This window comes from Phalacrocorax aristotelis, chromosome 7 (assembly GCF_949628215.1).
Source record: "Phalacrocorax aristotelis chromosome 7, bGulAri2.1, whole genome shotgun sequence".
Taxonomy (NCBI): Eukaryota; Metazoa; Chordata; class Aves; order Suliformes; family Phalacrocoracidae; genus Phalacrocorax; species Phalacrocorax aristotelis.
Window position 1 is genome coordinate 45328686 of NC_134282.1, and position 144179 is coordinate 45472864.

A 144179-nucleotide genomic window follows, 5' to 3' on the forward strand; every position below is an offset into this window, starting at 1 on the left:
CTCCCTGGCACCTTGGGAAGGGAAGTAGCAGCCCTTTGCAGCATGAAGATTACTGCTCAGCAGTTTGGCAAGGTTAGTGGTGTGTGCTGAACATGCAATGCCATAGTTTAATGTAAGAGGAGATTTATTTTTTTTTTAGGTGTCCTGGAGCTTGGTCAGACCAGGAAGAGTTTTTAAGAAATCAATACCCCCAGCTGGTGTTTTTTTGGCTGACATACCCATTCTGAAGTTAAACCGAAGGAGGAGGAAAGAGTCATTACATTGCTTGAATATTTAGAAGACAGACTAATTTATTGAAAAGAAAAAAAAAATTTAGAAACAAAAAAAGTGAAAACAAGAAGAATCTTTGCGCACTGTAGCCTGTATTGTAGTTTTGAGCAAAGAATGAGTAACATTATGGCATAAAAACCTGATTAAGCTGGGGCAGTCTGTCTTCCAAGCAACCTTTTATGGGCCAGATCTTGATCCATTTATTTCCTATACTCAAAGTTATTGCCATGGCATCATTAAGCACTGTGCATGCTGTTGGTGTTCTGTAAATAGGAGTAATTGTTGTTGTAGCCAAAAGGCTGGTCTGCTTCCAGCTCTTGGTGCACTGGGGAGATAGTAGGATTAAAAAGAGCTTTTAGACCCTGGGAAGTTGAAAGAGCACTTTCTGGACACTGGCTTGTATGCATTATTATATTTCTAGACAAAATAAAGGATTTAGGTTATTTCTTTCAGGGCATATGCAGGAGGAGAAATATTCCTCAGTTTGGTTTGTTCCAAGACAGGGTATCTGTGAACCTCTTGCGATGCCAGTTGGAAAGCAGACATTTTGAACTACATCAAGCTACAGTAATAGCACTTCTAAAATATAATCCTGGAAGCCTTATGCCTGAAAATATAGCATCTCTTTAATATGTAACCAAAATGCATCTTTTCCCCCATGTTTCTCTGTTTATATCAATGCTCAATTTATAAACAATAGTTTGTTATTTACAACCAGTATTTTTAAATGGCTTAATGCTAAACAAGAAGCAAGATAGCACTATTATAATTGCTTTGCAGTGTACAAGAAGGAAATCCAAGGGGAAGGTAATAAACTTTCTTGTGCTCTCTTCGTTTCAGAACATCACCAACAACCAACAGATTCATGGTTACAGCAGACAGTAAAAGTAATTATGCTAACCCGATAATAAAAGCTCCTATTTTTGTTGTCTTTCTTCAAAGCAGTCACTTTCAGTGACAAAATGCAGCCAGCAGTTACAAACAATGGGCCCTATTAAAATCCATCAGCTGAACTCCTCACTTCTAAGGGAGCCACCTCCCTTTGTTCAGTGCATTTCCCCAGTAATTCTGGGACCTTTCACATATTAAAACAGTGGGATTTGTGTTCAGTGAACTAGTCTTGGAGTTGCCCAACAACACTAAATTAGATCACATCAAATCAATACTTCAGTATACCGTACAGTTTTTCAGTATTTGGTGTATATTGAGAAAAATTAAGCTTGCACTCTGAGTTAAATCCTTAATCATTTGGTCTTCAAACACTTCATAGGTACAGATGAAGGTAAAAAGCTAATTCAGTTTCGATCATCTTCCTACTCTCCTGATTTTAGTTGGATTGGAGGTGAAAAGGTTCCCAAGTAAACAATGAGATGGTCGGTTTTGTGTGTTATAGAAGGTGTTTTGGCTTTGCTCCACCTGAAGACTTTTGTTACTGGTGGTTCTTGGCTGATTGCTATATGGTAGCCTTCCAGTTGCTCTGTGTGCTTTATAAATCTGGGTCTCAGATTTGGTCTTTTCATATATGTAGAGGTTTATTTCTTTCTTATTAAAAATACAATGTTGTCGTTGGGCCAAGTGACTTAATCATAACCAATCACAAGAATTTCTTGCATATGTAAATTGTTTACAAAGAGTGTACACATGAAGAAAAGAGTGCTACCTTTTTTTGAAGACTGGTAAAGTTGCTTTTAATCAGTGTTTTATGCTTCTCTTTGTTTTGTTTTCAAAAGCAGGAGAAATTTCAAACCAGACCAGAAATGACCAGGAGAAATTAAAATACATTCACTGTTGCTTTAAATTTGTCAACAGATGCAGTTATGCCAGTGTCTCCTCATTAATTCCTTCTGTTCAGTTTTGAAAGAGATTTGTGTGGGTGAAATCAGTCTGTTGACCAAGTTGCAGAAATATAACAAGGGACATTAACACCAACAAATGTCTTCGTTCAGAAGCAGTTTCTTTTTTCACCTTTCAGTTTTCTTTTCCCTTTCCTCTGTAAAGAGCACGGGGAAGGTAAACTGCTTGGTTCCAACATGGTGACTGCTAGACAATACATAACTGTGATGAACTACAGCAATATGGACCATGTCAGTGTGATTGCCTTTGTCTCAGAGGGAGAAGGATGATGTCATGTGCTGAAGTGCTATTGATATTTAACATATTAGCTTGGTTTCCTGCAAGCAACATTAGGCATACAGGATATGCATAAAAGCTTTCTCTGTTTCATTTATGTATCCCACCATCCCACTGCATCACGTTGTTGCCTCAAATCCCATTGGGTGTGTTTCAAACCAGTAAGTTAAGGAAAAATTTGGGTTGCCAATTCAAATATAATTGTTAACAGTGTTAACTGAGGGCTAATAACAGTTCATGTGTGGGAGCTTAGATCTGGCTTCATTGGTCTTTTCTGTACTTTTTCATACTGTGTGGTCATTTTAGTGTGCCTACACGTTTGAGTGGTTAAGAGCCCAATGCTACAATATTGCAAACACACATGAGATTTATTTTACTTTTACAGTTTGTCTTCTTGGGATCACGTGAGGAAATTTAAATGTATGCTCAAGTGCTTCCTGCATTGAGTAAGGATTTATCCAACTTCAAATGCTTTAGTGCAAAATATTTAAATAAAACCACTTTTTCTTTTTTTGCCCTTTTCCAAAAGTGCACTCACTGAACTGTTATGGAATAGCTCACTATAAGTTGTCTGGATTTCATATAATGAATTAGACTATTTTAAAATGCTGTAATGATTTTTATTTTCTTTTATGGCTTTCATTTGAAACAAAAGTTGAAAAACATTTTTCCAATGCAAATGTTAATTTAAGCAGAAAGCAGGTTGTTTGTTTTTGGTTGGTTTGTTGTTGTTGTTTTCTTTTAAATTTAGATTTTAATTCATTTATATGAGGAGCTTAATTGTTTCAAGAAAAAAAAAATCTAACCACCCCAGCAGTAGATAAAAGGAATGTTTATAAACTGTTTGCCCAGATACGTTTTCTTTTATAAAATCTGGCCAGTTAAGAACTTTCCAGCTAGGGCTTTGTATTCTTGCAACTAACAATTGTAACTTGTGTTCCACTTTTCTGGAGAAGCCAAGCTGAAATGTTTTGCTAATGTGGCTGCTCTGCTTCGGTAGTTTGAATGAGCTGATTTAGAAATGTCAGGCGCTGCTCTGGGTACCCAATGCTGGTAGCTGCTAACTGGCTTATAAAAAGTTTGAGCGGTGCTTGGTGACACTGTAGTTATTACAGTTACCACTATGCCTGGGCTAGCTTTGGTGAGTTTACTGTTTCTGCCATGATTGCATGGGTGGGAAATCTTGGAGGAATTAAATCTCAGATTAAAGTAATAGAATAAGGTTCTGTAGGAAGTAATGTAAGAGATGAAGGGTAGATCTAATTGTTCTCCCACACAATGTCATGATTTTCCCAAAACCTTTATCCATCTTGAAGAATAATTAAGAAGCAAGTACTTATATTTATTCAACTTTGCTAGTCTGTTTACCCAAAGGCAAAGCATAATGATTTCTTAAATTATTTTGTTCATAGAATGCTTAAATGAGTAAAGTAATTTTACACAGATACTGAAGAAGGATTCCATTGTCTTTCTTACAGTACAACTTGTGAATGAGGAAGGAGAGAGGGTAAATGTTTCAAGCTGTCAAGAATAAATTTATTCAATCTACTACTGGGTCCACTCCTATTCAGCCAGGCGTTTTTTGCTGGCTGAAACTTTTTGCTAGTCTTAAGGTAGTAATGTTGTGGCTGTAAGCATCTGAGAGAAGCAAAGTCCTTTGGAGAAGGTAAGGTGTGGTGTTAGATGCCTTAACGTAGCTGGAATAAGCTAACAGGCTTTCTGAAACCTCTTGGTGGGACTCAGCAGAAGATGTGTTTCTTGGCAGCAACAGCAGTATGATGACCCCTCCTTAGTCTGTGAATCGTTATCCCAGGTGTCTGCCCCTTGTAAAACAACTGAGTATGGGAAGTCTTACACATTTAAGAAGCCTGGCAGAGGTGCTCAGGCACTGCAGTAATAAGAATAAATAGATAAATAGCAGGAATGAATTTTTTTTTTAAAGTAGTCTTTAATAAAGTTGAATCCAGGTTAAGAAAAACATTAAAGCTCGAGATGGTCACTGACTCTTCCTCCTAATCAATTGTTTACTGCCTAGTGTCTTCCTTTGTGTTCTTTCATATATTAGCTCTCCAGTTACCATATAATCTTCCAAGGCTGACCAGCCCTCAACACAAAGTATTCAATGAAAAGTCATGCATCTGTCAATAAACTTTACTCCCAAGGAGTGTAATTCCACCTTTGACAAATTTTCTTACCTGATGTTGCGGCCAGACATAAGCAGATCTTCCAGGGCTCGCAGATGTGGACCACAGGCTCTTGCTGGATGTGTCTTATGGTCCTTGCTTTAGAAGCCTGCCCTCCAGCTGTGGTGCTTGGGGAGGGTGTGGTGGTGTGGCAGAGTTGCCAACTCACAGCCATACAGCACAGTCCTGAAATGCAGGAGAGGGGCATGCGTGGGGGCTGTAGATGTCCCAGCAGAATATTGTCAGCCTGGGGTTAAAATGAGTTATGCTTCTGGTAGATCTACGTACGCATTTCATGATTTAATATCAGGAAGATGGGAAATGCACTGGTAAGAATGCGGCAAGTGAGAGTAAGATTGTGATCTGTATGGTTGTATGAATCCATTTTCTGCCCTGTTATGGCAAAGACTTATAAACACCTCCGAGACATTGCTGTCTTAATGCCTGTAAACGCTTAATGACTGTCAAAATATAATTGTTCCATTTCTAGGAAATACATTATGCTTTGATCCCTGCAAGTCATAATAAATATATTTGTCAGGAAAAGAACCTCCTGACTTGTTTATTACTGTGAGATGCAAAGACAAGAGTTTTTTTAGAAGCATTTTGTGATTAAAAAGTAGCTAGCATGAAATACCTTTACTTATTCTTGCATTTTAAAAGGAATAGCTTAGGAGTAGGGGGTATAGACAGACAGGTATAGCTGCAGCAAAGAGAAAGGATTCATAACAAAATTGAGGGTTGTAATTTAGATTTCAGGTTACTGGAGTGCAAGTCATTCTTTTAGGATAAATAAGGGTTTTAAAATTATTTCCGTGTACAGGAATAATTTGAATCGTATACCATCTCTTTTGTTTGCTTAAGATATTTTTCTCTGCAGAAATCTTATCTAAAGCAAGAAGCTACCTTTATCTGTGGTTTTTTGTGGGGGGGCTTTTTGGTGGTTTTTTTTGTTTGTTTTTAACTTTAGACATGCTTTGATGGTGATTTAACAGAGTTTAACAGCAACTGATGACTTCTAAAACAATGGGGTTCCAGGGTTGTGCAGTTAGCTTAAATTTATTTGCAGTAACTTTCAGTCCTTTCTTTGTCTTGGAGACTGCCTCTGCAGCTTTCTGGTGAATGATCTGTCAAAAGCCAGCGTTTGTAGGGGAACTTCAGCATGGTATAAAAAGAAATCTTTAGTTCCTGTAAAATTGTGCTGAAATGATGACATCTGTGCAGCTGAGTTGTGTTGTCAAAGCCTATCAGCCAACACACAGTCCAAGGCTTGTGTCTTTAAAAGCAAACTCACAGATACTGATTATCTTGAAAATATCAAGATAGCTCAAAATATGTGTTGTGTCAATTAGCAACTGCAGTAAATGAGGAAATCTGCAAATTTTGGGGTGAAGTTTTCTTTAATTAAATTTCTGAGTGATCTTCTTTGGACATAGTTTCTTTCTTATGAGGACTTGAATAGCTTGTCAGAAGTAGCTGAGACCAGTATCATTCTGTGATTCAAGAGCAGATTATGTTATGAAGGAGCTCTGCAAGCTGCCAGAGAAGCGGAATAAAATAATCTAACATATTTTGCTGGACCCTGCTAATTTTTCTTTTGTGATTCTGTGTGATATGATGAACAGTACTATTCAAAGTAGGCACCAGTGGGATGGCTTTTTACGTATATTTTTCTTCTGAACCGTATACACTGATTAAATCCCTACCAGAGGCACCACTTTTCTTACCTTTGTGATGGAGATTTGTTCCTGCAAAAGCAACTTAAAAACTTTGCAGGTCAGGCCATAATAGAAGGACCTAAATGAAGCTTCCAGAAGTGTAGGGAATCTGCTTCAATAGTGGAAGTGGTGGCAAACATAACAGCAAAGGATGATGGAACATTGTGGTGTTTGGTATGTCAATGAAATCTCAAATATTGTTCCTTAATACATTTCTCTGGTAGTGCTTTGTTACTGATTCATAAACTACTGTATCCCCTGCTGAGAGGCTGATTCTGTATCAGTTACATGGAATAATCTTTATTCTTGCAGCTAAGTAAATGCTGTTTAAGTTGCAGAATTGCACTTCAATTTACAACTTATTTCTGTAGTGCCTAGTTTTTTTTCTGTGGCTTCACATCTAAGCTCTAACTTAAAAGGTAAATTCTCAAGGGATCATACCGTTGTGAATACTTCAGTATGAGGTGTATCATTCAACATCTTAACTAATATTTACTTCTGAAACTTCATGCATTTTTATGGTTTACTGTAAAAAGTTATTCCTGCTGTGGTTGCCTCCCAGGCACCTATAGGACTGTGATTCATTGAATCTTTATGGCAGTTTTAAGAGAAATATGTTATTTAATTTATTTTGGCTAACCTTCAAGGGAATCAGGCCAAAATTTTAAACATTTTACCCATCTTTCTTAGGAAGTATACATATTTTTAAAATAAAATGTGATCTCAGTAGTGGTAGTACACACGAAGCTGTACAGTATGCACAAAACTGCATCATCCTCTTGGAGGTGATAGTGGTTTGGTGGGGTTGGTACAGAGCTCTGAGGGGAGTGTATTTAGGACAGAAGTGCAAAAAGGTACATTATGAAATCCAGAGATGGGATGAGCACAGGTTTTCCATTTTCTGCAATTCTTATCTTTATTTCTGGGAACTTATTAGGAAAAGTCTGTTTCAAATAAGGAGTGTCTGCAAGATCACAGGGTTTTATGCTTTTAGTAAAGAACAGGTGTGAGTCACCCTAAGTGTTTTCCTCAGGCTTTAGAGTTGAAGATTCTTAGAGGAAAAGGAAGAAACCCAGGAGTTAACAGTAAACATATCTGAAAATGCCTTGAGGAGTAGCTGAGTGTTTGTTTCTTCTGCCAGAAAAAAACACATTCCTTAAGATGGTGGTGATGATGTGCCACTCTAAGAGGTGACAAAATAAGTTAGTCACAGGCTAATTTCAGAACCTGCCTTATGTCCCACTGTCTTATACTTGATCCTCACTGGGGTGCTGTTCCCTCTCTTGGCAAACAGTGAATTTAACCCTACAGGAACCCATGGGCTGCTACCACCCATGGTCGTTACAGGTGAGGGACATGGGAGCATGAGCTATGAGCAACGGGGCACAAGGACATTCCTGAGTTTGCAAATACCTCAGCAGAGAGATTTCTGTCCTGTAATAGAGATAAATCTCAAAGAAGACAAAGCTGAACTTGTTTTTTGTAGTTTTCCCTCCCAGACTGTTGTTCTTCCTGAAGTCTATTCAAGTGGGACTTTTGTGACCAGACTCCCTGAATTGTGTGCAAGTGAGAGGCTCACATTTCAAAGACAGGAGGAGGCCTCCTGTAACAGCAGCAGCTCAGATACCTTGTTAGATGCTGACAGCCAGGCCAAGGCATACATCTGGAGGTGAAATGGTCCGTAGTCTGTGGTACAGGTCGTTGGCCAATAACAGTTTCCTCCAGTAAATAGGGGACACCGAAAGGTTGTTATATGGAGGATATCCTGATTAATGTAAAACCTAAAGTCACTTGGAGAGGTATATCTCATTTTCAGTTCATTTTTTAAAGGGCTAAGGATTTTGTTTTTTGATTAACCAAGAAATTCTTTCTGATCCCTTCTTCTAAACTTTCTGGTATTCATCTGTATATAAATAGCTCCAACCTCATCTCAATCCAGGAGAAAACCTGTAACATAGTATCATTTATGTTGGAAAAGACCTTTAAGACCATTAAGTCCAACTGTAAACTTAATACTGCCAGTTCACCACTAAGCACCGCATCTACATGTCTTTTAAATTCCTCCAGGGATGGTGACTCAACCACTTCCCTGGGCAGTCCATTCCAATGCTTGACAAACCTTTCGGTGAAGAAATTTTTCCTAATATCCAATCTAAACCTCCCCCTGGTGCAACTTGAGGACATTTCCTCTTGTCCTACCACTTGTTACTTGGGAGAAGAGACCAACACCCACCTCACTAGAACCTCCTTTTAGGTAGCTGTAGAGAGCAATAAGGTCTCCCCTCAGCCTTCTCTTCTCCAGACTAAACAATCCCAGCTTTCTCAGCTGCTCCTCATCAGACTTGCTCTCCAGACCCTTCACCAGCTTTGTTGCCCTTCTCTGGACACGATCCAGCACCTCAATGTCTTTTTTTTGTAGTGAGGACCCCAAAACTGAACACAGTACTCGAGGTGTGGCCTCACCAGTGCTAAGCACGGGGGCACAATCACTGTCCTGCTCCTGCTGGCCACACTATTCCCGATACAAGCCAGGATGCTGTTGGCCGCCTTGTCCACCCGGGCACACTGCTGGCTCATGTTCAGCTGGTTATTGACAAACAACCCCAGATCCTTTCTCTGCTGGGCAGCTCTCCAGCCACTCTTCCCCAAGCCTGTAGTGTTGCATGGGGTGGCTGTGACCCAAGTGCAGGATTTGGCACTCAGCCTTGTTAAACCTCATACAGCTAGCCTCGGTCCATTCATCCAGCCTGTCCAGGTCCCTCTGTAGGGCCTTCCTGCCCTCCAGCAGATCGACACTCCCACCCAACTTGGTGTCATCCACAGACTTACTGAGGATGCACTCGATCTCGTCATCCAGCTCATTGATAAAGATATTAAACAGAACTGGCCCCAAAACTGAGCCCTGGAGAATACCACTTGTGACCGGCTGCCAGCTGGATTTAACTCCATTTGCCATGACTTTTTGGGCTCAGCCGTCTGGCCACTTTTTTACCAATTAAAGAGTACATCTGTCCAAGCCATGAGTAGCCAGTTTCTCCAGGAGGATGCTGTGGGAAATGGTGTCAAAGGCTTTACTGAAGTCCAGGTAAAAAACATCAGCAGCCTTTCCCTCATCTACTAAGTGGGTCACCTTGTCATAGAAAATCAGGTTAGTCAAGCAGGACCTGCCTTTCATAAAACCATGCTGACTAGGCCTGATCACTTTGTTGTTCTGTACATGCCATGTGATGGCACTCAGGATATCTGCCCCATAACCTTCCCTGGAACTGAGGTCAGACTGACAGGCCTGTAGTTGCCTGGATCCTCCTTCCAGCCCTTCTTGTAGATGGGTATCACATTAGCTAACTTCTAGTCAACTGGGACCTTCCCAGTTAGACAGGACTGCTGATAAATGATTGAAAGTGTCTTGGTGAGCACTTCTGACAACTCCCTCAGTACCCTTGGATGGATCCTATCCAATCTCATAGACTTCTGTGTGTCTAAGTGGGATAGCAGTTTGCTAACCATTTCCCCTTGGATTATGGGGGGTTATATCTATAGAAACATTTTTTATTGTCTCTTACAGTGGTAGCCAGGTGAAGTTCTATGTTGGGCTTTGGACCGTCTAGTTTTCTCCCTGCATAACCTCACTACATCCTTGTAGCCCTCCTGAGTTGCCTGCCCTTCTTCCTTAAGGTCATATACACTTCTTGTTTTTTTCTTGAGTTCCAGTCAAAGTTCTCTGTTCAGCCAGGCTGGTGGTCTTCCCCATGGCTTGTCTTTTGGCAGATGGGGATGGCCTGCTCCTATGCCTTTAAGATTTCCTTCTGAAGAATATCCATCCTTCCTAGACTTCTCTACCCTTCAGGACTGCGTCCTAAGGGACTTTGTCAAACAGTCTCCTAAACAGGCCAAAGTCTGCCCTCCAGAAGTCCAAGGTAGCAGCTCTGCTGAGTCCTGTCCTTACTTCTCCAAGAAGCATAAACTATCATTTTGTGATTGCTGTGCCCAAGACGGCCTCCAACCATCACATCACCCACGTGTCCTTGGTGGACAGATGTATCACAAAGCAGCAAATTATTTTAGCTAAGCTACCTGGTACACTTTGCTCTCTTTTTAGCACCGCCATGTCCTAAATGGCACCTTGACTTTTAGTAGCTGAGAGAAAATATATTAAACTGAAGGGGAGCTGAACACTAAAGAACAGATATTGCAAGCAGACAGATCCCCTCCAGAAATCCTACTGGATAGATGAGACTTGAGATATATTACAACAACAACAACAACAAAGCAAACAACCCCAAAAAAACCCACAACCACCTAGTGGAATAAGGATACCTTCCATGATTTCAGAAAATAAACCCTGGTTTTATTTGTTATTTTACTCTTCTGAGCAGATGATAGCACCTTTAGAAACAGTTGTTCTAAATCAGGCTTTGCATTTCTAGGTCTGGTAAAGGATTTCATTACTCAATCCTGCACTGATAGATTGTATTCATACAGACTTACAGTCTAGCTGTTTCCAAGAGTCAGCCTTAACCAAACATTTAAAAATAAATTGAACTGCCATTATGCTATGCTGCTCCAGAGATCCTGCCATTTTCCTTGAAAGTTACAATGCTATTAATTTTTAAATAGCTAAATATGATCCATAAGTAAAGCCCATATTAATTGCCATAGTATTATGTTTAGGTCCACTGTATTTTTACATCTGTGTGAAAAAACAGATATGTAACCCTAAGTGCAGTAAATTAAAGTTTTAATTTTGGAACATTTTTAACAGATGTTAGTATTTTCTGTTAGCTAGTCTCACCCTTAAAATTGCTTTAAAATGGTGCCATAAACTTCAATTCTTGTGATTTGCTTTTAAAGAGATTAAAATATGAGTCAGCCTCTTTTCAAAATAATCATATTCCTATGAAGTGATCCCAGTTTGATATCAAAGGAAAAAGTACTTTAAATCAGTCTTTTTATTTGAGTTTGAAACATGACTTGTACTTGTCCTACACAGTCTGTGAAAAAAACACCAAGTAAATGTGCTACTCTGGAGGGCTCATGAATTTATTTCTAGTATTTTCTAACTATGCAAAAAAAAGAAGCAATGCTCTACAGCTAACATGACAGGGTTTGCTATGCTCTATTAAAGGTACTTCATGAGTGATAGAAGAAATACTAAGATTTCTGAAAAGATCTCTAGTTGTAAGAAAAGGTTTTTGTGTTAATGCAACACATCAGTACTTATGGAATCTGAAGCAAGAAAAATAAGAGGAATTAAGATTAAATTTGAGACATTTGAGGGTGGAATAGTGTCAGCATCAAGCCTATAGACAAGTGGTAGTAGTTAGGGCTTTTTCCCAAAACAACAGAAAAGAGATTTTGAGTTGGGTTTTTTTGGAGGGTGGGTGGGGTGGTATTTGGGTTTGGTTTTGTGGTTTGCTTTGGGGTGTTGGTTGGTTGGTTGGTTGATTGAGTTTTTTTCTTTGGTCCAAATGATGTCTGGCTTGTATAGATTCCCTGAATGGGCAAAGGAATTAGAAACCTCTCTTAAGTAGACCTTTAGCGGCTCTTTTGGACACTCCAAAACCCAAACGAGACATTCAGAGAACCAAGTAAGGCCATATGAATGGCCTCTTGATGTCCACTGACTTTGCTGTCAGACCTGCTAAGCAGGCAGCTGGTGGCACCTCTACCTCCCCACTTGGCACACATTCTCTGTTGGGTGAGAAGCAGAGGAAGAGATGGCAACAGCTGCTGGCTGAAATGGCATCGCAAAAACATGTCATGCTTCCCTTTGTTCCAATAAGTCACTAGTTTTAAGCTTAAATTATGGCTGCCCCAAAAGCTTTGCAAATAGGTAACCTATGTTTTTATATTTAGCTCAGAATGGTAGCTTATTCACCAGCACCCCACTGCAGGTGTGCCACCCTAGTTTGAATCTTGGTTTTAGGACAAATGTCTTTAAAGGCCAAGCCATTTTGCTTGCAGGGAAGCTGTGCTGGAGTATTGGGCACGTTGTGTGCGTGCAGGCAAACTCTTCAAAGCGGCAGCGGGTGCAGCTAGTTCCAGTGAGCACTGCACTCTTTGGGGACATAAAAAAAATAATTGCCCTTTTTTAACTGTATTGTGAGCTGTAACTTGATCCTCTCTCAGTGTAGCTGTCCTTTATGATGTATGAACTAGCCTTAGATCAAATGTGGTCTTTTAATCTCATTACGTACCAAGAATAAGAAGACATGTACGGGCATACACAGCTTTATTTCATAAGATAAAGGGGTAAGCAGATAATAAACATGAATACAAAATTTTGCTAAAGTAAGCTTTCTTGTGATCAGTCTGTTTTCCTTCATGTGCTGTCAGCCGGTTACTTGGCCAGTTTCTGTTCTTACTAATGTTAGTATAAAAATTCACACTTTCTCAATTCAGTGAGAAAAAATAATTTAATTCCTTTGTAGCAAGCAATTTTTGTGTTTAATTATTAAATGTCAATGTTGTTAGCTATGAAAGTACTATCTCTGTAGGAATAAACAATATTATTGTGGCAGTCATATGGGATTATCTGCTATTGGTTTCTGATAAGGAGTTTTTTATGCAAGTTTCACGCATCAGTTAGCTAAAGTAGATTCTGGGTTGGGAAAATAAACAAATGTCTTAAATTTTCATTTGGAATTGATCTCTTTTATCCACAATATGATGAAAATTTCAAGCGAGTTTCCAATTTGTGGTTTTGTCCTAAATTATTTCAGTTGCATCTTCTGAAGTCCTGATTTAACACAGACCTTGCCAAAGAGATCAAGGGAGAGTGTACATAAATAATTTTCCATAGTGAACATGCTTTGCAAGGTATTTTTTTTTGTTTTAATTTTAATTAACCACACTCAGTTGCAAATATTTGCAATGAAAATCTAATAAAGCTTGCTTGGGTTTGGTTTTCATTACCATTGCAAAACTAGGAACAAATGAATAAACATATATAACAGGATCATGAGGATTAATTCCAAGGCTTCTAGCGCCCTTAGATTTGTGAGCTGGCCTGGTTATGGTTTTGCAAATACTAGAACTTGAGACAGATTTTAAAAAGCGACCATCCTATGATTTTCTGCAGTCAAATGATTATAATAATAACAGTGCAAGTGTTCCTGCAGATTACTTTTATGATTTTGTGTCACAAATCAGACCTAAACATACAGGGAATTTGGGATGGAATTAAAAGGGGGAAAATCAGAGAGGCTTTTGTCTTGTTGGCCTTTGGGGCTCAGACAGCCACCTCAAGTCTTGCTGAAAACTAGTGGCATAAGGATTATAGAATTGCAAGAATCATGGTGTCCTGAGTAAAGCCCAGGCTTTACTTAAGTCAACTTAAAATTCTTTTTGATTTTAATAGGAACAGGTTTCAATAGATTCCCTCCCCACCTTGCAGGTTCACCACTGTGTTACTTGGGGCAACTCTCACATATTTTTCTCGACTTCTGTTTCTCTTTTCATTTGAATGAGTAAGTGTGTTTACTGTACCTCTAGAAATGAACTGCCATGAGCAATTCTTATGTGAAAAGGATTAAATGGTTAAATAAATACTTTTGTTTAAGCCAATTATCAGGCAGTATTTGCTATGTTTGTCTCTTATAAGAATTTTTTTCAAAGATCTTATTGGAGCAATTGCATTTAATCTCTACTTTCTGTGCATCTGTTCCCAGATCAGCTTTCCTCACAGAAGTATGTTGTTTGCTTTACAGAAGTTACCTCAAAAAGCTCTGGATTCTTAAATTTATAGTTCAATACATGGAGCTTATGACAGACACATCTGTATGGCTCTTTCTACCCGTCTGCACCATCATCATCCAACTGAGGCACAGAATTACTGAGGCAGTTTGTAAAGAAAATGCATTGTGATACCAGACAGTACACTGTGGAAATTAAAAGGCAACTTGAAATCCAAGGGAGCAGCATATTTCTTTATAGTAGGCCTGTTTAACTTTGTATTGAGAAGTCAAATGAGAATTTTTATAGCTGGCTTTGAACCTCTAAGCTTCTGTCTTTCATGCTGTTTAAAGCTTCTTGGCTGTGACTAAAAACCCACTGTACTGGATTTAGTCTTGCTGACTTCCGCAGCTGTGGTTTAACACGTTCAAGATGAAAATGTCATTACAGATCCTCTAAAATTGTTAATTCTTAACAAGAATGCTAATAGCGATAGAAAAATAAAAAGCGTATACCTGTAGAAACAGATAAAATACAGCCACTGTGAAGCTGATTGGTTGAAAATCAGAATGGGGGTGAGATTGTAAAAACAGTTTGAATACACACATGCTTTCCTTTCAAGTGACTTGATGTAGTTGTGCCTGTTTTCCCTCTATAAACATTTAAGTTTTTGAATTGACATTGATGTTAATGGAAAGCAAATTCTGAGATCACATGTGTGATGCCTACCAGAGCTGAATTTCAAATGCCAAATGTCCTACTGGTAGGAAAAAAGCATTGCTAAATGTCAAAAACTTTTTCAGGTGGGGATAAAATTATATTCCAGGCCTTGGACCCAAAGATTTTGCTTATTTCAGCCTAGCTCTCAACACATTTTTGTCCCTGTCCAAACACACGCACCTTAGAATACACTACAGGGAAGTTTCCATTTTATTTTGACCTGCTGGTGCCCCATTTATTTATTAGCATGACATCTTCTACAATAGGGAACAAGGAGCTGTTCAATTCTCCATGGCATTCAGGTAAAGATCAAATAAAGCTATGTTAATTTATAGGGATCCATGATTTTGCTTCACTCCATGTGAACCTCTAGCTTACATTGTGGAGGTACTGAACTCTTTCCAGAGTTTGATCTGAAGCTCATTATCTTTGATGAAAGACTCTCCTTGATTTTTGGGGCATTGGCTCAATACTTTGAGCTTTTTGTGTTTCCTTGTGGTCCATTTTCTTTACCTAATTATAAAGTGACTTCAGAGAGAGCTTCGATATCTTATTCGAGGAATGCACTAAATAAATGAAAATATCATTCCTGCACTTTTCTAAGCTTTTTCCAGATATATTAATCTCAGAGGTACAATGAGGCATAATGAAATTGTTATTAAAACCTCTCTTTAAATGCAAGAATGAATGTATTATAGCTGCTTTAAAGGGTACTTGAAATATCTGTTACATGGTCAGAATGTATTTCTTTGACCCCAGAATACCTGGTTAAGTTGTTTTACTGTAATCTTACGCAGAGGTTAAATGTAGTGTGCACCATGCTAAAATAATGAGCCATGCATTTTTGGAAACACACTCAGCGTTTAGCATTAGTTAAAGGGCAGTTAATGTAGCTTAATAATCATGAGATTTCACAGTGCTGAGCAAACCTTGCTACTGACTTGTCCCACATGGAAGGCCTGTCTAACAGTGGACTTACTGGGTAAAAATTCTGTTGGTAAAAACAACAGCACAAACATTTGTGCTACCCAAATTATGTACTTTATCAAAGGCTCTCTGCACATTAGTATGTGCAAATCTGTTGAGTACCTGTGATGGGATCCATACTTCCGCCATCGGTACTCTTTGTGAAGGGACAGGGTGCAATTATCTTCAAGGGCCTTTTAACCTCAAAGGAATGATACCCCTGCTTCCCACTCACTCAGGTATTTCCCTGCGCACAGCCCTGGGCTTCGATTTTTGTAAATAAAGTATTTAAAAAATTATGACATGTGAGTAACTTCAGTTGGAATAAAGCTAAATTTAAGGTGCAGATCATATGTCCAAGATATGCAAATATATGAAAAAAATAAACATCCCTCACCCCCATACTCTGATGTGGCCTGGGGAGAGGGCGTCTAATCCCCAGCTTCCAGAAGGTAGCAGAGATGAAACCGGAATATACATTTTCTTTAACCTTTTCTGTGTATAGGATGGATGCTGGGAGGACCTTAAAGCTGTTGTCACTTCTTTTTAAAAAAAAAATTATTTTATTTCCCCCCTGCCCTTGGTATATATACAGGATGGTTGTCATGGTTGGCTCCAATCATTTGAAAGTTGTTAGGATGCACTCTAGGTATCATACACTTCTCAATTGGGAGGATGTTTTTTTGTAACCACAGGCTGCCGCAAAAGTAAATTTAATCCTATTGCAGCTGGATCTTCAAAGGCAAATATCTCTAAAGAAACTTTGCTGCTTCACTGAGGTATTTGCAAAAAGATTTCTCAAACCACTTTAAGGAAGAGCTAAGAAGAAGTCTAAACAGTGACCCAACTGTATTTATTTGCATTTTAATGCTTCTGGCATGATATTTAACAAGCAGCAGCACTTCAAATTTCCTGGCCTGGGCCTGTTGGAACTGTGTATATTGGCCTATTATGCCGTGTAATGAAATGAAATGTAACCTGAGCTGATGCATCAGCTCGAAGATCTGTCACTCCTACTGGGGCTGGGAGAGGAGGGCAATAAATCGTGACGCTTCGCATCTTTCATATCAAGAATGTGTTACAGACATTACCCAATGCTCATCAAAAAAATACACTTTTATAAAAAATGTGATTTAAGAAAGATGATCTGCTTGTAAAGCAGGCAGCAGTGCAAATCAGAGTACTGATGCCTCGTAAAGGTTTTAGTGAGGTTGTTTTTGTTGCTGTTGAGATAAAGCGGTCCTTGAATTACAGTGTAAATCTAAGGTTGCTAATTATCTGTCCACATTAGCTCTGTCTCATGATGATAGGATAGCATGTTTTCAAAATTGTCCAAATTGTCCAATATTATCACTTCTCTCCTACAGGCACAAAGCATTATTTAATGTAGCAACTTGAGCTATGTTCTTCCTCTTACCTCCTTTTCATGCTTTCAGATAAAAGGAATGTAGTTGTCAAATGATGTCTGTAGGAGCTGAAAGATGACGATTAACACCCGGATCTGGTAAAGTGCTCAGCACCTTCTTTGTTGTTTATTGTGTCAGCAAGTTTGTGGACATCTGGCATCTTTTTCTCACTTGAACTTGGAACCTTGTACAATTGGATTGTGTTAGAGTAACAGTCTTTTGAATTGAATGTGAAATAGAGTTCAGTAAGAAATGGTGAGGCTCGCTTATTGGGCTGTTATCTTTTGCTTGGATTTTGTTTGATTTATGAGGACTGGTTATCTGCTAAACTAGCAGATCAACGCTGAATCTTTAAACTGTTTTATCTATCACGTATCTACACCCTAGCATAACTGTGTTATATACCTTCAGTAGAAATACGTTAATGCGTCAAGCTGCACAGTGCTCCCCTTGAGGTGATTAAATATTTTTTATCTGTGGAGAGGCTGGAGTCTGGGGGAAACTGTAGTCTTTGCACAGTCACATAGCAAACTGGTAGCAGGATAAGATACATGCTTTCCCCCCATCTTTGGCTGTTAATACTTCAGTTTTAAAGCATTTGTGGCAAATGTTGTTGTTGTCTATGCAAAGTATTATAAATGATATTTTTGTTACAAGATTAGCTAGAGTAGTCTTGTGATTTATGCATTACACCTGTGAGCCAAGTTCTGGGAAGACTAAGGTTAAAAATAGGGCAGCAATAATGAAAAACTTGAAGTAATACGGCCACAGAAAATGTTATATAAAAATTCAATAAAAGATGATAAAATGAATTTAGAAGATGGTCAGATTCAATTTAATAACCAGGAAAAAAAGGAACTTCTGAAAGACAAGGATCTCTGTTCTGCTTGGTCATCTCTTTTCTTATGCTTTTTTCATGTTGAAAGATATCTTATACCATAAAGTGATTTTATACTAATTGAGATGAATTTTACTTTGTATTTAGTGTCAGGGCTACTAGTTGTTACCAGCCCATCCATGGGCTCCACTTGGGCTCATGTTTGCCGTTGGATGGCACAACAATTGCATGTTGAAACTAGCCATGTTGAACCAAAGCACTCTCACCATGTGCTAATAGAAATGCACCAGCCCTCTTGGTGGCTTTTGTTAGCATATTTCCTTGTGTTTGTACCCTGCACAGTACTCTGATATTTGCTTTGGGGAAAAAGCCATAAGGCAGAGAATAGGAGAGAGCTGCAGGGCTGGAGATTCCCTATTTCAAAATATTTATATTGTTTTGAAGCATTAGCTTGCATTATGTGTGCAAGTAAGCATTTTGAGTTATTTGTGGAGAGCAATATTGTCTGTCTCAGTTGTGAGAAGCAGAAAGCAGTTGTGATGAGGCTCTGCAGGTAGGACTTCATGCAACGATAATTCCTGCTGGTGCAGGGCAACAAGGTGGGCTGTCTTTGGGGTTGTTTTGTTGTGTTTTTGTTTTTTTTTTTTTCTTTGTTTTCAAACTCAGTTGGCCAGCATAAAAGGAGAAGGAAAAGAATATCTTAAGAAAACAAACATGGGTTTGACTATAAGCAGCCAATGAAAGCCTTTGGCAAATACATAGAAGGGTTGCTTGTTTTAATTCTAGGAGGAATTGTTTGCACAGGACAAGATATCTTCACGGGAAGCATATTTTTTAAAAAATCAAATACATTCAGATCTAGGCATATGATGAGACTATATTAAATTATATCCCATCCTTCTCTGAGAATTTACGGGACCCTCGTGAGTTCAGGGTGCTACACACAAGTGCACACCATCCATTCCTATAGACTGGAATGCAGACCTGCCTACTGATTTCCGCTGGTAGATTTGGGATGAATATAATTGGAAACTTCTTTCAGGAGCTTCAATTATCAATTCTTTTGTATTATATTACTAGTCAGGGTGCTTACATTAATTATAATATACCATATTTACTGGAATTAGTCACAGATTTTTTCCATGCTTTTGCTTAGCGTGGCAAAAGCAGTGATAGAACTACTGCTTGCTGTCTGAGCTTGAATTGTCACCTAATGCATTTGTTGCTAGTGTAGGGCTGTAATTTGAACAGATATGCTGATTTGATTATCTGCTCTGAACTAAACAGTTCTAGGATGGTTCAGGATGAATTTTCAGTGACTTTACCATCCTTGAATTCTTTCTTTATTCTTATAACTATTTGCGCAGTTCCTGTCCTGTGGCAACCACCTCCAGTAACATTCCTTAATTTCTTTTTGTTTAGGATAGATTCCTAAACAGATTTTTCTGGTGCAGATCTTTGCTTTTATTAATTATGTAAGCATTAAAGAAAATACCGTTATGCTGCTAAAAGTATTTCTGAAAGCAGAGAATATAACCACTTTCCCTGGTTTAAGGTAAATTGGGAAAAAATTACCACCCCGTTGCTCGTTGTGCTCTGTTATGAAGGCTAATAAGTATTAGGGTTCAGCTGTGTGATGGAAGGAGTTGTTCTGGAGACTAGTAAACAGAAAAGCTGCAGCATAGATTGTTGGAATTTTTTTGTTTCAGAGAAGTAAAGGAATCATAGATGCAGCCAGTCAAGCTCTAGTATCAAAACTATAAGGGAAACGTGTAGCTGAAAGAGTGAGCACTTGTTTGGTAAAGGGATGGCCTAGAGTTGTGACCAAAGAATATTTCTCCTGTTGTTTCATTCCTGTTGTGTTCAAGGAGGAGAAGGATTTCTGGAACTTCAGTAATCCTGTGCCGGTTTTCCTGGATATTGCACTGCTGTGACTATTCAATTAAGTCTGATTCTTCCCCAAAAGTGATGGATTATTATACATGTGCTGTTGATTTCTGGATATAGAACAGTCCTTGGCAGAAGCATTCAATATATTGCATATGTGCCCTGTGAGGGTATAGCATGTCTGCAGTCAGTCTAGGGTTTTTGCCAGGAAAAGGCTACCTCATGTCTGGAAACCCCAGACAAATTCCTTACAATTCATCCAGATGAGATTAGGAAAGGGGGAAAAAAACAAGTATTGTAAACTCTTAGAAAAATAAGACTACAGGAGACCTGAAGATATTATCCGGTATGCCTCCTGGATGGAAAATGATATCAGGTACACCTACAACATTCCTAATTAATGTTTCTGTAACCTGTTCTGAAAGACCTGCAGGAAAAGGTTCTCTATATAGGACTTCCCTGGGCAACTCATTCCCATGTTTCACTGTCCTTAATTTAGAAAGTTTTTTCCCTAAAGTCTAACTCTAACCACTTTTAACCTGTTTTCATAGATCACATTTTCCAGTGCTTGATTATTCTAATAGCTTTCTCTCTATTTGGTCCAGATCTATCTGTCTTGAAGTCAAGCACACAAAACAGATGACAAAAAAGAAAGGGATGGGGATGGACCTAAACCTTTGCTGCATGTATCCATGTATCTTGAAGCCTGTTTATGCTTCAAGTGTCATATTTGCCTTTTTTTTTTTTTTTAAAGTACAGAATAGCATTGTTTATTCATATTCATTCTGGGTTCCCCTATAAACATTCTGAATTTTAACCCTGTCTTCCAAAGTAGTTGCAGACTCTCTAATCTGCATTACCTGCATTTAATAACACACTTTCTTCCATTAGCAAGTCATCAGTGGTCGTTTTTAAGGGCAATTGCATCTAAAGAGTCATGTGCAACCCTGTTTGATACATCTCTCCAGTTTGGTAGCATGTGGGTCACTAATCTGCAGTCATAATTTTGCTTCTCTCATATAGTAGTTTGACACAGACCAAACTTCCCTGGTTTGCATATGAGGACATCATGGCAGCATTAAATGCCTTAAGTCAGAGCTTTTTATTTTGTTACAGAAAGAAATTAGACTGGTTTGATATAATTTGTTTTGGACAAATCCATGTTGGCTGGTCGTAATCTCCTTGTTATATTTCAGGTGGTTGCAAATGATTTGTTTGTTCCAGGATTTTTCCAGGAAACAGCAGTTAAGCTGCCCAGCCTATAATTTTCTTGAACCTCAAGTTATCCTTTTTGATAATAGGCATTAACTCTATCCTTTTCTGCTTTTCAGTGGCCTTGCCTGTCCCCTAGAAGTGCTCAGAGACAACTGCTAATCATTGCTTCAACTAGTTGCTTAGGTAAAATGAGATGTACAATATCCCTAGGATTACACCAGAAAAATATCTGACTCTATAAATAATCTTCTTAATGAAAAAAAAAAAACAACCCCAAACCTGCTAAACCCTGACAATTGGCTCTGTGTAAGTCCAAGCATCTTGCAATTTTTTCTTTAGCAATCCCAAAGTGGTATGTGATAGCATAAGTTGGAGAGAGAGCACAGTCTGCCCAGTAAATAAACTGCCTTCTCCCTTTGTCTCTTGCAGACCATCTCATTGCCTTTAATAGCTTGCCTTGTATTTCAGTAGTTGCCATGGCAGCTAATAATTTATTATTGAGCTAAGTAATAATTGCTTTATAATTATAAATCCAAGCAACATGCTGGCACATCTCTCTGAAAACTTATGCACTAATTCTTTTCATATTGATCTTCCTCCCTACTTGATCTTTTTGAATTTGTGAATTATGTTTTATCTCACCTCTTAACACTGAGTAAAATTAAGCTAAAGCTTTTGTGTTATAACCTCTTTTTGAATTCAGCTGTTAGAATGCCTCTTTGACCAGCACAGCACTAGGTGTATACCTCTTTGTATGCCTTGATATAAATCCAGCAGAAGGGGAAGTTGCTTTGAGCATGCCCTTGAACTTATATATTAATATTTCCTCTGCCTTTTCTTAAACAACTTCACAATAATACTTATAAATGTGTGATAATACTAATGAATGTGCTTGTACATATTAAAATATTAAGTATTAATGGAAAATATGCATATGGGCAATAATTTTCAAAGATTTAAATGAAAATTTCAAATGGGAACTGTCCTTTCCCAGATACTGACAGAAAGCGGACACTGATTTGGTTGCTGATGTGTTTTTGTGTTGCCTGTCTACATATATGATCTGTTGCCTCTTGTTTCAAGTCTAGATTTGAGCTCTTTAGCAATGGTACTGTTCTGAATTCATGCATTTCTTAGCTCATGGCTACAATCACCAAGTTGAGGCATAACACAAATAATAAGAATAATCATGTATAGAGTAAGAAGATGATGTGGCTGAAAATTAAAATATATATTATGTGCAAATGACAGAAATAGTCTTTTCCAACTGAGTAATATTTTCAGATAAGCCGAGTTGTTGATAAGCACATGTTTTCCTACTTGGGAGCTGCATTTCTCATGCCAAAACTGAGAACCATCTTTATTTAGTAACTCTCCTAAAGAGCCTGTGAGAAGCTTAGTGATAATGCAATAAATCAGTCTTGTTACATCATGTAGTCCTCACAAGTTAGATGACTATTTAATCTTTGCAAAATCCCTGCCTTGTTTGTTTGTTTTTTTTTAAAGGGAGGGACACACAACAAGCAGAGCTTGAACTGACTTTTTTGTTCTGCTTTCAGAATCAAATTGCCTGTTTATCAGCCACAACTCCTGCCATCCTGTTAGACCATTAGATTTAAAATTGGAGTGTTTCTAGGTAAATAGGCACAACGTACTGGTTTTCATGACTGATGCATCTGCCTTGGGGATATGGTACAGACCACTGCCAAGACAGTTTAACCTAATGCCTCAAATGTGTTTGAACTGTTCTCATACGGATGTTGAGATGCTGCAGACACGTTTGTTCCTTATGCTCACTTATTTGAAGATTAATCTTGATTTAGGAGACATTGCTTGGCAGGGTGTCAGTTCTGTGAAGGCACTGTAAGATTAGGCTAAAGTATTTAGTGAAGGAGGAAGCAAAAGCAGTTTAGTCAACAGTTCAGTAGTTATAAATCTGGAAGTACTGTCATAATAGAAGTGAAACCAGTGAATATAGGCTTTATCTTTTTCTAAATGGATGTTTTTTTCATACCTGCATGGAAGGAAAGGATTCTGGTCTCCATTTCTTGTTAAATATCTTCACAGTATTTTCTCCTGAAGGCATTTGAGATGATTCTATAGCTAAATAACATTAAACCTTTCAGGGTAATTTTCAGTGCCGCTTGATAGAGAGTTTAAGCAAACATTTTCAGTTAGGAGATAGTATATAGACAAATCTTTTCAGGAACAAGGTTTTGAATTTCAAAATATATACAAAAGTTGTATTACTTGCTGTGTATTTATTTTGCAAGACAAACTGTTTTCAGATGGATTTTAATCTTTTGAATTTCTTTTCTTCTCTCATTGATAACCAAAGTGCAGCACCCATGAAAGTGTTGGGCTTTTGAATCAAGTTTATATGCACGCCTAAACACCAAACTTATTGTTGGGCAGCGAGCATATTGTTAAGCAGAAATAACACATTAATACCATGGTTAATGTTTATCCCATACTTGACAGAAAGTTTTGCAAACCTCACTTCACTGCTCTTAAGAAGTTGTATTATTTTCTTCAGTTTTATTGAAAATATCTAAGCTACCTTAAATCAAATTTTATGTGGAGAATGCTACCCCAGACCTCTCTCCCCCACAAGCTCTGCCTAAATCTGACATTTTTGCACAGTACAAGGGTATACACGGTTCATGTCTGAAAACAGAAGAGCTGTATTACCACGACTTTGTGCCTCACCATTCCCTATGTTTGAGTGTTTCCAGTTAACCTAGAAAGCAAGTCTGTGTGCTGTTGATTTGGGTGAAGTACTTTATCTGTCAGTTTACAGCATGTCTGTACTTTTTTGGTAGAAGGGACCAGTTTTAAGGCCTTTAAGGTTTTTAAGGTTGAGACCATGGATTTAGCAGAACACTACTGGTTTTAACTAAAGCTGTAGCTGATGCTGACCTTTTCTACCACACTGGTAATTTTCTCCCTGATGTGCAAGTTTACGGAGACTTGTAAGTATGATACTCCTAGGTGTACAGAAAACTTACTGAAACTCTTTCTCTCTTGTAGACCCTGTTCCACACCTGCGTGGCAGTTCACGTCTCTGAGCTATCATTCTCTGCTTGTGGCAGCTGAGCTATAATGTCAAACTGAGTTTTAAATACAATTTGTGTAGTTAATTGTTTAGAATTGCTCAGACTTGCTAATGAACTAAATATATATATTACAAACTAGAAGGCAAATACATCTGGGTGATAAGTAATGATTGAATTATCAAACCCTGGGCAATTTACTGCCAATGCTCCTGGTCCTGTGTTTTGGGGGTCAAAATTCAGTTCTGGTAGTGTGAAAGTTTTTAACTAACCTCCAGAGAGAAGTCATGATCAAGCACTTACACGGACTTTCTGTAGGTTGGGTGTAGCTGCTATGAGCTTGTTCTACCCATGGCTAATATCGATGCTGAGCCTACAGGGCTCTGTTGGGCAGCTTCTACCTCGGCGGTGGCCTGGTGAGCTTAAAACACAGGTGAAAAGTCAAGCAGGACTCCAAGGCTTGATTATGGTTTTTCTGTTACCGTGTCAGTGAATTTTTTGGGGTTTTTGTGGCTACTTTGTGTTTGTTACAGCATGCTCCAGAGCTCTACCCTGACTCTGTTCCTTGTCCCAAGTGACTACAGGACTGCCATGCAGGGCATGTCTTTGTGTCTGTAGCTGTGTTTGCGCTGGTCGTAGCTTTCTGTTTCTGTGCACAGCAAATGGAGAGCTGACATCACTCCTCCACCTATTAAACCACACAGATTTCTTAATTATTTTCAACATGCTGCACATTTTTTTTTCAATCATTGGCACTTTCTTCCCATGCTTTATTGACTATAAATGATAGTTTACTCATGTTACGTTTTAATTTTGCTGTTAACGTACTTGATTGGAAAAATGTTCTTGTAACAGTAGTAAAAAATGTGTGCAAGATAGCACAAATGACATGTAAGCTTATTCTATGAGGTTTGCTTAATTGAAGATAAACAAATTTATTATCTTGCAATTAGTGTGGGTTGTATATGTAAACGGCTTCCTAGCAAGATCAGCAACTCAACTCAACATGCTGCTTTTGACTTGGCAGCAGGTTTCATTTTACTGTGTCTTAAAAGCTTCTTGGAGGAGTTTCCCTTCTGGTTCTCCTAGCTCCTTGATATATAGACAAGATATCATATCAGGCTCTTTCAAATTCTTCCACAGAAAACTCAGTGATGTGGAGAATTATAAACTGTCTTGAAAGAATTTCTTCATTGTGCATTTTTGCAGCCTTCTTCACAGCAGGTAAGTGATATAGGAGAATTTAGGCAAAACAGCAATACAAATATGAATGCTAGCAAGCCCAATGCAGACTTAAAATGTTTTTCTTTTCCAATTTCACAGTATAATCCTGTTCTATGAGATGATTCCTAATTGATAGTACTGATTAGCTTTCTTTTATTGTTACTATTTTCATAAGCAGAGAAGCACATGGAATAGGAGAAATTAGTAGCTTGGGATCATGGGAAGGAGCGTTCTTGAAATGTGAAACTGTTGTTGGAGCTAAGGAGGCTCATTCTGCCATAATTACCCCATTGACCCACAAATGAACTTTACTTTTCAAAGAAAAAATTTTGGAAACTTTCCTGGGGAACATTTTGCTGTTGATGTGTGAGCATGCAGTGTAAGATGCTAAAGATATATCAAAACTTGTGGCTAAGTATTAGCATAATGATTAATGCAGCTGCCTAGTGTTGCTACACAGTCACTTTGCAGTGTATCATGACTCTTACAGGAGTGCTTTGTGCCCTTCTGAACAACTCCTGTCCATGGAGCTGGGTGAGGCTCAAAGATATAATTGTTTCTGAATTTTTAAAATCCAGGCTTCAGCATGGAAACTTGGGGGCCCGATCCTGGGTAGCACTTCCTTTTAAAGGGGGACTCAAAACTGTAAATGGGACCAGAAGTCTTTTAAAAAAGAACAGTGAGATGGTGGTGTGGGTTTTGTTTTGTTTTGTTGTATTAATCATGTAGCAGAAGACTTGTTTCTCCCATTCCTTTTAAAGGCATGCACCCAATTGCCTTTGCTGGCGCTTGATCCAGAAGCGAGCAGACAGAGAACTATCCTGCATTAATCAGCTTCTAGGCCTGACTTTCCTTACATGTGTGTGAGTCGCTATAAGCCAGGACACAAAAACTTGATCACTTTAATAATTACCTAGTCTGCAGGTCTGTTGTAAGGATGGGCTAAATGTGCTGGATTATGACTGTTTGTTTGTTTTAATCATATAGTTCTTTTCATGCAATTCTTAGTATTTATGAAGAGTAGGCTTGCTGTGGCTATTCAGATTTCCATTTATATGTTAGCAGTGTCTTTCAAAACATATCCCTAGCAAAAGAATAATGCTGATAATCCAAAAGATGAGTTATATTTGATTACTTTAATAAATTTAATTAGATTGTAATATAATCTAAAATGGTCTAACTCAGTGGTAGTTAATTAAATGGACAAAATTCTTAATATACTAATGGCCTAATTTAGGAATTAATTGCTAAGCCTTTGCCTTTGTAACAATTCACATTTCTTCCTTCCCTGATGTGGTTTTAATAAGGTAGCTGTAGAGATTCTTAATGCTTATGGTGGCACTTTTAGTTGAACTAATTTGTGTAATTTATTGTAAATATGAATATTGGTATTAGATTCTATTGTGTGGAAGATGACAGAAGGAAAAAGTGTTTCTGGATTACTGAAGGTTCATCTTGAAAACACTTTTGAGCTTTCTTCTTTGTTAATTATATTTTCTACAGAGTATAAGAAATAATATTTTTCTACATACAAATACCCTGTTTCTTCAGAAAATGCAGCTCTCGGGTAACTTTCATTTCAATTTCTTGCCTGCCTAATTAAAACACAAACTCAAGACCTTTTTCTCAACACTTCCATCGTCTATTTCTCATTATGCTTCTTGATGAGATTTTTAGGCTTCACAGAACACCGTCTAGGCAGTTAATCCGATGCAGTGCTAAGATCACAGCACTTCTTGTGTAATTCTTATTAGGTTAATCAAGAAACTTACTGAAGCAGGAGGTTTTTTAAGGGCTGCCAAATTTGAAACCATAGATCAAAGTTCATAGCCCTCTGACCCTTTTGCCCTAACTTGCCTCAGCGAAGTCTATATGAATGGCCTTATTGTGAATATGGCAATGTCCGTGAGCCTGTACATTTGCAACTGTTTAGGCTTAGAAGAGCCATTGTGTTGTGACTGACGAAATGCATTTTCTTCTCTTTCTGAAGTGTAAAAGTTTTCACCTCCGTTGCCTATACAAGTGCTCCGGTGATCACAATAGCAGTTAGGTGATCCTTGTTCCTGTCAGACTGAGCACCCAGTTTTATGACAGAGTGTAATTAAATGGCTCAGAAGCCAACATTAGGAAAACAGCAGTGAAGAATGGGGGGGAAAGCTTAATTTCCATATGGTCAGCCAAGCAAGAACAACACTAGCATTGTGATCTGGAGTAGACAGTTTAAGCAGTATTAAAGAGATGTCTATTCTTTACCTTGCCTTTTGAATGCCAGTGCACTTCTTTGATTACCATTCTTCATGGTCAAAACCTTTTCCTAAACCAAATGCTTTTTGCATGGTGTGACTCCTTTGGTGTTATTAATATAATAGCAAGGATTATTTTGAATAATAACACTGAACTTAAGAATGGAAATCAAATAATTTAATTAAATGATGTTTGACCCAGAAAGGCTTAGGGAATTTTAATAAGGTTGCCTTAATAACATTCTGATTTACTACTTCCTTTTTCAGGGGAAATTACAAAAGTAAGCTCACAGTAGGATTGGAGCTTTCAGGGAGCATGGGGTAGAAATGCTAATTATGTTTCTACAGAGGACCTGAAGTTCTTTGGCTAAATTAAATTATGGTGGTGGTGGTGTCTTGGTTTTTTTTTTTTAACTTCCTGAATTAATTTCCCTAAAAAGTAACCAGTGACTCTCTGGATTTAGGAGTTAGCTAGCCAGAAGAGTTAAAAGGTTTTTGCAGTCAGGTATTCTTTAAATGGCCCACACCAGCTATTTAAGTGCTCAAATATAAAACTGACATCTTGGTTTTAGATGTGCATGTCATCATTACAGTTACTGTAATGCTGTATTGGTCACTCTTTCTGTGCCTGATAAAACTGCTTCATGAGCCAGTGGGAATTTGGCTGGTACGAACACAAGTGGTGACTTTGAGATGAGTTACCAGGGTCTGTGTTCTTGCACTGTCAAAAGAACATGTTTAAAAGTTTGTAACTTAAGGTAAGGTAGGTTCATTTGTGGTTTGGTTTGGGGTTTGTTGTTTTTTTTTTTAATATCTGCCTTATTGAAAGGAAATGCTTAGGAACAAATAATATTTATTTCAAGAGCTGTTAACTTGAAAGTCAGTGCCTATATAATGGTAAAAGGATCAGATGTTTCTGAGAACACCCTTACAATCTTTACTTAGCATAGCGTGTGCATGCAGCACCAGAAATTACAGGAATTTATTAAAATACAGCAAGAGATGTTGTTCACATCACCAATTTGCTAATTAAAGGAGAGTGTGGATTGATTAAAGCAGGATGTTCATTTACAAAGAAAAGCAAACAAAGCAATTTGGGCAATTATGGTTCTCCCCCTTATTGCAGGAAAACATTTGAAAGTCTGACAGGCAGTTGTTCACTTAATATGAGTATTTAGTTCTCCTCTAATCTTCAAATCTATAGAAAACCACTGTATCACCTGCAGGAAGTTTTCAAGAGAAATACTCCTTGGCATATTTTGGTACAATCAAGCTGCAGTCTGCTACCTTTCAAACAGGAAAAGTGAAAGGCAGAGGCAATAAAAAGGACGTCTTTGAGGGGTCTAAATTTCTTCTGCCTAACTCCGCCTTGACTTACAGCTTAATTATTTTAAAATGCATCCTTTCACCTGCCACAGGCAAATCTGTTTCCTCTCTAAGTACGAAACAGAAACACCAGTTTTGTTGATCCTTAGATACTGAACTTTAAAAGGCATTATTATTAGATGAGGCAAAGATTATTCTGCTGAATTGCATTAACGGGAGAGCATGTGATGGATACGATACAAGCACATGCTGTGTCAGCTTGGGAAGGAGTGTATGTGCAAAAGAGAATATTGTCATCAACCTCAGCAAAATAATGCAGAGTATTGCTTTATTTATAGCTTGAAAAACTGACAGAGATGGTTAAATCTTTGTGTCAGTTGAGTCCTGATTTAAAGTTCCAGCTGTCGGTATTTAAGGACGCAATTATGTTATGACCTTTCATCTTTTCCTCTTTACATCACACACAGTGGCAAGGCTGTTCTTTATTGTCTTATTCTTTCCTTGTGCTCTTTTTTTCAAATAAAAGCAAGGAGGCAGGTAGGGGAAAATATCTTTCCAGCAACTTTTTTTTTTTGTCATTATACCATTATCATTTTCACAGTTGTAATTCCATGGTGTTTCTTCCTGGCATATTCTCACTTGCCTAGTCAGTGAAGCCAAATGATATTTACCAATTTACTTCTGGAAACTAAATGGCCTAATATTCCTCTCTGGTTATCTACCCTTTCAGCTGGTGGGATATATGCTCTGCCTTCTGCCTGCTTAGTGCCCTGTAGATAAATTTGTACAGAATTTCTTTAGCTGTCAGAGTGATGGATGGGCGGTACAGTGGAGCCTGCTCAGCCAGAGCAAGTGGCTGCCTTTGCCATCCATCACTCTTCCTGCTGTCAGCCCCCTGATCAGGACTTCAGAGCAGGTTCAGACTTCGTCTAGGTCACAGTGCCACAGAAAAACAATCAGTTTGTCAAGGATATACATATTTTAACATGAGGATGTTTGACGTCTGAAATGCTGCTGTTGTGTTCTACATTCAATAAACCAGATTTTTGCTTTGTTTTGAAGTAGGGGCTCTGTGCTTAGGGGGAGCGAACGTGTCATTGGGTATTCTTGTAGTTACGATTGTGGATGGTAGGAAAGAAAAGTGAGTGGCCGGTTACAAAAAAATGAAATGGAAAAGAAGCGTTTGATACCTGAGCATTGCATGTTCTACGTTTTAAAAGGGATGTCAAAAACAGCTCTGGCCTTTTAAAGGATTTGGGGTTTTTTTTCCTACTAGTAATTTTTAGTAACTCTGGTTGTCTTTTGGGCTTTAGATCATGCTCTGGCTTGATTTGTTGGCTCTTTTGACACACCAGCTATTTGTGAACTAGAAAAGTACCAAACTAAATGGAAGTATTTCTTCTTACTTGTGTTATGTTTCACTAGGACTTGTGTTTGTATGTTATTACATTTCATGTGTTCAGATGGTAACTTAAGTTTCTGCTCTTAAACACTAGCCAGGATTTTTAATTCAGAACAGTCCCTAACTCTTGCTCATGAACTTAATTTTTTTTCTCCTCATTCAGAGGTGCTGGGGAGAAGAAATGAGAGCTACCTAGGCTAACAATTCATTTAGCTGGCAGAGAAACAGGGTTAGCTGTTTGAATGCTGATTGTCCTCCAGTGGTTTTCACTGTTCTGTGGGGGACTTTTCCACAGTTCACCAGATCTGCTCAGGACAGTCCGACAGGAGTGCCACCAGTTGCCGAACATGTGGCTCTACTCTGGAGGCAGCTGCCTGTTGTGTAGCCTGCTGGAGAACACCTGAACCACGGGGTCATACTAAGAAGGAGAAACACTTACGATATGAAGAAGGATATAGCAGTATTACAAACCTGTGTTTTGTGCATGAATCACTTCAACAAAAGATGGTAACTGTAGTATAGCCCAGGTTTGGGGTTGTCAGAGTGGTTATGTTTGCTCGATACCACCCTTGACTGTACTTGTGGAGTAAGGGGACACCAGAATCCATGTGCTTTGTAACACCTGTACAACAGGTTAACAGCAGTGAGCCATGTGGTAGCTTGAGTAGGGTTTCCATAATGGCTGTATGCACCTACGTGAGCCTGGCATAGCACTGGTGACCCGGAACTGTACACAAGTCTTTGTTATTCTGTCTCCACCATTATCTTTCAGGAATAGGTATGGTAGCGCTGACTGTTTATAATCTGAACAATCTACTAGTGTTTGCGTGTATAAGTCAATTAGCTATGAAGTGTGCTGTGGCACAAAGTATCAACAATATTTTCCACAGGTAAAGTGGCCGTGTTTAGCATTTCAATGCCTGAAGAAGGTGTTGCAATATCTTGCAAATTAAATGGCCTTGCAAGTAACTATAATGTTCTGTACTTAAGTGGAAAAGATGCTTAAAGTCATATTCTTCTTTCCTTGCAACTTGTGTGGCACGCCAAAACTCTTGGAGACAAAATGTCTGTGCTCTGGATATGCTGAGCAAGCACAGAATAACTCACCTTCCTGTTCACTAATATTCCCATTATCTATCGCCAGCCACTCTGCGTCAGTCTGAACAACTGTGGTTACAGGATTGTTTTCTTAGAAGACCGCTGCATATTCATGTTCCAGTGAGGAGGATTTTTGCTTGTAGCTGTTACCAGTGGATCAGCAGGGAAAATAAATCTTTGCTAAATTTGTGTTTTTCACAGTTTCAAGTGATCAGTTACATTTATCAAGTTTCTGGATAAGAGCAGATTATCTTCAGCTCAGTAAAATTGTAATGCTTCTCCTCCATATGTAGGGCAGAAGCTATTTCTGTGTGGATGCTGTGCAGACAGCCTTCCTGATGGCTGTGAGAAAGACGGTATAGCTAAGGCTATGTTGACATATTTAGAAGGAATTAAGCTCTCTCCGCACATCTGTATTTTAATAACATGGGGTTTTTTCAGTGTTTCTTTGCACAGCAGAACAAATCAGAAATAGCCACTGCAGCTGAAGGTAACAGAGGCCTTAGGAAACAGTGCGTGTTTCCTAATCCTCTTCCAAACTTTTCTTAGACAACCATTTGTTACATTGTCATGTTCAAACCTGTTCTCCTACTCCGTTTGCTTTGTTACTGTGCTGTGGCTCACATGATGCATTTCAATCACAAGGTCATTGTGACATGAACTTTGGCATGGATCTAGAAGTATAATATACAAGTATAGGTTAGACATTATTTATTTTAAGGAAAGAAGGATTTTGGCAGCTGGCTAGGAAGAGATGGAATTTCTGATTATTAGGACAACAGTAAGGGCAGGTTTTCATTACTAAGCAAGCATATAGACATTTCTGTTAACATGCCCCATATCAAGATAGCTTGTCATGCTAATTTGGTACTAGGAGAGAGGATTACACCTATGTGGAAGTTTGGGAAGAAATTTAACTTGTTCCTGATTTATTGAGAGAGAAAATGAGACTACAATTCCAAAATAAATTAAATAAAAAAAGTCTGGTAGTGGGGAATAGTTAATTGCTTCTTGTTTCTTATAGTTAATGGAAGTTTATGGAAGCAATAAGCCAACTGAATGACTCTGTGGTACAAGCTGAGTCGTTTTGTTCTAACTTCTCTTCCTTCCAATAAGAGTAGAGAACCTGGGCTCTGGCAGATGTTCCAAGAGTTAAGAGTACCGTATCTGTTACAGGAGATCCAAGCCAAGCACCACGTTGAGAGGTCACAACATACACAGTAAATATTTACGTGCACTTTAAAACAAGTGCCTCTGACTTTAGAGCCTTTTAACATCTTATATAATATTTGGTCAGAATAACCATTCTTGTGTGCTGTACTAATCTTGAAAAATATTGAGTGAAAGTTCAGCTGGCTTCTATTTTATCCTGCTATATGTCTGTTTATTGCTTCACAGGTGGCTGTTAAACCAGCTTTATGGGGAAACTAGGGTTAATATTTCTCAGTTTCTGCAGGATCATCACCTGGGTCATTATAGTAACAAGATACGTAGTGTGACATGTGTTCACATGGGCATTGAAGGAATTTTCCATCTAGTTTCTGTGGTCACAAAGCCACTTTAGGATGAATATAGTGACTGACATCTAATACTGCTCATTCTACTTTCTTTGGCAGTTTTAAGCAGTAGATGACAGACTATTGAAGAAGGAAGTATTTGTAAGAGTGGATTTAGGAGATAAGTATCCAACATAGTAAGTGCAAGGTGTGTATTACCTAGTAGCTAAATGCTCAACTAGTTATATGTAACAAGACCCTGAAGCTGTACAGTTATAAGAATCAGGTGTTTGGCACGTGGAACTTAATTTTCCACTTTAAAATCACCTTAACATTTTAAAGCTAGAAGGGACCACTACTGTCTTGTTTGATCCTTTGTTTTATCAAAGAATATTCATATACTCAACCTAATATCTAATGTTTAACTTAATTTTCAGTACCAGTTGTTCTTTATCAGTCTTTGGCCAAGCCTGACAGGTCCCAGTGCATTGTCATTAAAGGTGAGATACAAAAGTAATGTAATTGATGTGTCATATATATACTTACTTTTAGTGACTTCCCCAGTTGCTCCAAAGCTTTTCTCTCCAGGGCCCTGGTATGAACATGACCTTCTATAATGCTAAATAGTAAAACAACCGTTTTAAGCTTCATGTTTTAGTTTTAAAAGCAAAGGAACAAAGTCACAGTGGGGGCCAGCTGGCAGACTTACATAGCCATGCACAAACTTTTCCCCTTTAGACACAGCAGAATTTAAATTTGCACTTAAATCACAAGTCAGTATGAATTTAAGCCTATCCAAGAACTCATTTATGCACATCACAAAACCACCCCACAAACTGGTGCAGTACTTTTTGCTTGGCAGTCATTCCTCCAGAGATATTCCGGACAGAAATAGCAAGGGTACTGCAGGCCAGATATACATTGGCAAAGCTGCCTATGGTAGAAAACTTGTTCAGCACCTGCCTGTTTGTGCTATGCCTGGCTGCCATTGCCTGTATTAGACTATCACTTTTATAATGACTGAAATTGTCCATATTATTAAGGAATAACAGTGGGTTCTGGTTTATTGTTTAACCTGAGCCAAAATTTTAAGTGCAATTTAAAATGAGCAAGAAGATAGAAAAGCAAAGCAGGTCTGAGCAGAACCACTGTTTTCAGAAACCTGTCATTTCTTGGGACACAACCTGAAAGTGGCTGTGCCTAGGGGAGCACTTGTTCCTCTTACCTAGTTTGCAAAGCCCTGTTAAGGCTGACAGCTCTCCATGCGGGTGTGGAGATCTCAGAATTTAACAACTCATATTTTCCTCGATATTTTAAAACTGAAATAATTGTTAATCAGCCCCTTTACTTCTGCTTGCCCAAGTTTATGCCTGACGGTAAATCCCATGACTTTCAAGAGAATTGTGATATGTCCGGAAAAATGTGGATTGTTAATTAAAAATAAAATAAAAATTGGCAAGTAGGTCAGAATGATCTTAATACTTCTCAAGGCCACCTGGTCAGTGATTGAAGACAGATCTTTGTAGCCTCATGAAAGAAATCTTCAATTCCAGTTTCTTTTTGAGAGACCCTGAAGAAAGAGGTTCACTGTACCACATGAAAACACTGTGATAGTCTTCCTTCATGTGAAATATCTGAAATTGTGCCCGTAATGGCTGCTAAGTCAGTGGCACTGCAGTGAATGAGGAGAAGAATCAGGTTTTACCCAGTGACTTTTTGGAGAACATTAACCTATCATTGAATACTGCCTGGTTAATTCATGGGATGGCTGAGTCTCCTTTTATACATATGCTCTCTCTGGCACACTGGTGTGCTTTACCTTGAGGGCTAGAAAAGTTGGCAGGAATTCCTTTTGTTGGCACCGATGGTAACATGTTCACTGGCAAAAGTGTTAAAAAAAGTCCAACCAAAATGCCTTGATATTCTTGATCTTATTTTCCACTCTACATGTACAATTTTTAAGTAGTTTTGGTATATCTAAAAAAAAGTGAAACATGAGAGGACAAATTTTTTATTTAATTTTTCACGTGGCCTTCTTTAAAACTTTCTTGAAACATACAATTATCATTTAAAATAACTAAGGACTTGGGAAAAAATTATGTACACAGACTTAAGTAGTAAATATCCTGAGAACCCCTCTTTTTCTTCCTGTGTACATCAAAATTATGTTGTGCTCAACCCAGAACTCCCTTGTCAGGTGAAAAATTAGCAGTTTTAGTGTGCTATGTCTAATTACATGTTGTTCCCTGGAAGTGAACCACATGTTACCTCTAAAAGGCCTTGCTTTCCACAGGATAAGTTTGATCCAATTGTGTTAATCTGTGTTAGTCCGTCTGCTCTAATTAGACCAAGGTTTTAGTGTCAGTGATAAGTAGAGTTAGTGCTCTTTATCTTACTCGGGAATTGCTACAGTAGTAGACTGTTCCAGCAAGACTAGATTTTAGCTGTAATTACTTCATGAAAGGCTGTCATTTATAAAGACACGTTGTCACACAGCTGGGGGAATCCTCCCCCCAGCTGGACGCTCACCAGGCTGCTCTGGTTACCTCCTGCCATACAGCCTTTGGGTGTTTTACAATTCCTGTTGTTGAAAAGTAGCAAAGACAGGCCCTTTGGTCTCTCTAGTACACTCACAGGTCACAGGCTGTCTATTCTTTTTCATAAAAATAGGACCTCATTACCCACCTGCCATAATATATATGTATATGCCATATATAGGGATGCATGGTATTTTGTCAAAGGTCTTTTGAGTTTTTGAGATTTGAGAAACTACAAATCTTGTAATTGTTGTTCATGTTACCTTTTATGTCAATGCATTAAATTAATGACTTGTTTGCTTTATCCTCAGTTTTATGTAATTGTTTATTTTCTGTAACAGAGGCTGTTTCAATAGAAGTATTTGGTGGGAACACTGTACCAGGTAACTGACTTTTTGTAACAGAAATATTTTTTTCAAAAGTGGTAACAATGTCTGACAGGCCTTACACTTAGCTGTAGTGTGATATGGTGCAGATTTTTACAGTAAATCTTCAAAGAATCTCCATCTCTGATTCATGTAGATGGATATCTTACTGAAACATTTTTCTGGCATGTGAAAGCAGATGAGTAATTCTTGTTCTGTTTTCTTGGTTATAAAGGGAAATTAATTCTCTTAACAGTAAATGATTGCAAAAAGCTTATTCATGCCATGGTTTGAGAAAGCATGTGGAAAATATGACAGCGATGGAATTGCAGCCTTGCTTTAATACGCACAGCATATATGAGTTAAGCGGTTCACCTGCAAGACTCTAATACAAGAACAGTGAACATGAAGAGGGAGAGAATGAAATAGATGAAGCATAAACAGGAAGACAGAGATGATTCTTGAGGGTCTTTAGAAGATGCCTGCTTTGGCTGGCTCTCCCAGTTCTAGGATAAGCTAAGCTGCATTTTTTCCTCCTTTCTGATCTCTCCAATCAGACATTAAGATGTCATTTCAGGTCCTGAATTATAATTTAGGAATTTCTTCTCATTGACTAGTCTATTTTCCACTTCTGTCTCAGGATGGAACTATGCAATTCTGTCCTTCCTGGTTCACGACTTAGATTATACCAAATGCACATTGCTATGCATTTTTTCTCATGGGGCACCTATGCTGATGCAAATGACTTAAAAACAACAAATGTGCCACGTACTTGTTTAGTGTCTTCTGATCTTTTATGTCACTACAAGTTGAGGGGCTTCTCCCTGAAGTTATTAAGACAGCATTGAGAAATAGAGTTTTTCCTATGATGTTCAGATCCAGATGCCTGCTTATTCCAGCACTTAGACTATATTTTGAGAGTTTGTCTCCCTCTAAAGTAAAAGAAGGGCTCTGTGACTGCATGAATTGTTACCGTACTGCTCAAAAGTTTCCTTTATTTTAGCATGTCAGGCAGGCATCCACCTCTGGCTGGCTGGTATAGTGGATCCCAAATCGGAGGTTGCCCTCATGGTGATGCTGTTCCTCTGCTTGGGTAAGGAGATCTGGTCACTCAGAGTGGACAGCTGCCATGGGTCAGCAGCTATTTCTCTTCTGTAAGGACAGCTCTTGCTGTGGGATCCTTTCTTTGCTTTCCATGTAGAACTTGCAATGTTTCTTAAAATTAAGCCCAGAAGGTCTACTGTGCATATGTGTCCAAATAACACATTTGATGCAGAAAACCTTATTATAACAGTGGGAAAGCCAAAGCAAAGGACATGAAGAGTGCAAGGATGTGCAATGTGGTATGTGATAGCCTCTCCAAAGCTTTCAGTTTAGAGAGAAATTTAGGAAGGGGTAGGACAAGATAAGGAAATGTCAGACCTTGAGAGTCTAACCTTTTTGACTACTGTGGAATACCCTGTGGGAAGATAAAGTGATTGGAAATAGGAGTAGGAATCTCAAGAGTACTGTGAACACAGAGGAGCAGATACAGAAAAATGTTGGTAAGAAAAGCTTGATAGTATCAGCTCACCAGCTGTTGAGATACTAGGCAACATCTTGGGGAATTATTTAGGAATCATCCCAAAGTGGGTAAGCTAGGAAAAATAATGTATCCTAGTAAATGTAACTCATCAATGTGTGAGAATGTATCTGCCTATATAAAGCCATAGTTAAAAAGTTTTATGCCCATACTGAGCATAAATCGGTGGTTGCATACCAAGAAGCTGGAAGTGCTGAGCTCCTTTGAGGTCTAGGCTTCCAGAATACAGAAATGATGGTTATTTTTGCAGATTGCAAGAGTGTACTAAGGCTGTTTCCAGTGGCAGAACAAAACAGTGGAACATGTGTTAGAGAACTGAAATATGTATAAATAAAAGTGTGTGTGTAGAGAATAGATTCCATATTGTTCAGAGATTTCTAGGACCCTAAAACTTCCTGTGTATGTGGTGGGGTCCACAGGCTACTTGTACCTGCAGTGAGAGCAGGAATATTCGCTGAGGCTCTGACTCAGCTGCACATCAAATCTAACTGGTTCAGCTAGCTTCAAATCTTGGACTAGTTGTGTCCAAATGAAAACCATGGAAAAAAAAGTCAATAAGAATCCTCTGTAAAAACATGAGTTTCAGAAGTAATGCATGTTAAATACAAGAGGAAAGCCTTTTACTCTACTTGGTGGTTCATGCGTCAGCTAGACTGCATGTCCAACCCTGGGTGCTACACAGCAAAAAAGACGTGCATCAGATGGAGAGAGACCAAAGGCAAGCAATAAGGATGGTAAAAGAAAACATTAGCTACGAAAGCAAACTGAAAGGATTTGTTCAGTCTTAGAGGTTAAGTAAAGAAGGCTGAGAAGATGCAGGCGAAAGGCTGCTGTTTGGAGGAAGAGAATAATCTGGTTTTTCATGTCCGCTGGGGACAGGACAAGAACTGATGAGCTTAAATTAAAGCAAAGGAGATTAGAAGTAAGATACGAGAGGAAACTTTGCAATTGTGGGGATAATTAGTCACTGGAATAGATTGCTTAGGGCTGCTATGGAATCACTTCAGCTTTGTAAGGACAGGCTTGACAAACACCTGCCAGGAGTGCCATAGGCAGTGATGTCTGTGCCTGGGAGTAGTCAGGTGAACTCGGGGTGCCTGAGCACCTTCCTGACCTAGTTTCTTTGATATGCAGTTTGTATTTTCATTATCACACTGCTGCTTTCTGCGGGCCCCATTCACCAAAAAAATCTCAATTAAAATGTTTATTTGATGCCTACTTCAACCAGTAGAAACACAGAAACAATGTATAATTTTGTGACAGAAGAAAAGTTAGCCTGAAACAGATTTTACTACAGAGAGCAGATTTAGGGCTACCACAACTTTAACAGCATCTGTTTCACTGTGGTGTAGCAGGAAGCAGCTTCTATTATACTTTATCAGCAAAAATTCACATCCCAAAGTGACAGGGCAAGCTTGAAAGAAAAAACAGCTGTTGATGAGACTCTAGTGAGTATGCTGTGGGCCTCAGCAAAATAAAACTTGATGGGAAGGGAAAGCAAAGCATCTCTTCATTCAGCTTTGAGAAAAATTTACATGGTGGCAGATTAGTGAATGGATTTATTCACCAGTTTACAAAACCTGTTATTCACAGTGCTGCACTGCATGTTACTGTCAGCTGTCTCAGTGACCTTAATGCAGGCAGTGTGTTCCCCAAGGCTCTGCTGCACTAGCTGGTTTTAATGTAACACTGCGTGTGTCATCTGAACTGATGAAGCAGGGTAGTGATTCCAGTTACATATTTCATGTCTGTTGGGTAAAATGAAATGGTGAGTATGTTCAGTTCTGTAATTGTCCATGTTTCATTAGAGCACTAGGGCTACAAGAAGGGAAAAGAGAGAGAGGATTGAGGTATAGTCCAGGAGTACATAATCTCTAAACTGATGGTGCTCAAATACTGAGTGTTAGTTCTGTAGTAATAATTAAATTTTGTATGTTTGCTATATTTTCCTTTCAAAAGGGGTTTTTGTTTGAGTTTTTTGCCTGAATTGAGATCAAGAAGGACATGTTTAAGGGGCCTACTGTTTCTGGAGAAAAGATGTAATAAATCATCTTTCTCATAGGGTTGGTTGTTTTGGGGGGTTTTTTTGTGTTGGATCTTGGGCTAGCCATTGATTTAAAATGGAATGTAACCAAGATTTGTTGCACTAACTAATGTGATGCTAAAGCATCCTAGTTTCTTATGTGCCTCTTCAGGATACACTAAAAAAAATACCCTGAAACTGATCATTATTTAAAAACAAACAAACAAAGATAGAATTCTTGCTACAAGCAAGGCATTTATTGTCAGTAGTATCTAGAGGGATATTAGAAAAAGGACTGTGTTGCAACATCCACTTCACTCCTCTGAGTTCCACATTTCATTTGTGGTTTAAACCTTTTATTGAATAACAATCACATATTCTTTTGAGACATAAACTTATTTAAAGAGCATAGGCATTAAATTGAAGAAAAAAACTCAAACCCACCACAAAAATACCTCACAACCCAAAACAAAACCTCAAAACCCTCAAAAGCCAAGAAACAAGAAACCCAGGGCAACACCCCAGAACCCCCAAAAGTTATGTTAATTAATATGGCTACAAACCTGTATTGCAGAAATACGTTAAGCACCCCTAACTTGGAGAGGCGTCTCTGTGTGTGGCTGTTAATGAGGTAAGTGAGCTGAAAAGTAAACAGGATGTGCCTCATTTCCCCTGATGAGCTTTTCTGTACAGGATCCTGGAATTTGCCTTCAGGTGAAATGTCGGGGATTGTACTTTCCCTTGGGAGAGCCAATTCTAATTAAGAAGTATACAGTCAAAATCATCTCTTTGCTCTGCCTTTGTTGAGAAACACTTGAATACCAATTTTGCCACTGTACTAATGCTGAGAATATTGGCAGTTGCACATTACCTGCATGTATCTGAGCTCTGCAGTGATACAGTGAGGTGTAAGAATGAATATAAAAATAGTGTCCACAAGATCAGCTAAGTGGAGTGAGCAGCAGCTGATCCTCATTACACTGGCTTTTCTTTCAATTTAGATAAGGCACAAATAATGAAAACTTGTTAATTAAATAGTGTGTTGGTGGATTTATTTAACTCTGTGAGGTAAATGGCACACTTAAAATGGTGAAAGCTATTCTAATGTGACACTATGGGGGTATGGAAAATCTATCCAAACAATACTGACAGACCTTAGTTTTTGCAAGAAAAGAAATTCCTTTAATTAAACGAGAGTTGTAGCTGCTTAACCTGAATTTTATACCGAACATATTTCAGTGTGGTAGAGGGCTGTGAGAAACCTTTGTATGATTTTGTATGTTGGTAAACGGACTTAAGACAGTGCAAAAATGCAAAATTTGCTATATATGTTTGCTCATCTGGATTCCAAGAACATTCAACATGCAGTTTTTAAGCACATTAGAAAAAAAAAAGCAGGATTGCATTTAGGTATACACCTGGGTTTGAATTTTTAGTTCCCTTTACTGTATTTTGGTTGAGTTGAGCTTTTATGGTAAAAGGCAGGCTGAGTACCCACAGCTGTATGTTTATTTTGTAATGAGCTTGGTCTACTCAGAACATGTGTCTTGGATAAGCCTGTGAGATACTGCGCAGTGACTGTGATTACATATAAGCCTACTTTCCTTTTCGAAAAAGAAGTAGGAGTTGGACAAAGTGCATGGAATTGGTATTCAAGTGAGATTTACTGATTCATGGGTTACCTTTTGCCCTGTCTTCAATGGTATGCTTCAGGCAATGATTCACTCTAGTAATGTTATTTTTCAGAGACCTGTTTGAAACTCATCCTGCAGTTGGTACCTGAGTGATTTTGCATTCCTTTAGTTTTTTGTGCAAGTTGAAGCTTAAATAAATCCCCAGATTCTAACATGTAAATTATTCAGGCACATAACATTTCAGCATTTTTTTTCTCAAAGTTGACAGTTTTTGCATAACCAGTACAAGATTTTCAACTGGCTGACTTGCTTAAATTGCAGATGAGCCTCTTCGATGAGAGAAGTCTTTAACCTCATGAGAAGCATAGAGTCTGATGTGTTGTTTTACTTTTATAAGAATACTACTTCTGATCTGTTTTGATTTGAAACCGATATTTTACTAATGATCATTTTGTTTACACAGTATGAGGTAGCAGTTGGATGTGATTATTTATGAGTGTGATCATGAAACTGAAACAAGATTTTCAGAAGCGTCTAGTAGTATTTGGTTGTCCAACTTAAGATGTATTAAAAGGTTGTGATTTCAAAGCCAGCTGAGATCTTTTTCTGAAAAGAGGATTTCTGTGGAACCTCAGAGGTTCATCATTAGTACTGAATGTTCACTACTAAGAAATAACACATTGTTGAATTCAAACCTGAAAATAGGGAGACTACTTTTTATTGTAATTGCTCAATAAATCATGTTCTTGATCTTAAGAAATTCTCCTTTGAGAAATCCTCCTATAATCACAACTGGTGAGGCATGTTGGGTGATGGCGTATTTCTGTCTTTAGCAATTAGGTAGTGGCTATAAGAGAGCACATAAAACTGCAGGTCATTAGCTTGAAATGTAAAATATGTCAACCCTTTGCAAGGTCTGCAGTCTTCCAGATGTTCAATATCCTTGTCATTACTTTATGTAGCAATCCAGATAGCTTTGTTGTATGGGCTGTAGCGGGATATGATGCAAAAAGCACAGGAACTGTGTTTTCCAGCCACCATTGTGCAAGTTACATATATTCTTTAAAATACTCCCAGAAATGACATACTACTTGCAGCTGAGGCAGAGCAAGATGTTAATTTGGCGAGCATGCCTCCTTTTGGCTTGAGTAAGATGACTTCTTGCCATGTATGGGCTTCAGGCTTTGTTTTCTGTTATTTTTCTATTGTCAGATATATATTAATGCCAGTGAAGAACTGAAAAGCCACTTGCAGTAATATTAGCTAATGTGATGTTGGCACAGTGAGAAATCACAACTGTTCTGCTGGCAAAGAACATTTTTCTTTCTTCCTTTTATTTCCTACTAAGTCTCACTTTGAGAAACAAACTGAGGTATCACTGCAGGAATCAAAGAAGCATGCTTACAGGAGAGACGTTAACAGTGTGGTTCAGGCATATATCACCTACACATACTAGTGGAGTGCTTCATGGCTGGTTTTGTACCATTTATTTGTTTTCCAATACATTTCCTTTTTAAGCATAGCAAACAATTCCTAATCTATTTTTTGCCCATATCCAGAATACTAGTTTTGTACTTCACTGTAATTCACTACTCCTATAAATTTTGGTGTGAACATTTGAGGCTGATTTTTTTTTTCTTTAGTTTTATTTGTCTGATGCATGGATGTTGTTTTAAGTGCAGTTATGAGAGAGAGTTAATTAAGCTTCATGGTGGATTGCTTTATTGATTCTACAGAGTATTCACTCTGCAAAACTGAAAACATTCATAAGCACGATGTAGTGCCATAAGGATGATTGGTAAACATTTTGAACAGATATCTTTTAACCTGGAAGATGTTATAAGCTGTTCATAGGTCTGTAAGCTACAATAGGGGTACCCTTTCCCCCACCTTGCTCCTCCTCCAAGAACAACCAAACAGAACCCGAAAAAAACAACCAACCAAAAAGCCAACCAACCAAATTAAAAACCCCACAAACAAAACCAACAGAAACAAAATCAGATGAATGATGAGATTAAGGAACTTCGTGAGTTTGGTGTTTTGGTGGTGGTTTATTTTGGGTTTTTTTGTTGTTGTTTGTTTGTTTGCTTGTTTGTTTTTCCTGGCTGTAAGGGTGATATATATGAAATATGGCTAATATAGTTAAAATAAATGTAGAGGAATGAATAATGATTATCTGTTGGATAAAATCAGGGCTTGCTTGTGCTTAAGGTTGTGTTGATTGCAAAGGGGTGACAAGCATGCATTATCATCCTCATGTCTGAGACAAAGAGGATTTAGTTTGAATTTAAATTAATTAAGGAGATTTGGTTTTTCTTATATTAGGGAGGAAAGAACCTGACAGAGACTTCTGTCTGTCCTGTATCAGAAACAAGAAGCTCAAGGTGAGAGCGAGTGTTGGTAAATACACACGTTCAGCCCAGGACATTGTCTGAGGTATGCGGACTAATGGAGATTTAGCGCAAATCAGATAAAACTAAACTTCCAGGAACCTTGAGTGTTGGCATTTATTGAAATTACTATATTGCTGTAGCTGGACCTTAAGACTGATGTCAATGGAGGCAGAGACATCTACTCTTCATGCCACATGTGTCTGGGCTACAGCTGCTATTCTCACAAGTGCAGTGAAAGTAGCTCAATTTGTGTAGATGGTGCAGAAACAACAACAGCAAAACCTCTTAAATAATTGTTTAGATAATATCACTCATTTAAGATTGTATTCACTGCTACTAATTAAATTGTAGGCCTAACAAGCTAAGAGGTAAATTTTGGCACCATACTAAACCACAACAATTATTAACGTAATTAAATTTAAGTTATCTGTGTAGATTAGCAGAATAGTGCATTTAGTATAGCATAAGCATGTAGCTTAAGCTGTGTTGTGTAATGGTGTATAACGGAATAAAAAGCCATCACTTTTTTCCCTTGAGCAAAACAGCAATAAAAAGAGAGGGTGCCTCAAAGGTACACTTTGTAGCAGTAGAACAGAAATTGCTGATTGATAACAGAGGAAACTTAATACTCTTATTCTGACTTACTGCCTTTGTAGTAAAGCCAAGCTCTTAGAAACAGTTAATTATAGTTTCAACAAAAATATTTAGATGACAGCTGTAAGCCGTCATCATTTCTACACATATGTTACAGAACTCTTTTGTTGGTTCAGTATGTGTAAAGGAAGGAGTTAAGATGAACAAGTAAGAACAGATCTGACTTCCTTAAAGTTACTATCAGCAAAAGCACTGGAAAGACATGACAGGTTGTTTGGTCTCAGCCCCTCCAAGTTTAACTGAACATGGTGTGAATTATTGGTGAATTGTTGTGCCTCAGTCAGTATTTCTCTACAGGCTGCACATGCCTCATGGTATGTGTGGGTAGGTAGTAGCTGAAACATACTGAAGAGAAGGGAGAAAAAACCTGGACCCCTTTTGCCTACCTATTAATAAAATCTGCTGATTAACCAAGGTTTGAAACCTCTTTAGGCTGTGCTACTTTAGGTAGCAGTTCTGTGTAAGGATAGACAGGCTTTTTCTTCACTCTCCAAAAGTGATTGAGAATTTCCCATTCCCAGTACTGAAGGCCTTAGTAACCTGCTGCCATGTGTGGCCAGCACAGTGCAACAATCCCTACTGAATCAGCCAGCTGAAGTGAACTAAATACTGTCAGCATCCTGGAGGCATTTTATTGATCCTGGAATCAGACTTCATCTTTACCACTTCTCAGGTAGCTTCTTAGCTGATGCATGTTGGTGCTTGCTGTGCTACTGATGTGGTTGGCTTCGGTCAGAAACAGCTGGCGAGGATTACCTTCCTCTAGGCTGTCATGCTGGCTTTTACAACTAATTTTTGGCAGGCTGAAGGACTCAACTACGTTCAGCAGCCGGGGAAGATGCTGACATGGCTAATTCCCATTCTTTTGTGGCTTTGCAAACGCACTGCCAAATGGCTGCAGTTCTGAAGAGCTGAACTGTATACAGAGGAAATGGTCTCTTCAAGCCTATGGGTTGCTGGGGATTTTAAAGAGGTTTTCCAGGGATCGTAGACTTTTATTGAGCAGTTTTTGAAGACAGGTTCTGTTTCGGACTTATGGTTTAATATATGTATTTTCATTAGATGTGTTAGTAACAGATGTTCCTTTGGGAAAATAAACCTGTCCTTTGGTAGGTTTTTTCTTGTTTTCTTTTTTTCCTCCCATATGTTTGTAATTAAGGCCTATTCTGCCCCACCTAAAATACTGTTTGGCAGTGCTCTTCTACTGTGTCCTTTATTAGCAGTGAAGTAATAATACACTGTAAACAATTTCAAGCAAGCTGTAGAGCAGGACAATGCTATCCACATCTCCCGTAAAGTGACAAATCCTGAAGGCAGAATTGAAGGACTTCCAACGGGAGTGACTGTATTCTCAACAAGCCTCTTCATGTCAGGTAGAGTCATGTATTCTCCACACGGGCTGAGAGGTGATGTTTACACACACTCAGTTGTTTATTTATTGATAATACTCTGAGTTATTTGTCCTTGTCTTCATACATACTATAGTTTTCTGGTATTTTTAATAAAAAGCTGAAAAAAAATTCTGATATTTAAAATACATATTTTTAACCGTTAGCTCTGTTTAACCCTGTTCCTCTGTCTCCTTCCTCAAAATTTATTTTGCATTGAAAAAATGCAAGGGAAGGTCACAATACTGCCGTTTACTTTGACATAAATTCAACAGCATTATATAACAGACTTATTTGTGACTGAATTTGAAATATGTAGTTGTGAATATTCACCATGGAGTTGAAGGTTCTGCTTGTCCTCTGGGGAAGCCCATAACATACCATGTACCCTAGAGCCCAGCCAGAATAGCCGGGAATTTGAATACTCAATACTGCAATGCACAGTATTCCGTTATTTATGGAATGGTTTACAAGTAATACTTAATTGTGTCTTTCAAAAAATCATTCAACCTGCCTGAAAAGGCAGACAAATATCTTGCTTAGACTATGTTATTTTTTGACCAGCTAACCTCATAGGCAAAACAGTACAGAAGATGTCTATATATTAATGCATGGAAAAAAAATGCTTGTAAGGAAACGTCTAAGTGTGCAAACCTGTTTTGATGGAAACTTCTGACAGTGTGCAAGCCTGTTGTGTATGATGGGATAAAAAGAAAAGAAGCAATAGGTGAGAAGTTTCATGATCTGCTGTAGGTGGTCTTGATCCAAGTTCTCAGCTGACCATTATCCAGTAACATGCCAGGAAAAAAGCTATAACCCATTTATTTTAAAGTGTTTGGTAAAACCTTCCCTGAATTAGCCTAATGGGAGGATATTCCACTCTGAGAAGTGTTTTTTGTATTTGATGCCCCTGTAAAATGAAGAGAGTCCTCTTATTCCCCAGCGGCACTGGAATCCTCTGGTTTGGAAAACAAAACTGCTGTTCTGACCCGATCAAACAAGTAACTTCAGCCTTGCCAAGGCAATGTGGGAATGAGGTGGCAGCAGAGTCCAGGAAAAAAGGAATCTGGAGACTTTTCCCTAAATTATCATTTACCTACTAGATTAATCTTTATCTGTTTTATCAAGTACTCAAAGGTACTTGATTTGACTTAGAATCAAAGTCAGACCTTAAAATTAGACAAACACCCAGGCACAAATTGCCAAGCTAGTAGTGAATTCAGTGCACCAAAAGTGAGAGCTAGGGAGCTGTTGAAAAGCAAGGTAATATCGAGAGCAGGATACCGGCTTCATGAGTTCATCCGAACTCTGGCAGCTGTTGTGTGCGTGTGCATTCGTGTGAGTGATTCATGCCTGAGGCTGCTGGGTGATGTGCTGCTGTGAGGGCAGAGGAAGGAAGGAGGGAGCAGGAATGTGGATGGAACAGCAAACCACAGAAATGTCTCTCTGATCTCTGGGGGTAAGAAAAGAGCACTTAACAGTGAAAGGATGGGAGTGGGGAAAACTGCCTGGCTGAACTATTTGTGAGCTAAATTGTAGGACCCCAAAGAAGCGAGCATAGTAGTTATGATTACATAGTACCATAACGATGTTTCAGAAGTATTGAACAAACATATGATAATTAATTGCACATTTTTTCTATAAGCTTCCAAACCACCCTCATGCATAATGTTTCACCCCCTTTCTCCTGTTTCATTAGTTACCCAATACAATGGACTTTAAGAAATTCCAAAAGACACAGTTGCACAACTAGAGTTATTTGGGTATTTTCATAGTCTTGGATAACTTGCATCATGATGTATCGCAACCTGTATTTCCCAAAGAAACTTTGGTTTTCTTTGATCATTCAGAGCCATTTTTCAGAAAAGATCCCTCACTCATCTCTTTAGACTCTTTGTGGTTATAGTGTGTGTGAGCTGTGCTGTGTTTAACAGCACATATGGTGTGTTGAGACCGACATAATTCTAGGGCTGTGCCACCGTGTGGTATATAGAAAGGGAATTAGGGATGAGCATATTGGTTTTTGCCAAAGGAATAAAGTCTGAGTTCCTTCCTGAAAGCTAGAGTTCCTGATGTGTTGGCACTGTTTGGGAGCTCAAAACCATGAGATACAGCAGTGGATCTTAGAGCTGAAGACTGGCCTTCCCCAGGGCTGTGTAGAACATGTCCTCTGAAGACATCAGAAAGTCCATGAAAGCTCCATGTGAACTTTGTGTTTCTTCATGCTCTCCTCCCTTTCCCATCTTTCTAATTCCTCTACTTTTGAAAATGTTCTCCTCTCTGGCAGCACATGAAAGGGAATAACATTTATTTTGATCCCTGGGCTTTAGTCTGAGATTGGGACTCAGACTGAAGTCCAGTGGGCTAGATGTCAGCCCTGGGACTGCTATGGAACTGGCTGATATGGTACTTTTCCCTCTTGACCACTCCCAAAGAGCTGAAAAAGTGGCACAATATCATAATATTTTGGAGTGCAACCATTTGTTTTTGTCAACTGATGGGATTTTTTTCAACTGCAAGAAGGTGCCATGGATGTTAGTGGGGTGGCAGTGCAGGAGGTGATGGGAATTGTAAGCCTTTATCTGAGATCCTACTTAGTACCTCCCTTGCTGTTATTTGACTTGGCAGCACAAGACTCTCTGGCTTTTGAAGTTATTAGAACATGTATTTCTAGAGAGAGAAAAAATCAGCAGTCATTCTAGATTAATCTAGACTCATCTTTTCTGTTAGTTTTTTTTTTATTTACTCAAGAACACATTAACTTAAATAATGTTATAAACAGAATCCATAAGAATGTTTTCATTCTTCTTTCCATTATTTTCTATATGTTGTATTGCTGCAAATGGGTAATGGAGATTACCTTTTGCAGCAGCATAAGACAGAGAATCCTTCATAGCCCTATGCAAAATGTTGCCCTGTGGCATTTCAGCACAACACAGTGCAGCTTGTTGCCATTAAACGATGGGGTTTTGTTCTATGTTCCAATCTAAATGTGCCTTCCTCTTCCTAGAAAATTAAGTGGTTTAAGTTCAAATGGCAGTATGTGTAGACTGCAGATTGTAATGTTTCTTCGTGTTTTCTCAGATGGACTTCTCTGACATTTCTTTTTAAGGTGCAGGAAGTAGCTGATATTCACAGGCTTTTCACCTTTGAAGGAGTGCAGAATTGGGGAATGAGGTTTGGGTGGGGTTTTTTGTTTTGTTTTTAAGACAGAAAGAAGTCAAATCAGTATTATAATTTTTTTTAACTGCATCCATAAAGTGTATTGTGGATGTAAAAGGGTGCATTGTTCTAATGTCATGACTTGAGTAAAATGATGTTAAAGCTCTTCAAAGATTTGTGTCATGCCAAGCTAACTTGTTGCATCTATCATTTGGTTCTGGCCTGCCATTTTGCTCCACAGCTGAAATTCTCCCCGTCCTGACACTAGGGGATGCATGAGACTGTACTTTCTCCCCTGACACAGCCATCCTGCTGCAAAGTTTCAGACCTTTCCGTATCTCAAAGGACAGTCCCAGCTTCCTTTGAACCCACACCATTCTTACAGTAACAAAGAAACTGATTGCTTTAGGAAAACTATGGCATCTCTCAATTTCCTTTTCATTAACAACTTTGTTAGGCTTTTGTTGGCATTGTGCCAAGAAGGTCTGTCTTTTTACAACCATAGATAAACTTGTTACTTAGATTTTTTTGGCATAAAAGTGGATTTGCATAAATGTCATTTGTTTTTCTGGTGCTAGCAAGTCTGGTGACTTAAAATGGATGCCTTTTTGGTTCTGCCCATTCCTGACCCTGCAAATGTATAACTGAGGAGATAATGAACAAAACTTCTTTTTTATGGAGAAAAAAAGGAATTTATTAAAGATGTCACTCAACTCTGTAGCTGCTAGTTTCTCTTCTATGGCTTTTTCAAAAAATTGCTTATTAGAAAAACAACTATCACACTGAGGAAAAGAATTAGGGCTATTTCAAGCATATTATTTCACTGTTTCTTGCCAGTGGGAGATTCGGGGAGGGGGTTGGGGGTTTACAGTGGCTAGACAGACCATTAAATTGGTATTAAACTCTTTTCCATATGAAGGAAGTCCCCTTCTGCCAAAAATCCAGGAGCAGGGGGATCGGTTTCAAGGCAAGTACTGCTGGGATGGGGCTAGATAAACTTTGAAAAATTAAGAGGTCACTGGGGTCAGGGCACAGGCTTCAGAGCCCGTCTGGCTTGCTTCCTTGTAGACTCTTGGAGAGTTGGCACACCAAAGCAGCATGACGTTCTGCATAAACATTTGATCCTCCTGACCAGTTTTTTCTGTGGTATTAACTTTCTGAACAGAAAAAAAAAAAAAGATAAGTATATAAAATTGACCAAAGCTGGTTTATATCAATTTTCACCATGCTGAGCCACAGAAAGATTCCTGTGCTGTGTCCAAAACAAAAGGGAGGGCAAAGGGAGAAAGAGCAGGTTGCCAAACTACTTGTTTCACAAACTACTAGATTCACAAACTTCTCTAGTTCCTAAAATAGCAGCACAGCACAACAGAGGGCTCCCCTAAAACTATGATAAAATGCACTGCTATTGTCTTTTCAGCTGGTTAATCAAATGGAAAAGATAAATAGTAAAAACCCTACAAGTCTGGAAAGATGGAAAGGAATGCTAAGGTATTGCTTTAAAAGCACAGATCAAAGAAATATTAGAGGGCTGGCTAAATCCCCAAAGCAAAGAGAACCTGGATGGACCAATAGTGTCAGGACTGGATGCAGAGAGACACATCCTGGTTTGAACAGGGAGTTTGCACTGCATAATGAAGGGCGCAGGTGTACTTTCATATTGCTTTTCTGTGCCCTTGGCTTTGAGGCCACAAGTCGGCCCCATGACAGCTAGTACAGTCCCAGGCCTGCTTAAGCCGCCTGTTGTCCTCTGGCTCCTGGAAACCACTCTTATCTCTTGAGACCACTCTGCGCAGTGCAGTCATGCTTTCTGTTTGGAAACACAGACAACCAAGGGTAGCAATGTCCTGGCTAAATTGAGTAAGGTGGGGGTGAAGCCTTGCCTGGCTGGATATGTTTCATTTTCCTGGAATCCAAAGCCAAGAAGCATTAAGGATTTGGCCCATAACTTCTATTGTTAAGAACATCTCTTCTGCCTGGCTTGGCTTTCATTCACTGAAAAACAATGTTTCAACTTCAAAATCCTGATCTCAGTTCAATAAAAACAAACAAGCAGAAAATCTTTGCTGTGCTGTTGTAAACTTCCCTTTTTATATGCTGGAGTTTTGTTTGGTTATGCTTTAACATGGGGTCTTTATTCTGGAAATGAGCTAATGATGTTGCTCTTCTGAGCCTGACCATGAGAAAGTGCATCAAAGCTCCTGTACGCAGCTCAGTGCAAACTTAGACTGCACTCTGCACGGGAATCCATGAGCACAGAGCTTTGTGTTTGGAGGTAGCTCTGCTAATTTCCCGGGGAATTTTTGTGGTGTATCTGCACTAGCAGATGGTATTGTAGTTGCAGAGCTTTACTCTGAGAGAATCTGGGGCCATTAAATAGCCAGTGAAGCAGCTCAGGAGTCTGCCTTGTCAATACGGGATCAAGATGGTTTGTTAAATCTGCTGGTTTGTTGTATTTAAATAATAATTTAAAAGTTGCTTTCTATTTTAAATCTGGAAATTAAATGGAGTTATGTTTATGGAAGAAATACAGAGCTGTTTTGTCGTTTCTGTAAAACAGTGGTGCCTGCCCTCTTTGCCTACAGCTATAGAACCTTTTCTGGAAGTCCTCAAGGGCCAGATGCTATAAACCTATGCCTATAACGTGACCAAAAAGCAATTCTGTTCCCATAGCTGTGTGACAGTTTGATAATAGTATGCATATATGCATGCATGTAATGGTACAGGATTGACAGCCTGCTATGGATTCATACCTTTCATATGAATGCACTTTGGAGGTGATAGGCTCACATCTGGAAGCATATGCATTCCTGTTATAAGGAAGGAAGAAAATTCATTATATATTGGGGATGTTTGGGTTTTATTGCATAAAACATCCAAATCTGGTCATCTGAATAAAGAGGGACATTCCAGGTGACATTCCGTTCTGTGATGTGACCCCTGGTCAGATAGCAATAAAGGAAGAGACTCTAATGATACTGAAGACCAGTGAATGCAGCACATGGGGAAAGCAGGATCAAATGACATGACAAAGGCAAGCAGAGAAGATGTAATATACTGTCCTAAAAGCTGAAAATCACTCAGGGAGATGATAAAATCTACAGCATGCAGGTACAGGGAGTAGAGCTTAAAGAAAAGAGCAGTGGAGACCACAGAAATAACCATAGTCCATTTTTATTTTAACCACTTACAGGAAGGTGATGAGTCACCTCTTCCAGAGCTTTTTGATTTATTAGTGAGGTGAGTTTCCTGCTATGGAAATGAGACCCAGCAGAACTGCCAAAGAGGGAGGAAGAGTGTGCACAGACATCTTTGTAAGCTCTGTGAGGAGGAGGAGGTGACCCATTTGGCTTGGGAGAGGAACATGCCAGAGACACAGAAGTCAGCAAAAGTTATGTTAGGCCTCAGAAGGTGAAAAATTTAAAAATATTGTCAGAATTTCAGACACAGAATGGACACATGTAGATGAAGCCTTCTGAATTTAATTTATTTTTTAATGGATTTCTGAGTGTAGAAAATTTCACTCTTGAAACTATATTGCTCTGGTAGGTCACTGGAAGGTCAGCTCTCCAATAAGTTACAGAGCTATGCTAATTTGTTCTGCATTGGGCCTGAAGTCTTCAATTAGGTGAAACAGAATCATATGGAAACTTCTTTACTGAAGTAAAAGCTCAGACTTTCAGGTCCTGTCATCTCCATGCACGTTCTGGACCTGACAAGCAGTCCTGCTGGAAAGCTTGAAAACCTTCTGGTAGAAAGATGTTGAAATGTATAGTACTTCTTAATACAGTTTTGTTTTTAACACTGGGGGGGGGGGCTTGTTGTTTTTGTTTGGGTTTTGATGGTTTGGTTTTGGCAGTTTTGGGGGGGGGGGGTTTAGGTATTTTTTTGTTTGTGGTTTTTGGTTTTTTCTTTGTTTGGGTTTTTTTTTTAAATTAATATCTTTCCACTTGAAAATGTTCTCAGAAGCTGTAACTGACAGTGAAACAGACAAAAGGTTAAAATACTTCTAACAAAAATGCAGCCTGGTGGGCTGCATGCATATATCTGCCTGTGTATTATTTGCCCCTCTGGGGAAAAGGACAGGTCGCTTAGAGGCGACAGACCTTCTTCCTTAGGTGAAGTGCTTGAAGCTTTGAACTGAAGTATTTTTATAGGTAGATGTGTGGGTATTGTTACAAATACAGACTGTATTGGGCATTAGCAGTACAGCAGGATAAAGTTCTGTGTAAAAGTCTTGAATAATTACACAGCTGTAAATAAGATTGAATGTTCTTCATGTTCACTCATCCACATTGTCAAACATCCTTTCTAACTCTAAAAATTCACAACATCTGAAGCTGGTGTTCATGGAAAACGAACAGCTTGTAAATGTTTTTTCAGGCTTGGTGGGTTCAAACTGGCACCATGTGTTCAAATACCTCAGTTTCCATGAAGCTGGTTTCCATTCTGAGCCTTACAGATCAAGCCAGCCAAGTTATTGGCCAGACATTATTCATCCTACTAGCTTAGATAAAACATTTGTCATCAGCATGTTAATATTTGTTATGCGGCATTGTTTTATGGTTTTTTTTTCCAATTTTCTCTCCTTCTTCAATAACTCCTCAATTTTTTGCAAGCCTTAATTTGAAACTATTTAAGTTTATATTATTTCAGCTTCCAAAGGTGATTATTTGGCATTGAGTAAACAACCTTAGCTACACACTTGCTGACATTCCTCCATAGTAACTCTCTGCCCCTACTTTAACGCTATGGAATTGCTTTCTAATCCTTTTCATGGGTCTTTTTTAAATAGCTTTCTTATATAATTGATAATAACATTTGTTATAAACTGAAAGTAAAACCAATTAAATTTGCCTTATTGTACTTACAAAAGATTGATGTGTGTAAAGTCTAACAGCTTATTTGGGGATTTTAATCTAAAAGTGCCCTGCAATAACATTCTCTTGTGTTCTGGGAACTAACAGTAATAGAGAAGCCACTGCCTGCAGAGATACTGAACTAAATTAAAGTATTGTGTGCTGGTATTCTAGCATCTGCCTCATACATTAATCTCGGGGAAAATGCTTGAAAATACCCTAAAGTAGCAGCCATTTCTTTGTTTAAGTTTGAAAGCTTTTTGTATCTGTTCTCATTAATGCCGTAGTGCAGAAGATTCACTGTTCAGTAAATGAATTGAACAGAAGCTTCTGCAAACCACGAACAGACTGCAGTTTTCCCATTTCTGTCTCCATTTTATTTTTGTTGTTTGTAAAGGGTTTATATTTGAGCTCTAGGGACCTAGGTTTTACTATGCTTATTTCAACATATGTGTTCCCTGCTAGAAAGATGCAAATTAGTTGGACTTAAATGAATACTGCAAAAACTTTAATATTATGGTGTCTGAATGATTGAGGATTTCCTACCCTACCTTAGACTTTCTCTTGAGTTATATTTGCATATATGAGACTTTAAGTGTATAGTTTCTCTGAAAGGTAGGTTCTGAAAATGCTGCATCTTCATTGTAAAGTCCCTCATTTTTCTTCTCCTTTATAACATTCTCATTCATCCAGCCCTGGATCAGAAACAATACCATGTGATTTACAATTGTATATGACATAAATAGTTGAAGTTGTAAGAGCAGCATGTAGTAAACAAACAGACTGCAGGCAGTAACATATTTGCATACAGGATTTTTATGCATGAATAATCCATGAGTTTATAAAAATCAGTCTGTTCATAGATAATTTAGGAATAGAATAATGCTTTAATTCATGAAATAACTTATCTTCTCCAGTTTAAAAAACAATTCCATGAAATGCAAGAAAAAAAAATGTTGTGACATACAGATTTACCAAATTTAGCAGTTGCTATTTCAGAAAATAAAGTATGTATTCATTAGGACAAGGCCTGCAAACAGAGTATGTATCTCTGAGTGCACTCTCCTAGCTGCTGATCTGTGCAGTCATACCAAAGCTCTAGGTGAACGTCCTTAAACATCCTCCTACAGTTGCAACTGTGCTGGCTGAAAACGTTATTGCTTCCAGCAGCCTTGTCCCTTTCCCCTGCCTGGACATTATGCCCCTTTTAGAGCTGCTGGAGGAGCTCCTCATGAGCCGCTCCTCATGAGCCACTCCTCAATCCATTTCCAGCAAAGTTGAACAGATTGGCAAAGCCACGTTATTTAAATTGTTTACGTGGTTATGTACATAAGCAGCTTCGCTAGCAGATCTGAAGCAACAGTTACAGCGGGAATAAGAAAATTATGGGTGTTCATCACCTTGTTCTGACTCTGGCTCAGTGGGATGTGAATCCTGGCACACAGTATAGCCCCGCTCACCTGCCCTTGGAGTGTCTGGGCAATTAGGGCAGAGTGTAGGAAGCCTTCTATTATACAAAAGAGACCAACATCTATTTGTAGTCTAGCCTGAAAGAATGCAGGTGTTTCAGAAATAATGATTGTTATTTCTGAGCCTTTTTCTTCATTGTTTTTCTTAAGCCAAAGTTGTCTGTTCAATTGGAACTAAATTATATCCATAGTTTATGACTGATTTGAACATGATTTTTTTATAGCTAAGAAACTCATTTCCTTCTCCAAACAAAAACAAAACAAACATACCAAAAAGCCATCAACTCCCTTCCCATCTGAGCTCTTTTCTGCTTCTAATGCAAGCTTCTTTAATGGTATATAACAAGCTCTGTATGCCTTTCACCTTAGGTCTCATGTACTTAAAAACAATACTTGCAAAGGAGCTTTATTAGGATAAATTAATATCTTGGAGTGCTTGCAATAAGAGAAGCCCTTTACTAGTTTTAAGTAGGTATTGTAAAAGTTAGTTTTAAAATACTCACAAAGGAAACAATTTGAAATGGGAAATCAGAAAAGGACTGTGAAAAAATAATGAAGGAATTTAGGACAGTGTGGTAGTGTTTCCAACTAAGGTTCCTTATATGTATTTAATTAAGAGCCAATAAAGTGGGATTTAAGTGTACATAAACTAGACACAGTAGAAACTTGTTAATTTGCACTCTAATAATTTGCAGATTTTATAATTCATGGAAAGGAAAAAAATTAGAAGCTTCCTTCTGCCTCCCAGCAATGGTTTAAACCAGAGGCAATAGTAAAATAGCCTATTATTAACACTTAGTTTCTTTGGCATGTATACTGGAAAGCAGTGACTAGCGCATATGACTGTGTTATAAGGGATTAAATAAGTAAGTTATTAATGCACTGTAAAATGTACTTCATTTTATCCTTGTGTTCCTAGTCTTTCAGACAGCACCCAGTGTAACTCCTTAGGATTTTCACTGATTTGGAGCAGGTCCTAAATAAGCACTTGTGCCAGGTCACAAATGCAACGACTTGCAATAACTCTCAGGCATTAAGATCACAAATCGCCACCCCAATAGACCAAGGGCCTGATCACAGAAGATTTAGAAAGTGTGCCTGGAAATTCCTAGGGATTGTTTGAGTTTTCTCTTTCAGGAGGTTTTAGTCAGCTGGGGTGGGTGGCAGGATGTCAGCTCTGCGCTGTTGCAGTTCACTGTGTCTGCGGGACAGTTCTAGGTATTCATACATCAGTACAGGTGAAGGAAACAAGAACGATCTTTTAGGTTGAGGTGAATTTTTCTAAGATAAATTCTGATAGGTCAGGTCCTGCCCATTATTATTTTTAATTATTATTAATCAATATAGGTTTGATTTTATTGCTGACTCCAACTTGTGCGATATATCCAGATTACATTGTTCAGTGATGCAGTTTTAGTGACTCTTCCTTTAGGCTTATTTGTATAGAGGGTAAATTGAATTTAGTGTTGCTCTGTGATACTGTAGTTAGTACTAAATTAATATTTGACTGAATATTTGCAGCCATTTTTAACTTTTGTTCTCATGGTGTGTGCACTACTTTCAGCTTTCCTGGGTGAGAGAGTTCATATAGAGTCTAAAAAATGTATTATTAAAACCTTGAGAAATTCTAAACATACTTCATACACTCAATTAATTTTGTAATTAGATTGAGGTGTTAAATATATTTTTCTCAACTCATGTTTACTTAAATGAATTATAAATCAGTGTTCTTTCTTTTAATACCACCAGAGTATTTTAGAATATTTTCCTTTCCAGTTGTGTGAATTGACCTTGATGCACTGCACCAGCCTCACGCTGAATCAGAAAAAAAAAACAAACAAAACCCCAAAAACAAAGAAAATTGCAATGTGACTATGTCACCTGAAGATCTAGTCTTCTTTAATACTGGCTGCAGTTACTTGGGAACTGTCTATCCAGTTATATGTAAACAATCTTGGGGGGACAGTCCATTGAGCCAAATTTCATCATCTGCCCAGAGCCCTTGTTCTCTTCAGCAGGGAGTTACCCATGTAGAGCTCTGGGCAGAGTAGGACCTATTCATATTTGTTCTTCTGGTGTATTTCATTAATCAAACATACTTATCTGCAGCTTTCATTTTGTAGCTAGAAGGCCTGTAGCAAGGTAGAGAAGCCAGCATTTGCAATGTGATTCCAATTAAGTTGAAATTAGCACAAATTTATGTGCAGTAGCTGATGTTTAATGTATGTTAGATGAAACAGTACTTTGATAAGCTGACTCTGAGGATTGTTATCACATTTCTTACCTGCATTCCGCAGTGTGATTAAACTGCAGTAGTACCATGTGATTGATAGAGTTAGTTCTACCTTGTGCTATACCTTTCTGGCACAGGAAACCGACGAGATCAGCTTTAAACAAACAAACCCCTCAAAACCTAAAACTCCACACAAAACAAAACACATGCACAAAAAAAATAAAAAGTCCGCCTCCCCAGCAATTGGAACGCCTGTCCTAACTGTTGCAGTAAATAGCAAGGATCAGAACAATTTTTAAATGGCATAGGAAAATATTTTTCTGTTTTATTTTAATCTATTTTTTATTTTCATTGAAACAAGGGGTCTCATGGAAATAGCACGTACTAGAAATGCTTAGAAAATGCTTGCATTGCATCTTACTGGTAAAACCCAACTGAACAATAAACATTAAGTATTTCAGCCATGCCAGGTGTTGCAGGTGTTGGCCAAGTCCAGATCCTTCACAAAAGGATCTATTTTTGAGCATCAGTCTTTTGAGGAAATGTGAGTTACTATAATTCCATTACACCTGCAGAACTGAGGCTCCAGCAAGAAATCAATAGGCCCTGGTGACTTAAATGCTTACCTTTCAGATGGTCTGTGTTTCTAAAACATGTCTCATGTTATGCATTTGCCAAGGCCCATTTAAGCAGAAATTGGCTTGCTTGTCTTGTATGAGCATTTCCCCCCAAATAAAAGGAGATCACTTCATCTTGTCAAGAAGTTTTCTTCTGCTACTTCTGTGCAAATGGTACTGTTTGTCTTCACTATCCTGCTTTGCCTTTTCCTCCCATGGCCTGCAAGGAAGTGTGCTCAGGCTGAGAGGCAGCAGGAATCATTTCACAATGGAGAGGCGTCCCAAGAAAGACCATAATAGCACAAGCCAAGCATTAGGAATTTACTCAACATTCCCTGGCCAAAAGGAGATGAGCAGCAAGACAAAAACATTATCCTGGCAAGAATATTCTCAAGGATGTAATTAGTAAGAGTGACAGAAGAAAAGAACAGGTATGGAAACATGAAGTTAAATGGAGCTAAGTATGCAAACCTGCTCTTGATATTGGTCACTATTAGTGATTTTTAAAGCAAATATGACTGGGCAGCACCATTTTATTTAACTGCCAATCCTAATGGCAAATACCATTGCCTGTATTTTCCAAAAGAATACTTTCTCTCAGGTTGGCCTTGAAAAGGTGTTGGGCCTTTTCTGTCCCATAGTGTTCCTCTCTCCTGGAAGTTTAGCCTTCAACAATTGCCTGGGGACTTGTGCCACAGCTGAGCGCACTGTCTCTGTTGGAGCAAACCACACCACATGAGCAGCAGTTTTCTAGCCTCCCCCCTTTGATGAAGCTAGGAACAACCTTCATGCTTTAGTTTTAGAGTATGGCTGACAAGGTAATTTATCTTTTATATATTTTCCTAGTGTACTTGTTCAGGCAATTTTTTATCGCAAGTTCTAAGTGAGCTTGGGTGTCTGAAAAAATGTTTTGAATTCCTCATAGTGCTCAAGATATTTTTCAGTCTATGTTTTTAACCATGTTTAAATTGTACTGCCTCACTAGTAAATATCAGTAATTTAAAATTTATGGGTTTTGTTCTTTTTCATATAAATGTTTCCCCTAGGATTAAGCTTGAAATAAATTATTTCATGTTATTGCCCATTACTTGCATTCATGGGTAAATTAAAGTGTCTGGTTCCCTGTCACTGATTTTTTAAATGTTAGTAATTAAAATTGCAGAAGCATTTTCAATGCCAAAGATTAAACAGATGTTGGTGGACACATTAACTTTAGACAGATTTAGCAGGTAAAATTTAAAGAATGACTGTATCTATATTCTTTGTTTTTAATTTTAGCTTTACTGGCCTTTCAGGTGTGCTTAAACGCAAGATGGATTATGGAAATGTTTGCCACAATTTATTGGCATGTATCCCTCAAACAGGAACACGTGAGATGAGAAACTCTTCACCTGGAGAGATCTGTGTAATGGCTGATATCAAAAGCTGTTCACCCATCCTCTATGATTATAACCTGAGAGCTGTTACTAAGTTCATTATAGCAGCTGAAATGATGCTTTTCCTGCTATAATTTGACTGCTTTAGTTTTTTGTCTGTACTAATTCTGAAGCTCATTCCTTATCCTGATGAATGTATTCATATGGTCCTGAAACTCACCATCGTCCTGGCATGTCTCCCTGTTTCTCTTATGTTGCCACCTTGTGAGTGATTTCTCATAATTGCAACACATTTTTGTGAAGACACATCACATCTTCTGTCCTGCCAGACACAGTCCTCAGAGCCTCAGTAGCTGGAGGGCAGCCAGACAATATTTTGCAGCTGCTTTGTGAAAATCCCAGTGGCTGAGACCTCAGTGATGTTAGGACTCTCAGATAGAACCAGATGTCAAGGATTATTACAGGGCCCATCCTGAGCTTCAAAATGTTCACAAATTCCTGTAAATAGTAGGTACATCCTGCCTAAAGAACATGCCTGCACTGTACTTCCTTAACATCTATTCTATCTCCAGTCCAGACTATCTAGCGCATACAAGTTTAGAAGGAAAAAATTCCTGTAGGCCATTTTATACTCAGCTAAATACAGTCCATGCCTCATCCTGGTATAAGAACAGAGCTGATGAAAAGCTGCAGTAGTGTATTTCTATCTATTTGAGATATTGTTCATGTACTGAAGTGTTGGCTCTTGCCATACCCTCCTGTACCAACAGCCAGACAAGGACTAGTGAATTGGTGATCTAATACCATGACATGCCATGTGATGGTCTCTTCACCCTTGGGGAATTCTCCTAGAAGAGTTGAAGCTTGTCTGAAAACCATTTCACAGTGTTGGAGCAGTTTAAAGAAGCTGCCTCCCATCAGTGAGTTGAACCCGTTGTGTCTAACAGACATTTGCACCCATCTCAGAACTGCATGAACTCACATCTGAGCCTTAACCTGACAAAGCGCATTTGAGTGGGGTCCTTTCTCTTAGTGTCATTTGCTTTTCCACCCAATTAGCCTGCCAGCGTATGTGCCAACGCTGAGTGCTCAGTGCACATTCCTCTGGTGTCAGCACCCAAGTCTTTGGGGGATCTCACAGACAAATGACATACACATCTCTTCCCAGAAGTTTTCTAATCTGACTATGAATAATACAGAGTATGTCAAGAATGTCTGTTTGATCTAGTGGAAGTGGCAGTTCCCTGAGTGGGAAGTTAAGACTTCGTAGGCCTTTTCCCTGGAAAGGGAGGGGTGCAACCTGCTGCATTACTCTGGGGAAGTTATTCTGCTTGGTGCATCTATTTGTGGTCCTATTGTTTGCCTGTTTGTTGTCTTCCTTAGTCTCTAGGGTGTTTGAAACAAGGTGGGTTTTGGTTTTTTTTCTGTGTATAGTGATCTGAAAGGTGGACCTGTACTCCATCAGAGCCTGGGAAATTTTCTGCACTAAAATGAAAACAATTGAAAAGGGCATTGGAAGATACAGTATGCTGTAAAAGCCATTTACTTGCATGTTCTCTCAAATTTGTACATCTTATTGGTGATTAAAAGGTAAGCCTATATTTTGATATAGTTTACTAAACTTTCTAACTTTCTTACTATACTAACTTACAACTTTCTAATAAAACCCAGTGTTTGCCCCATGATTTCCCCTTCTTCCTTTTCAGTGTTCCTTACAATGTCCTAAAAAATACCCATCTCCTTATGCTTTTCATATAAAGGTATGGATTGTCCTTCATTTTCAGGAAGCAACCTGGGGGCTCAGTGGCTAGAGGATTTTGGGGGGGGGACTTTTGTGTCAGTTGCCCAAGCGCTGTCTTTGCTGTCAGGAAGTGGGACAATTGTTCCAGCTGATGCCTGGGGAGGCTGGTGCCCAGGAGGGAATAGCTGTATTTGGGGATGGGGTCCAACCTCAAGCTTCCTCAGCAACAGGACAATTTATTTTCTGAGCTCTCTGATGTGGTCCTTCAGTGCTTTCTTAACAAACACACATTTAATTTTCCTTTGAACTGTCTGGTACATTTAGCAGTTGGAAACCGCTTTCTTTCATTCCATCAACTCCAATCAAAGATGGCATCCAGCTTGTCTTCCAAGTCTTATTATGTTTACAGCAAATTCATATACCTTTTGAAACAGCGTTATGCTCATGGCTTTACTTTTGCCTGTTCAGACAATTGGCTAGATAAAAAGAAATATAATAATAATATCATGGTATTTGTGAGAATATTTGCTTTCTTAAACCATTTGAAGCTAATTTTATCAGGCCATTTCTCTAGCAGGTTTGTGATCTCATATTTTATTAAACCCTGTCTTACCTCACTTGTCAACAATGGTCAGATGTACTAGTTCCCTAGCTTCTTTTCTAGTGAGTGGTACCCATTTTGGTGCTTCTTTCCTGTTCAGATAGCTACTTCCAGCTGCAGGACTGCTTTTTAGGGAATGGGGTGAAAATGGACCCATCTCTGGAGTTCAGCTTTTCTTATTGTCAGTATGTGGGTGATTTGCTGTTGCCTTTAGCTTTCCCCTTCTCTAAGCGTGTAGCCTGATCCACCCACTGCTAAACTCCAACTGTGACAGTTAAAAGGGTTGCCTACCTCTTTATTTTACATGGAAGTTAACAGACATGTCTTAGCCACTCAGAAAGCTACATGCCACTTCTTGAAATCAGCAGTGAATCCAAGCCTTGGGTGGTGGTGGTCTCTGGATGTTGTTTTCACCAACTGGGAGTGGTTCAAAGTTCCCTTCTCTCTCACCTCTGTCATGTTAGTGACTTGGGGGCCATCTGTCCTTAGCTCCTACTGCTTTCTGTTAGATGGGACATTTCTCGCTTTCTTCCATTAAGACTTCTGCTGGCTTGATGAGTGTGCTGGTTTTGGCTGGGATAGAGTTAATTTTCTCCAAAGTAGCTAGTATGGTGCTGTGTTTGGATTTGTGCTGAAAACAGCGTTGATAATACAGAGATGTTTTTGTTACTGCTGAGCAGTGCTTACACAGAGTCAAAGCCTTTCTGCTCCTCACCCCACCCCACCAGCGAGGGGCTGGGGGGCACAAGGGGTTGGGAGGGGACACGGCTGGGACAGCTGATCCCAGCTGACCCAAGGGATGTTCCTCACCATATAACGTCATGCTCAGCATATAAAGCTGGAGGAAGGGGGGGACATTCAGAGCGATGTCATTTTGTCCTCCCAAGTAACCGTTACGCGTGATGGAGCCCTGCTTTCCTGGAGATGGCTGAACACCTGCCTGCCCATGGGAAGCAGTGAATGAATTCCTTGTTTTGCTTTGCTTTGCTTTGCTTGTGTGCGTGGCTGTTGCTTTCCCTATTAAACTGTCTTGATCTCAACCCACAAGTTTTCTCACTTTTGCCCTTCTGATTCTCACCCCCATCCCACCAGGGGAGCATGAGTGAGTGGCTGTATGGTGGTTAGTTGCTGGCTGGGGTTAAACCATAACAATGCTACAGGAGTGCCCTAGGGGTGACAGTTTTAGTAGCTGAGGTGTTGAGGTTTACTTGCAAGACATGGAAAACCAGAAGAGTTGGACATTACATTTTTCATTAGAATTTTACTTTCTTCCAAAAGATATGGATTTGCTTGTTTTCCTTGCTGGGTCAAAGCAGGTCTCTGAAGTGTGATGTGTCCATCTTCAGTTGGGATATGGCTCTAGGAAAAAGGAGCCTCTCTGTACTTCATTACCACTCTCGTCCTAGGCGCATCCGAGTCTAACCAGGAATGTTACTGTCTGTTTGCTTCCCCAGCTTAATTTCTGGCAGATTTGGAAGGTAATTTCTTTCTTGTTGAGAATTTAGGATGTTGTATCATTTCTTAGAATAAAACAGCATCTGCAGCTATATTAGTCAAAATTCCCACAGCATTTGAGTTTCTTCTCTGGGAAGATATAGTTCTATTTAAGGAATCAGTCATCTGTCCCTCTCTGTTAATGTTGGGACAATATTCATTTGTCATCTCTATAAAGACTGTCTGTTTTGTCAATAACATACACATGCAGCTGTTCCTTGAGCCTCATCTGATCCCCGAGTCCATCCATCCTGGAAATGTGTGTTAGTGTGTCACTGCTGTTGAATGGCACTTTTGTTTTTTATAGTCTGTGCCTCCCCCAATTTATTATTCATATTGTCTTGGATTAACTCTGTATCCTTACCATCACCTTTTCTGCCTTTTTCTATCTTTTTACTTGCTAGTTATGCCCTATTCTGGCTAACTTTATCTGCCTTTCCTGCTTGATGAATGGCTCATTTCACCCCAGGCCATGTAATCAGTACTCCTCTTCATCTTCCCTTGTGGAGAACTTGAAAAATGTACTTGCAGAAATATTTAAGGATACGACATTTTGTGCACTTCAGGCCAAATTAGAGACGCAAATCCCATAATCTTTAATAAGGTGCACACCTAATGTTTCACACAGCACTTCAAAAATTTATGTCCCTACCTCTGTTTCTCATTTAGGACACAAATTATCCCTGGTTGTATTATGTTACTGTTGTATGCATTAGTGCTGTATTTTTTTATTCATCCCACCTTTCTTTTTAACAGCTCTTATCCTCTCTCTTGCAGGTAACGCAGTGAATGGTTCTGTTACATCTAATTCAGTAGCAAAATCCTTGCTGCCTCCACTGGGCACAGGATCAATCCTTAGAGTTCTCTCTGTCTGTGGTCCTTTCTCCACACTTGAGGATGGAGGGCTGTGTGTGTTGTATGACACAACGGGTGGGGTAAGGGCATGTTTGCAGTTTCTGGAAATACTGCCAAGGCAATTGTCACATGCTGTTACTAAATATTGCAGTTCTGTGGGTTCAGAGAATCAGAACAACCTTACAACAGCCTCCCAATATGAGTTAGATATAGAAATCGCATCAATGCCTCCTTTTTAAGGCACAGTGTAAAAATGCAATGAGAGCAAAAGTAGTTCAAGTCTACTTGAAAAGTAGTCAAGAGATCCTTCTCTGCTTTTTTCTGATAGAAAAATTGTAAAATTGTAATTGTTCCTTGTAGATTTTTTATTATTATTATCCTTTATCAAATCTGTGTGCCTTATCTTGACTCTAGCTTTTCACCCCTTAAATGGCTTTTCACTGTTTAACTTCATAATCAGGCAAACAAATCTCTGTGGTAGGTTAAGGTATGCTTTATGCTTGTATATGGTGAGAATTCTGTTTGCTCTGTGAATACTATACTGAGCCAATGCTTTTGTTCGTTTTATTAAAAAGTGAAAAATTCTGTTCTAAGTTATAGTAGGTGATGATTAGTATGTTGAATGAGGTTACTGCTATTTTATGCTATTGTTGAACAAGTGAAAGACATGGCTGAAGTTTTAAAAATTGACAGTCTGCTTTTAGGTTTGCACTGGTTTTGGCAGCATATTTGGTGTCACAAAATATAGCTAACGTGAATTGCATGATTTTGTGTCTTGAATATAATGATTGGTTCTGAAGAATAACATTCAAACCTTACTTGTCTCCAGGTGTCAGTTTGGAGTTGCTCTTAGCTGATAACTGACTGATAAGGGAAGGAGGGGTGTTCTACTGGATTCACACAACTTTTCTTCCTGCTCCTTTGCTATAGGTTTGTGTCTTAGGTTCTAGAGATGCAGTCAGAAAAGTAACCCCCTAATGAGAGGACACGATTGTTTCCAGAATTAGTGCTTTTCAGCCCCAACATCTTTCCCTGTGCTTTTCCCTCCCCATTTCCAACCGCCTTTGCCGCCTCATCAGACGAACCCATGCCTACTACCTTTCCTATTATTGTGTATGCTCATGGGGCATGGAGATGGCTTTTATTTTGGGATCATCACAGCTCCTGAAGGATTAATAGAGAGAAAAAAGGAGACAAGTTATAGAATCATAGAGTCATTAAGGCTGGAAAAGACCTCTAGGATCATCAAGTCCAACCGTCAACCCAACACTATCATGTCTTCTAAACCATACCCTGAAGTGCCACATCTACATGTTTTTTAAATACCTACAGGGATGGGGACTCCACCACCTCCCTGGGCAGCCTGTTACAATGCTTCACCACTCTCCCAGTAAAGAAATTCTTCCTAATATCCAATCTAAACCTCCCCTCATACGACTTTAAGCTGTTTCCTCTGATTCTCTCACTAGTGACCTGGGAGAAGAGACCAACACCCACCTCGCTACAGCCTCCTTTCAGGTAGCTGTAGAGAGCGATAAGGTCTCCCCTCAGCCCCCTCTTCTCCAGACTAAACAAACCCAATTCCCTCAGCCACTCCTCATAAGACTTGTTCTCTAGACCCCTCACCAGCTTTGTTGCCCTTCTCTGGACACGCTCCAGCACCAAAATGTCATTCTTGTAGTGAAGGGCCCAAAACTGCACACAATATTCAAGGTGTGGACGCACCAGTGCTGAGTACAGGGGCACGATCACCTCCCTGCTCCTGCTGGCCACGCTATTCCTGATACAAGCTAGGATGCTGTTGGCCGCCTTGTCCACCCGGGCACACTGCTGGCTCATGTTCAGCTGGCTGTTGGCAAACATCCCAAGTCTTTCTCTGCCAGGCAGCTCTCCAGCCACTCCTCCCCAAGCCTGTAGCGTTGTCTGGCGTTGTTGTGACCCAAGGGCAGGATCTGGCACTTGGCCTTCTTAAACTTCATAGAATTGGCCTGGGCCCATCAATCCAGCCTTTCCAGGTCCCTCTGCAGAGCCTTCCTACCCTTGAGCAGATCGACACTCCCTCCCAACTTGGTGTCGTCTGCAAGCTTACTAAGGGTGCACTCAATCCCCTTATCCAGATCATTGATAGACATTAAACAAGACTGGCCCCAACACTGAGCCCTGGGCAACCCTGCTCGTGACTGGCTGCCAATTGGATTTATCTCCATTCACCACAACTCTCTGGGCTCGGCCATCCAGCCAGTTCTTTACCCAGCAAAGGGTACACACGTCCAAGCCATGAGCCGCCAGCTTCTCTAGGATACTATGGGAGGCAGTGTCAAAGGCTTTACTAAAGTCCAGGTAGACAACATCCACAACCCTTCCCGCATCCACTAAGCAGGTCACCTCATCATAGAAAGATCAGGTTGGTCAGGCAGGACCTGCCTTTCATGAAGCTGTGCTGGCTGGGCCTGATCCCCTGGTTGTCCTGCACATGCTTGGTGAGCTCACTCAAGACGAACCTCTCCATAACCTTCCCCTGTACCAAGGCCAGCCTGACAAGTCTGGTGCCATGTAAACCTCCCCATGATGAAAAAATCCAAAATTCCACTGATGGCACCAGCCTCGCCGCTGAGCCACGTGTTAATCAGATGAGTCTTCCTGTTCCATTCAGTATTATTATTCCCTGCCACTGACGGGATTGAGGAAAACACTACCTGCACTCCCAATCCTTCAACCAGTTACCCCAGTGCCCTGAAGTCCCTTTTGATTGCTCCTGGGCTTCTTTCCACAACCTCATCACTGCCCACTTGCACAACTAATGACACGTAGTAATCAGAGGGCCATACCAGACCAGGGAGTTTCCTAGTAACATCTCTGACCCAAGCTCTAGGGAGGCAGCAGACTTATGTGGGAACACTGGTGTAGTTGAAATCCGAGGATGGTATAAGACAGGGGGAGATATAAGAAGCAAGAAGTAGTGGGATAAGCTGAGTGGCCCTGTGGCCTCAAACTTGAGGTGGTTGCCAGCAGCTTGAAGGGTGTGGATGTTTATGGAAACCTTAAAAGAAGTATCTGGCCAAAGAGTTCTATCTCTTCATGATCCCTCAGCTTTCTGTGGCCCTCCATCCCCCTAAACTCTTGAGAGATGAAGTTTCAAGTACCTCCAGTTTTTCATATCTGTGGCCTGAAGCAGAGGATAAAGTATTACTGTTGTCACTGAAAACTATCTGGAAAAGCTTTCTGGGACAGTGTCGTGCCATTTCAATGACCATGGAACAGTGTGAGTGTGAGAGCTTTCCTCTGCTACTGTATTTCCATGCCCTGCCTTAGCTGTTGTCTATTACTTTTGCTGTTCTCTTTCAATATTAGTTTAAAAAGCATTTGACAGGCTGCCAAGGTTACTGCTTGTCCTTGCTGCTCTGAAGGCCAAAAAGGTAAAACAATTCTCGTTCATTTGTTTTCCCAATTTTTTTAGCTCTTTTTTATTGTATTGGTTTTTCAGTAAGATTATGGGCTTTACTCCTGAGATCAAAGCAAGAAATAAAACTCTTCAATAACAGAGGTAATGCGGAAGGAACCTACTTCAGGAAAAGAAAAATCCTGCATTTCACAGTAACTATCTATCTTCTTGGTGTGATTTCACCATGTAATCAGGAGCTCCCTGTTCCTCAAGTAACACATCACAGTGCTCATTTTGCCTCAATCTCTTATTCTCAGATTTTCTTTCCTATTGCTTGCACCCACAAATGAGAACTCATGGCATTTATATGGATGTAACATGCTTAGATAACAAGCTGTCATTGTTCTCAGAGATCTGTGTTTGAGCTGTAACGATAGTCCTTGTCATGTTAGCATCTCAAAGACTATATTATGGGATTGCTTGTAATTCTTCAATATATCAGACTATCTGATCTCAATTAAATTACCAACTGCAATACAGGCCATGTGTAACACATGGAGACATCAAATCCTAGCTAAGAAGCCTATATTCTTTTTAGATAGTCTATTCTGTGTGTCTTTATTTTTTTTTTATTTATTTCACTGCAGCTTTATAATTAAACCTGTCTCTGACATCTTGGGAAAAAAAAAAAGAAAAATTGCCCTGTAGTTATGGCAAGTTGAATACTGTCATTTATTAGAAAAAGTTGCTGCAATGATAGCTGTGTTACACATCGTTTTTGCCCATCATTGTAATGTACAGTGTCTAGGGATCCTGAATCCATAGACTATTTGACCCAGTTGAGTGGATTGCCTTATTCAGTTGACAGCATGTATTACGTCATGGCCTATTTGTGAATTTTATTTTAAGGATTGTTGGTCTGGTTGCCTTCAACAGTTCTTTCTGTCAAGTCAATGAAAGCTTTTGAGATTTTGCTGCTTTATTTGTGTGTCATGACTTAATTTTTCATATATATTAAAAAAACTAATGAATCGCATGTGCATAGTACAGCAGTAATACAGTATATGTAGACATCTGTACTATAGAATTACAAATTTAAATGCTCAAAAATGAGTAATAGTGCTTAAAGGCTAATTGCATGTAAGTTGAGCACTCTAGGGTTAGGAAGCATCAGGATTAAAATTCCTTCAAAGCAGGCAGGCATCTTCTGGGATTTTCAGATGGATCTAACCAGGTAAAGTGTCTAGGTTCTGTTGAAATGTAGCAAAACCAGGGCCTAAACCATAATGTACTTTTGAAAGTCCAGCCAGGGACTGATCTGTATTTTTGGATATCTGTATACTTTTGAAAGTAACTGGTAGGTGGGAAGCCTGTATTTAACTGGAAGTTAATGGGATTTAGCTATTAGTGATTTTGTATTAGTATTAAGCACTATATAAGTCTAAAAAAATAATTTTGAAGTACTAGGCCGCTTGTCAGAAAAGTGGGTTTTGTTCAGATGTTTAGGGGATTTTCTCTAGAACCCAAACCTGAAAAAAGTTAATTGGAGTGACTCAAAGTACATAAAGTTTTTAAGCTCTTCCAGCAGTGAGGCACATCAGTACAAAACTGTCAGGTATATAATGCTCTTAAGAAAATAAAAACCAGGTATTTTTTTGCTTTTGAATGATTAAATAAAAAAAATTCAGGCTAAGCATGAATTTCCCTCTTTTTCAGTACTGAGCCAAATCTTTACTCTTTGAAGATGTCAACAAAACCACTTCAAAGTACCTCTGCCTCACACAATGTATTTTTTGGGAATTGCTTAAAGGAAGAGAGTAACATAACTTGGTGTTATAAGGTGAGTAATTAAGAAATTAGAAAAGAGATAAATTAATGTGCTGTCCATGAAATTATTCTGATAATTGTTCTATTTGTAACTAGTTTAATCTGACAATAATACTGAGAAGCTGTGGCTTTTTAAACCGTCCTTTGTTTGGGGGAATAGTTTAATTTTTGGACATGATTCATTTGCATCTATGTTTTTCTAGGGTTTTTTTGCTAAACTTTGAATGAGCCACTGACTTGTGCAACTAGATACATTAACATGGAAGACAACGTACTCCATTTTAAAAGGAAGAATGGAGGGCCAGGTTGAATGTGTGCTGTTCCAAAGTTAATGGTTGCACAATGTATCTAACTGCATTATTATTGTAGTCTCAGCAACATTTGAGCTGTCCAGAATTCTTTGGAATGTAGATCAGTTCTGAGGTATGAAAGAGGGTGACTACACTCGGTATTTTGCTATTGATGCACCTTTCAAATAAAATGTGTATGCTGTACCTCCATGCTCTGAAGATTAAAGACCTCAAATATGGAGTATTATAGACTGACCTTGAGTCTCCTGTGCCAAAATTCCCTTTTTCTCACACCAGTGTGCTTTGCTGCATATATTAACTTGTGGAAAATCTTATAATGGAAGATAATATTCTTCCTGTTACTATGACTTTAAGTCTTGTGCCAGGTAATTCCTAGCCAATGTGTTATTATGGTGACTCCTTTGTTCCAAGGAACAAACTTCTAATGAGTGGGAGGGAGAAAAACTTCAGTCTTAATGCTATATTTTCCAACTATCAGAAGCATTTCTGATTCTTAACTGTTGCTGGAATTAAAATTCTGACCAACTTTCACTTCAATTCATGGTACTTAGACAAAAATACTCTAAGTAATTTAGCAACTATAAATTTTTTCCTAGAATGTTGTACAGTTGTAGGAATGCCAAGAATTTGTTGAACTTAAACAAAATGTAATCACGTACTAAACTTTTCTGTGGCAATTTCAAGAGACAGCTTTATAAAGTTTTGCTCTCCTTCTTCTTTTAATTTTTATACAAGTGATGACAACAGTCGATGCTGAAGCAGTACAGCAGCAGAGGTCTAGAGGAACACACAGGAATAGTCCCATTTAGATTTCAAATGATTGTTCAAGTTCTTAACCTTTGTCATGTTTCTCCTTCAATTACAGGTCTATACACTGTCATCTGTATCTTTGTAATTGTACTGTGGAGGTGATCCTAAAATGCTGTCCTTTATGGCAAAACAGTATTACAAATAACAAATTACTGATCTTGGTATATGCCAAAACGTGTATATCTCTAGCATTAGGAAAACTCTGAGAGAGGAATTGTGTTCATGCCCTTGAGGTTGCTAAATATCAGAAGGATAGAAGTATTGGAAAAGTGTTTCAGTTGAAAAATGGAGGGTTTGGTTAGTTAGTGTCCTGTTGACCAGGGTTCTCACATGGACTTCCGCTGTACAGGTAGGTGACCTAAGCATCCTACCTACTGGCTGATGGAGTCTGAGCCTGACTTTCTGCATTTCTTCTAGGATGTTCCATTTTGTTAATATCCGTTCAGTCAGTAGTTTAGCCTTGGCTTCCCACATCCAAGTTGACTGCACTAGCTCCCTCGTTTATGTAGTCAGACCTATTATTTCCATTACTGAATATTGGTTATTTGTGCAAAGGGGAACATTCCAGTAGAAAACATTGCACAGGTGTCAACCAAAAGAATCTGAATCCAGCAAAGGAGGGTCCTGAAGCTCTTGTTCCTGTTTAGATCAAATATCTGCTGGACTTTGTGCTGAAATTGATATTGTCATGAAGATACCTGGGCTGGACCTGGGAATTTCCTTTCGGAATTGATAGACACAAAAATTCTTGATCAACTTTACTAGTCAGAAAAAAAAATAATGTCAAATGACAAGTAGGAAAAAAAGCAGTGTTTTATGTTGCTTGCATTTAGTGCTTTCTTTCTGAGATATTACCAAAAAACCAGACCAACTTGTTTGAGAACTGCTAACCTGAAAATGTTGATTTGCCTGGGAAGGGAGGCTGTAATCTTCAGAAGTCACTAGTCCTGGAAACACAGATTTTAATCCTTGTATTGCTGGATATTTTTTCCCTCTGTAAAGTGGGGGAAATGATCATCGTTAGAAGCAAATTCACAATTTAAAACGGCAAATTATGGTGTTGCTACTTAAACACTTAACCATTTGCCATAGAGAATTCTATTGCACTTAAATTAGTATAGTGATAAATATTAAGCTAATATTGCTTGGTTATAGACAGCAGATTAATACAGTCAATCCACTCAGTGGGAAATGCAAAGGACAAATGCTCTACTGGCTTAGATGACTTTGAGGTGTTTTCACTAGTCCTTTTAATTGCGATCTCTCTGTGTGTATGTATAAAATGTGATTTTTCCTATATGCAATTTTGTTTTGGTAAAGGCTGTTTTCCTACTAATCTCATTTTGCATCATCTTTGTTTTCTAGAGTTTCCTAAAAATCAGCTGATTTTTACACAGTTGCTATTTAAAATCATATGGCAAAAACATTTAAAAGTTATCAACAGAAAGTGGAACACATCCCGCTGGATTTTGTTACACTATTCAAAAAGCCTTCCTGCAGTTTTGGCCTCTTCTGTAGCGGATGCGTAGCATAGCAAAAGAAGAAAACATTTAGCAATATCTTTGTTAAATATTTTTCACAGAATCTTGTATGCATCATGCAGGAATGACTGTGACGAATGCATGGGGAACACAGCCATCATTGTTTGCACAATGAAGCTTTTTATACTCTACAACTTGTAATTCTGTTGATCCAGTTCATTGCAGCTTTTTTGCCTCACCAAACTAATATTTGGGTTCAAATGTTCACCCTGATGTCATGGTCTGATATTTTTACCTCTCCCTTTCTCTTAATTTTATTGATTTTTTTCTAAGCCAAGCATTCCATAAACTAGTTATAGTAAGAAGGCTTATTGTGGAATGTGATATAATTGGCAACTGATTGTTGATGTAGGAGATTTATGTTGGCCTTATAGTAATAATTTCTTATAATTGGAAGCATATGTGATTTCTAGTGTCTAGACTTGGGAACTTTCCCAGGGAGGAGTTCCAGGTGGTTATCTAAGCATAATAGGCCAAATGGCTACCACTTAAAGGCTGCAGACATGGGAAATATGTAAATGTTGCTGGCAAATGCAATTATTTGATAAATTTAAGTTTATAAATTGCAGCATATCCATTTACATCTAATGGTTTGACCAGCTGATTTGTTTTATAGATTCATGTAGAATCAATGTTTAAAACTTGTAGTTTGCTTTCTCTTCATTGCTCCCTAAACTGAAATAATGTAAAATACAGAAGTTCTTGATACGCCTGGGTGTCAAAAAGCTTTTAACTATATCATATGTCTAATTTAGCTACATTAATGTATGAATGCTTACCTTGAAATAGCAAAGAGTTACATTTTCATATTTATTAAATTAATTATGTGAAATTTGGTATAGTTAAGTTACCTTGAATTTTGCCTTCATTTGCTAGTATGCTAATTTCTGGAAGGATCTCAGAAAGGAAACATGTCTGGAAGTTGTACAGCCTACAAAACCACGTGGTGATTTGATGTTGTCCTGAATCTGGTTTGCCTTGAACACGCTCTGCACGTTAAAATGTCCCTGGAGAAGGAAAGCACAGTTGGCTATCCCAGCATGAATACTCTGCAAATATTGTTCTGGGACCTGCACAGCCTGTGAGTCACAATGAATATTTTCAGCTCTGGTTCTGACTGTACAATAGGAAATACAAAAGAAAATAAGTAATTTGCTGGGCCCTAACACAGTATGACTTGATCATTGTGGCTCGCACAGAGAACACAGAAGAGCTACACTAGGAAATGTGAAAAGTCCTCTCAATTCAGTTTTCATGTGCCAGATGCTTGTTTCTTGTTCTTCTTGTATTTTTTTTTAATCCTACCTGTTAAGATAGCAAAGAATGACATACGTTATCTGGCTCTGCAGCCAAGTGTGTGGTCCAAATTATTTTCACAGAATGCTTGACAAAGTCTGCTTGCTTGCTTGCCTGCCTCGATCATTCTTCTCAACTAATTAGAAAAGTCTGCCAAGCATTGTTGGGCTAAGGCACTAATTATTCCCAAACAAATGTTTCAATTTTGCACAAGTTAGGAAGCGTCTCTGTTTTAAATGACTACATGCTAAGATGCCAGAATAGTCAGACCAGTTTCATTTATCAATATGTCTGGAAGTCCCAGAGGACCAAAGAGATAAAACTATTTAAAAGCAAATGACCTTCTGCAGTCTTAGTTGCTGTTTTAGGAAATAATGCTGTAATACTTCTTTTTGTATATGTTAGTTTTTAATAAGAAGTAGGAGGTCTATTTTTCTTCTGGAAATGTTGTTCCTTATGATATTTCTGACTGCATTGGTCCTCAGGTTCTCTTGGTTTTGGCACCAAATTAAAGGAAGTTTTGTTATTAGTTATGCAAGACTGACCTATCTAATCCTTTCTCAGATTTTATACCCTGCTCATCACCACCCTTACTTGAGCATTAGAGAAGTTGGTCTCTGATGTCAATGAGACTGGAAAGTATTTCCCTGTAAAAATTCCATTTGAATTTGGCAATCAGAAGAAACCTGAATGGTTTAAAGGAGTTTTACAGCTTGTTTTCCAAGCAATGGCACTGTACTGGAACCTGAACTCCATGCTTCCCTACTCAGAAGTAGTTGAGAGGTTCCAGAATGGTGTCGTCCCACCTCTGATTCTGAAATGTTTAGGTCATACCGATTTATTTCTGACAACATTCACAGTCTGATAGTTTGGTGTGTCTCTAATGAGATATATGCCTCTGATCAGCTATATCTTTGCTAATATGGTATACTTCTGTCATTTGTCTTTCCCACTGTGTGCTCTTATCCCAAAAATTGCTCTGTAAGAAGCAGATAGATTGCCGTGTTCAGGAGTCTCTTTGGCTTCTGTTGGATTTGCCCATACATAACCAACAAAAATCAGAGTTTCCAAGAAATGTTTTCCTCTCCTGAAAGTAGGGAAGTAGCATGTTTTCAGAGAAATATTTTTTTTGTTATATTTCAAATATGACCAGAGAAATTCAACAACTTATTTCACAGAGGTAATTGCAGTGGTTTACTTTGAGCCAGCTCTAGAGTTTGTTTTGTAGGCGTGAGTTAGTTCAAAATTGTTGGATTAATTTTTTTAAAGCATATATTAAGGGCAAGGGAAAAATAAAAGAATTAAACCACCAGAATGGCAGGAGAACTTGGAGCATTTCACTACTTGATTAGTTTCCAGCAGCCACCTGTGCCAAGGAAGAAAATATGCCTAAATATTACAGTATTTGTATCTCCTTGAAAAGTTACTCATGCTAGGATAAATGGGCAGGCATAATGTGTATTTGAGTAATGGTTTATGTGTGTTTTGTTTTTAACCTCTCCTCTTCCTTCTTTTAGGGGAAAATATGGAACATGGTGCCTGGATACTTTGTATCATTAATTGCTTTTTGCCCTTATCTGCACCCACTGGCTTAATAGCAATCTGTCTGCATAGTGTGTGGTGTGTGCTTTTTTTCCCATGAATTTTGAGAAATTATATGTAAAAAGGAGATATACTACATGGGAAAATCTACTTAGTCTGAAAAGAGTTGGCTGTGGACAGTGCTGGCAGCTCCTGGAAATAGCTGCTTTGCAGGGGTACACACAGACAGATGATCTCAAGTGAAGACATTGCAAATAAAACATCTCTCAAAACATTCTCAAGTATGATGTAAGGCAACAAAAGATGAATGTGCTGTGAATCCCGGGGTGTTCCTCAAAGTTCAATCCATAGTCATGTCCCATGCAGCAAAGAAGGTTTTAAGATAATGGTGTTACATGTTTTTAAAGACTTCTTTTTCTGTTTTGTCCTTCTTTTCCTTCTTGTGCATTCAGTGCATTGTTATTTGCTAGATAATTATCAGTGCTGACGGTCCTTGGTGAGGACATGAACCTTCCCTGTGATGTCAATTTCCTAGTTTTAACTACAAAACACATGTTAGATGTACTAGGCTTTTGGTAGGCCTTCTTTGCTTTTTTGACATCTGAATGACTCTGCAGATTCAGTCCTCTTCTGAGGGTTGGAGCAAGAGTGAGGATCTGGATTTGTTCAAGTTGGTGTCTGTGCTCCAAGACCAGTAAGGACCTGGTGGCAGTGAGAATACCAGGTGTCATGGTTTTAGCTGGGATGGAGTTAATTTTCTTCACTGCAGCTGGCATAGTGCTGTGCTTTGGACGTAGTATGGAAATAATGTTGATAACACATGCATGTTTTGGTTGTTTCTGGGCAGTGCTTGTACTAGTCAAGGACTTTTCTAGCCTCCCATGCTCTGTCGGGTGCACAAGAAGCAGGGAGGGGAGGGGGCACAGCTAAGAGAGTGGATTCAAGCTGGCCAAAGAGGATATTCCATACCATGTGATGTCATGCCCAGTATGTTAACTGGGAGGAGCTAGCCGGGGGGAGGGGGGCAGCAATCACTGCTCAGGGATCGGCAGCAACAGTTGGTGGGTGGTGAGTGGCTGTATCATTTGTGTGTTGTTTTTTTTTCTTTTTCCCTTTTCCTTTTTATTATATTATCATTATTGTTTTTCTCATAATCATTATTATTATCATTATTGTTTTAATTATTAAACTGTTCTTATCTTAACCCACAAGTGTTTTCCTTTGCTCTTCTGATTCTCTCCCCCATCACACAGGGGTGGGGGGAGTGAGCGAGCAGCTGCGTGGTGTTTAGTTGCCAACTGGGGCTGAACCACAACACCAGGATACCTAGTCATGCAAGGACTGGCAACGAGTCCAGTATCCTCCTAGTGATGCAATACCTTTATGCCATGAAAGGATCACCCTGTAGGCATATAAACATCCCAGGTCCTCCTCCTCCCATTTTAAGAATGTTTTGCACACAAACCCACTGCCAAGCATTGGTAGCATAGCAGAGGATCCCATCCCATGCATCTGCCTCACCATGTTCATTCTTCAAATACATTTTGTGCATCCTCTATTCATATTTAGGAAGTGATAAAGACACAAAAGGGAAGGCTAAATTTTAACATAGTACTTCTCTCATAAAGGCTCATTTTTCATAAGTTAACAAAGAGATATACTCTGAAATCAGCTCTCTTTACAAATGAAGTATTAGGTGGAGCCCCTTATACTCTCTCATAAGCAAAAGGGATTTTCTGGGACTGATTCCATTGTCATTGATACTTTGGCATATTTACGTTGATTCTAAATGTTAGTCCCTGTACTTATCACAAGTTCTTCTCTTTTAATGAAAATTTCCTACATTTCTTTAACTGAAAAGCTATACTTTTCATCCAAAAACACTTCCTATTTTGTATATCTACATGCAAAAGTTTGCAGAAGTGCAATGGACATCCAGTGAGAGTAGCATTCTATTGTAGCTACATGAGTGTTAAATCATTTTAAATCAAGCAAATTTTATAATATAAAACTTACTGTTCTCCTTTCTCATGATTCATTGCTACAGTTAGACTTGATTCAGTAGAGACTTAATTTTACTTTATTTTATTTTCTCTTTTTGGAAGAATAACTTTGGAATTATTTTCTGATTTTTGTTTTTCATGTAGAATGTTAAATATGTACAGTTGAAATAGTTTGGAAGAGGTTTCCAAGTTTGCAATTTTTTCTTCAGATGAATGTTCTTGAATTGTGCTCTCAGCATCTTGGTCGTTTCCCCCATTCGCACTGGTTATGTAACCATAACCAAATTTCAACTGTGAACTGATTTAATACAGCTCATCATTAATGCCTGATTTTTTTTTTCCTTAGTGCAAACTAAAGGATGTCCTGATTGAAAGTAAGGGCCTAGGTCCTTAGTTTGTTTTATTCTGAGCAGGAAATGTATCAGCACTGTCCAAGAAACCAGTAAATCGTTCTTTCCATGGTGCTTGGGAGGGCGATGAAGTATCCTCTCAAGGGTCTCACTTACTCTTCCGTTATTTCTCAGTGCATTGGTAAAGTCTGTGTATTGCATAAAGTAATTTCCACACAAGAGAAGAGTGTTCCCTTACATAGGTTAGCCATAAACTCACCCTGAGGGGCACTGAGTACAATGAATGTGAGATTTAAGTTGTCAGGTACATGATTGCACATAATACTAATCTAATCACACTCCTTGTGATGGAAAAAAGGGGAGACACAGAGGAGATTCACTGTTCCAGAGAGACACACTAACATTGTACAAGCAGCAGGGATAATTCTTTCTCTTCTCTGGTATATTGCTGTGGTGCTTGGCAGAAAGCATTCAACCTAAAAGGTTGTAAAGTTTATAGCTCTTCACGCTGTGTCACTATGTTGTGTAACCCAGTAGGGCACAGCTATGAAAAGTGATTTCTTGAAAATCTTGTCAATATATTTTGTCACTTCATGATTGATCAAACTGCAAACATAAGCTGTGTGTTTTAAGACAACACTTTTGTCTTACAAAATTATAGCGTGGAAACTAAATTTGCTGCTTGCTATAGGTGCTTCATTCTACTCTAGCAACAGTCCTTCCTTTTTCTTTACCAGTAATGTCTCAGTGTCCCAGCCTACAAAAAAGAGTCAGTAGGATGCACAGGGTTTCAGCTGAAAATGGATTTGGTTGCAATATATAATTGAGCAGTGGAGTGAAAGAGTTCTTAAATTATGGAGCTGATTTTAAAAGTTGACACTGGCATTCAATGTTCTATATTTGGAGCTCCTGCTTTAGTGGCTGAAATGGACATTTATAGATAGAAATAGTGATCTGAATTCCCCTTGTGGGTTTGGCAGATAGCTTTGAAAGTTGATTCATTTTTGCGTGTAATTTTCTTTTGGCAAGAATGCATGCAGGGGGTGGTGGAAAGGTCAATTTGTCTATGTTTATAGGTGCTGACAAGTTTTCCGAGATTTATTTTTAATTCAGCTTGTTTAAAAATTGCATGGCAGTGTTTTCTAAAATACACCATTGCCAAAGATTTTCTTGTTAACTTGTAAGTGTATGCCATTATTTTTGTGACAGAAATTGGCTTTATCGATGCATAGTGTGTTACAGTTAGATAATAGCTAGTTAAATCTGAGCTTTCAAAAGTTCAATTAACACCATATTTTATGAAGTTAGACATTCTGTGGTTTTCACGTGTCGTAAGAGCTAGCTTACGCTTTTACTGATTAATCCAGTTAGTAAGGTAAATACTTTTTGGATTTTTCTTTTTAATGTGAATTTGACATTTCATGATAGTTTAAAAATTTATGGTGTTCAGGTATTTGAAAAAAAGCTGCTTTTGAGGTAGGCAAAATGATTGTGAAAGTTCTGGTTGTTTCCAAATAAAATCAAATTTTCATGGTTTTAAAAAAATTACAAAATAAATTCATTGAAATTTGAGCTAAAAAGCTAACCTGCCAAGGCTCTGATTAGTTCCCCTGCCTTCAGGCCATGTGGACTATGACCTGCGTGGCCTTATTTGCCACAGGCCAGATCTTTGTTGCCTTCATACCAAAATAATATGAAAATCGATAAGTGTCAGGGAGAGCCAGTGCCTGTACAGAGCAGCCTTGCTGCTTTCACAGAGGGGTGCTCCTTTACTCAGTGTGGCAATTTCAAAAAGACTTTGGGCCAAGCATTGCAACCTGAATGCCTCTGTCATGCAAATGTCCTTTTATAATGAATTTCAGTTAGATATTTTTCTGATGTAAAATGACTAGGGATGTGAAACAATTAACATTTCTGTAGATATAATTAACCCTAGCAGCCTGCCCTTAAGTAGCTTTAGCCTCAGATCTTTGCTTGTACCTTTCCTTTATGAAGTAGGACCTCTTCATCCAGAATTAGAAGTATCACTTGACCATGAACCGATCTAAACTAAAAACTTAGACTGAGAACAGTGCCAGTAGTAGTAAACGGTTACACTGCAGGGATCATAGCCAGTTAAAAACTGGAATTTCTGAAAGGGGGACTACAGTCTTAATCTTAAACAGCTCTGGAAAAATTGCGGCGCTGATATCCACAGGAAAGGAGGAGGGGGAAATATTGATGCAGAAAACATGTGCTGTACTCCAATGTATAAATCTGGATTTCAGAAATAAACTTTTTTAGCATGCTTGAAAGTTGTTGCTGACTACTGCCAACTAGAAAATTTAATAAAGAGTTTAACTTTGCGCAGCCCAAGCCAGCTCTGCAAACACATGCTTTCCCGCTGAGATCAGAACGAATATCTACTGCAGCGTGCAAGAGCCAGGCTGTAGGAGCAGGCCTGTCTACATGCATCCCTCATCTGACTTCAGTTATTGTTATGATGGGCACAGTTCCAGGGCTGTAATCATTGTGAAGAGTGTGTGCCCAAAGCTCTGCTCCAAACTCTATCATGCTGCTTACATTTTCAATTATTTTAGTAAGGCCCTTTTATCTGCAAGCTTAGTGTGTTTGGTAAATGGACACATTTACCTTCCCAGTTACAAACCTTTTTATAGAAGATGTTTTGTGCTATCCTTGCATATCTTCTACTGTAGGGTTTTATACTTCTTGGAATTTATCCCTAGCCATTTTTGAAACAGCCTTTTGATAAAAAGAGAGTAAATTAATAGATTGTGTAAAAAGTCACATAATTTTCATTAGTTCTCTTTGAGAAGCTTTTTCAAACCTAAATTTAGATAGTTGAGTCAGTGTAGATGGGGAATTGATTTGAAAACATAATTTCTGTTTTCAGTCCAGAATCCAGCTTTTGTCTAGTGGTGTGTGGTGTTGAGAGAGGACCTCGTTTGTGAGAGCAGCAAATAAGGCTGCGTGTCAGAGTTTGTGTTTTCAGCCTAGGACTTTATACTTCTTCCACAAGGGGCTTGGAGTATGGAGAAATGAATTTGCTTGGCTTGTTTTGGGAGGGGTGAGACTTATGTAATGTTGAGCAGCACTAATGCAGACACCTGTCAAGCCATGTCCAAATCTGTTTAGCCAGTTACACTGTGATTGTGGGAAGTCCGTAAATAAAGGAAGGAACCATTTATACTACAGCCACGTGAGCAGCCATTTCATAAAATACCATCTCTGGCTCTATTCCTTCAAATAAACACCCCTTTCCAAAGTGGCAAATGGGAAGAATATGTTTTGTTTGTCAAAAGCTAAACAGACTAAAGTATTGCCAACCTGCCAAGAAAAGTTGAGGGGAAAGACAGTGTCTTCCCAAGATTTTGTTATAATGGCACCAGGGGACTTGGGGGAACAGCAAGGAGAAGGAGAGATCTTTTTGCTTTGAAAAACTGAGTGAGAACAAATACCTTAAAATAGAGAGGCTGTCAGTGATGGCATAGGGCAGGAAGAAAGACCCATAAAATAGCATGCCTTGCAACTTAGGCTAGCTCTGCCAAGGCTTTGAATTGCCCAAACTGGAATGGAAGTGATTATGGCTGGGTTGAAAACTGGCTGGATGGCCGAGCCCAGAGAGTTGTGGTGAATGGAGTAAAATCCAGTTGGTGGCCAGTCACGAGTGGTGTTCCCCACGGCTCAGTGTTGGGGCCGGTCCTGTTCAATATCTTCACTGATGATCTGGATGAGGGGATTGAGTGCACCCTTAGTAAGCTTGCAGACGACACCAAGTTGGGAGGGAGTGTCAATCTGCTCAAGGGCAGGAAGGCTCTGCAGAGGGACCTGGACAGGCTTGATCGTTGGGCCAGAGCCAACGTTATGAGATTCAACAAGGCTCAGTGCCGGGTCCTGCACTTGGGTCACAACAGCCCCATGCGACGCTACAGGCTTGGGGAGGAGTGGCTGGAGAGGTGCCTGGAGGAAAAGGATCTGGGGGTGTTGGTTGACAGCCAGCTGAACTTGAGCCAGCAGTGTGCCCAGGGGGCCAAGAAGGCCAACAGCATCCTGGCTTGTATCGGGAATAGTGTGGCCAGCAGGAGCAGAGAAGTGATTGTACCCCTGTGCTGGGCACTGGTGAGGCTGAACCTCGAGTACTGTGTGCAGTTTTGGGCCCCTTGGGACAAGAAGGACATTGAGGTGCTGGAGCGTGTCCTGAGAAGGGCAACAAAGCTGGTGAAGGGTCTAGAGAGCAAGTCTTACGAGGAGAGGCTGAGGGAATTAGGGTTGTTTAGTCTGGAGAAGAGGAGGCTGAGGGGAGACCTTATCGCTCTCTACATCTACCTGAAAGGAGGCTGTAGCAAGGCGGTGATCGGTCTCTTCTCCCTAGTAACAAGCGATACGACGAGAGGAAATGGCCTCAAGCTGCACCAGGGGAGGTTTAGATTAGACATTAGGAAAAACTTCTTCACCGAAAGGGTTGTCAGGCATTGGAACAGGCTGCCCAGGGAGGTGGTGGAGTCTCCATCCCTGGAGGCATTTAAAAGAAGAGTAGACGTGGTGCTTGAGGATACGCTTTAGTGGTGGACTTGGCAGTGATAGGTTAGCGGTTGGACTCGATGATCTTAAGGGTCTTTTCCAACCGTAATGATTCTATGACTCTACGATTCTGTGGTTTTGCTTCTATTATTATTATTTATTTACTTATCAAGGAAAAAAAAAGGGCAAAAAACCAACCTTCACAAAAGGGTAAACGCTTCCTCTTTTGTTTTGTGGTCCCAGTGCCCTCTTGTTCAGGGTGAAGGCAAGAGTCCAAGAGGTGAGATCATATACCGATATTACTTGGGAAGAATATGTGCTGACAATTACTGTGTGAAGCAACTATTTTTCTACTGTTAAAAGAAGAGCCACTTCAGGCAACACTTTTGTCTAGAGGCAACCTTGGCTTCTTTGCTGTTACTCAGGGGAATCATACATGTCCTCAATGCCCAGAACAAGTTCTCCTCATTTCCTGAATCTCTGAGTACAGAGCACAGGGCTACCTGTCCAACATATTAAGGCACTTCTGGCTTGATTGTAAAAATAACAGATTTGATTACCTCACACATGCTCTACAACAAATCATTGATTGCCTATTCAGAGGTATCCTATATAGTTGGCCTTTATTGTGAGCCTGTAGTATTTTTTTTCTCTGGCATTTGGTCTCTATGTTCACCCTTCTGACTAATGCAGAGAAAATCTGGAGTCACACTTTCACGTCTCTCTTCTGATCATATTTGTTATTCTAAAATAAATGCCACTGTAGCGGTAGTTTAGTTAGCAAAGCAAATAATGTCTTTTCGTATGAGTGAAAAGCTTATCTTGTTTTATGTCTGATGGCATGGAAACATTAATAAATATATTATAGTTTGGGGTAGTGCTTTCCAGCAATGTTGCCTTTCTTCCTTTTTAATATGCAATGTGATGTGATAAGTTTGAATTAAATTCTAGTAAATGTTTGCACCTGTCACAAGAACGACCATTTGTTGTCACAGCAATCAGGGCAGTTGAAGAAGCACTGAGGAAGTGTCTTCATAGGATCGGTGTAGTGAGTAAGCTTGCATTGCAATTGCTCGCTCCATGCATAAACTGAATAATTCAGTCTCTTTTCTATACACATTTCTAGTACAAATTTCCGTTGGCAAAAAGCAATAGTAGAATAAAAAATTAACTAAATCTATCTGGGAAAGGAATGTTGAAACACATTAAGGTTTTGGGTTTCTTTTTTTTCCTGAATTAAGTTTTAGGATGTATGGTAATTATCTTTGAGTAAATCAAGTGGAGCACATGGTAATGGCAAGAAGACCTACAATATAAACAAGTAGCAGATGGATAAGGGTAGTCCTAGAGTAGCTAGGGAATAAATTAGTTGTCCACCCTTATCCAAAATACAGGAAAAGTAAACATTCTCATGTAGCATTTGCCATAAAATGCCATAAATGCCACAAAAGCAATTTCAATTAATAGCTTTGATTTTAAGTTATGTTGAACACTGTTGTGCTCCAAAATAGAGTATTGCAATGTTAAGCTCCTTGATTCCTGCTTTGATCAGTTTAGGCTTCTTTTTTTCATCCTTTTCTGTCATGCCCTGTTTACATGGGAGATATAAACAATGTCTTAGTTTTGCTATGGATCCTCACCCTTATACAAGAACTAATACTGTAGATCCATAGATAAAATTCTGCAGACAAATGCATTCTCTGCTATTGTGGGATTATAGAGATGTGGTTGAAAGATTAGGCTCCCCTGAGAAACAGTACTTTTGCTTCTTGGAGACATCAGCTGAAGTCTTACATGTACATTGCTGTTTGTGGTTTCACTCCCTTTGTTTGGTTTATTTTGGTTTACAGTTATAATGAAAAAATGAAATTAAAATAAAAATGAAGCAAGCACTAACCGGAGCCAGTTGTTCTGTGCACATTTGTGTGTGAGAGTCTTGAGGTTTGGTTTTACTGTGTCAATCTGAAGCATGAGGCTGGTTCAAGGAAACAGTTGGCGATAAGTGTTCTGCTAACAACTAGGCAATTGCATTAAAGTAACAGTAGAAGACTGAGAAACCAAGGAAAGAAAGGAAATTCAAATGTAAGGACTGCACAACATTCAGAAAAAGGAGAGAGTTTGCAGATGCTGTGGTTTTGTTGCTTGTTCCTGGAGCTCCAACTGTGTGCTGCTGAAAAGAAATACTTGCCATGAAGAAGCATTTTGGACGTGAATTAGACCATTTTGAAATGCCCATTTTGTAAAAGTTTATAGGGAAAGCAAGAAACCTAATAGCTGAAGTTTCAGTGAATTGCACCATTTGGCAGTTATTCCCACCAGAAACCAATGCCCTGGGAATTTTTCTTGGCACAGCCCACTACAAATTTTGTATGGCCTGACTTTAGCTATGCAAAATCTACCTAGGAAAAAGTGGTTTTAAGACTTCAGCTATTGTTTATAGGGATTAGGATATTGGGGTGGAGGGAGTCTGGCTTGGATTCTTAACTGCTGTTCTGTTTTCATATAACCCCAGGTTGTTTTGTCCTAGAAATGTGAAATCCCAGAGTCATCTCACTTAACTTAGATGTTAAAATTAGGATCATATGTGTCCTAGATTCTCAATATAGTCAATGAGATATAAGTATCTCTGAAGGGTAATTTGACCCTTGCATGAGCTAAACCTGCCCCAAAGGTAACTTTTCTTTGTCCACATCATTGTGAGCAGTGCTTATGACTAGACTCACAGTTTGCAAGCCTAATTCATGTAGCTATGTTTAGGATTGTACTTGACAAGGTATGTCTTACTTAGATTTACTTCTTTAGGCAAAATGTCTTGCGGTATTTTGATATATAAAAACTTGTCTTAAAATATCTGAAAAGTGTGCAGAGAATCTTTCTGAAGCTAAAATTCTGGCTTCAGCTGCTAAGCTAAGGCAGAGAGGGGCAGGACAAAGGAAGTCAGCAATAGATATTGTGCAGCAGGTAAGTCTGGAAAGTACATGAATCTTGGTTATGGGGAAAGATCCACAAATCCTCCAGTTTTGCAGAGATAAAGGTCAGGGAAATTGCTGTCTAATATTTGAGGTCAGAAGAAACTGGGTAGGAGGAGAAAGGTGTGGTGCTGTCAAAGCATAGGTGAAGGGATGATAGAAATCATAGAGCCGTGCTGAGGACAAAACACGTAAAGAACAGAGAGACATACTGTACCAACTGAATAGGGGGAATTGGGGCATGCTATAAAACACGTTAGGGGTGATAAATGATGTTCTTAATGTTTTCCATATTTAGAATAAAATAAATGGTGTAACCTCATTTTGAATACTTCGTGCCATTCCAGCTGTCCCATCTCAAGAATATGACGGAAGCTGTAGAAGTACAAAAGAAAGTGACATGATCAGAGGGATCTGATGGCTTCTGTGCAAGGGAGGGGTCGGTAACCTAGGTCTCTCCAGCTTCAAGAAAATGTGACTAATAAGGAGGAAGCAAGATATACTGGGGCTACATAAAGTCAGGAGTGACATGAAGAAAGTGAAAAGGTGGTCATTATTTATTATTTCTCGCTTGACAAAAAACAAGTGAAATTATCAGGCAACACATAATTTAATTGTGGAAGCTATTGCTACAGGATGTAGGAGATGCCAAAATACAAATGGTTTCTTAAAATGATTAGATAAACTCATGGAAAAATAGTTCATAAAGAGCCATTAAAGACACTGATATAGGGCCAGCCTCCAGCTCAGGAAGTTTCTAAACTGCAGGTTTGCTGAGAATTGGCAGGGAATACCCTGTATTTGTCCCGTGTTCATACCCTTAAGCATCTGTTTTAGCTGTTATCAGAGACAGGATACCAGGCTAAATGAATCTGTGATGTAGCCTGCTGTATGGCTTTCTTCTTGCTGAACTACACAATAAGGGCCTGCACTAAGTGTCTATAGTGTAGACCAGATTAAATTTAGCCTGAGAATTCTAACTTCTGCTTACGTTATTCTTTCATTTACAGTATTACTTAATCACATGCATAAAACCCAATCTATTGGGCTAAATCCAGTGGTACAGTTATGCCTCTTTGTTCCCAGTGTGATGTTCTGCAATGTGTTCTGTCTATCATGTTATGTTGTTACTGGTTCATACTACGTGTGTTAATCTGGTCTTTGCAAATCATCCTTTAGTGTTTCACTGTAGATGTTTAATAAGAACACCTACCTAGGTAATTTACCTTTAATTATCTAGAAGGCTTCTTTTTAGTATTTAGTATTAGTATAACCTCGGAAAATTATTAACTAATATGCAGACCCTTTTGTACAGGTCTCACTGAAGGTTGTTCCACAGGCAACTAAGTGAAGTATAATGGAACTTCTACTATCTTTTTGGAGTTATTAGTCGCATCATTCAAAATAGCTTCTGCTCCAGCCCCCATTGCTCTGCCTTCTTTATATTAGCAATATTTGTAGTCTCCTGCTGAAGTACTGCTGAGAGAGCCAGAACTAAGTGGCAAGCACAGTGGGATGCTGTATGCATTCTGTAGCTTTTCTAGGGTTTACCCTGAGATTTTCATACCCATGTGGCAGTCTCTAGCAGGCCAAGAAGCTTTTGTTTAACATTCTGCATGCAAACTTATCTTTAGCTTAAAGTTTGGGTGGCATTTCCTCTGAATGTTATTCCTTGGAGAATATCTGCCCTTCCCTATGTACGTTTAGTATATATGGGTTAGCAGTCTTACTGGTGCAAAGTGAATTAGTCTTATCTATACCCTTTTAAATTTTTATTTCTAGCGTGAATCAATTTGGAGAATTGCTCATACAAACCTGGAGTCATACAGGTATATTTACTGCATTAGCTACATTTAATGGGTTGTTTACAAGCAACTCAAAATATGCAGGATTTTACATTCCTGTTGAGGGGGAGGGGGAATCCAGTGTTTTGAAAATACAAGAAATAAAAATATGTCATTTCTTTCAAAGGAATAATTAGTTATCCTGACTTCTTGGACACTCTATGTCCCAGGAGTCTGGAAAGCATGAGGATCCTTGAGGAATCAAGGTAATAGTCCATTGTTGTTTGGTATGAATGAATCCCATATTGATCTGAAGCTCCCAGAGCACCCAGCTTCCTGGTGTTTGGCCCAAAGGCTATAGGGTCTGTAAGCATAGTGCTGTTTGCAGAATAGGGCAATCCCAGAGTTTAAGGCCATGGAAACTCAAGATTTGCAGCACTCAGAGAGGTCGTCTGGTAGAAAATCAGTCTTCCATTGTGTCTGTTTGTTATTCAGTAGAGATTTCTTGAAATCGATGTTTGCATGACACACTCTATTTCAAGAAATTGGCACTTCCCAATGAAAGCATGTCCCGTTAGAATTCCCTAACCAGCTCTAATTCAGTCATCAAAGAGAGTGAATGTATTTCTTAATTCTGGGACTATTTCCATTTCATTCTCTTCTTCTTTTCCCCCTGTTTCCTTTTCTTTTTAACTTATTTCCTCTGAAAGTATATGTTGTGAACTCATGCTACAGGAGGGTACTGGTTCTGATGTCTTTTGTGTGCTTATTTGATTTATGTTGTTAGAGAAGAAATTGCAGCGATTGAAGGTATTCAGTTTCTAAAAGGTAACTCAGATGATTACTAAGACTAATTACTTGTTATGCAGTTTCATGAGTGACTGCAGGAGCTGCCTGTACTTGTGTTTCTCTCTTACTCCTTTCATTCTGTTAATGTGGGGACAGCCACTTATACAAGCCCACTTTGCAGGACCAAGATTGTGTTTCAAGTGTAGAAACCGGGATTTTCTGCATTTTTTTCTTTTGTTTTAGGGGGTGTATTGCCCTCCCCCCGTCACCTCTGGAAGCATGGAAGAGGTTTACCTAGATTTTATTTAATACCCACATTTAGCATTCGCTTTTGAAAATCTTGGAAGACTGTCAAGCCGAAGGAAACACTTCTTGTACGATCTTTTCTGAACACGTAGGGAAACCTCACAGAGTCTTTAAAGCTGCAAAGTGTCAGAAAAATCAGGGACATTCATAATGTTTGTAGAAGGCTACAAATATGGTGACGTGTGAAAACTTGAGATACCAAAAAAACCCCAATCCCCCTCTTCATTTATCTTATCCTAGACTTGGTGTTGTGAAAAACACAGAGAGCAACTGCTGCCCAGAAAACAGAAGCAGGTTACAGCTCAGAGAACGTGAGGTTTGATCAAACACCAAATTAATTTGTCGTAAGTTATCTTGCATAAATAGAAATCTGATACTTCCTAGTGTGTCATTAAAAGGGTAATATCAGTTGTGTCTTACAAATGGGAAAACTGAGGAACAGAAAGATTAAGTGACTTTCCTATGGTGTAAAAACAGGGTACTTAAAGAGCTGAAAGAACAGCTGAAGCTTCTGGAATCCCATTTTTTTTCTCTCTGCTGGACCACGTTTTCTCAATTACAGGGATCAGAACATGAAGAAAACCAAGCCTGGGGTACTCTGACTCTGACCTCATTGCATCCTATTCCTCCAAGAGAACTACTTCAAGAATTACAGCAAAAGAATGTGCTTCTAAAAGCCATTTTGATGAAATCCCAAAACTAGCAGCAGCAGCAAGCAACCCTTTCTCACTTTCCAGCTTGATAACAAGCCTCACCAGTTGACAGTTTTCTTTCCAACAATCAAGTCTTGACTGAAAGAGCACTTGATTCTTGAGTAGGCAATAACAAGCGTAGGCATGGAGTTGTTGCCACTTGTGCTTTCATTTCAACAGAAAAGTAGAAAACCAGATCTGCTGAAAATGAATTGAAATGTTTTCCTTAGCCGCCTTCTCCATGTACGTCTATTTTCTGTTCGGTTTTCTTAAATGGCATTCACAGAAGTTGACAAAGATTCCCACTTAGTTTTTATGTCTTTTTCTTTTGGCTTTTCACTTTAGGCTTATATAACAAGGTAGAAGACTCCTCTCTCTTTCCAGCTTTTGTAATGAGGTAAAAGTCTTGACTTTCTGTCAGGCTATGGAGGTGGTGAACAGAGGAGATGAATCTGAAACAAAAGTATTAAATCTAACAGTGAAGTTCACATAACCTTACTATATGCAGTGAACGCAAATGAGAGGGAGGTCAGTGAGCATCACATAAAACCATACCCTTAGAAAATCTGTTTAAATCAGGGAATGCTTTGCCTTGTTTGTGTCTATAGTATCTAGAGGGGAGAAAACACATGAATTATAGACTTGACCTGCTTTGAAGGTAATTAGGACTTCTTTGGAGCATTTGTCCATTCCTATTTCATGCAGTCTTTGCCCATTCCCAGAGCTAAACTGCAAACAAGACTAATACATAGGTTTGCTTGCAAGTTTGGAGTCCTGGGGGCAGGAATTGTTACTATTTTGTACAGAACCTGTTTTGCACAGAGCCTGGGTCACCGAAGTATTGGCCTTGATTTGGATCCTGACGGGTTACCGTACAGAACTATTGTGTGTGCAAAGAAATAAGATTATGGAATTACTACTAAATGCTTCTAGGGAGTTTTATGCCCAGAGAGGTATCTGGTATATTCCCATTCACTGGAGTAAGGTACGGTTGTTAGCAGCTACCTCATAAAGCTTCCTTTCTTAAAACTACCTACCATGTTTCATAGGTTAGTTATTTTCAAAATATTTTGAGGAAACTTCATTCTGGATTAGTTTAAATCACCATGGCTCCATTAATTTCTTAATAAGTTCATTTGGATCAGATGTTGCTACCATCCCAGATCCCAGAATTTCCATACTGTTTGAATAGAGAGAGAACCTTTAAATCCCATCCTTCATTAGAATAAAGCTTTTTTCTTTCTATTATCCTGTATAACAGGTGGTAATAGAAGAAAGTGATCTGCCATCCCCACAAATTCTTTGAATTCTCCTTCTAAAGCTTTTCTTTGAATCATATTTTCTAGCATCTCATGGGATTTTGTGCAAGAGATCATTCTCTTCAGCATTATGCAGACATTGACTGGGAAATCTCTTCATCAGTGGTTTAAATCAAAAGTAATTTTTTTTTCTTAAAATCCATTTTAGTCCCCCGTACTGCTAGTTCTCAGTGTGAAAGAATCTATTTAACTGCCTGCTTTTTGGATTACTTTTAATGTTGTTTTTAGATTTATAAAAGGAGTATTTTGCCAGTGAGCCTCTTCATCTTCACCACTAGAATGATTTTTAATGGACATCCAGTAGTTTCATACTAAGTAGTTTCTTTCAGCTTTATTCTCCCTAGGGAGGAATGCACTGAATGGCTGGAAATGTCAGCAGCTGCATTAGCTGAAGCAGTTTAGCTGCTGCCACCGCCCAGATAAATCTTGCCCTTTTTCATTTCTGTGTTTCCTACTGTTTCCCTCAAAGTAAGAGAGCCAAAGAAACTTCCTGTCTGACATAATACAGATTAGGAACTAAATTGGCAGCTGTTATAGATGGGCAGTTTTCAATTGATTTCAGGGTGACATCCATTAAAACTGGCAGAAATGTTGGCTCCATTTCCATAGAGTCAACAAAATCAAATAGAAATATGAAGCTGAGAAAAAGGAAGGAATGTGTGCAGCTGCGTGGAGTAGAGTCCAGCTCAGCCATTGGAAAGTGTAATGAGGACCCTGGCTGCTCAACAGGGAAGATACGTATGGTGTGGGCGCTGTCATTCCTCTTGGCTATTACGTGACTTGAAGATGAGATTTAACATGAAAGTAAATTAGCCAGGATACTCATCTTTTCCTCCAGAGCAGATGATCATGGGCCTAGCTGGAGACTGGAAATGAATTAGGTGAACTTTCTGTATTATTCAGCTAGGCGGTTCCTATCTTGCCCTCACTAAGCTGACAAAGTTTGGCATTGCTGCTGCTGCTGACTTAGTCATGTGTTTTTCCCGGAAACACATAAAGCCATGTCTTCTCCCAGGCATTAGCATTGTTGATATTAGTTCTTATATTTGTCTTCATTCATATGCATGTTGCGGTAATTAAAAATAACAGCTAGATGGTTGGAGAAATTCTCTACGTAGTAAAATGCACCTGCCAGCACATTTTGCTAGCTGACCTCTCAGGAAAAGTTCATGACCTTAAATATGCTTTCTGTTTTCATGTTATGTGATCAATAAATTCAGAAATCTGGTTATATAATTCATCATGTTACACAGAAGTATCACAAGTTGTTCCTTAGAATATAGCTCTGGATTTCTCCTTCATCCAAATTCCTCAAAGAAAGGAGAGATTGTGCTTTAGAGAGATAGAATTACATTAAACATACAAAGCTGCTTGATTAGAACTGAGATCTTGTGTTCAAAGTTCTTGACATTTAATACTGGAGTCAGTATGTCCCAGAGCTGTGCAGTTATTTCCAGTGCCAGAAATCAGATTTTCAGGAGAGAGAATGTCTGTCTTGAGCCACCAGCATGGATAACCCCCCAGAAATGTTATTTAGTGTAATGGGTTATCAAACTTTATGGTTACTTTCAAAATGGGTGTTTTCACTGCTTCCTGGTAAAACTGTAATTTGAAATTTTATGTTTTTGAACTGCTAAAACACAGTGACCACCTATTTCCAGGGTGCATATGTCGTGAATGAGAATACTGAAAGGCTTTTCAGAAAAACATTATAACTGTTTTTGAGTTAGTCAAGCATTCAGTCTCACAAGTTTGTTCCAGTTAGAAGGAGAATTCAATGTTGGAGACAAATGTCTTTCTTGTAATCCTGTTTATTTAAAAAGATGTGCCAAGTACCTTTTCCTTGAGCATAGGAGGATCAAACAACAGGAGATTGCTCTCAGCTGGTACTCAGACTCCAAAGCTCTGTCTAGGATTTTCTCAGTGCTGCATCCCACATTTGCCCAGCCTGCATCTGGATTTTCTTTCTAAAATTCTGCCATCTGTGGCATTTCTGTTGTCCTTTTTGTCACACCCACACACCAGTCAAATAATCTTTTGCATAATTCAAATTCCTGACTGTTCTTTTATATTCTTGTTTTGGCCTGTGACAAGTTGTGTAGGAGGATCAAGGCTCTTTTTTTTTTCTTTAAATATATATTAAAAAATGTATTTTATTTTAAAATTTCTTTTTATTTATTGTTTTATTTTAAAGATTTTTATTTTAAATATATATATAAAGGAGTTGGCTCTTGTGTTTTAAAGGAAGCACATTGGTTGCAATAGCATCTCCAGTAGTTTATTCTGTACTGATATTCCATTTCATTAACAGTGATAAGTTTTTTGATATTATGTGGACAAGCCGTAAGAAAACATATCTGTTGTGCAGAAAAGTTCTAGAAGTAGGATACTCCCCATGCCCATATTTTTGTGAATGCAAGGAGGATTGCAGTGGGAATTGTTTGTTTGATACTTTTTGACTTTCACATCTGTATTCATCATTGTCTGAGAGTGAGTGGGTGTTTCTTAGCTTTGAGAAAACACTCCACTATTCATCCCATCAGAGTGTGAAATAAAAAAAACAAAGGGGGGGCAATGACTTTAGGTCAAGGTCCAGGAAGAGTTAAAGCCAGAGAAATGCCTCTGACAGAAGTCTTCCCCTCCTTCAACTTTGCTCATGGGAGCAGTAATTGATCGGTGACTGGTACCAGCCAGTGTGTCTGGGGTGCGAGGAGAGATGGGAGCTGAGGCTTGCCCACCTCTTCTGCAGTGGGGAGTTGCCAGGGTGTGGGGATGTTACTCCCAGGAGGTGATGGCTTGGCCACAGATTGGGTGTAAATCCAAGTAATTTACTGTCATTCCTGTGTTCATTCAGATATAGCTTCATTATATCATCTAGATCAGTTTGCCTTTTGTTAATAATATTACTGTTAAATAGTATTCCTCTGGTTTGTGCTACCTGTGAACACTTCTTGTCAATCTGCTTCTTGGAGGATAGAGCAGCTCTGTGGATGGGAGTAAGGTGTGTGCAGCACAGAGCAAAACTAAGGTTAGGGTTACCTCCCAAGTCATTGTAGAGGACTAGGAATATGTGTGAATTGTCTTGAATGCTTATGTCAGAGATTAATTTCTTAAGCTTTCTCTTTTCAGCACTCAGGTTACAAAATAAATGATGCAGAATTTTAAAAAGGGAGATGATGGTGATGATAACAATAATAATACGTTGTGGTTAGAAACTAACTAGTTCAGGTTGTGCTTTGTTATTTACAAATCCCAGGCATATTTTAACATAATTAATCCAAGCATCATTGCGCTTCTTTATCATGTTCCTTCCCCAGACCATCTTTCCTTCTTATCTAAATGTCCCCAGATTCTGTCATCTCTCTGTGGGAAACTGTCGGATGGTTATGTAAATCCAGCAGGCAGGACGGGTTTTTCAGTGGCACTCATAACACTGAAGACAGGGTCCCATCTTGGTTAGACAAACCCTTGGGCAAACTAAAAGGCCACCCATTTGCAGCACCAGGATTTAAGTTTCAAATTGCTTTTCTTTGGCACTCTTAAGCAGAAATAGACAAACAGGGCTGAGTTTGCTGCTTCTATACATACTTACGGAGAACTTACTTTTGTGGTATCAGATTTGCAATAACCTAAAGCCATTAGGAATGGTTCGTGAACATCCAGGCATGCATACATAATTCATGTTAACTGAATACATTTATGTGCATGCTCATAAAACGGAAGCAGGTTGCAACTTATTAGTGGAATAAATGGAATTGCTTCTTTATAGCATGTGTTCTATGCTTCTCTCTAATTTAAAGCTAGATCATTAAAACATAAAATTGGCTGGTAATGACAATAAATATTCCTAGAATGTTCCTACTTTCCCAGCTTGTATATAATCTTCCTTTGTTTCTCTTTAAAAACATTTATTCTTTCAGATTGTCCAATATATACCACAAGGATTTCAAATCTATGTGCTTGTGGGTAACTAACTTCTAAATGAAGGCTTGAGATAAAATGTCAAGTTTTACCTGAGTTAAATTATTTTTAGTGGAGATTCAATGAAAGATTGAATCCACTTCAAAATGGCTGTTGCTTTTAGCTAAATTCCTCCTACACTATTAGACAGCTTTACCAATATTATGTTACGGGAGTCTAGAGGGAGAAAAAAAAACAAAAACAAAACATCACTAGCTGATGCTGTGTTGAGTAAGAACAAAGAAGTAGAAACAGGTGATTTTTTCTGCATAAAAATGTCTGTTTTACAATCTAAATCCTGAAATGGAATAACTCCCAACCATACTTTTTGATCTACATGAAATGACGAAGGACCACACCATGTGCAACAGGTCATTAGACTCATAAGGCTGCGTGGTTTGGGGAGATACAATACATGCCTCAGCTCTACTAAGGAAAGGCTTTCTTAATATTGTTTTTTCACAGTGTTTAAAAATAAAAAAATCCTTGCATAGTTACATTTCTGAGCTTCACTGCAGTAAAAAATAAGTTTATACTCAAGAATTAATGTAGATCTCAGGGCTTGAATTTTAGCAGACTAATAAGCAGGCATGCAGGTTTAAATCTTATTACAGTCAGTGCAGGAAAAGAGGTACTGTGAAAGTGAACAGTCACAATGGCCTTAGTATCCGAGAGTCTTCTATGTCCACAATTTTAAATCTGAGCAGTTTTAAATTTTCTTTTATTATTTAATTAACAAAAAGCCACAATAGCCATCTCAGATTTAATTTTGATCAGATGGATTCAGATATGTATATTTTTAATTAAAAAGAAAAACCAAACCCATGCTCATTTTTTATACTTCATATCAGTTTAGCACTGCTTTATTTTTGTGATTAATGACCACATGGAGGAATGCAGTTTCAAAGCCACAGCATTTGCACAGAGAGAGTTAACTGAAGTTAGAGCAATTGGAATTACTTATATTGATTGCATGATGTATTCTTTTACTGCTTTGCCTCAAAGTGAAATGATTATAAATCTTAAATCTGTAAATATTGATATGGGGTGTAAAACTTTCTGGTTTTCTATTGTTGAAGTTACCATATTTGCAGGATTTGATCCATGAAGTTTCTTATATCTCTATGTTCTCCCTATTTTAAGTGAGTTGAAATACCAATGGAAAACAAAGAGAAGAGAAAATTCTTGGGATTTTTTAAGAACCACACAGCCTTCCCTTTTTCCTTACGTCAAATTACATCTTCAGTATTTCCATCTTTCCTGTTTCTCCTTAGAATGAAAATTTGAATTGTTTCTCCCTTACTCAATCCAGCTTTATCAAAGTTGACAACCAAAGCTCCTTACTACATAGCTTTCCTTTTAGAAATGCTCTAAAACATCCTGTTGTGGTGGTGATTTGCAGGGGGCAAGGGCTTTTGGGGGGTTTGGTTTGGTTTTGTTGGTTTTGGGTATTTTTTTTTTTATTTGACAGAAATTTCTAAGTTTACACATGCTTTCTTATGTTGTATTAATGAAGGCAGCTAAGACAGCTGCCTGGATGCTACTGGATATGGTGGACAGAGGACATGAACATTTACAGAAGCAATGAACTTTGAAGGTTGGCACTGGCATACAGTGTAACGGTAATCATTGTAATAATCACCCCATTTTTTTCTTTGTCAGATTGGTTAATAACAACCCAGGATTATATGGCCATGAGTCTAATGTCTAGGTCAGACTACCCAGAATGTTTAGAATTTTAATTCCCTTGCATTAATCCTTTTGATGCATGTCATGAAAGTATAGCCTGTAGCTGTCAAATTACATATGCACTGTGAGTGTAGTCTGTTTAAGTTCAGGACTTAGCATCATGTATTCCAATTCAATTTATTTTTATATCTCATCTTTCACACAGAGGGTCTGAAAATGCTCAACAGTGAGAGACAGAATAATGAGATAATGCTTTACAGAACTGTGTAAAGTGACTTGCATATAGATAGCAAGCAAGGCAGAGGTTGGACTTGAGTGAGACAAGACAGAGCTGTAATTTAAAAGCAGTAGTAGTATAAATACAGAGCAATTCTGACAGAAGAACACACTTTCCATACACTTGAAGGGTGTATGTATAAGGTTTGTGTTAATGTTAACTTCTATTAAGAGTCAACAGTAGAAGAATAAAGCTTTTCCTATATATACGGTGAGGAAACTTTGTACTAAATAATATTTTGCATTACAGGAATTTGTATTATTGGGATTGAACAGCATACTTTGAAATTTGTTACTTATGGGAGAAATAATATAAGAATGGAAAAGTAAAAATCTTGTGATAGCACCTGCCTGGTGACAAACAGGGAGTTTCTACTGAGAGGCTTTGAAGGCATAGCTTGATTAAACTGTGTGAAGGAAGAAAAAATTAAGAAAGGTAGCTTTAAAGGGTCATTTTAGATAAAATTAATCCTGGTCTGAGCAAGAGTCATAGTGGCAATATAGAAAATAGAGGTAAGCCTTCTGGCAGGGGATGGGTGGGGGCGTGGGAAATAAAAATATAGGAGCATGGTGAGATGACTAGGTATCTTGGATTGGGTATTTACTCCCAGATTGTTTCACGTCTTTCATCCAGGACATGGGACTTTTGCCATTTCTCCCAACCTGCAGTATCCAGCACTGCAAAAGGAAAGTGGAGGTCCCCATCATGGGACTTTATCCCACTTTTGCTTTGTTAAAGTGTGGTCTTTCCTGGTAAGGTCTGAGTCTTGTGATTTTTCCTGAAGTAGTAAAACTGAGTTCTTATTTGAAGAAAGTAGTAGCAGAATTAGGGAGAATATTCTACCTTTTAACTGCTTTATAGCAAAAGACAATATACTGTAGCTTCACTTTCCCTACATTCCTGAACTAACTTAGTTGCGTGTACGCAACTTATAACATAGACCAGGTTTGAGTTGAGGACTATAAATACATTTACATTACTTGCATAAAATTGATGGGCCAGGCTGAAACAAGCATAGAAGTTCAGGAAAAAATGTAGTTGAAAGCACTGCCTTAAGCAGTGAAGAACAGACAAGATATAAAGCCTGAAAGAAGCAGAAAAAAAGCTTCAACTATAGAGTTTGCTCTTTGAGGACAGCTCAAAGGCTGATTGATGGAAAGGTTTAGGAAGGACAGACTAAGTAATCAGTGCTGCCATGAAGATGGTTTAGGAGAAGGCCAGTATGAAAAGAAGGGAAAAAAAAAAAAGTGGAAGTGGCTCAAAGCCCAGGGGGAAGGATTTGGGAAGAGAATGTCACCATATCGCCTCATCGAATGTTCAGGGAAATAGTCACTGAGAAATGAAATGGTGATTATCTAGCCAAGAAGGGGATGTTGTGAGGAGAAAGAACAGTAAAGGAAATGGGGAAAGAAATTAGGGATGGAGAAAACAGGATGAGCAGGATGGTGTAATGGAAAGGAGATCTTCAATAGTAGATGGGATGGAAAAGAAACATGTTAAAAATTAATTTAATTTTTAGGCCACAGCTGTGGTCATTCTAGAAGCAAAACCTAAAGTCTTCCCTTTCTAATCAACAGTGTTTTTAAAAGTAGACCAAGACTTCTGACAAGACACAATCCATCTATTGTGAGCAAATCTAACATCTCAGTACTTAAAAAACAGTAAGAATAATGTGCTATGTCTTCAAAAGCTGATGGTGAATTTTAGGATTCTGCCTTTTCTTTTTATTTGCAGTGTGCATCACCTTAAAAAAATGGTTGGGATGGGAGTAGTGCAAATACAGTATAGCTGCATTAAGGGAGTGCATACTTCTGCTTTTATGGAAAAGTGGATTGTCTCATTTTTATTGGCTCTGCCTCAGCTGAAAATATGAAGTAACAATATCTTTTTTTTTTTTTAATGGAACCGCACAAAGCTGCAAGCCAAAATTTGACAATTCTTGCGCTGACCCTGTCAAACTGTTGTGTGACATTAGGCATGCTCCTGGTGATGCTCTGCTGGTGGCTTTGCTGGTTGCTAACCTCGGTTGACTACATGCAGGTTGTAGCCTGAGGTGTTTCTGTGCTTGTGTTCCATGAGTCAATAACTGATTTAGATACAAAGCATATGTCAGATAATGTGTTATCATGTGGTTCATGGTGAGAAGCACTTGGGGAAAAAAGGCATGGCAAAAAAAATGAAGTTATCACAGTGGGAGAATACATTATAAGGAAGGTACCAAGAAAGAGTAAATGGATCTCTCTATTGAAGAGGAGTCCTGCTCCAAAAATTGCCATCTGGTTGGTTGGTCTTTGCTGGCTTTCGCTCAACTTCTGAAAAGGCTTGGTTTTAGAAGGTAACGTCACTCTGATTTGCTGAGACATGAGCATCTGTGTATAGCTTTCTAAAAATTTTTTATATACACCTGAATATGCAGTGTAGTATGATATAAGATTGAATTACCACAGAATTTGTTTTGTTCTCAAAGTAGCCTTTACATAAATGAGCTGCCTGGAAATTTAGACAACCATGGTGTGATTTTTTTTTTTCCCCCAGTGATGAATTTGTCATAGGACTACAATATAACTAGTTATTAAATATTGCTAATATATTCTCTACTAATAAAAAAGTCAAACTGTTTAACATCATTATGCTAAAAACCCACAATGACCCTTCACATCAGTCCTGCTTAAGTTATTATTGTTTACACAGACCTCCCAGCAGTCTACTAAATGCAGTTTGCCACTCAAAGTTTTATAGCTGTGCTGCTTGAGACGGACTATTTTTTTACATAAGCACTGGGCTGTAATGCAGATTATCAGTGTAATAAGCACAGAACTAAATCTTGCTTTCTGCCTCTTTTCATCATGCCATATGTGTTATAAAAGCAGAAAATACATTCATTTGAAATTTCCTCTCAGATTACCTGGCCAATCTTGCATCTTTCCTCTATCGTTTTATCAATAACTGTCCTGTAGTTGGTGTAAAATTGTAGCATACTGAGAGAGGTTTTGGTTCTAAAAGATTTCATCACCTTTAAATGACATTAAATAGTTGAGCTTAGTTGAACACGTGCACTTTCTGCTCTGTGGGGTAGTTAATAAAATATGAACTTAGCACACAGTCTAATATTGATTTCTCAGGGAAAGACTGGATTCATATTGGACAATGATGTTGCATATGGACAGCAAATGACTCAGAAGACCTCCTCAGCTTTTTGATATTCACACCACGCTTTCTACACGTTCTGCAAATATATCTGAACATTTCCTATGTAACCAAAATGACTGCACCTGATAGTTGTCAGAATGTTGGTCAGCTTTCTCTTGGTGTCTCAGGGAAATGTTTTAGGTCAGTTTTTGCAATTTAGGGGCTTGGTTAGAAAAAGTGGTGGTATACCCTCTGATATTCAAACAAGGAAGCCCTCTAATATACCTCAAAATAACAAAGTCTTGACTTTGTTACCTTCCAGAAAGTTAAAGAATACTCAGGCCATCCTCGGCGGAAAGCAAAACCTTGTCTTTCTGTTCATTTGCATTCCTAGCCCAGAACCTGAGCTGTACCTCTGTACGTAGTCAGAAAAGTGTCAGGGAATGCCAAAACTCTGGTTAATGCTGGGGTTGGGAAACGGGAGGTCAGAAGAGCTATGTCAACTACCAGAGTGTGGTGGGTCAGTCCTTCAGTATTCATTGATAATGAATGTATTTTAAGCTTTTTTGTATATTAAACCATAGATCTAGTCAAAGTCACAACTATAAACAACTTACCTTTGTTAATACTATCTCTCTATTGAGATTTCAAGTATGCAGTATGGAATAACTGTCTATATAACTGAGAAGAGTATAGTTCCTCCTATTTTTGGAGCCTTGTAGTTTTGCAGTAAGCCTCAGACAGTATTAGGGTAAAGTGGTCATATAAAAGAAATGGTTTACCAGTGGATAATGAAAGTTTAGCAGTAGTAACAGGATGGAAATGTAAGCAAGAGGTTGGAGATTTGGTCTGTGCTTTGTAGGATATAGAGGACTATAGTTGAGACTGGAATGAACGTTGGTGTTAGACTTTGCAGTAGAGTTTTGTAAATAGTGAGCTGAATTACTTCCCTCAATAAAACCTGCACATCGTTATGAAGAAGGTACCATAGCTCAATCTGAAGCTATGGGCATGATACAGAAATAATTGAAAGAGGATCCTTGGCTTTTACTATGTAACCATTAGACCAGATGACAGAAATCATCCCTTCTGGCTTCAAATATATGACTATTAATTTCCCAAATATCCACTTTCTAAGCTGAAGAAGTCTGGTAATTTTTTTTCTTTAGCCATGTTTGGTAATTTCTGACATCAAATTCTTAAAAAACTGAAGAGATTTGCAAAATGCCAAATCAAAACACCTAAAAATTAAACAAAACAAAAATCTAGGCCTTAACACTTAGTGGTATTTTCTCATGGTTGGGAAGCCACTGTGGGAAAATAAGTTTAAAAAAAAAGTACATTTCCCATCCAGAAAATCATTCAGGTGGAACCACCGTTTTTCTTGCTAATATTCCAGTAGAAACTTCATCTGACCTTTTTTTTTCCCCACTGTAGTTGTATTGACTGTATATTTATCATAGATCTGCAACACACAATGTAACCTGGGTTTTCCTTGTCCAAACGCAGATATAGTAGAGCCTCCAGACAATATTTATATGTATCGGAGCTTTGCTGAACTTTACCCACAAAGATAACGTCATTATTTTTCCTCCAAATTGAATTAAGTACAAATACTACATATATGTGTATATATATAAAATATTTTTTTTCTACTAACTTTTCATTAAAGGCTCAAGGCTTAAATGACTGTTCATTGTTTGTTGCTTTGTACGTGAAGACTGAGGTTTTCTGAATATGCCAAGTCTACAGATAAAAAGCTGCCATATTGAACTTGATTTAAAGATTGGCAGAAGGCCGTAGGTGGTGATTTCATCCATAGCGTATAACTTTTTGAATGCATAAGACCACCTTGTACACTGGGATAAACAACTACATGCATTTCCAACTGCATATTTTATATATGGTGACAGAATTTCGAATATTTTTGTATTTCTGAAAAGCTAGTTCTATACATATCTTTAAAATAATTTGGACTGTCTTTTCAGAGATTGGGGTGGGTTGTTTTTTTTTAAAAAAATTGATTTTGTTTTCCTTTCGCATTAAAAATTAATATAAGTTATGCCTTAAGGGATAAGTTAATGAATACACTTAGGGATGTCTTCACTCATAACGAATAGTTGTGACAAAGCTCTTTTTTTTTTTTTTTTTTTTTCCCCCCACTAAGGGTTTCATTTAGTAAACCCCGAAGCTTTGGAAATGGTTACATACTCCAGGAGTCATGTGCTAGTATTGTCCTGGCTTGAACAACCTGAACTGCAGGTGTCTCCTGCTCAGGAAACTCAACCGTTCTGTTATTTACAGCATTGGGCTGCACAGACCACACAATTCCTTACCCTACTGAAGTATCAAGAGGAAATCTGATGGACTGGGACCACCAAAAGAAAAACTTGAACAGGAGGCTATGATTACCACTAATATTCTGGAAAAAATACTTTGGTATCTTTGACCTTGTGCGTTTAAAGGACTCTCTTTAGTATCTTCTTCATCACATAACATCTCTGGTGCTTAATAACATGCTGGTGCTTTGGTTCAGTACCAACTCCAAGGGAAGAGTGCCACCTACTGAACTACCAATTCTGTTTCAAGCAACATCTGTATTTGCCAGTTTCTCACCCAAAATAGTGACCAAATCCTGTCTTGCTTATTGTAAGAAATGTACAAGGATCAAGGCCTTTACATGACTGAATGAGATTACTGCAACACGGCACTTGCTAACAGATTTATATAAAAAAATTTTTCAGTGTGGGCATTGGAATCTGTATTTTAACATGCTAATTATAAGACACTTCAATAAAAGTGAAGTTAATGAGACCCCACATAGAAATACTATTATCCAACCCTGATTTGAACTCTTTACTGCGATAAGTGCTAAAATATACTGCTAATGATTTCTTTGGAAATATGCTATAATAATTGATGCAATATTTCAGTCTTAGTTTCATAAAAATTAGAAATGTCTTTAAAAATAATTAAATCAATAAAACTCATGTTTCCTGCTAGATGCTCAAGTGCATTTCATCAGTCTCCCATGCAAAAGATGTCAATTATCCTTCCATAAATATAGATTTTTAAAAGTATATATTTAATCCATAAACTCTTCTATTCATTCCAGCATGACTGAAATTACAGATCTCTCTATGGTTTTTCCTTCTAAAACCTTTCTTTTGGCAAGGCAGAGGGAAAAAAATTCCATTTTTGGACACAGGCATGTTCACTTCCAAAGGAAAACAGGACAACTTCAGTTTTGTACAAAAACTGAATCTCCCAGAATGAGTATTTTGGATGCCTTTCAGATAGAATATCAAACTTTTGTTTAAAGTTGGTAATTTGGCTTCTCATGGATTAGAGGATGACAATAGTAACTTCATGGGACTAACCCAAGTATCTCCAGAAAATAAGGCTTTATGTTTTACGTGTCTCTGCTAGAAAAAAGAAATACTGAAAAAGAGATTAAAAAAGGAGCAATGAGGATCTTTCTGATAGGAAAAAAATACTTTGAGAATTCTTCAGAAGTATTTGCTTAGATTTGCATCAAAGTCTTTTTGTGACCTTGTATAAACAAATTTCTGCCTGTGACAACTTGACACATTTCCTTTAGGCAGTTGCTGGACCATTTGTAAAATTAAGATCATTCATAGTTCCTGTCATACTTCAGCAAAATCTTCTGCAGACACTCCCTCAAAATTTGGCAGAAAATAAGATAATGGGCATGAAAGAGGCTGGAGAAAGAACGTGTAGAAAAAACAACTGCAGAAACAGCAACTCTATACTCTGCACTTTTTTTTTTTAATTGGCAGGATTTAACTGTTACTGTTCAAAGTAGCCAGTGCTGCTTTACACATCCAGCCTGACAGAAAATTATCTCCAGGCAAAATCAGCAAGATATTGTGTCACAATTTAGTTACCTCTGTGGTCTAGCAATACAGGAAACACTTGCCTAGAAAATTCTCACTACTTCGGTAATTATATGTTCCTTTGTATTCTGCAGTGCATTTTTTAAGAGCCATCACAGTTTTCAACTGGTGCACTTGAAGTAGAGCTGAAAGTTGTTCTAAGTGGCAGGTGGTTCTAGATATGCCACATGCTGGACAAAGCAGGTTATTGCTCAGCCATAACAGAATCTACCTGTATTTCTTCACCTTATTTTTGTACTCATTTAAAGGAATTATCCCACGGATCCACTCTTGTTCCTCCCAGGAAATCAGAGCCACGGCTGTAGCTCTGTACTCTGAGGAGGGTGCAGAGAAGACCATGGTGCAAATTAGCCAGAATGCTCACCCTGAGCTTGGGAGTCCTGGGTAAATAGGTATTTACGTTCTAATCTAGGCCTGGTTTTGGCTTAACTACATCAGCACTGCTTCAGGCATCCTGAACTGGTTATGTTGCTTTGGGAAAAGAGCAGCTGACGTAACTATTTTTATTTTGTGATGAAGCCAAAAATTCAGGGGAAGTAAGCTCTTATGGTCTGGGTTTTATGCCTTTTTCTTTGCCCTCCTCCATAGTTTTCATTCTTGGGTTCTCTTCAGGTGAGTTCTCCCACTGACGAAAGCTGACAGGTTTCAAAGGATGCTTAAATAGCTGGTTCTGATGAGATGGTTACCTTTTCCAGCAGGCATTGGCTTGAAATGCACCAAATCTTAGCTATCTTCCATAGGGATTAAGGGCTCAATTCTAGGAAACATTAAAGCAACCGAACACTTGTGACTGCAGTGAGATTACTCATGGACTTAATGTGCTTAGTACCTGGCTGATTCATGCTTTAATAGGAGGCTCTTTGAGCTGTAGAGGAAATTAATAAGAAGCTTGACTCTGTCACTTGTTAGATGAGGTTCACTAGTAACACTCTTATCCCTAAACAGCCCCTATTTAGAGGATGATTCTATTTATAGAATAAATTCAGTGATTATGGGGGAAAACTTTACGTGCATTTTCTTTCTTTTATTTCCTTGTAGTGTTTATTTGGAGATTTATCTTTTCTGATTATCATAAATATGTAGGTCGCTTAGAAGTGCTTTTATATTTCATGCTTCTTACTCTATGCAAGAACAAACTGATGTTTTATTCTTTTTGCAGCAAATTGTTGCTGAGTATAGACGGTGCAGAGCATAGAGTTTCACATGTTTTCTTTGTTTCTTTGCAGAAAAATGAAGTGACAGGTGCTTAGCCTCATTTTTCATGCTAGCTTTGCCATGCCATTTTCACCAATAATGAAGGCAGCTGCCAGAGCTTGAGGAAATCAGGCGAAAAATTCAGCTGGCAGGTAGACCCAGTCACTTTAAGAAATGTAATCTTATGTTAGCAGATGGTAATTAAAAGGCAGAAGAAATAAAATTTTGTCTCAGTTTTCTGCACTGTTACATCAATTAAATCTGCAACAGAAATGCAAGCAGAAAATATAATTTATTTTCATGTGGCTACACAGTATGATTGTATGCAAATCTAATGATTTGTTTTGCAAAGACAATTGCAATTTTTTAAACCTAAATAGAATAACTAATCATTTCCAGAGAGTTTGTGTATGCAGTAAATCTTCAGTCTTCAATATGCCTAATGCAATGAAAAGCATCTTCTCCTTGTTTTCTATTCATTGTTAAGCCTCAAATTGGGTTCCGCTGTCTATATGTTTCCAGCTTTCAGTAACACCAATTTTAATCCTAACAGTTCTGTAAATCTTAGTGTGGAAAACTAATCCAGCTCAGGCCTCAGCAGGGGTGCATCCTGTTAACAGACAATATCCAGAAAGTGCAAGATTGGACCTGGTAAGAATTGTTATGATCTTGCAGGAAAATGATGTTTCAACTCTGACGAGATTCCTAAGAAAATCCTTCTGTTGTTCCTCCTACTTGCAGACGTCTAGCTTTGAGGACAGAGCCTTATCTTTCTTCATATGTTACTTCTTATGGCTGCTAGGATCATAAACAACATGTGCAAATCAGCTGAAGTGTGAAATAATTACATAATTAAAGCTCATTATGGTAGTGGTGAAACTGAAATGCTGGTGTAGCTATGTCACTGTTTCCATAGCTAGCTTTGATTTGCAGGGGGTTTATGAGTCATGCATAAATACTCACCCAATTTTATAAAAATTCACCCAATTTTGAATGTTATGATATAGTCAAACTTGAAAGATATTTTAATAATTGCACTTAGTAATTCTTTAAAAAGACGCGGGGTTGTTTAGTTTAAAATTGATTGAATGACTAGATGTTTATTTTGTATTTCTGCTCCTCCAAGCCAGGTATATCTGTGAAGCTGAAATCACATGTCCTTTCTTACCTCTCTTGCACAAAGTCTGCATTAAAGATAATGAGAAATAACTAAGATATGTTGCTTAAAAATGCAGTTCCCTGTTCTGTCCTGTTGACGGATTGCTGATGCCTCTAAGCGTAATGGAAATTTTATCGCTGTAGCTCCCATTCTAGTGAGACTGGTATAGCAAGCAAATAGTTTTTCTTAAGTGTTCTCTTGAGCAGAAATGCAAACACACTCCTTAAAGCTACACTGATCAAAAGCATCACTTCAGGTCAACTAGTTAACTGGTTGAGTCTAGTGACATTCCTGCTCATGTAAATATATAAAAACAGATGATCATATAAAGCTGTGGGATTTTTTTAAGTTCTTATGAGTAACAATGAATATTAATTTTGAATCTAAGATCACATTTATTTTGTATTTGCCCATGCAGTATCTCCAAACTCTTGCATTTAAGAAAATATATAACATTTCAGTGAGGGATTTCACTTAAGCAACTCTACTTGACAGATCAAAAACTGGGAGCAGATCTAATTTTTGGGGAGACAACCATACCTCTCTTGCCAGGTGCAAATTTTCATGAGTGGGATCACCAGTCATAAGAACTGGACAAGTGCCAGACTCTTCAATAATGCAGCACAGCACAGAGAAGCCTGCAGGAACAGGATAACATAGAAAGCAAATGTGGGGTCACAGCTTCTGATCTTGATTAGAGTGATGGTGACTAGAAACACTTTTTATCTCCTAGCATGGTCTCTGAGGTTGGGGTTTGCTCTTTTTTAATCCAGGCCACAAAATTTGCCTCGCAGTCACTGGGGATGAGCACTGATATTCACAGGTGCAGCCTGGAGGCAGTGGCAGGAGGGGAGCGGAGACTGCAGTTCCTGTTATTCCCCACCCCCCGTAACTAAACAGGCAGGGTGAGCAAGGAGTGAACTTCAGCTTCTCTAGGACCCATGTGTTGGCTTTTATAGCCACAACAGGTAACAAATCACTTGGTTCATCACTGAAGGAGCTGCAGTTGGGGCAAGTAAAAAGCAGAGCAGGGGAGTTTGACTCCACTAGAAAAGCCTGGTTGTGGCATCTGGGCAGCAGTGGCTAGCTGAGCCTGTGTCTGGGATGTCTCTACAACTCTCAACATGTTTTCTTTGCTCTTGCCACCATCTCGACCCACGATGCTCTTGGTATCCATTCTTTGAGCTCTTGTTCTCCCAAGACTACTGCTATTGCCATGTGGCATGGTACTCTGAAACATGTGTTTGTGTCCACAAAGACTGTGAATACATTTTCCCTGGAGACCTAGGCCAGGACTGCTTCTCGGACTTGGATGAAAGGCTAGGGCATTTAACCCATCCTCCCAAATATCACCTTTTAAATTCCTAGTTTTTGTCATGTTTGCCACACCACATTATTGAGTCTTAAACATTTTTGAGTATGAGAGGTTACAAAGGGACAAATAAATAAAGGTATTAGCAAGGTAAAAGTATAAGTGTGAGAAACTTTCTCTGCCAGCTCTTTGTTGAATGGGAGTACACTCGATAATGTTGCTTAGTATTTCTCCTGTTTTCAGCAGCCTTATCATTGTACTTTGGCAGTGAGTAAGGTACTCCACCACTGTTAAACCTTTTGCTTTCTCTAGAGACTGACATTTAACCTCTAAGTTGTTCAGCCACAGGTTTTAGATCTGGAAGCTGTGTTTGTACTTGGCTTTGCCACACACAGCAAGTCTGTTGCAGACTATGAATTCCTGGGGTGGCTGGGGATGTTCGTTATTGTCTGAGAAGCCAGTGCTGCTGCTCTTGAAATTTTTTCCATGTCCTCTGAGAAAAGATCTTTTTATATACCCAAAAGGATAAAAACCTTTCAGCTAAGGCCTTCCAAAAAATAAATGCTGTATTTCTCCTGCTGGGAGTTTGTGTTGAAGAAGGAAACAGATGCTTCATTTGGTTTCTCCTCTCACAGAGAAATCAATGAAGAAGGTAATATAAAGTCAACATTTTGAAAACGTGCAAAGCAAACTCAATGCACTTACACTGGCCATTCTTTAAGATAATGCCACTAGGAATGTTGTGGCTTTAGTCTTAAAGTGCCCCATTTAGGGCACTTTGAGGGGTCTAACAGTCTTAAAATGTTGAACAGCCTTTCTTGATAAACTGGGGTTTCTGGGTGTGTTACATCCTTCACAGAAATCACCGATAATAATTTAAAAAAATACATACTGGCTTCAGTATTTATGCCCTGTCCCTTATGAATCTTCTAAGCAGCTTCCTCCTCCATTTTCAAAATTAAAAGACAGAAACGTTGGGAGTGGTTTGGAAAATGGCAGGGGTGTTGGGGCTAGGAAATGCTGTGGTCTGAAAATAAAATCAGAGGGGTTAAGTAAGCTCTTAAGGAGGGAGGTGAAGTGGGAAGATAAGAAAATAGTTTGGATTTAGTTTGACATTTTCTTTTACAATACTTGCCCTCAGTCAGCTTGTGCAGCGATAGTAATTTCTCAGCACAATGCCAGGTACATAAAGAAATGTGACAGCCTTCCCTGCTAACCTAGGCTGCCTGCTAGTAATTATCATTCATTATTATAACTAACCAACTCCAAGTCTGATCCCACTCCAGTGGCACTGAAATGGCAGAAATCCCAGTCACATCAATAGTATAGGCTCAGGACTGAAGCCCTATTATTTAAAGAAATCCAGTGGTGATTAGCGACCATAGTTCTGTTATTGTACCAGGGATTTATGTTCTGGTTTTAATGGAGTGTGTTAAATGAGGAGCTGTAAAATAGTAGCTACTATGAGAAAAATAGTTTAATGTGATTTTAGAGTTTTGATATAATATTTTACCAGATGTAGCCACTCAATCAGTAAAACAGCTTTTCTTGGACAGCATTCTGCTCCAGTGGATAAACTTCCATAATTACTCTGTGACCACAATTAAAAAATATATAGACTCCTTCCTCCTAGTTCAAGCTGATGAGAAGCTGATAAGATGGAGTTTCAGTGCCTGTGACATGTTGTTATCACTTGGCAACGTTCAAATGCAGACTATTTCAAAATCAAATCTGTAAGTCTGCACATTACTTTGAGGAAATGTGTCAACAAAATGCTGTCAGCTCCTTGCCTTTTGACAAGCAGTACAGATTTCGGACTACTCTGAATCGTAGCTTGTCCATCAAATCAGCAGATGTCCTTTTTGGCACTATTGGTAGAGTAGTTAGGTTGGTTAGTGGCTTTTTTTTAAAGGCAGGAAAGAGATTCTGTTTGTAACTAAGGCCTAAGATCGGGTCTTGATGGAGTATAGATAAGCAAGTGAGGCTACTTTCCGATGTATCTGGCAATAAGAAGAAGGAAGCCCTGAAGACTCTCATGCTTTGCTCATTTGATTTCAGATACGGATGGGGTGTCCTGAGTGACAAGAATGGCTAATTGGAAGCTGCTTCCCTCAGCCCTAGGAAAGGAAACAAATGCTTAGAGTGCTTGTTCAGACTGCGACATGTCACATACCTTGATGATTCTTACTGCTGTCATTGTAGTATGTAATTTTCTACCATTTCAAGAGGGACAGCACTAAAATAGCACCCATTTTCCAGTCTGAGAAAATTCTCTGCTTACGAGGTACTTCTGGTTGCTATTATCTCCACTTGTGAATTGGCTTGGCTGAAAAGGTTCAGCTGTTTCTTGTTTTCATTGAAAGAGACTATAATACACAGATTCAGTAGGTTTAATGTTTTACATGCTAGGTTAATAGATTGCTAGACTGAAGCATCTTGTCATGAGTTGAGAGATGGTAGAGTGCCTTTCTCAGTTAACTCTGTGGATTTACGTGTGTCTTGTGTGCATCCTGGTGCTGTACTCACCTAGTGCCTTTTTGGGCCCCTAAGCTGCTTTTATTCCCTACGGCCACTGTGCTTATACTTCTCAAATAACACATAAATTACCAACAAACTAAAGGCTATTTGTAGCCTACCAACTAAAGGTTTGTAGGAAAGAATGTTGATCTTTTCCATCATATGGATTCTTAAGTTTTGCAAAACTTAAACTGGTTGAAATGCCTTTGAACACTTACACTTTCAAGTATACTTATTTAAAATGTATGTGCTGTGACTCTATCTTTTGTTTGTAAATTAAATCTCATTTCCTTACATTCTGTAATAGCTTACAGTTTTATTTTTCCTGGCATAAAAGCTCTTTCCATCTGCCCTTCAGTTAGTCAAAGGTAGAAGTCTTTCCCTGAGAGAGAGATTAGTTTTTCTCACTGGAATTTCATACTGCAGGATGACAGTCTTCTCTGGCACACAGTAAGCTTACCACCATCCACAGTATACATGAAATCATAATCAAAGACAGATGCCTTTGCCTGTTACAAATAATCAGTGCTGCTTGAATAAGCCAGGAAAAATCCATGTTTAGACTGGTCTTACTTTCTTTCTTGGACCTCTGTATTTCCCTTGGCCTTCCCTTTTTTCATCTTTTCTCTGTCTCTAAATCTAGATATTTGCCTAAGGAAATAAAAGCAATAGGGAAAGTAGATCTTGGCACTCTCTGAATTCTCAGTGGATTACCCTATGGAGTGAAACTAAATACACATGACATATAAAAGGGAATGGCCTTTTAATTTATAGCAAAAATCCCAGTTCACAATAAATCCGTTCTTTCCTGTTTGTTCGTGTGCATGATGAGAACATGTCATATGCTTCTGTGATGCTGATATAAAAGCTCTTTGTTCTGCTTAGGATTAATTTTTTTTAATTGGTGAAAGGTTCTATGTAATTATCAAATATCAATCGTGGATTCACTTTTAAACTGCTTACAAATTTATTTGCTTTTCAGCAAAACCCAGTACAGTACTGTCTATTTAAATTGCTTCTTTAAAGGTGTGGTCCTTCCAACTACAAATTGTCCTCAGGTAGTGGTAAGACTTCTGAGATGTCAGGACTCAGAAGGGACCCTCTTTTGATAGTATTTTAAGATCTCTTTGTGGAAAAATTCTGCTTTAGAGGTAGATGCCATTATGAATTTTAGCCCTCGGTAGTGCACAGAACACTTGTTTGCTGAGTTTTAGATAATGTTTCAGCGGCAGTCACCACCCTACCAAAATGCTTCTTATTTAAATTTTCCTGCACTGTTCCTGACTAAACAGTGTGTGTGAATGTTTTACTGTAGTGTTTTGTACTCCTCCAAAAAGAGAAGTGTAGGCTTCCACACTCTTTTGATGTTTTCTTTTTTTCAGGAATGTATAGTGTGACAAGGCAGGGGTTGACTGCAAAAAGAGCATTGCACGACTAAATGGTTGCTGCTACACAACAAACATTGAGTTCTAATCCTTTAAACATCTAAGTACTGCTGGGTTCAAGCTCTTGCCATGTCCTGTGTTCTTACAGGAGTTTGGCAAAGGCCTGCCATTAAGAAATGAGAACACCAGTTTTTCTTTGCAAGGGGGGCCAAAAAATGTGCTTGAGGTACCAATTTTACTCCATTAGATTATTTTGCTGCAGAAACATATTTGCAAAGTGCACTGTGGTCTGATGCCAATAAGACCGGATTTGGTAACACAGAAAATCATGATTGCTCTTACACCATTCATCAGCAAAGGCTTCTAATGTGGAAAGTAATTTTTAAAAAATCTGACTAAGAAGGGCTAAGGCTTGTGATGGAACAGTAGGATTTTGTTTTAAAAATCCCAATAGTTTACCATTAAAAACACTGCTGCCAATGGTTTGATAAAATTCTGGGCTGGCCCCCTCCTAAGAGAACCAGTATTTTCTCCCCAAAGATCAGCTTTGCTCATGATTAAGTGGGGGTTGAGAAGGTTTTTTTGTTTCAATCCCCCCTCTTTTGCTTTCTTTTAAAATATATGGGCCAATTCCACTATTTACTGCTAAAACTTATTTTACCATTGTAAGAAAGAAATTGCTATGGTCGCTTGCCCATTAGTATTTACAGTTTTCTCCTTTACCAAATGTTTTCCTCCTCTGCACAAGACCATAAGCTCATTATGGGGCAAAGGAAGTTTTCATCAGTTTGCCTTTGACACATAGACTCTCAAGCTTGCTGACATTAGTCACATTAATCATTTTATACGCTACAGGTTTTTTGAACAGAACTATCATTGGATTCAAGCAATTAACCCACTCATCTGAAAAAAACACCCACTCCTGGCATTAAGGTGACTTATTGATACCTGTTGCCATAAAAAAACATGCCAGATAGGTCAGGTGCATTTAAACTGGCTCTTAGATTTCCGTGCATGGCAGTCAGGCTTTGCCTGTCATAATTTTGCCTGGTTTTTCACTTCTCTGGGAATCATTTAGGGACGTAATAATACAAATCTAATGAACTGAAATCCCTTAGCTTCAGCTGCCTTGGTAATATTCCCTTCCCCCCACTTCTGCAGTGAGAAGGCTCTGACTACATTCAGCCACTTATATTTTCCTCTCATTGAATATACAGATGGTTAGCCATGCAGGGCATGTGCAAGGAAAAGCACAAATCAGTCTGTGTTTGCAGACTGGCTCTATCTTTCATAGCATGTTCAACTTTGACACTGTTCTCTGATGATATGGTTCTAGGGAATGGAAACCCTATGGAGCAAGCTACACACTCAAACTATCACTGAAATTCCTGCTCTATCTGGAACACCATAGAGTCTTTTTGAAGCCTTTGTGTTAGAAAGCAGCATGTTTCCTGGTAGCTGATACGCTGTGTTTTGGATAAAGTCATGGCACAAATGTCACACTGAAAAATTGCCCAATGGATATTTACCCACATTTAATCATCTACTGGAGAAGCAAGGCACATATCACCAGTGATACAAACGCCATATGTTGACTTTCCAGCTCTACTGGATGTAGCTTAATCATATGTCTAGGTTAATAAAGCCAAAACATAAACTGTGTTCCATTCTCTGGAAGCAGTTACTTTTTTTTTCCCCTCCTTCCCTTTGTCTGTCTTTCCCCCCTGTTGTTTGATTTCTCTGCCTCTGATAAAATGACAAATTAGAATGGAAGCCAGTTAAATCACTTTATTAGGGAATGCTGAATCATATTGTCTTTGGGTCACAGTTGCAAACAGAAGCATCTTGTCCAGAAGCACAAATTTTACTAAAATTTTGCATAAAATCCATTCAGTTAAACCAATGCAACCTGTTTAAATGTTTGTTCTTGTAGATGCAGTAAACCCAGCTGATAAATATTTTAGGTCAGATCATGCAGTTACTAGATGTAATTTACTTAGGTAAATTGCTAAAGGAAGTTTTATTGTAGTTTATGCCTTTGTGATTGACCAGCACAAGCTACATCCCTGTAAGCTGTAACACAGCCTGCGCCTCAGGCTTTTTTGAGGCTCTCCTCCATCAAAACTGGGCAATATAACAGTGTCCTTTGTGGTGCACTCTGGCCATAAATAAGACTGTTGCTGCTGAAGCAGTCCATCAGGCTGATTTTGTGAGCACACAAAATGTATAAGCACTTACTTTCTAGTTAGTAATTGTGTATTTGACCTAGTGCACTATGTTTGCAATCCTTTCAATTAATGTCAGTTGAAACTAAGTCTAATGCCTCCTTCCCCTCACCCATGCAGGATAATTGTAAAGCAAAACCAATGCACCTGTGATTTCATCTTAATATATGTTACAGCACTGAGAAGCCTGGCTTAATATTGCTAATCAGTAGCCAGCTTGTCTGCATAGAAACAATAAGTGAAGAAAATAATTCACTGTTTGCACACAGGACTGCAGCACTGAGGATTTCAGTAGGGATACTGTAAATAAAAAGCTCATTACAAAAATAAGCATTTATTAGGTATCTAAGTACATTTCATTCTCACGTGTGAGTTAAGTTAGCCTCTAGTAATTCATCAAAGCTGGGATGTCTAGGACTATGTGAGCCTGATTTGGTTTCTATGATGTGCACAAGTCCACATCACAAAGTCAATTTGAAGAAAGTGGTTTTGGGGGCAAGCAAGACTATTGTGGTTTAACCCCAGCCAGGAACTAACCACCACACAGCCACTCATTCATGCTCCCCTGGTGGGATGGGGGAGAGAACTGGAAGGGTAAAACTAAGAAAACTCATAGGTTGAGATAAAGGCAGTTTAATTGGGAAAGCAAAAGCCGCACACACAAGCAAAGCAAAACAAAACAAGGAATTCATTCACTGCTTCCCATGGGCAGGCAGGTGTTCAGCCATCTCCAGGAAAGCAGGGCTCCATCACGCGTAACGGTTACTTGGGAGGACAAAATGCCATCGCTCTGAATGTCCCCCCCCCTTCCTCCTCCTTCCCCCAGCTTTATAGGCTGAGCATGACGTCATATGGTGAGGAACATCCCTTGGGTCAGCTGGGATCAGCTGTCCCAGCCGTGTCCCCTCCCAACCCCTTGTGCCCCCCAGCCTGCTCGCTGGTGGGGTGGGGTGAGAGGCAGCAAAGGCCTTGACTGTGTGTAAGCACTGCTCAGCAGTAACAAAAACATCCCTGTATTATCAACACTGCTTTTAGCACAAATCCAAACACAGCACCATACTAGCTACTTTGGAGAAAATTAACTCTATCCCAGCCAAAACCAGCACAAAGAGTCAAGAGATCAGGGCAACGTGGTGGTTGGCAGTGCAGAGGAGACATTCATTCAGCTCTATTTTTTGAGAGGTATTTGTGTGTATACATATGAATGTGTGCATCTATGCTTCAGAAGTAGATGTGGCTAAACAGGAATGGTCAACAGCAGGGATAGAGGCAATACTAGATTAGTGAGGAACAAAGATGGAAGGCAACGTGGGACTCATCAGAAGCAAAAAGACTCAAAGCTGGATCTGGACCAACCTTCTTTTGTAGTTTACTGGGGAATTGACTCTCTCCAGCACATTTCATTCTACATCATCTCTGTCTTAGTTTTTGGAAGTCTGCCTTTCTCTCTATTTTAGGTATTAAAATGGCCTTTCTTAGTTGTTCCTCATCTTGGCAGTTTTCATTGGGGTTGCCAGGAAAGCTAAAATGCTCTTCTTTAGTCTTCAAAAGCATAATCAGGGAGCTAAGAGGCCAGGATTAGTCTTGCTAATAAATGTATACAAGAGAACTCCTCTGGGGCTTTCTGTTTTTCTATTTGCTTTAAAGGATTATGAGTTTCTACCCTCCCCCAGTGAGATGGCTGGAGTTTGCTTCATCCCCTAGTGTGCTGCAGAGGGGAAGAGAAATTACCCAATCAGTCTGCTCTTCAGCTTTCTGAAAGACTTTATTTTTTCACTGTTGCAATTTTTTGCTTTGCAAGGGCATTACTGAGACACCCACCATCCCCTGAGGAACTGTGGTCAGTACTATCTGTTTTCTCCAGGGAATAACAGGAGGGATGGTTGCTCTGTCAAATTAATGTGGGTTAAGGTCACCATCCCTTCGGCTAGCTGGCTGGCTTGCCTTGGAGAAAGGGGCGAGGTTCTCTAGGTAAACAAAAATCACTGTGTGATAGTGAGCTGACATTTGCACATATTCAGAATCCTTATTTTTAGTTGCTTTAGGCTGTGTGAGAACACGTTGCAAGATATCTTTGTCCAATCTCAGCTAGTACGCTAGAAAATGAGCAAACACTTGAGCAGGTCTGGAATTTCCACCTGGGGAGGGAGGAGTTGCACACCAGCCCATCATGCAGCACATCAGCCTCTCTCAAAACCAGGTGAACGGATTCAGGGTGATCAATGACTTTTTCCTGGCTGCGGTCACTGATTACTCTGAAACCATTCATAAATTATAGTTTAAACAGTAACCTTTTTTTTAGATCTTGAAACAATTTGGTGCATATATTAAAATAATGCACTGTCATGGTAGTTTTACATTGCATGTCTTGAGGATATGATATTTAGTCTTTGTTGATAGAAGATTCTATCTGTGAAAACGTTATAACTTATACAATTCTGAAAGAAATTTGATGAGCAACAGAAGAGAAATAATTTAATTATTTGGTTACTCGCATGGACATGTAATCCCGGGCCAGATGCATTCAGACATTTTTTAAATATATGTATAAGCAGCATGGTAGGTCTTTAGATATTCAGTTACAGGCGTCCACAATAAAGTTAATATTGCTAACATCCCATTTTGAAGGTTTTTTGTGTTTGGGTTTTTTGGTGGGGGGTGGGGGGTGGGGGGTGGAGGTGGGGTGTGTGCATACAGCATCCTTCCCTTCCCCTTGTGTCTCTGTTTTTGCCTTTTCAGTTCAGTAACAGTCACTCCAGCAGAGGCCCTTTGGATTGCTTTGATAAAAGAATTCAAAAAGATCAAAGAGAAAGTGAGACTCAGCTGGTGGCCTTCCTCTTTAAAGCAGTGGCTGTTAGGCCATGACTATGCTACAGATGTTTGCTGGTAGGGCTATGTCAAGCCAGGTTTGATAAGGAGTTTGATCCCTGTCAGGCAGCTTTGCGTCAGGAGAAGCCCTCAGAGCAGATGCAAATTTTCTGGCTATGCTATGTGTACTTGCTTGGCAGGAGTAAGCAATAAATGGGCGTGAATATGCTCAATGGTGTAAGTGCTGTTTTGTCAGTTTAAAAGGCATTTACACATAGGAGACCTTGACCTTCTTACTGCAGTGGCACTGACCTGCCTGCACTGCGTTGCTAGCATGACCTCAGCCCATGCTTAAAAGTTTTCAGCCGATGTAGTGGTGCTGCAGAGGAAGCAAAGCAACTGAACCTAAAGCTGATATAGCTCTATTAGCAAAGACTCTGAAAGAAATGTGGTAAAATAACTCTCTGGTGTTGAACTGTCTTCTGGTTTTGTGACTGAGTCAGCCTATACCAGCACAGAAACTCTTGCTGATGCAAGCTTTCTTTTCAGCTGGAATAGGTTTAGTTCTCTATAGTTTAATTCCATCTCACTTGCTGGAACGCCTTTATATAAAAGCAAGACATTAGTTTCTCCTCCACAGTTGGGTTTTTAGTCAGTAGGAATCATGCTGTGAAGATAAAGAGAGAGAAGATGGCTAAAATGTGACGGGTCTCAGAGGCCTTCCATTTTTGGTGGAAATGCAGTGCTTCAGTGTTTGCCAGAATGGTCATAATTCCATTGTTCTAATGAATGTTACCTCTTGGTAATGCCTTGAGTGTGTCAGTAATTTAGGCACTTAAGGAGCATTCCTTTCATTTTCAGGATGTTGTGCTTGTAATGCCAGAGAGATGTGTGCTGGGGAGAGCAGCCTCCAGCTTAAACCCTAAAATACTGAAATGGAATTATGGGCTGCTGAAACCATATTTGATGGTGGTACTGGTCAGGATGCACGTCTGTGGCTAGAACCATGATTCAGAACTGCACCTTCCGGAACAGAAAAAGAAACAGCTCTAGCCTTTGCAATGAGAGCCACTCTAGGCTCGCTTATTTTAAATGAAATTTAAGACACGATGTTGTTCTCTCCTGCCACAATCTACATGAAATTACTTTTTCTTTAAATTAATCTCTTTCTGTGTTTGTTTTTTCTTGTATAGGCAATAAAGATGGTCCAGGATGTTGATTCCATGCTATCTTTGATGGCTATTACTGAACTCTACTACTGTGAAACCAGGTAAGTGTTCTTTAAGCACAGGGTTTGTTTGGGTTTTTTAATAAGCTAACTTACCTGTACTGAAAAACAAGCATTTATGAATGCTGTTGCCTAACACCTGCATGTATTTGATGAATCTGGAGTTTACATCTTTCCTAATCCACCCTGGGATTTTTTTTGTTTTAGTTTACCCAAGGTTTTAAGGTTTACAATTTTATTAGGTTTACTGGACTTCCAGTAAACGAATTTTTTTACATAATGATTTCAAGGTGGTTCCCCCCCCCCCCCCCCCCCCCCCCCCGTTATAGTTTTAGTCATCTCTTTTTCCTTTTTTATTAATTTTTTTTTTTTAAAGTATGATCTTCAAGCCTGGTTTTGCAACAACCTACTCACTTGGGAAACTGATCCAAAGCTCTCTGAAATCAATGGAAAACCTCCAGCAGGTTTCATGAGCTTTGGCTAAGGCCTTTTTTAAGAGCATGAAAATGAAGGCTTTTTTGATTTTCACTGTTGTATTCTTAAATCTGAATAAGTAGAAAATTGGATTTATTACTTATAGAAGGGGATCTACATTAACAAAGGCCCTGTAGTTCTCTACTGTAAAGGATATAGTTTGGCAAGATGTACAGCAGGTAACTCTTACAATGTGAAAAATGTAGACAACCGGAATTAACTGCAACCAAATGTACCCTGGAACCAAGGCTATAATTTATAATACAGTTAAGAATGCATTGCAGACTCCTCAATCGATAAGCTAATGAGAAAAAGGTCTGCAATTAATTACAAATAAACTGGGTCAAAATCCTGTAAATGAAAGATATGAAATTGCTAACATTTGGATGAAACTTCTTTGCCAAGTATATTTATAAACCTCATATAAAATATGATATTTATAAAGAGAATAAAAGCTCCTTTCACTGTTCAAAGGCAGCACAGTGAATGCTGATTTCCTTGTGCTCTAAAAATTCAGCTGAACTGACTTTATTTCAACAGGTTTTCTTCTGTGTATAAAAGATCTGAAGACATCTTTTACCTTTAATTTGAGACCTTACAATGAAGCATAAAAGCTATAAATAGGACTCCCAGGGTGATGTTACCCATGGCTTAATGGCCAAAATACCTGAAATGATGAAAGTTTGTGGACAAATGATTCTCCTAGTAGATGACAGGACCTGAAGCATTCTAGTCAGTGATCTTGACAATCTAATGTCTTGTCACATTTATAGAAACAGTCCCAAAAAGGGCAGCCAGGGAGTGAGGAGTTTGGCTAATAGTGGCTCTTGAAAGCAGCTCCCTGTCTGCATGGGTCTCCAACTTCAAACAACTCTGTGCCTTTATAACTTCCAAAATTGGGAGTGCTACTTGCCCAGAATCCTTTTCATCTGACAGTGATGATTTTTTTCATATATATTTTATAACACATCTGCTTTTTATTAAAAGGCAGAGGACAGTCATTTCAAAGGAGGAAATAATAGCATTAAACATGTGAATCTCTACAATTTGGTTTTGGTGTGGGTTTTTTTGTTGGTTGGTTTTGTTTTGTTTTGTTTTATTACCCTGCTGCATAATTTTTAGTGTAGTTTTGGCAGGGGGGAAATGAAAATCAGAGGATTGTATTATAATTATATGCAACATTAATGAGAGTTTAACTGAACAATAATTGTTCTTGAACTGTAACACATTCATTGATATTGGAGATTTTTTTCCAAGCAGGTGGACAAAATGTCCTAAAAGACTTTGACAATAAAGGAAAAGGCTAGGCCTTTATAGTTTCCCCCTGTATCTTCACTTCAGAGGCTGCTGGATTTAATTTTTATCATCATAGAAATTCACAGAGAGGCTCTTAGGCTTCCCAGGCAGTCTGGGGTTCCTAGGGTTCCTTTTTCACATTGAAAATGTACTGGTCCCATTAGTTATTGCAGAGCAGAGCCATTTTTATCAATATGCAAATAAGGAAATCAAATTTTGCCCATACAGTGTTCCTGGTTTTACCATGGAAGTCCAAACCACAGTAGCCATGGGAGTTGCTGAGACATGATGTGTGAACAGGGTCCCTTTGTTTTCTTCATCTCTCAGGGTAGACAGGCTGCACTTTTCAAATTAGTGAAAGAAAATGTGAGAATGTGCAAAGAGAGAGAGGGAATCTGGAAGAGCATGTAGAAGTCTGTGAGCACTGACCTATTGAAAGTAGGTCTTTTCTCTACAAGGGGCAGACATCTGAAGCAACCCTTAGCAGAAAGTACAGGAATAAGGGTGTTTACTAACTTTTTTAGATTCTCCCAATTCAGAATTCTTTTGATGTTCAATTTTTCTTCACCACTGCTTTATTTTTATTTTTTAAGGAAGCCCCTAAATCTCCTTTTTATTTAATGGTAAAATACCAATAAATCAAGGTCTTTTCATTTATATTAAAATTCTAGTATTCATAATTTTGACTGTGTTTCAAACGGATATTTCTTCTAGAACATCTGTTAATTATTGACTGCAAGTTTAAAATGCCGGAATGTTTGATACAAAAATAAACTAAGACCTGAGCCTTATATATTGGGAAGGATACATAATAAAAAACATAGCAAAGGTAGGCAGTACTGTATGATTTTAGAGAAAAATACGTCTGGCTGACAGTTTACATCAGAAGAAATGGAAGGGGTGCTTTTTGACTACTGTCATCGTCTTCACTTGCAGCTCTAGCTTCATACTGCTTCTGTCTGACTTCAGTGCAACTATCGTCACACCTGAAGTCAAGCATTTTGTGCTAATATTTGAGGAATACTGAGCTGTATTACCTATTTGCTTTTCCACTTCATGAATCTTGATGTTTAGAATATGTTTCTTTTACCTCCTCCTTTCCAGATTGCTATGGTTAAGAAGCAGTGTCCCTATCTACACAAGCCTCCAAACCCATGTGAGTAGTCCCATGAGGACCGTAGTGAGGGAAGTCTTCTTGGAGTCTTGGCTGCTGTGTGGGTTTCATGAAACTTCTGTGAAACCTCTTTCAATCTGGACTGTGATTTTCTTTTCAAGTAGCACATTGCTGAGCTAGACTAGCTCTGTCAAGGCTAGAGTATTAAATCACCACCAACACTGCAAGTTTTTAGGTGAGAGAAGCATGGTCTGTCTCCACGTGAATGACGTCCTTGGCTCACAAAACACTTTTCTTACTTGGAACAAGAGTGGGATCTGTATCCAGTCCGCTGTGCTCTTTCTTATACCACATCTTTTCTCAGCCTCTTCCAACAAAATCTCTGTTTTTTTATATTGTATAAAAAGTGTATTGTAATATGTCCATTAGTCCGAAGGAAGAAAACCATAATGACCGTTTGTGATTCCATCAAAGAAACACCTTTTTGGAGTAGAAAATACATGTCATGATGGTTGTGTGTTATCATAGCGACTAGAATTTCCTATATTATTTAACTCTTCCAGTATATTTTTAATATAGCCAAGAAGCTGTCCTGCCGCTTATTTTTCACATTCAGTCTTTTAGTACTTCTGTCTTGGTAATTTCATCTTTCGAAAGACTCAGTTCTGATTTGAGTTGCTATTTCTCACTTGCAGTGACAGTGAGAAATATTAGTTGGCCTCACCTGGAGGAGGAATTTATTATATAAATGTCCAAGCATAGACTGGTTTTTTAAAAAAAAAAAAACGAACAATGAAAATAAAAGAAATCCTGAACAAACAATGAATAAATGAATGATTCTATTTTAGTAGAAGATAATATTAACACAAAACTGACAAATATATTATTCTTTTAGTCAAAATGTTAGTGGCATCACTGGTGGTGATCCAGACACCAGCAAATTACCAGAAAAAATGCCTACATTTCACATTTATAGCATTAGCACTGCAAAGCTAGAACTGCTCCTATTTCAAACGCATCCCACCTGCTTAGGAAGTTGTAGATAGATTAGAAATGTCTATGAAATCTGTCCAGCAAGAAATTCTGTTACAGTAACATTAGCTGATTTCCATTTAATCTGGAGAAGCACAATCACTTTTTTTGTCTCCATTCCTCCATTAGATATGCAAATGAAATTTAAACACATGAAATCTGCATTGCTATGAATATATCTTTTCATTAAGCTACAGAAATTAATTAGCACTGAAATTAGATTTCACATACAATTCATGAAGTTGTCTTTTGAAAAATCAAAATGATAAAACAAACACAAAATAAAAAAAACCCTCAGTCAAACCAAAACTGTTAGAAGTTTTACATAGAGAAATCTGCATTTTTAGTCAACTAAAGAATGCTGCCTCCACAACTCCATTATAGGCCACACTTAATTTATTTTGATTTTCTCTTTAGTTAATCATTGGGTTTCCTAAGTACAAATGCATTATAGCAATAATCAGGTTTTAATTTAAATGCATTCCTTAGTTTATCAAGTCAAGCAGTCTGCCTTCCTTCCTTCTGATGCGGCTCATTTAGGGAAAGTGAGGGTAACATCATAGAAATTCTTTTGTCTTTCATTGTTAATTCAGTTATCCTTTTAGGAACAGAGTGAACCTTTTACAGTCATTACCATGATAAGTCTACTGGTATTGCATGGTGTCATGGTGTGAGTAAGTGGGAGAAGAAAAGAGTCTCAGTATCACCTTTATAAAGAATTTGTAAGTGATGCAGCACAGATGAGTTGAGAGAGCTGGGAGAGGGAGACATCATGAAATATGAAGGTAGAGGTAATTTTTTGTCTTATATACTGCTATTTCAAGAACTAGCAGTGGTCAGTTATTTTAATTTAAAAAAAAAAAAGGAAAGAAAAGAAAATACTTATCCCAGTATTATAGGCTTCTTGTAATTCTTTGTTTTCATGACTAGAATTCTGAGCCTTACTACAGTATGGCCATTCAATAGCTGAACAGATGACAAAATAGAAAAACAGTGAAAACAGCCTCTTTGGTGGGGTTCTCTCTCACCGTACAGGCATGCTCTTCCATCTAAATTTCAAAGGTTATGTAACATTTATTTTTAAAAATGGGGGGAAAAGTCTGTAGTACATATATGGCCTCTTTTCTGTTGTACATTTATCATTTTCAGCAAATGACATTAAGCAACAAGTAGCGCTCTGGACAGCAGTGATCTTCTCCCTCCGAGAAACATCTGCTGCATGGGGAAGGCATCCAGTGAAGAGTGTGTCATATGTGTGCTCCTTATAACCGGTGGGCTTAGTTAAAATAAATAGCAAGATAAGATTTCTTGCTTTGATTTCCAAGTCTGCTGTTACTGTGTTCCCTCACTTTGGTCAATTCAGTTCAGTTTACCTAGCTGTAAAATGTGTTTCATAATATTTACTTGATTTACTGTGATTAAATCTTCTGTTATTAGTTTAGGCCCCCTTTGTTCTAGTTATTTTATACATTTATAATAAATCAAAGTCTCTGCTTCAGGGAAGGTATTACCTTCATAAATATTGTAGGCAGAGGTAGCAAGAAATTCTAGGATGAATCAGGGGAAGTTGGGCAGCTGGGAACACAGCTAAATAACACGGCCATTTTTGAAAAGAAAGCCAGGAGATGTTGGGTATTGAATTAAGGTCTAGTAATTCATGAATAATTATGTTATCTGCTCTTTCTTCTAAAGAGGCTGACTTAAATTTTTTGACAATTTGTTAACAGATTTTCTGAAATCCTTGAAAGCTTCTAAAAAAAATTATATAAATCATATATGTTATTTATGTGAACTGTAAAAAGTAAGCCATATAAAACCAATACTGGTAGGAGTGGGCTTTTTTAAACATGTGTTTTATCAAATTGACAAATGGAGAACTTTGTCCTTTCTAAATTAAAACAACAGCCAATTTGTAATAAATTTTAATATAAGCTAACTTTTGCAGTTTCCTCCTTGCATGTCCTCACATAATTTCTGGAATTGGTTTTAGCAGCTATGTAGATTTATTTAAATGCTGTATCTGGAGTCAAATACTCCTGATTTAGCTGTTAAGTTAAAAATACATGTTCATGAATCATACCCAAGGCAACCTATAACAACACTCAGCCTTGTTCAGTTCTTAGAGACAGCAGTGTAACAATGTTATACATGGGTTGCTTGAAACCAACTACAAAAAGGTATGCTGTATAGAGCACTCTCCTGGATTTTTTAAATCTATTTTAGTGGCCTGACACAGCATCTCTTTGGTATAAACTGCTGCCAACAGTAAATACAAATTAAATGCGTCCCCAGACTGTTTTGTGACATTATGGCACAATATTTTGAAATTATGCCAGTTTAAGATACAAGCAAAAGTGCTGCTGGCTCTGACTTGCTACTGTAAATGTAAAACATTAAAATGATGATTAATGAGAAATGGATGGAATTCAATCCTGCCCAGGAAATTCAAAGGCCTAACAGGGAAAGAAGGAAGAAATATGAATCATAGCTCTGCAGCCCGATTTGTTTTCTTGAAACTTGATTCTCCGCTGCTTGCAATCTGTTAGAAGTTAGGGAAGATCAATAGCATTTGATTGTGTGCCCTAGCTAAGGAAGGGATTGTTAGGTGGTGCTAACGAGTGGGAATTTGGTTTTGGCTCTATTTTTCCTCCTCTCTCTTTTCCCATCTGCCAAATTCACTTTACTTTGGCACTGTTTAGCCTGTGACCTTTTGACGTAACTTGCTTCTGGGGTTTGTTGGTTATTTTCCTTCATTACCCTCATCATCTAACCTGAGTGCTTGCCACTGCTTACACATTCCTCTCCAAAGGTAGGGATCGTCATCCAAATCTAGGAGAAAAATCTTGGACAGCATTAAGAGCTAAACATCAGCCAGTATGTTAAAAGTAGGCTGAAGAGCTGGTCAACACCCACATTTTTTCCAGTTTTGAACATGGTTCAGTGGCAGCTTGGAGAGCCCTCATGTCACAGGAAGACATGGGAGAAGAAGGAAAAGTCTGTTGAGATTTTCACTTCATTGTCTGAAAAACTGTGCTTACTCTTATTCTTTCCTTGTGTAGATTTCATCCTTCTTCCAAATGTTTCTGTTGCCGCCTCCTTAAGATTCTCAGATTTTATTATTTCCTTATTATTTAAAAAAAAGAATTTCAAATAAAAAAGTAAAGATCTTCTAGTCTTGCATGACTTTAAAGCTATTGGTGAGCTTTAACTCACCTTTGTTAGCTGTAAAATAGCAATAGCATGTATACCTAGCCACTGCTCAGGTGAGTGATTCATATTTTCAAATTCCATTCAACATATAAAGTATGAGGTATTATAACTTATCTGTTATTGCTTGTCTATTATTATCCTAGCAAGATTCCACTCTAGGCATTCATTTTAATTGCTCAATATATTTATTCTTCAGAAATCCTCTCTCCCCTGTAGTTTGGAAATGTGGATGGATCTCAGTGACGTACAACCAAAATCCGACTTGGGATATACTGATATGGATGGAAAATATATTGATATTTTCCTTTAATGCTACACTTACATTACAGGTGAAGTCAAGAGAAAAGTTATATCACTTATGCAGAAGACCCTTCAAGAAAAGTCTTCCCTGACACTGCTATAAATGCCCACAGCTTCATTCTGATCACATTCAGGTAACTTAACACTTCTGTAGCCGGTACTTTTTGGTTTGTGATTGTGTTATAGTTGTGCAACAGAATTGAAAAGAAATAAGGAATGCATTTGGGATGAATTTCATGTCATTAAGTTGAAGTGTAGCATTTCCTTAAAAAAGTTAACATGGCAAGAGATTGAAAATTTGTGTTAATTAATAGCTACAAATTACTGTAATCAAGATAGAAATTACTGTAATCATGTCCGCTTAAATCCTTCAGTGATTATAATGCCATCGTTTCAGTGTCATGTTTCTAACAAGATATTAATTCCTTGTTGCGAGTAGTTTTGGAATTGGTATAACTGTGTATCTTAAAGCCCGTTGCTCTTGGTGGAGACAAATATCACTTTCAGTAGCAAAAAAAAAAAAAAAAAAATGCATAAAGGCAAAAGAAGCTACTGCAGGTGCACGTGGAAATCAGGTAACTGTGAGTCCATACTGACCTAACTGCCAGTGTGCCATGCTAATGCTACCTGTTTTTTGAAAACGGTTGTGGTGGTTGCACAAGGAAACTAGAATCCAAGGAGGCATCCAATGCTAACATCGACTTCTCCCAGCTTAAATGAAAAGGGGTGAGGGGAAGTGAAAAAAATTTTGGAAGAGATCTGGTGTGTATAATACATGGAGAGCCCTGAGGCAGTGTGATTTACAAGGGTTTTAAATCACCATTTTCTCCACTGCTGTATGAGAGTCCTGGAATTTACCAGGACACTGCACACACGTAACAGAGGTTCTCTGGAGAGAAACCTACACCCACACTACCGTGGACATTTAGAGTGACTTGAGAAAATTGTTATGACAGTGAAAGGCACTGCTATTTTCTACAAATTTAAGGGTGAACTGCTGTACTATTTAGCTCCTGCTTCCATCAAAATTAGTGTGGACTTTTATAAGCCAAAACAAGGGAGAGAAGTCCCGTTTATAACATTTTTAAGTGTCACTTTTCTCTGTGTGGGTAAGGGAGAAGGAACTCTATTGCACTGGAAGCTTCTGCATTGTAGTCAAAGGACAGCGTTCACAAGTTACAGATGTTTACTGTGTAAAGGATGTTTTTCCTCTCTCTTTTGGGGCAATTTCTTTTAAAAAATGTCGGGTTGTTTGGGTTTTTTTTTAAAAAAAAGGCACTTCTTAAGTCTAAACTGATTTCCAAACTTCTGATTTGCTTAGTCAACTCCTTGTTTGATAGCATCTTTGACCAGCTATAATTTAAATAATTGTACTTTTGACGAATGTATTGTCCAATGAAATATTTTTCTTATTTCCTTTTAATGACTGGCCCTGTTCATTGAGAAGAAATATGTAAATAACGTTATTACCAGGGAAGAGAGTTAATAGTCTTTAATGGTTTAAATTCTGTGAACAATCATGCCCATGAGGAACTCCTTGCATGAATAGTGCTGGTAAACTCAACGGGACTCTTCATGGAGTAAAATTACTCATACAAGTTAAGTGTTTGGGATCAAAATGTCAGTGTTCCTCTCCCACATTACTCCTGTTCCTCCATGGAAGAAAGCCAGCACATGAACATCAGAAGGCATTTTTAGTCTAATATGTCCCAAATAAGGATTTCATCTACACTAAACAACTGTTTTGAATATTTGCTCTATTAATTATTGAAAATGTTTTGAATTTTTCTATTCATTTCCTAGCTTTTAGTTCTTGATTTAAATCATTTGTAGTGTTCCTTCTTAGTGTGTTCGCTCGGTATTTAATGTTTATAATATCTGTTTATTATAATTTAACAACCTCTACAGTTAGCTGCATTTTACTTAAAGTGAATTTATTACTCTAAAAATGTTCTGGAATGAGTGATTTATCAAAGAAGAGAAAATAGCTCAATCTGGTGTCCTGCTAACAAGGCACTGCATGTTTGTTTAATTGTAGATCCATATTCAAAACATATGCAATAAGGTGAAGTATACTTAGTGAAGAAATACTCTGTGTTAAAAGCTGTAATTTTGTCTGACATGAGGTTACTTCAGAGGTCGTAATTTCCCCTGCAGGTACTGAAGTTATCCAGTTACACTTCTTATTATAATTAGTATATTCTTGGTACAGCTGTTGAATGGATACATGCTTTATTAATTCATAAAACAATTATTTTTCTCAACCAGTTAGTAAAACTAGTCACAATAGACCTGTGAGTTTTTTGAAGCAAGTATGCAAAATTTCCCATAGTGTTTGGGTGGATTTGGTGGTTTGGCTTGGTGTTTTTTTGGTGTATTTTTTTTGTGGGGTTGGTTTTTTTTTGGTCTGCTGTATTATACCTGATCCTAGTGGTAAAATAAAAACTAATTGCGTTTAATTTAGGCTGGTTGTGAGTCAACTCTGTATCTGATCTACAGCTGCTGATAAAGTTAGCTGATTCACACTGTGATTAGGTCTCTGCAGCACCTTCCTCCTACATAAATGGGCAGATGGATTCTTGCTTGTTTTCCTGTGGTCACCCATGCAATCAAGGGACCCATCTAAGTGACAGGTACTTACATTCATTTGGAGTTTTTAATCATGGCTTAACACTCGTCAGCTTCAAAGTATACACTGTTGGGAAATCAGTGTCACATCATGTGATACAGCAGTTGTAAGTCTGCAAAGAAAATGGGTGGTTTGATTTTTTTTTTTCTTCCCTAGCTAAGGTTAACTGTCTGGACAGCTGTGAGTCAAGCCTTCAAGACATGCTGCTTTATCTGATAGGTCTCAGTCTTGATCTGGCACATGAAAGGAAATGTGAGGAAGTTTCATGCAGAGACCATTTTGCAAGTCCAAAGATGAGGGTAAGGTCAAGTTTGCTTACATTTTCACAGTATCTCATTACAAACATAAAACAAAGTGCCAAGCAGACAATATCAGGTTTAGTGTAGGAATAGTTTCACCTTCAGATTTACACTGCTGGAGTATTTTTCATGTTCTGTTTACCAGCATCAAAGAAAAATACCACAGTAAAGAAAAAGCAGTTTGTTTTTTTTTTTAAAGGTGACTCTTCTTTCTAGGGAACAAGCGTATGGTGACTTTATCTAAGTTTTGACGTTTAACTTGCATTTGTGTTGCCGACATCTCAGGGGGCTGCAGGGTAACATTAGCATTTAGTTAAGGAATAGGTTGTCATTATTCATGTTACATTAATTTAGCCCATAATGTTACTGTAACTGCTTTCCTTCTGTAGGAACTGCCACTTCTTCCATGCATTCAGAACTGTGGAGGTTACTGCAGGAATCTTGGGTGGGAAAATACAGCTGCTTCGTTGTTGTTGGGGGGGGGGCGGTTTGTTTGTCTGTTTTGTTTTTGTTGGTGGTTTGGTTTTTCTTTTTTAAACAGTGTTCTTTCTAGTTATTGTGAGCTGTGTGTGAAACTGAAGAATTTTAGTCTGCAGGGTGGAAGGAGCTGTCTCTGCCCCATGAGGCTCACCAAAAACATTTCCTGAGCTATGGATGTGTATTGTCTTATAAAGCCAATCCTACCCCTTCCCTCTGCCTTTTCTCTGGAAAAACTCTGTTCCAGTCTCAGGGCTGGCTGCTCTGTCTGTAAAAATTGTTTTAATTCCACCAAGGTCTTGGTGCAATTTCCAAATTACTCATTTTTCTGAAAATATTTAGATCTTAAATTGCATTGTTATGCAGTAATGCTTTATGGATTTTTGTAATCAGCTTTTCTTAAGGGAGAATTGTTGGTTTGCTGTACATTTTGGTAAAACCACAATCTAAAATTTTGTTAGGTGTTGTAACACGCAGTAAAATCTGTGGTTAAAGGAAGAATAATATTGAGCAAGACTGTGCACTCTTCAGTTCAGTCATGTAGAATGCTATCTTGTGTATGCTGTGCATGAGAAAGAGGTCTGCATGCTCGTGACTTTTGCAGTGTAAATGTTATATTTCTCAACATCCACTATAGAGAAGCAGAAGGTGGGAGGGTTTGTTTGGTTTTTCCTTTTCCTTTTTTTTTTTTTCTTTTTCTCCAAAAATACAAATCCAGAAGAGATAAGAACAGAGGCTGTCAATGGTTACACTTGAGCAACTCCCATTGGGTCACTGGGTATCAGCGTTTTTGTGCTTTGCATGTTCAGCTATGCTTGTGCACGTGGTCGTGGTAGATGCTTAATGTGATACACACCCAGGGAAAGCACATTTTTTCCATAAGCATTTTCACGTTTCAGGCGTTTATGTACAGCTCCATTAAATGTTGGAATGTACATGATGCAGCGGTACGGTGAAAAATCTTTTTGGAAGTCTTCACATGTCTTCGCCTGAGACTTCAGAAAGTAATGCTGTCATCCCACAAACTAAAAATCTATGCAATGTAATAAGTCAGCCTTCTTTCATGAAGATGTGAATTATAAAGACCATAAAAATATAAGATCATAAATTTAGCTGTAGAATATCTTAATAGCTGGTATGCAAATTAGTCTACTACTCTAATCACGTAAATAGCACAGTCAACATATTATGTAAATTGCCACAACAGTGGACACCTTTCTGAATCCTTTTGGGATCTCTGTTCAGAGAGGTAATTACAGTGGTGCAAACTATAATGTAATAGTGAAAGTGAAGTGAATGATGTGTTGCTAAACAAAACTTGAAAAGATGGAGCACTTATCTGTTAGAAATTAGCTATGGTTTTATTTCAATGTAAATTTATAAATTCACCAAGATTTTAGTCTGTTTTGGATTTGGGGGTAGGTGGGTGGTAGTGGTTGTTTTGTCTTCAGAAAAGCATCTTTTATAATAAAAAAGACACAGTCCTGGGCTGCTCTGGTCACTTAGATGGTTATTAGGGAGACCTGTGCACAAGCTGGAACTAAACCAAACCCTCTGCAAATCCCCACCCTGCTCTAAGAGGAGGATAATCCAAAAGGAACATGACATGTCTTTACATCTCCACACAAGGCTCAACGTCACCTGTTAAGGCAATTCCTGCATACTTTTTATCACTTCCTTTCAAAGTCCCTTAATTTATAAATTTGGAGAGTCTCAAAGTATTCCTCAGCTTTTCTGTGCTGTTTTCATCATTTTTTTAATAATACCATGTTTCATAAACCCTGTTTAACTGCACATAGTGCTTTCTTCCAGGGAAAGCTGATCTCTGTATAAATTTATCCTGATCAATCTGTGTCCAATCTGTTACTGGCTTGATCAGATAGAAATGGATGATATCAGTGAAGCTGGCATACTGCTCCTAACCTTTCCTGATGGTATATTCAACACTTGAAAATACCAAAGGTCTAAAATTAAAGGAAGATCTGTAAAATTGCTGTCCCCTTTCCAAGAGAAAGGGGCAATTCCTATAATATATATCTTATATCTCAAAAAGTCTTAGTTTGAAATAACTTTTTGCTGCTCTTTGGTCATTATCCCCATTTAACTTCTAGGCATGCTACATTCCCACAAAATACACCCCCAGCTTTCACCTTTTCCTCATTATTTTGCATTTTTTAATTTATAAAAGTAATGAGTGTTTGTCTTTAAGCAGACTTGTTCTTCCTTTCCAAGGCAGTGTCTTTCATTATTAACTTTCAAAGAGCAAATCAATCCCACTAAGCTGCCACACTTTTTGTCCTAATTATTTTTCCATTTGCTGTGAGTGTTTCTTACTCCACATCTGCATTAATACAACTTTGGTCTTCTTCCTTTTAAAAATAACATTAATACTTACTTATGTCCCTTTACTTTCTAGATTTATTAAGGCATTATTGACTCTCACCTTTGAATGTTTGCCCTCAAAGTTTTTCATGTTTGTGATAAACATGCACTTTTGCTGCTATCATTAGCTGGCATTAGCCATAAATTAAATACTTCAGCTCAAATTCACCTCCTGGTTCTCCTAAGGTACTAGCAAGAATCTTTCTCTTCTAGCTAGCCTTACACTAGGGGAGCTCGGACACCGATTTCAACATTTTAAGAGCTGCCTTGCAATATTGTCTTGTTTGTAGTCAATAATATCTCCTTCTTCAGTATTTTCTTACTCTTTCTTGGCTCATGGAAATACTTTGGATATTTCTGATAGTGTATGCCCCCTACATTGTCTGCACTAAAATATGCAGACATTCCAAGACAATAGTGGCATGATCCTGAATTGTAATTGTAGTAAATTTTTGTGGATGTTACTTCCTTTTTAGTTCTTTGTGGCAGATTGTATCTTTAATCCATGCAGTCAGACTCTCCTCTGTTGTCATGTCTGTGACTGTGCATGAAAAAAATAGCTGCCCAGTAACATAATACATTTCAGTGATGTATACTTGTGACTTTGCTAATTTTGAGGTATGATTACCAACTACAACAAGACTCTGGCAAGTTACAGGTTCTTATTTTGGTCCTTGGATAAAAATGGCATGCCTTCCATAAGCATGTGATGAACTATATGAAAGACAATATTGTTTGTGTTTGTCTGATAATCTGCATTTTTAGCTTATTCAATCAACTGTTTGAGTTTGAAAAGCAAAGGCAAAACCAAAAGGAGATAGTTTTGGAGAGAGCTGATAGCCAGTCTGTGATACTAGTCAAGAAAACTTCAGTGGTGGCATAAATCAATTGTAAGGAGTTAAAAAAAAAATTAACAAGGTCTTCTTTGTTAACAAAGTTTACATTTCAGGCATTCTGTATATTCTGTCATTGATTTGTAATTGATATTATACACACACATTTTCACTAGGTGAACAACATAGGTTGTTTAGGTCTCCTGGCAAAGTCCATTTGTATGGCATGTACAACAACTTTACCTCACCATAATTTAGCCTTTTCATTCCTTTCCTCTCAAGTTCATGTGGATTTCTTGTGTGCTGATATTTGTGCTAATTATGTCTATGTTGTTCTAAGGTTTTAGAAGACTAGTATTACCACCTCCTCACTGGAATAGAGGAGATACCTCTTTGGGTAACAACAGGCTGGGAAGATGGTCTGAAAACTGCAGAATAAGATTTAAAAGTCTCAGTCCAAGGGAGAGGCTTGAGCAGTATCGGGTCATCCTAGAAGATTTTACTTCTGCTGCAAAAAGACATGCTAGACTCAGATACACTGGAAAACTGCATATTAATAAGCTTATATAGGGTCAGTCTATGGGGAGTTGCTGTACTTTATAGGCTGGTATAGTTCTCTCTCTGAACATAGGCTGCCTCAGAAACCCCGAAGGTTTTGTTCCCCCCCCCCTTTTTTCTTTAATTCTACCCAACATATTAATTCCTTTGCTAAAGTTACTCCCTAATTTACACATAAATGCGCCAGTCCCCTTCTGTTCCTGTCTATCTTAGAAACAGCATGAGAAATTCAGTTTCTGCTCATTTACTTTTCAGTAGAACACAATAATAATTATTTTTTAAGTAGAAAATAAATTCATGCTAGGGATCTTGTGTTTTGACAGGCAAGATTTAAAAAGCCAAAGACTGATGGCCTCTTGTACTCAAAATTCCTTGTTATTATAATGCAATTTGAATTACTCTCAGTTGGTTTGAAACATCATTTTCTAGGCACAAGCCCAATTTTTTTCCCCTCTAGCTTACAAAGAAATATACACTAGATAATATAATCATGCATATATTTTTTGCTCACTAAAATGCCTCTTAAATATATAAATTGTATACCTACACACATACTGCAAGCTAACAGTAAGAAATCCTAATACAGTCTGTACTAGATAGTCATGTAGATTATTTAGGTATTTTAGTGCATAGAATGAAATACGTCTTTTACAATTAAATATTGACAAAACTGACAGTACAATGTAGTGATCCAACACTGATTGCAGATAGCTAAAGTCTGTGGTGTGAAGGCTGATACACATAGGTATCTGACCCACTAGTTTTACAAATAGTGTTTCCCAACTTTGACACTGTACCTGACTTTTCCATTTTCATAAGATGTAAATGTATTTTTAAACAGCAATTGCATGTGAGGTGTTTCCTTAAAGGGTTTTCTCTTCTCTTAGAGGGTTTTCCGGTCTCTGGTTTCTCCAAGGCCTGGAAACTTAAAACTAAATTCTTCTGTTAGGCTGGTTTAGGCAAATGTGGAATTTCAGGAGGGACATTCATGTGCTTCATATGCAGTGGTAAGGTATGGACATAATGAGTACAGAGGTGTTCTAGACAGCATGCTTAGCTTATGCCTCTAAGGCAGTTGTAGCCAATGGGTACTTCTTTAGCAGCCTTGCATAGGACTGACTTCGATGTGGGGTAAGGATGAACCTTGGGGCTGGTCTTTGGTGACAACATAAATGAATGTCAGGAAAATTAATTCACTATATTGTCTTCTAGGTCTTTGTTTCACCTCTGGAGGAAGATGGGAATCCATGCAGGAAAAAATCCACCAAGGGTTACTTAACAAAAAGACATCTGACTTGATGTCCCTGAGCCAGAAACTGCTGGAAGAGAAGACACCTGGGAAAGTATCACTTATCCTCCTATTACGGTCTTCTGCATTTATCTTCTATCACACAGGATAACTTGGCTTAACCTAGTACAGCTGTTTTTATGTCTTGCACTCAAATATATATAGGTGTATTGACACATAGTAGATACTTACATGTCCGTTTTAGCGCATGTGGTATAGTTTTTCCTAAATCCCCTGTAGAGCCAATGGGGAGAAAAATATTCCTGCAGAAGGTGTTTCAGAGAAAAAGCCTAGCTTGGGTTCTCTTTCTCCAGGTAATCCTCTATCCACTGATAGCAAAGGGAGATAAAACAGCTGAGCTAGCTAATACAGGCCACATAAGTGCTGAGTGGTTTCTCCTGACCCTGGTTTGTCCATGACCACTGAATATATCCCTTTAATACAGGGCATACACAGTCTGTGGCAAGTCCTGTATAACAAAAATTTGTGTTGTGCTGTATCAAAATACCACATCAGATTTAACGGAGAATAACAGTCATAATGCAATTACTCTATTTCATAGCTATAAGGAGAGCAAGGCACAATGGGGCTTTTCGTTGGGTGTGTGTGGCTTTTTTTCAGTATTAAGCTGCAGTGTAAAATTCACTGTATCTCTCAAGGCCCCAGGGGACATCTCTTGACCCTTCTGACTGCTTCTCAGCATGGTGGGTCGGGCAGCTCAGCATCTCTGTGAATAGCTGTCATTCTGGTGGCATCCCCATTTGCTGTCAGCACAGACAGAAGCGGAGAGCCCAATAGAGAAACAATGTGCAAAGGTTTGCCCATGTAGCGTGGGACAGAGGGGAGGACTGTGGTAGGTGGGGTGAGGCTACTGCAGTTTGAAGGCACTGGTGTAAATATTGGTGACTGAACATGCCCCTTGAGCTGTGCTGGAGCTGCTGTGGCACCTTGTTCCACGAGCTGCCAGCCCTGCCTGTGTTTTCTCATTTTGTATGAAGGTACCAGCAGAATAACAAAAGATTATTTCTAACACACTTCACTGGGTTTTCTCCCTTCTTTGTCTTGCATTATTCTGAACATAGCTGAAACCCTAGTGCCCTCTTCTGATCCTGAAATAGGTGTCAGCTCTCAGCACACCTGTCCCCACTGCGGCTCCAGCTCAGCAGTGGCAGCCAATTGTTTGAAGTTAGGCAAGCATTTGGGGACCCAGGTATTTTAATTTGTAATCAGCTTTAAAGCCTTCAACATTTGCTCTGATCAGAAATGAGAGCTTAGGCAGAAATTAGCCTTTCCTATTTATAAAAACCACTTTTTTCCTCCCCTGGCAGAAGCTGTAGGCTTGATCTGAAGTCCACTGAAGTAAAGGGATAAACCCTTATCAGCTCTGGCCTAGCTGTTAACACAGCAAGTTCTTTGGGCAGTACAGTCACTTAGGCTGAAAGAGGCATACGTTACAAGATCTTGAAGAGGTAAAATATTAATTAAGGATAATCTTGTAGAAAATGTTACTTTTTTTTTTACATATTTAACATGGGTTAGTGATAATGGATAGTGATTTAACATGGTAAGTGATAATTCTAAAATTCCTTACTTTTGGGAGGCTTTTCAATGCTACTAAACCAATACAGATGTATGTAATGCATGTTAGGTATATCTCTTACACTCACATAGCTACAGACTCTATGAATAAGTTCATTCATCATTTATAGGCTGCCACCTCTGGGACGGAAGGCAGCAGCTGTCAAGGAGAACACAGCAGTGCTGCACAGCAGTCTCAAGGCATATTCAGAAACTGCATCCAGTTTGCACTATAGGGTGATGCCATGCAGGGGGAAGTAGAAACCTCTTTTCATAAGAACGTATGTTTGTTTTCTAAAATCATATTTTTTTACTGAGCACCACTTTAAAAAATTTTCTAATAAAATGTTTGCCCTTAAGGCACTTGATATGTCCAAAGTATGTTAAATATTGCTAAACCCTGTAATTCTAAATTTACTGCAAAATAAGGTTATTAATTAATTTTCAGAGTACTGGCTTTTCTAGGCTGTGGCTGTTTACTTATGTTTTATGCAGCTAATATTCTGCAAACTGAGTTGTGCAACTGCAGATAAACATTCTTTACTGACAAAACTATTTGTTGATAATTTTAGACAGGAATTGTTGAAAGACTGATAGGCAAATTAACACTAGAGGCCTCTCTAGCAAGAGGTTTATCAACACATTAAGCAACAAAAGGGATATTTATAGTACTTTCCTGGAATATTCTTTTTCCAGCTCTCTATTGCCATCTTGAGTCTCTTACCTTCCTCAGCAGAAAATCTAAGTTGGGGCTTAACACATACAGAGACAAAGGGAAAATAGATTTCCCATCCTCATGACTAAAGCCCTCTCCAGTCATCAGGTGTAAGTCACCTTGTAAAAGAGAACAACATTATGTAGTTTAATTGAGAACAGAATAGATATTGTGACACAATATACACAGCATGACAAACTGTAGCAAGAGTTGAAGCTGAATGCTGGAGCAGTGTGACGTTAGTGAAAATTTACTGTAAGGGGCAGCAGAATAAGCTTCTTGGAAAGCAACTGAGCTCAGGCCCAATGTGGAGTTCTTGGATACGTGCATCACGCAGATACCACTGGCAGTGGATGTCAGAGGAGCTAATGAGAATTTAGGTATATTTGCAGGGGGATAGGGAAATACTGAAGGCACTATCCTACCTGTTATGTAGATGGTTTGATACCATTCTCTTTGTCCTATAATTGCACTTCATAAATTTTTCATCTTACTCTGAATATCAGTAAGATGGGACAGATCAGTTATTGAGGGTTCCTATGATCCTAACAGTATACTAAAGACAATCTATAGATTTAAAAGTCCCTGGGGATAGACGGCATAAAAAGTAGAAGCCTGAGGCCTTCCAATGAGGGAATTTCTCCAGCACCTCCTGCTTTCTACTTTGTAATGTTCAGAATTCTTTTTATAGGTTTATAACTTTTAGATGCCTTTTTTTCCATATTGTTCCCTATTCTCTCCCATTGCCTTATTTCATACGTGGTGACAGTATTTTCAGACAGTATTCCGAACTCGGTATTTTATGAGTAATCACTGTCCCAGGCAGCAGGAATATGATTGTGAGATTATTGTTACTAATTGAATACTTGGTGGGGGATCTCTTCCCCTCCACTGAGTGCTTGACATATACTAAAAATAAGTTGCTAAATTTTGATTCTAATAAAATCTACTGCCTGTAGCCCATTTATAGAGTCTAAGCATATTTGGGCACAATATTAGCAATCCCACAATCCCAACTGCTTTCCTCTCCCAAAGACAGGATACTGTTTTAAGGTGCCTTTTCCACTCCTTCCTAATAAATCTCATGGTAGTAGCTGGCACTAACATGGTTTAAACTGTGCTAGCATATGGTTACATTAAACCCTGATGAAAACAGCCTGAGATGGATTTTCCACCCCGCTTTCTGCTGTTACTCTACTGTAGCCAGTATTGGTCCTTTCTCTTAGCTCGTTTGCCTGGGAGTTTCTGCAGCGTGTGCCAAGCCGGTGCAACCATTTCTAGGACCTCCTGAATGGTGCAGGGGATATGTTGTGGTGGGGCCATTCATTAATGCCCAAATGCAAGTAAAACTTTGAAGGAGTTAGGGCTTAAGACCATTACTCTACAGAATAACTGGCACAAAGGAAAAAATGTGTATTTTGTGCCTACCACAGCTGAAAAAATAGGTGTCTCCCCAATCTTCTGGAAACCCAAATTTATTATTATTTTTTGTGGTTGTGTACTCATATCAGTACTTGTGTTGCCTTCCTGGGATTTGGGTGGTTCTTCAGATACTGGTTATGTATCAACCTTAGCATTTCTTCAGAAGAATGGCCTAAGTTTTCGGATTTTGCCTTCTGTAACCTGACTGCTGGCAATAGTCTCCCAGAGGGGTACTCAGGTATGTGTTAGACACACCCATCTTAGGCCCTCAGAACTCATAGAGCTGATTATTTTTAATGATGTTCTTGGGAATAATCTTTGGATAGTGTGTATCTGCATTTGATGTCACCACGCTGCTGTACTGCTGCCTTCAGTGCTCCTTTTTATGTATTTCCTGCAAGTGCCACATTAAATGATCATGGGATTCTAGAAAAAACAACAGGAAATTATATAATGGTAGCCACAAGTTCTGTGTATTGACTTCTCCACAGACTTGCTAGTCTCTGAGCCTGAAAATTGTTGGTAAAACAAAGATATTTGGTCTTATTCTCTCTTCTTGAGTCTTGTCTGTGTGCTAGAAGCTCTGACTTTTTACTGCTTTATTATGGAGGAAAAAAAAGGAAAAAGAGAAAAAGGGCTAATTATCAAGATTATTGTGGCTTTGATTATAGGGGTAGTTGTTTAATTTAGTTGCTTTCCATTACTAAGTAACTATTAGCAGGAATTCATATGGACACACTCTGTTACCTGCAAGTAAGTTACAGCATGCATTGAGATGCAGCAGAGATGTCTGTGTAATAGAATCAAAGCTCTGCTACAAAATCTGTAGGACAAGGAATAAGTAATTGCCTTTTAAATCTACCCAGTACATTCAAACCTTAAAGGAGAACATATAAAAATGGAGGAAAGCTACAGCGAAAACTGTTGTCTGTGTCATTGCTCCTTCGTATCCTTACAGGTGTCATGAGCTGTGGAGGACAAGACAAGGATTTCAGTGGAAAATTATAGAAAATCACCTGATGTCAACATCACAGAAACAGGAACAGCTGGAAAGTCTGTGCTTTAGGCCATGTCTAAGGGGTTCTCAAAGTGTTTCTTGGAAGATTTTGCATATTAATAGCTGAGAATTCAAAATTCTTCTCTTTCGTTGTCTGAAAATAGCTTTGCTTTTGAAGATATGATGGCTCCTTTTGTTTATTGTGGTGAATTTTTCGAATAACTCTCCCCTCTTATGGGTTTAGTTTCCATCTGAGGGATAATTTATCCCCTAGCTGATAGCAATGAACAAGACCTATTACATTGTTCAGAGCCTTCCAGCTTCATTTGGATAACTCCTTCAGAAAATTCCCTCTCATCTAGGATGATTCCTTGATAAATTCCCCAGGCCAAGTTGGGTTTTCACCACATTCCTTTAAAGTCTAGTCTAGCCAAGTATTGGTGGTGAAACTGCATCCTTGCCTGCCACGTAAAGTGCTGTGTCTTCACGTGTGCCATGTTGTTGACAGTGGCTTGCTGGGAGCCTTTGGTGATGATACTACCTTGTGCATTCCCCATACATATTACTGTAGAAGGTATGAATACAGTTTTAAACTGTTAGTCACAAACCCAAAAGAATGAAAAGAGCAGTCTGCCTTCTCTGAAACCTGCAGTGAAGTCCTTCACTGTGTTAAAATTACTCTAGTACCAGCAACAGCCTAATCTTATGAGGATGAAGTCAAAAAGTGCTATTTTACCCTAAAGCAGGATATTTTACCCAAGCAGTAGATGAAAATAACCTTTCCTGATGTCTCCATTGTGACTGCTGGATAGATTCCAAGACTCAAGCAGGCCTGTGTAGCATTAGCTCTTCAGGATTCCTGTGGTCTGAAAAAAGACAATATCCTATAAATGCTGCTTTAGTTCTTCATTCATGGCACTGGCAGCTTTGTAATGAGGCACAGGACAGAATGCAGTGCCAGACGTTGGCAATTGTATTTTCTGAGCCTTTCAGAAGGACTCAAATCAAGTGCAGTTGCCCTGGTTATAGCTCGCCAGTCCCTGACTTTACCCTCTCCAGAGCAGGGACACTAGCAGTTGTCCTAAATCATTAAGCATTTTCATGATGTTTAAAAAAAAATACCACCACACCGCAATAACTAAAGTGACCAAAAAAAACCCACCAAAAATACTTGGGATATGACTACTGTGTTTTGCTTTCACTTTCCTGTAAATAATGTAAACCCTGGCCTAGAAATATTAACAGTTTTTTTCCCCTTTGAAAAATCTCAGTTCACTCTACCCCCACCCCCAACCCCCCCAAGAATCATCCTATTGTCCTATTGATGTGACTAACTGATTATGTAAAGGTTATCCTGGATTACTGGTGTTTTGCATATAAAGAAATAACAGTAACGGTAGGGACAAAATTCACTGCAGAATTTATCCCTAGCTTTGACTATTTTTTAATAAATTCTGTTGTAGGGCAGTTTATTGTTCACATATTTTCTTTTGAGGGGACGCTGATGTCAGTCAGGTGGTTTAGCTACTTAATTACTATCTTTGGTATACTATATCAATTCCCTGTTAGGCTGTTTTTAATCATATGGAAATGATAAAAATTAAACAAATCCTGGGTTTTATTGAGAACATTTTAATTCCACAGGCAGAAGATTCTCAGACCCACTGTTGTTATCCCAAAAAGCAGGTTCATTCGCCCGGTGTTCAAAATGCCAAACTGCACACAGAACAGAGGTATTTTATTAAATTCATTTTCATGCAAAGATGGGTGCTAGGTGGTAACCCACAAAGCTAGCACACCATACCGAGAAACTACAAGGCATTTATACAGTTAAATATGTCAACCACAGCCCATAATTGGTTAATTTCTTTGTCACTTGGATATAACGGTACAGCTCACTTTTAATTTACCATGCATGCTCATAGACTAACGGATTTACTAGAGGCGGGGTGGTTCCTGGCCTATGGGCCTGATTTTTAGTACTATAATGAGGATATTTCCCCTACTGAGCACTTTATTTTAGTTCTTATCGACATCCCAACTAGCTGTTCTCCTTGACTATACACTTTATCACCCCATTCTCAGAGGCTTCTGAGGTGGGATGTTTGCTTTGGTCAGTCTCTCAGCTCTCCTCAAGGGTATAGTTGTAAAACAAGTGCTTCTCTGTCTCTCAGTTTCCATCTCTGGCCCTCAACTTCTGTTTTGCCAGGCTTCAATAGTTCATTGTTATGGCTTTAGCGAACAGTTCCAAAAATTCCGTTTTCTTAGGGATATCACTGTGATTCCTGAGTTTCCTACTTCACAATTAATTGAAATGGGATATGGATTTGTATTTTCTGAATGAGAACAGCCCCTCTTCAGCATTAATTTTGTTAAGAACAACAACATGCAACATAAATTCTGAATAAAACTGACATCAGCTCAATGTAGTATTATATTGAACAGAAAGTTTACTGAAAAATCTAATTTTCCCTCCAGCACAAAACCACTGTATTGCTGTGCTGTGTAAGCTATTTGCTTTCTACTGCTTGGGAGTTTAGGCTGTTTGGAAAATCTGCAAACAAAAAAAAAAACAAAAAGTATTGGAAACTTCTACTGTATTTCTTGGAAAAAATACCACTCATTTAATTGTTCACTTAAATCTTTTGTCACAGCAGATTTTTGTAGCCATGTTATGTTACTATCAAAAAGAGTTGATTCAACTGAAGAGGTAAATGAGACCAACTTCTTTTGTCATAATTGAGAATGAAGAAAAATTAAGCCTCTTTCCATTGTAAATACCTGCCTGTTGGGTAGTGCAAAAATTTGCTTTGGAGTTAAGTGTTTGCAGTGGAAACACTGTCCATTCTTTAAGTACTCATAATATTCTGACTGTTGTTGCTGAAACTTAGTTATTCTTCCTTGTTTTCTGACAGACTATGTGAAATGCCAGGTAACATGCTTTCAGAGCATGAACGATCATACCACTTTATAGTTTTAATCAGTGTGAAGGGAATGATGTAATTCACTATCCAATTACATTTCTGAGTATGCTTATTTTAATAGGCTGAGTATTTTCCCAATTTATCTGCGAATCGTTAGGAACACATTTGGCCTCAATTCAGAGACTTGTGTCCTAAGTGTCAAGCTGGGATTAACACAGTACTAAGAAATCCAAAACATGTCTATGTAATGGTATTGGAGCATTTTGCACACAGTCCGATGAGAACAAGTAGGGCTGATTGATTGTATGCTCAGGGTTGTGTGTACTCATCTACACCTGCACCCATAAAGGTCAGGATTTTCACTGGTTAAATCAACCTCCTCAGCAGGGTTTAATTACCAGAAATAGAAGTGCATGCAATGACAGAAAAGTCTGTTTATCATGTATTTAAATTCATCTTGTACTCTTTGAGAGACATGTTCTTGAGCTGGGTGAATAATTATACGTACTTTCATTGTAGCAGCTGTACTGTAAATGGATTCATATATCTTCCCTAGAATGAAACATGGCTTTCTGAAAATGCACCACCTGGCAGGAATCAGGAGAAGTGAGATTAGCTTTTAGCACTATCACAAATTCATTCAGCACAAATCTGCAAATTTTATCGATAAATCAAGGATTAGTTTTGTTAAGGTCCCTTTCCCTCACCAGATCAAGCACCTGAAAAACATTGCTCATCTTTCTTATCTAACAGAAAATAATCCTTATTGTTTATTTATGAGAATTATGGATATTACTCATCCCCACAGCATTATCTATATAACTAAATATTTATTAGAAATAAGCCTGAGCAATGAAATCAAGGGGGTTTTTTTAGATGTCTCAAATTTGGTCATGTTTTCATTTGGACCTGCCACGAAGATAGAATCAAGAGCCTTCTACTACATCTCAGAGCATACTGCTAAACAAGAGCTAGTCTCAAAAGTAATGTTTTAAAATATCATTAGGTGATTTCATAAAACCTTGAGTCTTAATTTCACTACAAATGGCAGTGCCTGGACATGATATAATGTTCTGTTTCTTGTTGGGCTATTCTTAGACTGAGAAAACCAAGCTTCCCAGACCTCCCCGGAAATAGGCTTATTCCCAAAAAGAAAAGCTGACAGCAAGAATTATTAATGTCCCCAAAAGCTAACTCCTACTCTGCAAGATAAATAGAAATAGTTCAACCATCTGCAATGGTGTCAGTAGAACTAGATAACTTATATAATATCTGGAGTCAAGAAGAAAAGATAAGGAAACAATTAGAAGTCATCCTATAGGCAATATAATACTTTGTGACAGCTACAATATTTAGCAAAGTACATACAGACTAAACATAGTTTTGGTATCACTCCAGGACACCTACGAGAGAAATTATATAATTTTAACAGAACTGCCTCAGCTGTGGTGAAATGTCTGGTTTGATCCCCTCTTGGAGAACCATGTCTTCATATTCCAGAATGATGTACTTGTTGCTCTTAGCTTTTTTTTGTTTCTAGTTATGCAGTGAGAGTTGGCTGACAAACAGCAAATGTCATACGCCTCCTCCTCACCCTGTAACCAGAAGGTTGGGGTTAAAAGTGGGAGGGAAGAATGGGAGAGGAAGAAATGAGAGCACAAGAAATTTGGCAGCATCAGAAATCTGTACGTACAATGAAGTGCTGAATGACGCATTAAGGCGAACCACCTTAATTATAAACTACATGTGGTAAATTACAAGATAAAAGTATTTTGAAACTAAATACATCCCATATTGGTATGTGGCATTATCCTGAATTGACCCTGGGTAGCCAAATGTTCTTGCAGTCTGTCCTTGGCTCCTTTTGCATTATACAGGTTCCTAAGCCAAATTTGCAAAGTTAAACATCTGAGCTGTAAATAAAGATCTCCAAAGCCTACTGTGCTTCCCTTGTTCTAAGAGTCCCTTCACAGTATGGCCCCAATTCAACTAAGTACTTAATATGTACTTAAATCCCACTTAAATCAATGGGATTTAAACATTTGCTTAAATGCTTTCCTAAATCATGGCCTATTAAACTGTCTATGTTGGAGATCAAATTCTAATTTATATTGCTGTGATTTTCTTTTTCTGGTGTCATACAGGAGACCCCAAAATACGTTTCACTGTAGTCTTGCTTGAACCGAAGATGGAACTGTTTAGAGGGAATGTGTGCCAGACCTGTATTCATCATGTGCAAGAAACAGGTTTTAATTATTTTGCGCATCAGCTATTGCAAACTTGTGTTCCTGATAAAGTGAAGTCAAATAAGCTCAGTTAAGAGACTGAATGTTTTTTAAGCACCAGCATTTTGAAGATAAGTAGCATGAATTTATCCTCTTTCAGCAACGTTTGCAACCCCTGGTAAATGTGGGAACATACAGTTTTTATGGAATGTAGATACATGAAAATATTTGAGGAGGAAGAGAATTAGAAGTTTTTTTCTTCTTTGGCCAATTTGTTGTTTACTTTGTCTTGGCTTTTTTTTTTTTTTCCCCACAAATACAACTGAGATTGACAAGGAAAACAGCCTTTTGTGGCAGAGGAGGCAGCAAGAAAAAGAAGTTGCCAAAAGGGCAATGAAGAATCCCCAAGTAATTTGATGACAGGGAAAGTATGTAAAAAATATTGCAACTGTATATATTATAATTTTTTCAGAAAAGAGTCACATGTGCCCCTATGCCTGGGATGCCCAAAGAGATTACTCTCGCCTTATCACTGATTTTTTTGGAAAAGAGTAAGGACAAATGGTGGGAAAGTGAAGACTCTTCTTGACTTCTTCTATAATGCAAGCTCTCTGCTTGTAATGGAAATCAGCCAAAAGACAGCTCATATGCCAAGAAAGCCTAAGTTAAGAGATGAGTGGAAAATACCAGATGCTTAAATTTGTCTTGGATTTTCTCAAAGCTGCTAATACTGTTTTTCTGCTTAATTAGTCAAATAAGGGATGGACTGTCCTTCTCTTTCATGTACAGGTATTTCTTGGATCATATGAGAATGAGTTAGCCACCTCTGGGGCCCTGCTGTCCATGTAAGAGGAAGAGCTAGATGATGGTTTCTTGAATAACATTAATAGGAGATAATCGCTGTAGACCACATCCCATACTCCTCACCCACAATGTAGCTACCCTACCAGAATTACCCCAAGACTGGGATTCCTAAGACAGTTCGTTGTCTGATAGATAGTTTAGTTTTCTATCCTGATAAAAAATTACTCTCAATCGGTACATTTTCCCAGCTAGACAAGATTTATTTCCAATCAAAGTCTTGTGTCTGTTGTTCACTGCTTAGTTTTCTTTTAAGCAGCTAGGCTTCTTCCAAGAGGTCTCAGTATTTTGTCTATAATCTCCGAGGTATAGATAGACAAATAAGTCTATCTCTCTTGGACATCAAGTGACCTTTCCGCAAGGGAAGTTTTTCATGGGCATCTGTAGCGTTCTTCAGTATTTTTGTGCCTTCTGAATGGCAATAATAAGTCAAATAGGCATTGAGGTTGTTTACACGTGCAGAATCATAAGACCATACAGAAGGGCATTCAAACTAAAGAAAAGGTGAACCTCTCAACTGAGAAAAACTGTATTGATTGACTGTAGAATCAGCAGGTTAAAAACAGCAAACAGGCTCTGGAGAGGAGTAGGTGGGATCCACAAAACCATCAATATTAGCTATCATGAAACCGTTTAAAGTATACTTGTTCTTCATGTCACTTGTTTTGCTGTGTAATTACAAAGCCTACAGCACTTGATTAGTCTACCGAATATATCTGATATGCCCTTTTCTGACAGCAAATATAAGTGGTCTGAACACATAATTTTATAGTCATTTTAATATTCTATTTGTTTCCATAACTTTGGAAGATATACATATATACCCATCTGTATGTGTCACTTATAGGAAAATTAAATACCTGCAGCAAAGGTTGTAATTTAAAACAAATAGATATAAAGTTAATGTTTATATTCAGAATATAGTTTAATGATGATGAATGAATTTTAATCCTACTTCAGAATGTAAAACATTCATAAAATTAGAGTTCATCTCTGATTGACAATGCTTGTTACGTATTAATAGATATATAGTATAAAACTGTTTCTTACCAGGATTTTTACCATCTCCAGTGAGCCATTACAGGATTTCTGTGAAAAGGGGAAAATAGTCATGTATTGAGCAGGGAAAGTAACTTTCTCTTCATACTTCATCTGATGGTGCAATTTCTTCATCTTTTTGTGTTCAATAAGGAATCTTTCTTTTGCAACTTCCTTTGTTCCCAAGCCTAGATAAAAATTACCACTTCCTTTAAAAATGTCAGAATATTGCAGTGGGCTTTGCTTCACCTCAAAGGCTGACTTGTGAATAGTGCATGAAAATGTTCCATGTTTTCATGTTGTTTTTTCAAGATTTAAACTTTCCCCAAATATTTACTACTACCACCCACTCTTTCCTCACAACTATGAAATATAGATGTAAAAAAGATGCCCCCTCCCATTTTCACATTCTTTATCACATATTGAATTAAGTTAGAAGGGAAAATGGAAAAG

General features: G+C 38.5%; 2 long non-coding RNA genes across 2 annotated transcripts; both read left to right on the forward strand.

Annotated features, from left to right (window-relative positions):
• Positions 1-25127: 25127 nt before the first annotated feature.
• Positions 25128-76108, forward strand: LOC142059538 (uncharacterized). The gene is made up of 4 exons (XR_012661399.1): positions 25128-25284; positions 68931-69054; positions 72580-72784; positions 74517-76108. It is a non-coding gene; the product is annotated as an uncharacterized LOC142059538 (long non-coding RNA).
• A 47437-nt stretch (positions 76109-123545) lies between these two features.
• Positions 123546-132375, forward strand: LOC142059539 (uncharacterized). Its single transcript, XR_012661400.1, has 4 exons — positions 123546-123634; positions 126036-126133; positions 126286-126428; positions 131891-132375. It is a non-coding gene; the product is annotated as an uncharacterized LOC142059539 (long non-coding RNA).
• The last annotated feature ends 11804 nt before the right edge of the window (positions 132376-144179 follow it).